Below are 125,490 nucleotides of genomic sequence, written 5' to 3' on the forward strand. Positions count from 1 at the left end.
TTATTGCGGCTGCAGCAGCTATTGGCATGGCTGCTATCTTCATAGCCTGGAAGGTCAGACACTAATACTGCAATGTAAATGCTGGAGAGTAACAACTTGTTAACTCTTTAAGGCCACCACTGAAGCCCTGGAAAAGCACCAAAGTATCTTAACATAAAAGCAATGCTATGTTCCTGTCTGCTGCTTTGCAAAACCACTTACAGTGTATCCAAATGCACTGATTTGAACTTTTGTCCTGATTGTCTAACAAGCCCCACTGTCTCAGCTGACACTGGTACATACAGCTTAGTATTTCTGCAGAAATGGTGGGATGTTTGATGTTGTCTTATTATCTCAGAGTCTAGGGGCAGGGATTGTGCACTGATTCTACAAGCTTAACAAATGTTGCATGCAGACCCCACTGGGTGTCCTGATAGAGGAGTCAGTTTCAGTGTCAGGACAAACCTGTAAATGTTATATTAGATTATGTCATTATGAGGTGGAGAATAGTGATGAAGATGGCAATTGGGGTTCAACAGCCCCAGCAGATTTCTAGGACAAGCATTCTAGCAAATTTCTCTATAAATAGCAATTGACATGTGTTTTTATGACCACATATTTGCATATGTCCACAAATAATATCATTTATATTATATTATTGTTATATTGCCTCAATATCTGATTCGCATTATGTAATGTGTCAGCTTGCATCATTTTTCTATTCAGTACCACAGAGCCAAATGTGAACTGACATATGTCTTGTGGTGTGTACTTTTGTAACAAAATTGTCCTATTGGGGGCAAGTTTGTGTTTTAATGTTTTGACCCCCAAACGTCCTTTACAAGCCCCAAGAAGAATTTTAATCTAAAGAGCAGATAACTTATAGAGTAGTACAACTCTAGGGACCCTTGTTGCAGGCAGACTGGAGTACATAATTTTTTGGGGGGGGGGCTAAACAGAATCCGTACACAGTGCACAGTTTGTGTACTATGCTGCACTATTTTGACAACAGTGTCTAATTGCTGTTTATTGTGACATTAATAATTAAAGACTCTGGATCCTTATATGCAAGTTTTGCAGGGCATTTAATCTGTAAAGAAAAGAAGAGAAGCCAAGTATCAGATGACCTTTATTTGGGGATAATGCTGTGTAAGCCTTTCCACTGGACCGTTATTTTATCGAGTGCTGAGAGTTCATGTCTCATTTAGTTAAAAGTGTTTTAATAGCCTTGTTTTATATATGCCCTTGACTTCAGATTCTCATTATATTGTTACCTTTTAGGCCCAATCTACCGATTTCTGTAGCTTATGTAAATATATAAACATCAGCACTTTAAAATGGGAACTACTGTTTCTTCCTGTAGACTCCTGCTTGAGCTTTGTTTTCATGTTTTATGCTTCTGTGTAGGCTGTGTTTTATGCATTTGCTTACTCTTTTCTAAACTCCTTGTAAACGGCAAACAATTTAATAAATAAAGTATATTACATTAAATGGTATTTTGGGAAATGCCATGTAATGCAAAAACACAGGAAATCTAGAAATCTGAGATCTAGTTACTATATATGTAGTAAAGTACTTTGATCTATGTGTAGTTCTTGTTTGAAACTTTAATATGAAATTCTTGTTACTTTTGAGTTCAGTTTGTCATTAATTATTCATTAAACAGAGGTGTTTGGTCAGAATGGAAAGTTCATTTGGTTAACAACAGCATAAAGATTGAAGAACCATTAAAAAAACAGAACTCTTGAGACTGGCAATGATGCTGCTGTACTTTCTTTTATAACAGAACTGTTAGCTTCTGCTTTGAGGGGATTTCTCAGTTGAGATTTTGCTGTAATTTATAGATTTCTAGCTAGACTAGAAAGATGGAGGAATGAAAGTGAAACTTGTGAGATTTGGAATTTCAGGGACTTGCAGATCTGAAATTTAAAATACATATTAATAAGGCCTTACCAAAAGAGACTGTAATAAAATGTAACAACGATACTACATATTTTCTAGCTACACACTGTATATTTTAAATCTCTCAGGTGTAGTCTATACACATATACAGCCTTGTATCTCCAAAATGTTAATTACTTTACAGGAGAAGCAAAAAGAAGCAACCATTACATTTTAATAGTGAATGTTAAGTGCCAGTAAATTTAACCTATTACTGATATCTGCATATATATAGTGTACATTTCAGTTTGCTAAGACGAGAGTAAACATTAGCACTTTTTTTTTTTTTAATAATATATTGGTTAATTAAATATACAAAATATTGTTTCTCCACAGTTACTTTACAGGAGAAGGAAACCCCCTTTATAACTTTTAATGGATGTCTTTGAAAAAAGGATTTTTGGATCTATTCTGATGTGGTCAGGTGATTAAACCCCACATCTAACTCACAAATCTTGTCAAGATAAGCCCATTATAATAGGAGCCTATTATACTGAATTAAAAAGGACACATTTCAATGAAATTACAGTATACTTTATTGGCTAGTATTATAGTTTATATAACGTGTAAATGTGATATTGGCTAGACCGTTAGCGAACTACTTTCTGTCTGTAAAATAACGTGTCCCCTTGATCACTGGTGATCACCGTCGACTGGTGATTAAGAAGCTGATTGGTCAGGCGGAATGTAATTTGCCCTGACGGACACTTCCTGCGGCCAATCCTGTGTGTAATGGTTGTGTTGTAAACACAGAGCTGTAAATAGAGCCAGTGACGCGGTTCCCCAATGATCATGAGGGAGGTCTCAGATAAAATGCGCACAATTTCATCAGCGTGTGTTATTGTAAGCCCTGCCCGCGTCTGTCATGGAGCTGAACGGCTACAACTGCGAGGGAGAGGGCTGTGAGGAACCCGAGGATGAGGATACGGAGGGGCCGAAGCAGCTGCGCTCCGCGGTGGAGGCGCAATGTAGCTTCGCTGCCGCGGCGAGCATGGAGAAGGCTGCGGCCGGTGGACCCGCCCACAGAGAACGGAGGATCTCTAACTCGACCTCGGCGAGACAGAGGATCGACTCGCTGAAGAAAAACAGGCCGCGTAGGTGTCCCATTTTATGGCGCACACGTTAGTAAGCGCCCGCGCTAACGGGCTGCTCCATCATACAGTGAGCCTGCAGTGACATGAACCTGCTAATTTAACCCCATCGCTCAAATATGCAAAAACTATTTCTTTTATAATGAGCGAAATGTCTGTCTTTAGATCCGCAGGTGCACGTTTATTTATATCATTAACGAAAGAAAGAAAAATATGATCGTGTCAGTTTGTGTGTCTGGTTTTGGAGAGAGGTTTGGTTATATAGCTAGTAAACTAAATATCCCACCTGGGAAAACCAGATGTTTATTAGCTGGCACTTATTTCCGCTATATCGTTTAGCAGCGCCCATCTTTAGCTGAATGTTCACTGACAACACCATTAGCTGGCGTGTCTACACCTGATCTCGCTGTCTGTCCTTTTAATCGTTGTGTTGGAAGGGAGTCAGAATAAGGAAACCTTATAAAAACCAACATTTGCAATAAAAAAAAGGCAGTTCAATGTAGTGGACGTGTATAGGAGGGGCTACGCCCACCGTGTACCTTCACCATAGCTAGCTACCATAATAACTACCAGTGAAATACTGTAGTTCGCTACAGTTTTAGATGCCGACCATTAAACGTTATAAAACACTAAACGTGGTACAAAGGCCCACGTATACAGATATATAAAAATATTTTAAATACTTTAGAAATACAGAACACCAGCTTTAAGTGTACACAATGATATTGGAATCATACAGGTATCAATAGTCGCATAGTAAAAATACCAGCCTCAGACACATGCTTAAATTTCACACTGACCAATATTTTAAACTGATATTTGATAAAGTGTATGTATTGCAGACTATTTAAAACAATTGCTGAGTTAACACAACAGCATTTTTAAATTCTATTTGACTAATTTTGCAGTTCATTTAACCATTTTCTAATAAATTTTATTTATTTACTCATGATAATGCAGGTGGATTTTTGTCTAGAAATCTCATATCTGTGAATCCCTCATTTCCTTGAGAAGGTTTTGCACCTTGTTCAGCATGATGCCCAACGTTTACGCTATAAATACAGTAAACAGTAATGTAATACTGTATGTTATTGGCCCCACAGCTTTCCCATGGTTTGGCATGGATATAGGTGGCACCCTGGTGAAGCTGGTCTACTTTGAGCCCAAAGACATCACAGCTGAGGAAGAGCAAGAGGAGGTAGAGAGTCTGAAAAGCATCCGCCATTACCTCACCTCACACACAGCCTATGGCAAAACGGGCATAAGAGATGTGCACCTGGAACTGCCGGACCTCACCTTGTGGGGACGCACGGGTAGTCTACACTTCATTCGCTTCCCCACCCAAGAGCTCCCTGCCTTCTTGCAGATGGGCCGAGACAAACACTTCTCCAGCCTGCACACCACACTCTGTGCCACTGGCGGTGGGGCGTACAAGTTTGAGGCAGACTTCCGCACAGTGCGTAGCATACACCCATGCACACTCCTATTCTCCCATTAATGTCTGCTAACTGCAGCATAGATTGTAGTCATGAGCAATATGTGCCATTGCAGCTTCCTTTATTAAATGGGAACCTGCCCTGCCTCTTCTTTCTAAGATGGCAGACCTGCAGTTGCTGAAGCTGGACGAGTTGGACTGTCTGATTAAGGGTGTCCTTTACATCGACTCTGTGGTCTCAAGTGGGCCTCCTGAGTGTTACTACTATGAGAACCCTACACACCCAGAGCATTGCGAGCAGAAAGCCTACAATCTGGAGAACCCTTACCCTCTTCTGCTGGTCAATATCGGCTCAGGGGTCAGCATTTTGGCCGTCTACTCCAAAGACAACTACAAACGTGTTACTGGAACCAGGTCAGTCTGGGCCTAAAGAAGAAATACAAATGAATTCTTTGAAACCATATAATTGTCAAATATGAAAGTCAGCAGGTCTGATCAGTGGAAGGGACTGTAAGATGATGTAACTGTGGCATTAGTGCATTGAGCAGAAACCATGTAGGTAGCATATTGTCTAATTTGTCTTCCACTTTGCAGCTTGGGTGGCGGAACTTTCCTAGGCCTATGCTGTTTGCTGACTGGCTGCTCAACTTTTGAAGAGGCACTAGAAATGGCCTCCAGAGGGGAAAGCACTCGTGTGGATAAACTGGTCAAAGATATTTACGGGGGTGACTATGAAAGATTTGGCTTACCAGGATGGGCTGTTGCCTCAAGGTACGCACATGAAAGGACTGTGACAGGCTTATGTTTGTCCTACACCTTTGGCAAAAAAACAGTTCATTTAAACATTCCATTTGCATGGGTCTATATACACTTACTGATCATTTTATTATTATTACTCATTTATGCAATTATCTAATCAACCAGTTTCCAGCACATGAAATCATGCAGATACAGGCCAGCAGCTTTAGGTCATATTCAACCATCAACAAACAAAATGGAGAAAATGTGATGCCTGTGATTTTTGCCAAGCTGGTTTGAGTATTTCTAAAACTGCTGATCTGATTTTCATGTAAACAAGTTTCTAGAATCTCTAAAAATGCAAAAACATCCAGTGAGTGGCAGTTCTGCTGAATAAAACACTGTGTTGGTCAGACCAACAGAGAATGTCTAGACTGCTTTATGCAGAAAGTAACTCAGATAACCACTCTGTACAATTGTGGTGACTAGAAAAACATCTCAGAATGTACAACACACCTTAAGGTGGATGGACCATGTAAGAACCCATCAACCACTTCTGTTGGCCAAGAACAGAAAAGCTGAGGCTGCAGTAGGCTGCACAGGCTAATAGAAAACAGGCTAATATGTGTCCTGGTCTGATGACTGAGTGCAGTAGGAAGCCCTACCCAATATTAGTATAGTGTTCCTAATGAAGTACTTGGTGAGAACGTTCTTTCTGCTTATGGGTCAGACCTATCTGGGTGGGAGCAAGAAAGTAAACACAAGAAGAAGGTCCTGTGTTCGAGAGTAGTGCTAATTTCTGTGCAATTTAACATGGGGCATTGGCAGAGATGACATTGGTTCATATCTGTAGTAATTATCTGGGCAGTATACCAGGTTAACACCTGGCTGTGGAAGCCATTTTGCTCAAACCTCCAGAGATGGGTCTAATCACATTCTCACTACAAACATACCACTCGTTTGGAACCAGGCAGAGAGCACCTCTTCTCAAGGGTCTTTTGTGGTTGTTTTGGTCTGCATTCGAGTATGACTACTTTATTCAAACGAATCGCACCAAGGGTGAAAGTCAGCTGAATAATGAATATTAAAATAAACTCTGACTTGCGTGTTTATGGTAACTAACAATGAATATTGTTTGGGTGGTCTTAAATATGGACATAATGAGATAAAAGGTGTGTAATGGTTTGTATTCTTAAGTCTAACTGCGATAATAAGTGATGAAATATTGATGTTTTTAATGTGTTGTCATGTAGCACTTAGGAAGTACTTAGTATTGTTGTATTGTTTCAGTTTTGGGAACATGATTTGCAAGGAGAAGAGAGATTCTGTCTCAAAGGAGGACCTGGCTAGAGCTACACTTGTTACTATTACAAACAACATTGGTTCAATCACACGCATGTGTGCACTCAATGAGGTATGGAATACTTTGGGTTTGCTGCATGGGTTTTGTGCTTTTCTTCTTCATATTTATTTGTCATTACCCTGGTCTCTCAGCCTCTTTACGGTGCTGCCTTGTGGAATCTGGATCAAGCAGCATTGTACAGGGCTATGAGTGGCTAGGGTCCAAGCAGCTTGTGCCACTCAAATCTTAAATTTAGATTTCTTATTTTTTATTCACATTGCACCATATTACAGTAGGCAACTCTTTATCCTGGACACAAGTCTTTACTCTGTATTCTCTAGAGCCATGTTCCCAAACCCTGGCCCTGCAGACCCACTGTCCTGCACTGTTTAGTGTTCAGTCTGCTTGCAACACACCTGACACAGTGGATCAGCTCCTTAACATGCTCTTACTGAGTTCAAGTGGATTTGTTAAAGCAGTCGAAATACAAAGTGCAAGGCACTGGGCCTCCAAGTTCTGGAGGGCTGGATTTCTACAGTTTAGTGATTTTTGTTTTCCTGCTTCTATACCTCTGATTTAACACAGCAGATAATTCTCAAGTGTAATTGTCATGTTGCATAGAAATCAGCAAACCGTGATGGACTCCAGCCCTCAATTTATTGTTGACAGAACATTATTAAATGTTTTTTTTCCCTTCTTAGAATATTGAAAGAGTGGTGTTTGTTGGGAACTTCTTGCGGGTGAACACGTTATCCATGAAATTGTTGGCTTATGCCTTGGACTACTGGAGTAAAGGACAACTCAAAGCCCTGTTCCTCAGACATGAGGTGCGTGTGTTTGTATATGTTTGGTTAGAAAAATGCCATCAAACCAAGACATCAAGCAATAATAACATAAAATGAGTGACCTTCTTATGTGTGTTTCAGGGGTATTTTGGTGCTGTTGGAGCACTGTTGGAGTTGAACTCCTTCTGATCAACACTGCTCATCGCTGATGCGTCAGGTCATGGTTCCTACCAAAAATTGCAATAACTTTGGAGGTTTACCATAGATGCCTTCACTATCTGACCATGAGGACATGTAATATTTACCAATGATAGAACATAATATTTCTCTTTCATGTCCTCCATTAGCCCTATGATAGCCTTGGTAGCCTTGATTGCTTAGTGATGCTTCAGATAAAACTCAGGTACATATTATAACCCTTGGTCAGGTTTTCAAGATATGTTTGCCTACAGGTGTCCATCGTGACCGGTTCTGAGCACTAGTCAAATATATTAACTTGTTAGACTTTATTCTTGAACAGCTGTTATTACCATCTGTCACAATATTGATTTCATTTGCCATTTTGCTAAAGACAACAGCCATGTTATCATAAAAACAGTGTTGTTGTGTTTTAGGTTTTTATTTTTATTTTTTCCCACCTTAAGTAAATGACTGCTGACTGTTAGACTAATAGATTGATCTTTTATATGCATCAAATCATCCCATTCTCAAACATGGTGTCTTGAATAAGAGCTCTCCGAGACTAAGTCAGGCCAGTGAATACTTGGGTTTAGCCCATAAATGAGACATTGTGTTACATGTACTTGGAAGGCATTCATATGGACCTTTTATATTGTTTTCTCTTTTTCTTAAATGTTTATGTAAATGATTAATTTACAAGGTAGTTAGAATATGTCTAAATGAAGGCGAGTTGGTATCAGAGTGTTACAGATACCCAGAAAACCATTCACGTTCCTCTAATGTAAGTTTAATTTTCCTAGAAATTGTTAATTTAGCTTGTTTTCAGTTCATCACTAGGCTCTTAATTTCTTCTCTTCATGTTTGAAGCTTATTGCCAGAGTCTGTTAATGTAAGCTCTTGTCAGGTCGTGGCCCTTGGCCTCTTGGATGAGGCTCATTTTCAGGCTTTTCTTACTGTGTCCGTAAAGCTTTATGTTTATGATTTGTGTTTAATTGGGAAGCAACACTTGAACCTTTCTGTTAATCTGCTTATGAATTTAATTCAAAGTAGCCCTAGCTTTAATAAGAGCTCTAGATAAACTCTTAATAACTGTTTTCTCAATTCTGCCCTTAAACCGTTTCATCTGTGGATTAACCAAGATGACTGGAGGGTACAGGGATTGTGGTCCAGCTGTTCCGGCTTTGGTTTTATCTCACAGTGCTGACCGGTCTACTGCAGTCAGTTTCTTTGTGAAGGTTACTTTTTGTTCTAAATGGAAAGTGCCTGAATAAGACACAAACTTGTTACAGGTTAATTGGAGATGAAATGGACGTTCATCTAGGTTGTGCAAACCAGAATCTGTACTTTGCTTTTCTGAAGGTCTTTTGTAATAAAGCTTTTTTCAAACCTATCTTCTTGACTCGTTGTATTTCTCCAGCACATGGATGTGTCTGACTCCAATAACGCTGTCATTGTGTAAAGTCTGTTTACTCACTGCAGACTTTGGGGCACAGCAGTATCTTGCAGCTGTTACATGAAGATCACAGGATCACTTGTATATGCTGAAGGACGTGGGTCTCGTCACGCAAGTGGAAAAATGGAAAAACCTTTCCTTTGCCGGTGAAAGAGCCAGTGTGTGTTGGAGGAGGAAAATCCAGCCCCTTTTCAGTCGTGAGGTCGGCCACGAGTGAGCTCCTCCTCTCCGTCCCCCTCTGTCCAGTTTCGTCTTTAAACTCTCACTAATTACTGGCCGTTATAACTAGCCCCGCTGACCGTCCATAAACGGTTCCCCTGAGCAAGGCATGCTGTGCCTTCTGCGGGAGTTTAAGGCTTTTCCCGGACTTCGCATTTCCGTGGCCGTTAAGTACGACTAGCCCACAAACTGAGGAATTTCACCAAAACGGGGGGAAAAACAGTCGATCATCTGGAAACTTTTAAGGTAGGATCTGGTTTCCATCGTTGTGCGCGATCCTTCATTTGCTCGTTAATGTGATTCTCTGTAAGAAAAATAAATATATAATTAACCATCTTGAATAACGGTTTTGCATAACGGGTTCAGGCAGGCTATTATATCAGTATCGGGGCTGGACGACACGTAGACTTGTACAAGACTGTTTGTATTAGCCTGTGCAGAAGCCAGTTCCTCTGTAGCTGTAAAAGTCGCTAATTTTAATATTTGCTTGTGCTTCCTTGTGTTTGGAGTTCAGTGTTCACTGTTGTCTCCTTATTTTCTTAATTCTTTGTTTTCACCCCCCCTAGTTTTAATACTGTTTCCCACATGGGAATTTAGCAACTGACCTCAAATATCCAATCTGCCATTACATTTAAAAACGATGGATGGTTCATGTTTTTAAGTACTTCTGTAGCACTTAGGCATTGTGTTTTGTAACTTTTGTAACCTTTTTTTACAAAAAAAAAAAAAAAAGGTTTGACTGTTGCAGCTTATGTCTTCAGATATGACAAATTTATTGTTTTAGCGACTAATAAATGTCTGTCCCCAACTCTGCCGCAGTTTATGTTCAATGATGGAAAGCAAACCCTGTTCAGTTGCACCTATCAGCCTATACTCTTTTTTTTTAAATATAATTTTTTATTGCCTCAAGAGTTGTTTAAAAATAGCGTGGTTTGGAAATAGCAATTTACTGGCCCCTTTCCCCCCATATGATCACATAAATCAGGGCACAGGTACAGTTGTAGTGACATGCCACTTTGTTAGCCCATTTGGTTTTTATGCCCGAATATTCCAGTCTATGTTGTTTGGAAAGCATAGGCAACTGGTTGAGGTAAAGGTAAGAACTGGGGAGTGGAAAGTTTCAATGTTCCTCAAATGCAGTCAATCAGCCAAGGAATATTTTATTTTTTTAATTTGTGGCCATTTTTTGCACTGGAGCCACACAGCTAATGTAGGTAATACATCATATGTAATAGGACATTTGGTCATGGGCGAGCTTAGAGTTTTTAGGCCCAAGTGAAACACCATTCAAACAGAGTCCCCCTGACACGCATTCTACTTAAGAAAGACAGGGCTGGAGGTTTTTAGGCTTTATTGACATTTTTGTCCACTGAAAGTAAAGATTTCGCAACGTAGTTCTAAGCATAAGATTATGCTATTTGGCCAATTACTACAATATCAATCACTTCTGGTACTTCTGGAGTTAAATAACACTAAAGCCTCTATGATGTTCACCCAGTGAATTCTCTGTTAGTGTTGGTGAGGGTGTATTTAGAGGGGCCCAACAGTCTTTTCTGAATGAATGAATAACTGTGGACACATGGTCCTATTCCCCTTCGTGTTTCTAGGTCAAATGGGCCATTCTCTGTAAGTATAGTGTACCATATATCACACTGTTTAAATAGGGCTGAATAAACTAGGGCCCAATGGGTCACCAGTGCAGACCAGGGCGCAAACTAATGCGGACTAAAATTGTAATCTTCTCAGTGTATTGTTCTGTGGGAAATCTGTTGGCATTAGTTAGAGTGTATTCATAAAGGTCAGACACTCTTTCTTTAAGGAATGAAGAACTGTGGACACATTCTTTCTCAGGCCCAGACAGGTAAAAAAAAAAAGGCCCCTGCATTTTGTACGATGCTGCAGGGCATACCAGGTCACACAGGTGAAAGGTGAAAGGTTAGAGCTTGTTTTGGGTAAGTGAGATGCTAAATTGGCCTAATCTGTTCACTGAAACAGATGGTCATAAACACACACACATACTGTACACACAGTGAGTTTGTTAGTTAAACAGTGGCAGTAGCTCTTCCCCCTTTTGCGTTTTATCCAGACAGCTGGCTCACATCAGGCCTCCACAAAGACTCAACTTCACACAGACAGACACTGACATGCTCTGTAACTTCTTCTGTTTTGGGCTCCATTAAAAGATTCCCTTCACTTGCACTTCTTCCCCACAGGCCTAACAATGAAGCAGTCTCAGAGGAGGCAGCACCTCGTTGTTCTGTTGCTTAGCATTTGGTTACCGTCGCTCCTCGCTCAGACAACGCCCTCTGTACGGCCAAGTCCCACACCAACATCCCAGTCACCAGAGCGCCTGAAGTTTCGCCTGTCTGGTCACCCACGGAAGCACAACGAGGGCAGAATCGAGGTGTTCTACAAGGGCGAGTGGGGGACCATCTGTGATGATGACTTCTCATTGGCCAACGCCCAGGTGCTCTGCCGTCAACTTGGCTTTGTCGCTGCCACTGGCTGGGCCCACAGTGCCAAATATGGAAAGGGCTCAGGTAATGTGAAGCACAGGCACTCCATTCAACTATGTCTCACTGCTTTCACAAACAGATAAGATCAATCTGTAGGCTCATGAATGTGTGTGTTTCAGGTAAGATCTGGTTAGATAACGTGCAGTGCAGTGGCAGTGAGAGGAGTATATCAGTGTGCAAGTCACGTGGATGGGGCAACAGTGACTGCACTCATGACGAAGATGCTGGGGTGATCTGTAAGGACGAGAGACTGCCCGGATTTGTGGACTCCAACATTATAGAGGTATAAACTGTAGGAAACATGTTCCATTGGCGTAGATCACTCAGGAACAGAAACCCCTTCATGTTCATAGGTTATATTACATGCCATACATACATACTACTGTTCAAACAGGGCCAAAGCCAAGGAAAGACATTCATTCAGTGTGTGTTCTAACCAGACCTTGATTGATCTATAGAGAAGAGTGGGGCACACTCATAGGCAGGGTAAAATGTAGCATGGAATTTTTTATGTATGTATGCTTTTGGTCATTTACTTTACAGGAATCTCACTCACCAGATTTTGATTACTCAAATTCACTTCTGTACTACTTTAATTACCATCTATGTGCCCGTAACATTCATTTTAAAGCATATAAATAGCTCACTGTGAGAGCTAGCTGGGCTGAAAGTACAGCCTCCACACCGCAGAGCTGATTTAAACACAGTGTTACAATGAAGCACATCTGTACTGGTCACAAAATGGTTAGTTCTTGATACAGGCCAAAAAATACAACACCTGCAAGGGTCCATTTGGAGTTTACCCCAGTCACAGACACACATCATATGGGAAGCATTTTAGGGCTTATTGCATCTATAGCAGATGTTTCTGATTGTGTCTGCCACTGAACCTTTACCTACATTTTTAGTGTTCTATCTCTTTGAAAGACCTCAAACTGCACTGAATATGTAGTGTAACTTATTCAATTCTAATGTGTACATGATTTCCATGTGAATAAAATATGCCACATCAACACAGTCTCAGACAGAAAAAGTAAACTGGAAATTGGTTGATGTAATATCATTTATGATCATGAATCAGGTGCAGGTAGATGAGAGGAAAGTGGAGGAGGTGCGCCTGCGTCCTGTGGTCACCACGGCCAGCCGACGGATGCCAGTAACAGAGGGGGTGGTGGAGGTAAAGTACAAAGACAGCTGGACCCAGATCTGCGATAACGGCTGGACCCCCAAAAACTCACGAGTCATCTGTGGCATGATGGGATTCCCCCATGAGAGGAAGGTCAACAAGAACTTCTATAAGTAAGTGCGCACAGAAATACAGTGGTGTTGCTTAAGGTCAGTTTTCTGTGAATGCTTTGGAGAAACTTCTACAACAGAATCACCTTTGAAGTTAATTCAGCTTGAAGCTTTAAAAACAACAGTCTCTGCCCACACATACATTCAGAGCAGTATTGGAAATGCTGGATCATCAGCGTCTGTGCATGTGTTTTGTGTGGATGGCTGTGTGGTCTGTTGGTTAGCACAAATTCTCATTGTCCTGTGACAAGTTATTGCCAGAGCAACAGGAAGTTCCCCATAGTTTCATAGCTGTATCAAAAATAAGGTCTTAATATAGAGCTCTCACATTCACACACACAACACATACGCATAAACTGTCACACAAACATAATGCACATATACAACACCTTACATTCATATAGTAAACACACACAGCACTTACACTCAGAGACACATAGTCTGCCCTGGTGCCTGCTGTGAAACACTGAGAGCAGTATATTAGTGCACTCGTTTAAAAATGACTGAAATGGCTGCTGCATCAATAGTCCACTGTAGCATTGAGTGAAAAAAACTAGGGTTAAGAGAGTACACTGACATAACATCAATGTTCCACAACCAGCTGTAAGGTCACACTTTCAGAAATCCTCTACCAGGCCTATGTGTGTATGTGTCAGTGTGGGTTCTTAAATTCTGAATTCTTAATTAAGAGGATGCTTTGCAGACAACGGAAATGCTCAGTTTTCTACAGGTCCAGCCCTGACTCTATGCTAGATAAGTTAGGATGCAGTGATATGGAATTTGTAAACAGTGCTGATATTTTATATAAGTTGATTAGTCCATATATGCAATTAAATATGCATAAGACATGGATTTGTTTTTTAAATTCAGACATTATGATAATTATTTGTAAATATAATTATAATACAGTATATGTGTTTCTACAAAAACACACAGTATTGTGGAAAGTCCTAGGCACCTTAAAACGTACGTTTTGTAGACTTTCAGAGTCTGTCGTAGTGGTGGGAGAACATAGCGTTATTGGTCATGCTCAAGCAATTCTATTGTATAGAGGTGTGTATGTATTGGTAGTGGTGCTGCGGGCTGAATTTGGGGCAGTGGTGTTATCTACTTTACTGTCCATTTAATTTAAAAGAGTAGAAATGTTTAGTACATGTTATTACATGTGTGTCAATGCAAGCTAAAACATAGAGCACTGAAGTATTTGTTTGTATATCGTTGCTGTTGGACAAAATCCACATATCGCCAGTAGTCCAGTGGCAGTTGTTCTCCTGTGAAGATGCTGAAATAACAGGTCTTTGCATGCCAGCAATATTTTGGTTGTAGTTCCAATATTGGTATAATAAGAATGACATATTTCTTTTTATTAGCAAACAGTATATCAGCCATGAAAATACTGTGCACTCTTAGGAATAAGATATGAAGGCTGGAATGAATGGGTGGAAAAAGAGATGGATGTATTGCTGGGAGAGACAACAGACAGAGTTTGGTGGGAGGTTCTCAGAATGTCAGAGGAATGTCACACTTTCAGGAATGCACACTTCATCGAAGTCTAAACCTCTACCACAAGAACCCTCACCCTTAAACGCCCACAGACACACACACATACACTCTACCCCCAGCAGCTATTTATATCCATGATAAATGGCTATACACATAAACCTGTTCTACTAATTAATCTTGAGTTCCACTGTTTGATCCTGATCAGGTTTATTAAGGGAAATCTGACTCAACTTTCTGTTGAGCTGACCTCAAGGAGACCTCATGATTCCACTATTATTCCACTCGTGCCTAGCGCCGCATATTCTCACCTTAAGCCCTGACTCATGGCATCTGATAGCATTTCCACTGCCCCCACAAACTTTTACAGCTTCTGGGATATTTTAATGAAACCTGTAAATGTAACACTTTGTTAGGGCTGTGTGTCTCATGTTGGAGACAAACTAAAATATTCATATTTGTATTATCTGTTGTAAAAACAATGTTTATCCTATTTCTTTGTAACTAGGGGATACTGTATTGATGCAACATCATATTATTAAACATAAAGGAAAGAACACCAGAATGCAGAAAATATCCCTTTATTTAAGGGCCTTTGGCATAGTGTACATATTCTATAGTCCAAAAACTGGAGTGTGTGTTAGGGATAGTCAGTATGCAAACAATACATTTCTTAAACAAAACAGTTAGTCATATACAACATTTATTTTCTAATACTTAATTACACAGCCCTGTACTGTCAGGTAAAGATTACCAGTCCCTTCAGATAGGTCGTGTCCATGTTTGTCCGGTCTTCACTTGAGTTTATGATTTGTTTCCAGTGGAGCACAACGCTAAAACTCCCAAATTCCAGGATTCCAGAACTGTAGGGACTGTATAGGTACAAATGGAATACTGGGACACTGACCGGAAATCACCACACCTTTATCCCAATTCACTATCTGGAACACATTGTAAAATAAGCACATGCAAACTCTCGTCAAACTGTCATCCAGTTAATGAAAGAGGAGGCTAAAATTTACAGAAACTGTTGTAATCCTTAGCTGACAGGTTTGGTGTGGTTTTTAAAGCAAGTGGATTTGAGGATCACTGGTTCGAATCCCGGGACATGCTGCCGTCAGCAGCCGGAGTCTGAGAGAGCACAAATAGCCTTGCTCTCTCAGTAGTGAATTGATGGCACTTCTTCCCCACACCACATCACTCCTAGTGTGATGTTGGTCAGCACAAGCATCTGTTAGCAACGTGCTGGCTACCTAGCGATGCTGCATCAGCAGGAATTCAAAAAGAGGCATCTCCTAATGTTGAGGCATTGCTAGTGATGGAGGAGTTTACAGAAACTTGTGGTTTGGGTAATTGGCTTTCCAAATTGGGTAGAAAATTGGATAAAATAAAAAAAAAGGAAAAAGAAATGATGTGGTAAGCTTATAATATGACAATTTTCATGAATTATTGCTAAATTAACTTGTCTATATATTCTCACAACAACAAAACTGGAGCTTATTGTGCCATATTGTACCATGATAATTATCAAACTGTCCAACTTTACTGCCTGTCTTTTCTGAATCTGTATTCATAGGTATCCTTGTGTATGGGTTCTTGTGTTTGTGTGTGCACGCATGTGCCTATGTTTTTGATGAGGTTTCCTTATCTCCTGCAGGAATCTCAGAAAGAGATCTGCTGAGCCAAAAGTGAAAGTCAAAGTTAGAGTTACAGCAGACAGGTACCATCTGAGGGGAAGAAACCAGTAGTGCTCTTCCCCTAGACGTTTACAATTTAGTGTCTCTTAGAGACTGATCTTCAGTTCCAGCAGTAGTGGTTGTAGTAACCCTTCAACTAACATCTAACTTCTTCTCAGAGCAGGCTTTGCTTTTTATGTTTTGTTCAATTATCTGATGGATAATTGAAGATACTAAACATCTGGTTCTTACATTACGTTCCTCATATTGGGTGGTTTCCATGTACAATAATTTCACAGTATTTGTGCACTTGTTCAAACATATCATGCCCCGAAAAGAAAGTCAGACTCTCCACTGGCTGTAATTGAAGCCAGAGGAAGTGGCTGGGGCCTGGGGGTTGGAGCCTGGTTGGCGCACGAGGGAGAAAAAACAGAGGGGGTGGAGGGGGAGAGAGAGAGAGTTGTGGTAAGAATGGAGGGAACCGCAGGGACCACTGGCCCATGAGGAACTCACTGCCATCTGTTAGTTTTATTACCATAGTTTGGAGATGAAGCTGTGCACGTGTCTGAGTAAAAGCTTTGTGTGGGTGTGTGAGAGAGTGCATTCTGGGATAACCATGACATGATCATGGTACAATCAGCTTACACTAACAGTAACTTCTTCTGTTCTTCTGTTGCCTGCTTTTAATCACATAGACAGCATGTCTCACCTCTGACTGACCGTCTGACAATGCTTTTGATTTTATTTAAATACAATGTTAATATTATAGGAAGCATGGGAAAGCTGAATGACCAAAAATTGTTTTTGTACAGTTGTAAAATACTGGACATTGTATCATATCGCCGAATGGTATTTTTACAGGAGAAAGCAAAAGCAATGAGAAAGCAAGAATGTTGAGAGATTCATTTTGGTCCATTTTGGTTGGTCCATTTCTCCTGAACTTCTCAAAATAAGCAGCTGTTTGGTTCTAATGATGTAGAAAAATAGTAATCAGAGACAAATGGAGAGACTTGGGCTTTTTTTGGACAGAAATGAGGTGTAATAAGAACCGCTTTAGATTTTTAAATTCGTATTTACCAGCTTTCCCATGTAACTATTGTGTGAGAGTTTGCATGTGCATGCTGTATTTGTGGTGGAAATGTGAGTGTTCTTCACACTTAATGGATGTTTGCATTGCAGGCAGGAATCCAAAGCTAAAGCTATCACTAAAGCTAGCTCTAAGTCTAAACCTGGCAAGTCGGCCGCAGCCAAAAGGTAACCTTGGACAAACTGAGGGACCATGGTAAACTTGTCAAGCAGTAGAACATGTGTACAGTTGATGAATCGATGTTTCTCTGTGTGTGACCAAGTCTTCATTTTATTTTATTGTGCCTACAATCTACAGCGATTTACCACAGTATTACAGATCAATCTGAAGACTTCTGAACGTTTCCTCCAGCCTCCTCACGAGCACAGTGCTTGGATTTCAGAATTTTCTAGGCTGTTTAAATGTTATTCACTCATTAGTCATAATTACAGCACAATCAGAAAATGGGAATAATGAGAATGGAAAATACCAGAGCACACTGTCATTGAAAAAGTAGGGGGCATTCTCCTTGTCAGTACACTGTCCCATGAATTTTACAGAGCTCTTGGAGTTGTTTCTTCAAACGTGTTTAGTGTTTACAGGAAAAGGCCTCATCTTAGACATTTGAGCCCTCTCACACACCTTCACTTTACTGTCTCATCTTGGCCCCCTCTTTCTCAGGCTGTATGCAGAGCGACAGAAGAACTACTTCTTCGTTCACTCTGTGGCGTGTTTAGGCACGGAGGTGCACCTGGCTGCCTGTCCTTTGGAGTTTAATCAGGCCAACGCCACTGAGACATGTCCAGGGGGAATGCCTGCTGCAGTTAGCTGTGTGCCTGGACCGGAGTACACCCAAAACCGTGCAGTGAAGAAAAAACTCAAGACCTCAGTAATTTAATTTATATGTTTGTGTATATTAAGCATAATTTTTGCAGAGTTTGTGTTCTTATTGCTTCCTCTCTATCGCTCTCTGCAGCAGAGCACAGTCCGTCTGAAGGGTGGAGCAAAGCCAGGAGAAGGCCGTGTTGAGGTGCTGAAGGGAACAGAATGGGGGACTGTGTGCGATGACCGTTGGAACCTGCAGGCTGCCAGTGTGGTGTGCAGAGAGCTGGGTTATGGCTCCGCTAAAATAGCCCTCACTGGAGCCCGCATGGGACAAGGTAAGAGAAAGATGGAATTGGAGATGAAGAGAAAGAATGACCCCAAAACAGTAACTGTGTATTAAAATGGAAACAAAATTCTTAATGTATATTTTTCAATGTTTTTTTTGTGTGTGTTTGTGTGTGTGTGATGTTGCAGGCATTGGGCCGATCCATATGAATGAGGTCCAGTGCACAGGCCATGAGCGCTCTCTGTGGAACTGTAACTTTAAGAACATCACAGTTGAGGACTGCAAGCACACAGAGGACGCCTCAGTGCGCTGTAACGTCCCATACATGGGCTTTGAGAAAACGGTCAGAGCCATCCCTCTTGTTTTTTACCACTATACCGTTTAACATAATCTTACCTTATATTGTATTCCTAGTACACTTGATGTTTTCTTGATGTTTGGTTGGTTTTGAAGATATTCTTAACAGATTCCTACAGGTGCATACATTTACATGCCAAATGAAACCAGATGCATTTTATGTGCATTTTAAGTGATGCAGCAATACAGCAGTAGTTTTAGTTAGGTCGATTGTATTGTTTCTGAGCATATATCTTTTTGATCCACTTTGCCCTTTGCACTACAGAACTATCTTAAGCTCATCATAAAACAAAGTGAACTTAAGATAGTTGCTACTGTAACTAAATGAGTTCATTTGCAACATAAGCATTGCAGTCTGGCAGTGTGTTTATTGCAATGGGGACTTAAGTGCATGAACAGTAGCTGGACGTTGTTCATGTGAATATCTTAACCCCTGACACTTGTATGTCGCAGCATACAAAATCTCTGCCAACTTTTAGAAAGTTTTAAAAATGATACTCATTTTATACTTTTACAGGAACTGATCTTGGAAAATGTTGACATGAAGGAAAATGTGAACATTGAAACTCATGCTCAAAAAGACAAGGACTGCGGTTTGTCACCCAACAACCAGGCTATACTCAGCAACAATTGGCAACAAAATGTCTACTATTGGTGTACATCAGAATAACAGTAACAGTGATAACCATACAGCTTTCATTTTTATTGTTAAATAATTTAAGATTTTTGTGAATAAAAAGATTTTTAAATAATTAAATATTGTTAAAGATTAAAGCCTAAGTTTGACATCTGCTTTTATATTTTATGCTTGCCATTAAGCAAGCAAAGACAAGCTAAGCAAAATTAGCATAAGCTAAAGGTGACTAGAAGTCATATAAAGAACTCCCTATAAAAATACTGATAATCTGTTTCAGTTGCTGTCACTATTACTCTTGGTTGCAAACCCTACAGTCTACAGCTAATACAGCCTTGCCCAAAACTTCATTGTGTACAATGTGAACATAAGTGAAGTACAGTTTCCTGTCTTTTTGAGTACGTTGCTCACAGTGCAACTGCATTTCTCAGCCTTTTCCTAACCTTCCTTCCTATTATTGCCTTATTGGTATAGAGGAAGTTGACCCCTACCCCCTTCCTTTCCTTATGGGCTTTGTCCTGCTCAGGTGCGTATCACAGGGGGGCGCTCGCGCTTCGAGGGCCGTGTGGAAGTGTTGCGAACTGGTGCTAACGGAACCCAGCACTGGGGCCTGATTTGTGGAGAAGGCTGGGGGACCAAAGAAGCCATGGTGGTGTGCAAACAGCTGGGTCTTGGATACGCCAACCACGGCCTGAAAGTAGGACACTAACATTAATAGAGACTATTGCCCACTTTCCAGTGCCTGCTTTGCCTAAACCTTTCCTGAGGTCCTTCACTCTCACTAATCACTTTCAGGGTTGGGTTGTAGCAGAATATAAGTAACAGCAGTACAGCAGTATCCAGGCTATGGCACATTACTTAGGACAGTGACAACTAAGGCATGAGTGTGTGTACTAACATTCCTTAGGCGGTTTGTACAGGTGCGGCTGGTGGGTGGGCGGTCGGAGTACGAGGGGCGAGTGGAGGTTCGGGTGGGTCAGCGGTGGGGGAGTGTGTGCAGTGAAGGTTGGACCACCAGAGAGGCCATGGTGGCCTGCAGACAGCTAGGGCTGGGTTTCAGCATGCATGCTATTACTGTGAGTACCCACTCAAACACATAAACACAGGCAAACAAATGTGTACACTGTATATATTTATAAAATGCAAAGACCATTATATTCTTATTGTGTTGTCCCTTAAAAGCAGCCCACAGAAAGCTTGTCTAGTCCCTGTAGAGAAGTATTGCCAATAGAATAGGACTTTCTGGAGTAGATAAACATGAACGTATTGGCACCATGCCTAATGCCTGGGCTACAGGGGTATAAAGCCCCTCCAGCATTTATCTGTGGAGCAGTGGAACTGTGTTCTTTGAAATGATGGTGCTCCATCCAGTATTGTTTTGGATGTCATGGGGTAGTGTTCATCCAGCATCCTGCCCTCACTAACACTCTTGTCACTGAATGCAATGCTCACAGCAGTACTGCAAAATCTAGTAGAAGCCTTCCCTGGACAGTAGAGACAGTTACTTCAACAAAAGCAGGACAGGCTCTTTTGAATACTCTTTAATTTCAGAAGAAACAACAAATGATACAAAAAATACTGTTGTCCTTGTAGTGTAGCTGTTCAATTATTTTAAAAACAATATTTATGAAAATGTTAAAATTGTTAAAATGATAAAATGCTAATCCCTGTACAAGTTAGATAGTCTGTATGTAACTTTAATATTTAACTTATAGTCTACAACTACATATCTATACAATTCTCCTTAATTTACCCTAAAACCAAAACTTATCTTAATCCCAGCTTGCAACTTTAATCTCAAAACCTAAAACTACCCTCAAGTCTTAAACTAGGCCTTGATCCTAACTCTAATCAGTTACACTGTTGAGAATCAACTACGTTTCACCAGACAGTTTAGCAGTTTAAACTTCTGTAGATAATCTATAGGAGGCTAAAGTCTACTATTCAAATAAGGAGTGACCAAATGCTTTACAAAAAAGAGGTCAAGTGACCCCACCCAACACCCCCCCCCCCTCCTCAAATGGTTTGCTTTTTAGTGTTTAGCATTTCAGTTTTTTTCCACTGTTGTAATTGCTTTAAGTTCTAATCAGGTATCTTGCTCACAGTCCCTGTTCTAATGCATGCCTACCTCATAATTACTGAGCCCTTCCTCAGCTGAGTCAGGTGTTTTACACAGAGGAAGAACACAAAGATGTGCAGTTCACGGGGCCCCAGTACTGGGACTAAAGATCATTGTACTATTGTCTTCTTTGCTGTTGTATGCTTATTCAGCAGAATCCAGTGAAGTGAAACTCAACTTACTACTCTCTATCTTTCCCCCTCCTCTACACACATCAAATCTGAACTTTATTCAGCAGTCAGTATTTAAGGAACCAGCATTACAGTCTTTTGTGTTTCTGTGGCCGTTGCTAAGGAAACGTGGTACTGGGATGGCAGTAACGTAACTGAGATGGCCATGAGCGGCGTGAAGTGCACGGGAGACGAGCTGTCACTCAGCCAGTGCCAGCAGCACAAAACGGTCAGCTGCCAGAAATCAGGCGCACGATTCTCCGCTGGGGTCATCTGCTCGGAGAGTGAGTCACTGTTTAGATTCACACACATATACACACACAATTCACACAATGCTTTTTGGACATGCACAGACACGCACACTGTTTATTCCAGGGCTGTTGTGGTGACATCCCTGTGGTGATAACGCATGTTATTGATCTGAATGGTTCATTGCCAAGTTGTACTTGGGGGTGTATTTGGGCTACAGCGCTCCAGTACAGCAGTTAAGCACCATCGGAATAAACAGAAACCTGATTTATTCATTATTTAACAGTGTGTTGGAGTGGGGTCAGCACTCCTGAGAGCACACAAGCACATGTGGCCACTGCATTCAGTTCAATAACAGCAGTTCAAAGTGAGGTTGATGACTTTGTTTTTGTGGTCTCGGCTCAAACAGGCTTTTTTAAGAATGAAGAAAGCCCTTCATCTCCCTTTGATGGCAGAGAGAGAGAGGACAGTATCAGGCCTTTTGTCTGACCTCTCCCCACAGACCTGCAATTTGCGGCTCTCGTGCCTCTTTAGCAGTTTACTTTCATCTCTTGACAAATCATGTCTAAAACTGTGTGCAAACATCAAAACAAACACTGCTCTTAAATCAAACGTCTGCATACTGCTGGGTCAAACGTACCACCAGGATGCCGTTCAGCTGCACACACAGCTTACAAAGCAGCAGCCTCTCTCAAACGCTAACAGCAGTTTATTTTCTTTAGATTCTTATTTTTCCTGCAATGCTGTGTATCTCTGCTCCTTTCCTCAGCTGCTTCTGATCTGGTGCTGAATGCTCCCCTGGTGCAGCAGACAGTGTATATAGAGGACCGGCCACTGCACATGCTGTACTGCGCTGCCGAAGAAAACTGTCTGTCCTCAACTGCTGCCAATGCCAATTGGCCCTACGGACACCGCCGCCTGCTCCGCTTCTCCTCTGAAATCCACAATATCGGCCGTGCTGACTTTAGGCCTAAAGCTGGACGACACTCCTGGGTCTGGCACGCATGCCATGGGTACGTGGAATTACGAGTGCAACTCTCTGACCTCACAACTGTTTGACTGAAATATGATTATTTAGGAATCAACTCTGATTAAAAAAAATGAAAAGTGTTTACTGAGCTAGCTTGGGTCTCAAGCATTCTATCAGGACACCAGTTTTTTTTAATTATACTTTTTAGTGTTTTATGCTCTTAAAAACTGAAAATGGAAATATTTACATATTATATTCAAGACATAATAAATCAAGTTCTGTATTTTTTTAATCGTTATGCCCCTATTAATATCTATAGCTGTAGGGTTTCTTGGCATTGGTATGCTACTGTACTATGGACATGTATTTATTCTATATGCTATGATGGTTCTCTAGGATCATGTGTGTAATACAGAGCAAAAAAGCATAAAGTGCATGTCTGTGTGTTTTTGTAGGCATTATCACAGTATGGATATCTTTACTCACTATGACCTGCTGTCAATTAACGGAACCAAGGTGGCAGAAGGGCACAAAGCCAGCTTCTGTTTGGAGGACAATGAATGTCAGGAGGGTAAGACAGGCATATCATATTGTCATTTAACAGTGGCCAGTACACATAGACACAACTGGAACAATGGCTAGAAGATAAACTCATCTGCTTGTGTTGTGTTGCAGGTGTGTCTAAGCGATATGAATGTGCTAATTTTGGAGAGCAGGGCATCACAGTGGGATGTGTGGATTTGTACCGGCATGATATTGACTGCCAGTGGATCGACATCACAGACGTGAAACCGGGAAATTACATTCTACAGGTCAAACATTTGTCATATTGAAGTGTGCCGGGATTAAGACACTTTGGGCTTTATTTACCTTATTTAACTATTCTAAAGAAAACCTCTCCCATTTCAATTCTGACATTCACCAGTTTTTCTTTTATTAGGATTTGTTTAATTTACAAGGACAATGGGGTCCATGATTATTAGAGCACTGTGAATTCTAAGATAAAAAAAACCCACCATGAATCTGACGTAAACTTTTTGTTACGAATTTGATCAAAAACAAATTTACAAAGAAAATTCTTAGGAGAATATTGATAAATGAGGCCCATTGTCCTATTGTCTTCTTGGAAGTGCCATATCAAAACCCTTACGATTCCTAGGCTCATTACTCAGTGATTATGTTTAGTCCAAGAAAAATTATGGTAATTGGAAGCCTGCTTACTTAGTTCTTTAATTTACCCAGAGTGTAAATGTGGCCTAGTTTCAACAAACTGAGACCACTATGTGGTCCACTGAAAAACATTTCACATTGCAGCGTCACAATGTTTTTCTCTATTTTGGTCATTTCAGATTGTGATAAATCCTAATTATGAAGTGTCTGAAAGTGACTTCACAAACAACGCCATGAAGTGTAACTGCAAATATGATGGCCATAGAATCTGGCTTCACAACTGTCATACTGGTGAGAACACCACACTCATACACAATTCTCTGTACATAAACATACAAACTATGTAGTGTGTTGATGTAGGGAGTGTACAATCATTTATACTGTACAAATGAAAATAACATTCTTACTGACTGCCCTTCCTCTCTTCCCTATCAGGTGATGCCTTCAGTGAGGAGGCCGAGAGGAAGTTTGAGAAATACCCTGGACAGCTCAACAACCAAATCTCCTAATCCTTAGGTTTTACTTATTAATCCAGACCAAAGATCATATGCAACATATAGTTAGGGGTTACACCTCTGCCTTCATCCAGCTATTATATATGTACCTCACATCACAAGACAGGAATCAATAATCTTCTGTAAAGCTGAGTGAAGATCAGTAAAACATGGGCATTAGTTTTCTGAATCAAGAATGGTCTGAAAATGACCCAGTCCGTGTGGAACACCTAGTGTGGAAGATTTTGTTGTTGGCATATCCAGTGGCATCGAAGTGTATGTTTATGGTGCTATGCATTGCCTGTCAAAAAAAAGAGCCTCATTGATATACCTTTGAAAAGACAGGGTTATCACATAGATAACGTGGTGCTGTAACAGTTGCCTTCTACTTGAGTAATGTATTTTCATTAGAGAGGGCCAACTCAGCTACAACAGCAGCACACTGCATGAATGTTTTCCAGAATGCATCGGAGCATTGCAATCAACAGCATCTGACAAATGTTTCCCTTAATGTCTACTGATGATAAACATTTCCAAAAGAGCGAATGTTACTTTTTTGTCCTTTTATCAGGTTTTATTTATCGTGTTAAGGACCTTTGTATACAGTGCATCCAGAAAGTATTCACAGCGCTTAACTTTTTCCACATTTTGTTAGGTTACAGCCTTATTCCAAATTGTATTAAATTAATCTCTTTCCTCAAAATTCTACACAAAATACCCCATTATGACCATGTGAAAAAAGTTTTCTTGAGAGTTCTGAAAATTTATTAAAATTAAAAAACAAAGAAATCATATTTACATAAGTATTCACAGCCTTTGCTTAATACTTTGTAGAACCACCCTTGGCAGCAACTACAGCCTCAAGTCTTTTTGAATATGATGCCACAAGCTTGGCACACCTCTCTTTAGGCAGTTTTGCCCATTCTTCTTTGCAGTACCTCTGAAGCTCCATCAGGTTGGATGGGAGACGTCTGTGCACAGCCATTTTCAGATCTCTCCAGAGATGTTCAATCGAATTCAAGTCTGGGCTCTGGCTGGGCCACTCCAGGACATTCACAGAGTGGTCCTGAAGCCACTCCTTTGAGATCTTGGCTGTGTGCTTCGGATCGTTGTCCTGCTGAAAAATTAACCGTCGCCCCAGTCTGAGGTCAAGAGCGCTATGGAATAGGTTTTCATCCAGGATGTCTCTGTACATTGCTGCATTCATCTTTCCCTCTATCCTGACTAGTCTGGCAGTTCCTGCTGCTGAAAAACATCCCCATAGCATGATGCTGCCACCACCATGCTTGACTGTAGGGATGGTATTGGCCTCGTGATGAGCAGTGCCTGGTTTCCTCCAAACATGACGCCTGGCATTCACACCAAAGAGTTCAATCTTTGTCCCATTAGACCAGAGAATTTTGTTTCTCATGGTCTGAGAGTCCTTCAGGTGCCTTTTGGCAAATTCCAGACGGGCTGCCTTGTGCCTTTTACTAAGGAGTGGCTTTCGCCTGGCCACTCTGCCATACAGGCCTGATTGGTGGATTGCTGCAGAGATGGTTGTTCTTCTGCAAGGTTCTCCTCTCTCCACGGAGGAACGCTGGAGCTCTGACAGAGTGACCATCGGGTTCTTGGTCACCTCCCTGACCAAGGCCCTTCTCCCCCGATCGCTCAATTTAGATGGCCGGCCAGCTCTAGGAAGAGTCCTGGTGGTTCCAAACTTCTTCCATTTACGGATGATGGAGGCCACTGTGCTCATTGGGACCTTCAAAGCAGCAGAAATTTTTCTGTATCCTTCCCCAGATTTGTGCCTCGAGACTATTTTGTCTCGGAGGTCTACAGACAATTCCTTTGACTTCATGCTTGGTGTTTGCGCTCTGACATGCAGTCAACTGTGGGACCTTATATAGACAGGTGTGTGCCTTTCCAAATCATGTCCAATCAACTGGATTTACCACAGGGGGACTCCATTTAAGCTGTAGAAACATCTCAAGGATGATCAGTGGAAACAGGATGCACCTGAGCTCAATTTTGAGCTTCATGGCGAAGGCTGTGAATACTTACGTAAATGTGATTTCTTAGTTTTTTATTTTTAATAAATTTTCAGAACTCTCAAGAAAACTTTTTTCACATGGTCATAATGGGGTATTTTGTGTAGAATTTTGAGGAAAGAGATTAATTTAATACAATTTGGAATAAGGCTGTAACCTAACAAAATGTGGAAAAAGTGAAGCGCTGTGAATACTTTCCGGATGCACTATACTACAATAGCATCATCTGCACTTCTCCAGGGATTGTAAAAGAAACAATGGTATACAATTCATGTCACATTTTTAAAAATGAAAACTACAACAACCTTTTTTCAACAAAGTTTTTCTTATTTATAGTGTAAACTTGAAAAAACATATAATACACAACCCACTCAAAATCTATTCCTGAATTACTGTAATACACAAATAAACTACTTTTTAAATTAAAAAGTCTTGTTTATTGGTTCTTGACAGCATAATCACTTTTTGGTATGATGTACCATTCATTACCATTTAAAATACTGCGTATTGGTTTTGTGTTCTAAGAGAATATCAATCCTAAAATGTCATGACATCAGATAATGTGCCAAAGTGTTTATTACAAAACTGATGTAAAGGCACATTTAGAGCACTCACAGTGGACTCTCATAGGCCATGTTAATACCTGGTCACTTCATAGTCACACTGGATTGTATCCTGCTAAGATTTCAGCCACATGCATTTACATTTGGTAGCCAAATGTAGCTTCAGTCAGTCGCTGTGCAGGAAAGAATATGCAAATTGTGTCTTGGAGAGACGGATGTGTTTATGCTGCAGTAACACGAGATTCCTATGCGGCTTGGCTTTATAAACATATAATACTAATACTCATGAAAAATGAAGCGGCCAGATGTAAACAGGGTCAAATACTATTTTCAAACATGGAGCAGTTTTAATGACACTTTCCTAGAGACTGAGCGCTGACAGTCTAGACTGTTTTAAGTCTCTGCATGTTCTCTTTCCTTACAGCAATCCCCAAGTATACATTGGACATTTTAAAGAAGAGCAAATGCAATATCTTGTTGAACAGCTGCAAGCAGGGAGAGTGGGCTGAGGAATGTGGAACAAATAGTTGTTATGGTTTTCTCCAAAGAAAAGTGCATCCAGGCGTAGAAAAGTAAAATACATTCTTTTTTCCAATTCTCCTCGGCCTACAGGTTGTAACTTTTTTCTGTAATTATCTGACTTTTTCTTTACTTAACTGTGTCTTGGTGTACAAATGGCCATCAATTTCAAGCTGCATTATTCAGAAACAGGTTTGCTAACTATTAGTCTTCTAATAGTTTATTTCTATAAAAATATTGTCTTTAATAATGCCTATTCTCCTTATGCTGCTTTAAAAATGTGAGTTTTCACATGCACTCTCCACCATATTGTCTCCTACCACCTGTATATTTCCTTATTCCCCATCCCAACACTCCTCCTAGCTTGTTAATCCATCACAAACTAGACCACCACTGAATATGCTATGCTTAACTTGTATAGCCCTTCATCCTGCTTTACATACTGATCTCTATTTTTCACATAGACTAAAATCTCCCAAGCCAATCCTCCTCCTTCTCTACGTTTCACATAATTTTCCTATCCTCATCTTCTATAATGTCCTCTGTAAAGAACAGAGCACTATCGTGCCCCCGATCATGCGCAACAGAGATGCATATTCATGTTACTCTGTACTTTCAGGGACGATGTGCAGCATCAGAAGGTCTTGACCCCTGCAGATAACCATCTTGATGCTGTCGCTTGTTCGCACAGCACTGTAGATCTCTTCTGACGTGTTCACTTTCACCCCATTGACCTCCAGCACAATGTCTCCTGGCTTCATTCCCGCCCTTACAACACACACAATATAAAGTTAGGTCACATGATTTAGGAGTACAATTTAGGAGCCAGTTTCTAACTATGGCTGTGGACAAAAGCTTGTACTGTTTAGTGAATACTTATAGTGGTTATTTTAAATAGCCACTGAATGTATGAATAACTAAGGTCTACAACAATCAATTTAGGGTTTCAACCAACACCATTAAGGTACCTTAATGATAAACTAATATCTTCAATTTATATAGCAGCTTTCCCATACCCTCAGCATTTGATCTTAATTGCTTTACACTGTGTGATAACAATTGTCTTGAGCGTTTATTGCATGTCACACTGCACGTGACATGGGTGACTGTGCATCAGATTGTACAATCTGGCGACAAACCTATGATGCAAGACAATTACAACATGCTGCTTATAATAACAAAGTGTTAACATAGTCTCATAATGACAACATTTTGCCTGAAAAACAAGTGTGAAGTGTTCAAATGTACAAATCTTTATTACTGTGGAAAAGAGGGCGAAATGGAATCTCCACAGTGAGTTTGAGATCACCAGGCAAATTGTTTTGCCCACTGCAATTAATTGAGCAACACTTTTTACTTTAGGTTTCACTCCCCCTTTCTCTCTCACACACATAATGAGTGTTTCTAGAGAAGTGTTGAAGTCTTTAGACCAAAAGGTCTGACACTGCCAAAACTTTATCGCAGCCTTTTATTTGAGCATGTGACATATATGTCTAAAGCCTTTTTTTTCATGATTTGCAATTTTTGTCTGACAACATTTAACATTATTGTGATGAAAATGCAGACTAACAGGTGTAAGCAGGATGGAAGCAGGCTGGTATTAGTGGCACCGTTTTACTCTTGCTTACCTGCTAGCAGGAGAGCCGAGGATGACGTGATGGATGAGGATTCCATGGGTCACATCAGGGAACGAGGAGTCTCGAATCTTCAGCTCACCAATTATACTGAAGAAAAAAAAAGACAAATCAGAAATGACTGCTGCTCTGCTTCTGTTTTTGGTAGCAGAAAACTGGTCATGAAATTGTATATCAGTAGTGAACACAATTTGTTACCTGGGTGTGAGAGTTAACATCATCACTCCTATGTAGCGCCGCTTGGTCTCAGATTCACTGAACCAGGACTCTAAATGCAAAAAACATGAAAAGGTAAATGAGAGAACCAGAGGTGACAACACTATAAAAAAAGAGGCAAAAAGAACAAGAATCTAGCCTTACTCTTTTTATTTTCAGCCTGATCAAGGAACAGGCGCACTCTGTCAGAAGGAATGGCAAATGAGATCCCAGCAGTCACCTTCATAGTGTTTATGCCAATTACTTCACCATCCTAAAGGTCACAAAGGTTGGAAAAGCTATTAGGAGACTGATTCTGTGAAAATCTTGCTTCACTGGAAAGTGTTTGTATATGACTCACCAAATTAATAAGAGGGCCACCCGAGTTTCCAAACTGTAAAAAGACAAACCATTATTTCCATCAGAACCAAGTTTACACCACCTGGTGATTACAAACCTAGTACATATTAGTGTATATTATTAGATATTTATTATACTTATATATTGCAAACTACATGAACTTCATTAAACCACACCACTAAATCCATTGGACTGTAGGTAGAATATGCATCGTCATACTCTAGCTGTCTTAATAAAAAAGAAAAACTGTTCTAGATTAATGGTTCCTCATCCAGTCCTTAAGGATGCCCAGACAATCCAGAAATTCACTCCAACCCACCTTATAACACATAAAGATACAGCAAAAACTCTGGACTGTCTGGGGGTCCTGGAAATCCATTTAGAGAACCACTGGTGCTAATTATGCAAAGCACGCTCACATCTATGGTAGCGTCGGTCTGTATGTAGTCCATGTTGGGGTTGGACAGGCCCAGTTCTTTGCTTCCTCTCTGAGTTGAGCTGACTATCCCAGATGTGATAGTGTTCCGTAAAGCAAATGGGCTCCCCATAGCAACCACAAACTCCCCCTGTCGAACCTCTGATGATTTAGCAAGACGCAACGTTGGCAGTGGATGCTTGACATAAAAACAGAAGAACCAAACATGAGTTACAGAAGTAGATAGTAGATAGTAGATAGTAGAGAATATGTCGAGTGTAGATGAAAGGTGCGTTTTCCAACATCACCACTGTTACCTTCGGTTGGATTTTAATAGTTGCAATGTCTGCAGCCTGGTCCACATTCTGCACAACAGCATTGTAAGTGTCTCCAGTGGTGAGTCTGACACGGACATCCCGCTTGTTGGCTACTACATGGGCATTGGTCACTATTAGGCCATCGCTACTGATGATGAAGCCTGAACCATTTGAGACGGGAACATTCCGGCCAGACAACACATGCCTGCTCAGAAAAGATAAATACAAAAACTGATCTTTCTATAAATAAATACTAAAAGCACCATAGCATTTCTAACATTTTAGACAATATTTTATCCAGTAAATAATAATATGTTTAACATACTGCTGAAATGGTTCAGTGTGGTAGGTGTGCCTTCATGAAATCGTGGTCTCTGAAGCCTTTAATGTATGATTGACAGAAAGGTCAACTTCTCAGTTTCCCCATTACCCCAGGCATAAGCTGATCACATGAAATATGTTTGGTGTCAAAGATCGGCCTGTTTACTTGCAGTAGAGATGATAATGATAATATAATAGACGTGTATGGTGTATGTCATATAATATAGATAACTACTCCCATCTCTAAAACAAATTGAGAAGGAGTTTAGCACAGGGAAAGCGATGACCTACTTACAGTGGGAGTGAACAGCCTGGTCTTCTAAACCCTACACCTACTATGTGAATTGTAAGGGTTCTGTAACACACAGCAGTTAATAGTACGAACTTACCGTCCTACGATCTCGATGTACACTACAGCAGGTACGGACTTCTCCACAACATCTGCAATAAAGTTGTACTTATAGCGAGGACTCTCCGGTTTGTATGGAGAAGCACACCGGGCTACAGGTAGGATGGAGTGGAGTACAGAGTTTCTGAGCGAACATGTTCTCTGAAAACACTCATTTTCCTGCTCGTCTTTAACGCGGAGTAAGGCTGCTCCGCTCAGCCCCAGTCCTACAGCAACTGCGCCGAGAAGACAGCTCCGAGTCCCGCTGCCCTCCCTGCGTCCGTCCGCCACCGCAGCTCTAAGGACCTGTCCATTTTCCTTCGTTTGTTTGTCCGAAGATGTGCTGGCTAAACGTCGGACTAGTCTGAGAGAAGACAGGCTGTGTTGGGGGTCTTTTTCCCGTAGTAGTCCCGCGACCGTCCGTAAGAATGCTCCATTCATATGAGTTGGTGCCATATTGCATCAGATCTCACAGACCTCCTCATACAGCTCGGTAGTCCGTCCGCACAGTCTGAACACTGGACTGTTTCTCCTAAGAGGAAGGGGTCATAACTCGATCGCCATAAGTCCTCTCACTGTCTGTAAAATTAACTCTTATCGCATTACAACGCGTGAACAAGCGGAAGTACAATGCAGTCACGCATGCGCGTACATGTCCAGTTCAGGCCTGCGTCTGCAGGGCACGCCCTAACACACACTCGCCCTACACTAGACTGTCCTGTTGACATAGTCTTCAGTCTAGGGAGTGCGGTAGTATGCGGTTTTGGACACAGCCAAGAACGGGAGCCAGTGACCTTCTAGTAAGTCAGCCTCGTACGGAGGCTACGTACGGAGCCCCTAAAGCATTAAGATAGAAAAATGAAATTAAGAAACCCTAACGATTCCCTTGATTTAATAAATAATTTCCACACTTTAATAAACTGTTTCCTCAGTTTAACTAAAGTTTTTTGTTAAACATTTTTTTAATTAAGGGAATGCTTAAATGTAAGTAATAATAAATAAATAAATAAATAAATAAGAAATAATAATAGCCCTTTTTTTTTATTGCATCTGTATTTATTATTTTTTCTTTTATGCAGTCATACACAAGTGATTTTAACCCTGATCTCAGAAAAATCAAACTAAATACTTGTATTAGATTTGGCTTAAATATGCAAAAATGTAGTCCTTTCAGAGGAGGGTTTGTGACTACACAGTTTCTAATTCAGGTGAAAAAGTGACTGGAAGAGGAGGAGGGGGGGGCCAAAAAACAACAAAAAAAATCAAACAAAAGTCAGACTCAAGACCATAGTTCTTTAAAAAAAACCAAAAGCATCTGCTCATCTACTGCAGTGTCACCAAACATCTTTCAACTCCATCAGACTTTTAACGTACTTGTTACAAAAATAAACTCATCCAAAAATGGAGAAACAATATAAATGTTTAATCATACTTGCATCCTTCTTACAATTGTGTAAATAATAAGAAAAACATTTAGAGAGCATGTACAATGTACAGAAACAATCACAAGTTACCTTTTCTTCCAGGAAACTAAAGCATCACAGCTGTAGACTGGATACCTAAAGTTGTTTTAGCTGCAGTAACAAGACATGCATGATTTTCAGTCTCTTCCCAAGGTTTGGGTCTGTATCCCCTATTGAATCATTGTCCTTTTAACTGTTCGGCCTGCTTTATCTATGGCAAAGTTGTAGTTTTTCGGGTTGTCCAGTGCCTCCTCAATCCGCTGGTCCAGATTTTCCAGTGTAATAAAGTTCTTTACCTCTTCCTGAAAAACAGATGAAGATAGGTATGTGGTGAATATAGGTGATGGCATGTACATAGATGAACAAGACTCTATAATCTAAATAAACATACAATGTCATGGACCTAAAAGAATGAAATGTTTTTGTACTGAAATTTGTTCTCTAATAACAATGACGGGAATTGTCTTCAGAAGCACTGATAAGATCTCACACTTAAAAAAACAAAAACAACACCACACTATTATCACCGTTATTATTATACTGCCTTAAAACTATTACCTTGTTGTGTATACCATACTGTACATTCATGTCATTACATTTTTATTCATATGTTTTTTACTTTTCATCTCAAGTAGGCATACAATGTACACCAGAAACAGCACACAACCACAATCATAACCATAATCATTTAGCATTGTGATACTGAGCTCACCTGTAGCTGCAGGATTTCCTGCTCTTTTTCTTTTATATAACTCTCAAGCTCCTGCTGACGCAGGATTATTTCCTCTTTCTTTTTCTGTTCAGCAGCTTCAGTCTCTTTCTGCACACGTAACTCACTGATAGCCACAGAAGACAAAGAGAAGCATATGGCATGAACATTCTGGATTATTTCACACATTTACTGACATTCATACTGAACATACAGATCGACAGTACGTTAATACCCACCGGATTTTGCGCAGTCTGAGGTTCTCTGCTTCATTCCAGGCCATTAATGATCTGTGTTCTTCAGCTTCCTGCTTGGCTCTCTCCTCTGCCAATGAGCCAGTCTCTTCTTCATATCGCTTCCGCAACATCTCCTCTTTAAACGTCATCCTGAACACACAATTCATGTGCCACAATGCCACTGTGATTTGGTGTGTGTGTATATACATATATACATACACACACTCAAGATAATCCTATTCTATTGGCAAGAGAATGACTAGACAAGCTGTGTGTGTATTCGCACATCTATGTCAGCAATGGGTTCAAGTGTCTGAATGCATTATCATTATTGGTGCATACCAATGGGGGTGGAGTATATATATATATGACACTGTGTCAAAATGCTATGATTCCTGGATGAAGAGAAATGCTCTAAATGCTCAAATAAAATCTTTTCACATGAAGTCACATTACACACATTACAGTTTTGCTTTCTCCTCTAAAGTCCTTTTTAGAGATACATGTTTTCAAACAGCACCAATAGAACATTCATTTATTTTTTAATATTTTATTAAAGGGTTAGATTACAAAATATGTAATATGGACTGGCAATGTCAGACCTGTGCAGCATTACAACCATGTCATTCAGAAATATATATACACACACACACACACACACACACACAGTAAGCTGCGTACCTGAGCGCTCTCATGATGAGGTTATATTCATCGAAGCGCTCCTTCAGCACCACCATCTCCACTGGGTCCACTGGTGGGGGGGTCTTGATCCGTCCAGCTTTAGACTTGGCTTTGGGGTCGGTGCGGGACTTTCTTCCTCGTACCGTCTCTATCAGGACCCCAGCCCGTGGAGACAGAATGCGGACCACCGGTGCCCGGCTCCTTACTACAGCCTGAAACATGGCTTAATCTGCTTTACAGCCGGACTGGAGAACAGCCGCTAGTGTAACGTTCCTGCAGGGGAGTGTAAAGAGGACAAACAGCGCAGCTACACAACCCTGAACCCTCTACACGAGGCCGCCATGTTCAAAACCTTTCACAGCGGAAGAGCTTCTTCTGTTTCTAGTCACTCAGTCACTCGAGGAGGAACCAGAGCTCTATCGACACCTACCGGCAGAAAGCAGAAGCGCCCATATTGTTGGTTACAGATTTATTTTAGAGGCCATTCATAGTCCACTTAGATCAATACTAAGATTGGGAGGGGTAAACTGTTTTTGTTATTACCTGTAAAAATGTAACTATATCTTAATCCAAGTGATAAACTATATTAAATTATATTTAATTACTTTTGGATTGCTTGTCTTTTTCTGTTAAGCCATTAAACTTTAAATAAAACATTCTCTTTTTTAAAATCATGAAATCATGTGGATCACATTTTTAACATCCGTTGTAGCATCTCCACCCATTTTTTTCCTGCACGTCAGGATTCTCATTGCAATTTAGATTTTTCCCCCACATTTTTTCTGAAGCGCTTTGATTTTCCCACCCATTTTGGTTTCTCTAATTTTAGGTCTCCACCCATTTTAAGATTTCCACCTGATTTTCTAGCTCCACCCATTTTGGGTTGTCCACCCGTATTAAGAAAACCTACCACACAAAACCTAGCATGATCACTTTTCCATTTCACTGCTGAACAAACTACAGGCTGTATGAACTTCCTCATGGGGAACTGTAAGCCACTAGGTACAGCAAACTGTATCTTGCCTACCAGAACGTACATGAATAGTAGTTGTGCTTTTATGGAAGACGTCTGTGGACACGTTATTGATGACGAAAGATGACCTTATCTGAGAGAAGTATTGCCAATAGAATAGGACTCTTAGGAGACACCATTCCTAATGCCAGGTGTGGACTAGAGGGGGTATAAAGTTCCCAGCATTGAGCTGTGGAGCAGTGGAACTGTGTTCTCTGGGATGATGGTGCTCCGTCCAATACGTTGGGGATGAGGTGGGATGGTGAACTGCTGTGCACTGATTTGTAGACAGATGAGATGAGAGAGAGAATTATTGAGTTTCAATTTATTGGATTTTGCTGTTTCCTGCATGATTTAAGGGGTAAGAAGTAAGCAAAGTCATTCAGAGTGGTTTGGTGTGAAATGCTCTGTTCTAGAGAAACGTACAAAGTCAGAACTGTTCACTGTGGTGGTGAGAGGACCAGGAGGTCTGAGGAGTGTAGTACCTCTAAAAGCTACGTCACAGAAAACTATTAAACGGTTAGAAATATGCCACCTAATGCTGGAGACTGTAGTTTACAATAGTTTTACTATAAAGTGTTGATGTAAAATGTCTTTTTAAAAACATTAATGATGAAGGAGCACTTGCAATGCAGTGTCAGCTCAACTTCAAACACCATGTGAACTTATTTTAGTGAACTTTTGTTAACTTGCTTTAGTTAAAACGTCTAATGTGAGTTTGGATAACTTTAAACGAAACTAGTTGAGTGAACTGAAATGATCAAACACTTTCTGTGATTTAAAGAGGCATTACACTCTTCAGACATCTGGTTCCTCTCACCAGCACTGTGAACAGTTCGGACTCTGTACGCTTCTCTAGAACAGAGCATTCACACCAAACCACTCTGATGACTGTGCTTACATCTTAACCACCGTTTTATGCAGAAATACTTCAGCTTTGGAGGAATTCCCCTTTGATCATTCCTGGAGCATCGGTGAACTGTTTCCATTTTTATCTGTATGGATATAAAAGATAACAAAAAACAAAGACTATTAAAATCTGATTAAAATACAACTCATTAATAATACACTTCATAGAGTGTGTTTTCATTTAAAGGTTACTTTCTCGTTGTTTTTCATACCTGGTCTTGGAGAGGATGCCCTTAATAGCTGTTTTGTCCCGTAGTGGCACAAATCTGTCCATCATCTTTACACAGGCTTCATGGCTTCCCAAAAACCTCAGTGTGTTTTGAGCATGGAGCCTACGGAGGAATGCAGAAAATGATCAGTCAATTTCAGTGCTGGTTGGTGCAGGTCTTAAAAAATAGGCAAAAAAAAGGAGACAAGCTGCTTACCTCACTTCCTGTGCAGGGTCCAGGGCCAGTTTGCTGACAGCGGTCAGGAATCTGCAGGTAAATTCCTTCTTTGCTGTCAGCACACGGGAAGCGCCCAACAAATGGGCCAGCTTCTCCAGATGCAGTGCAGTGCATCTTTTCACGGCGGCATTTCGGTGGCTGGAGAGTGGAGAGTGAACTCACAGTAAGATACACATCCAGCGATTACACTCAGATCTCTAAAACTCTAGACTTACTTTCTAGCTTTTCCCTCAAAATGTATGAATTCGATCTATTAAAAAATACAAAACGTGATGCTTACCTGAGTCCACCAGCCAGTAGACCGCGCAGGACACGGCCGGGGGAGCAGTTGTGCACCATCATACTGAGGGCCACCTCCACATCCTCTTTAATGAAGTGGTGAGATTCCCCAGCCTTGTGCAGCAGCACACGGGCAGTGCTCTCCACCTCCTGGTCCATTTTTTTCTGCAGGTGGGCATACAGGTGCGCCAGGGTGGTCATGGCAGCACGACAAACTACCGATCGCAGATTCCTCACCTGAAACAGTGGAGACAAGGACATACAGTGAGCAACTTGGACCTACCTGGACATCTTTTAAAGAGCCCTCAGCTGACATTAAAGAAGCTGCTCTTCAGAGAGTGTATGAAGTGTGAATCTTACCTCCTTGATGACAGCCAAGCAGATATCATGCAGTTTAGGCAGCAGAATCTCAGCGTGGTGGGCTGCTAGTGCACGTATCAGTTTCAGCCCCTCCGTCTTCCTTTCCCTGTTTCAAAACCAAGACATTAGAATTAGGTGATCGAGGCTGAGATATCGTTGGGATTACTCTATTGATATCTGGATTTTCTAAAAGTTGTATATTTCTCAGATATCCTCAGCTAGTATAACTCTAGTCTGACCATTACTCTAAAACATCACTTCATTAGAATTTTATCTTAATATTACATGCTCAATGTAAGGTTTAACTCAGTTCTCTTAGTAAAGTCATACCATTCTTCATCCTGCAGTAATCTAAATGTCTGGCTGAGTGCCAGTTCAGGCATGTCCAGGGGCTGTTCAGCAGTAAGAGACGGGATCTCCTGCGCTTCTCCTCTTTCCTGACTAACCTCAGCTTCAGACACTTTTGGAGCAGTTTTTTTGACTAAAGTCTCCACCTTCACTTCTGGACTGCTCTTCTGCCTAGCAAAGCCAACCCATCTGGGTATCTTGCTACCTGTGTTTATATGAACATCATATGTTTACGTTGTTAGAGAACCTAAGCTATTCATATCCCTGTTCACTGAAACCTTGAAAACAATATTTTGCTTTGTTATTTTGGTTATAATAATCAAATTCACTTACGTGGTGCACTGCAGACAATGGTACCATCCCTGGTCTGCACACCAAGGCTCTTCAGTCTGCTGGGTTTGGTAACAGCAGGCGGAGGAGAAGGTGTCCATTTAAACGGACGTGCACCGACCTCCTCAGGTGTGCACAAGTCCAGAGGTGAATAAGTCCCTGAAGGGCTCCGGCTGCAGAGGCAGCTGCACTCAGTCTCAGTCTGGTTGCACTTGGGGTCCTGCATGACTTCTACCTCTGTATCACAGACGGAGGAAAGGCCTTCCTCGCTGAAGGGGGAGTTTTGCTCCTCCGGCCATGGTGTTGGAACCCTGTATCTATCACAGTGCCTGTTCAGAGGCATGTCCTTGTCCAAAGTCAGCCACGGAGTGGGAGCCCTGTGTCGGACACTCCGCCGATTTGGAGGCGAATCTGAAGGAGGGAAGGGTTTCCTGCAGAACTCATCCACGTTGAAGGACAAGCCCTTCTTGCTGGTGGGCACCTTCCTCTGCACCAGGGGGTCCAGTAGATCTCGGTCATTCCTGATGCTCTGTGGCGTCAGGGAGACCTTGTAATTCGGCCTCTGGAGACCCCTGGTGGCCTCATAAAGCAGTGCTGTATTTGATGCTTCGCGGATCGAGCTGCGGATCCGCCGGAGGATGACCTCCTGAATGCCGTTGCTGTCCATCGGCATATGGTTTGTGGCCGTCCGGTTCTCCTGCCACTCTCGCTCGAGGCTACAGCAGTCCTCCGCAGAGCTATGCTGTAGGAAGTCCCTACTGTTCTTCATCTGTGAGTGTTCTCTCCACATCTCTCCACATCAACTGACTGAAAAACAGAGAGATGGGCCACTACATGGAGTCAGGTGGGCGTGGCGTAATTATGACGCAATCGAGTGGAGCGAGAACAACGATGATGTCATAATGGATTCAGAAGAAGCCGCTGGGAATACCCCAAGTATGTAATGCACAAATCCGTGGATTTTGAGAGATGGCGGGTCGAGCCAAGCCGTATTTAAAAACTCGACAGGCTCTTGGTGTGGATCGGCTTTTCACCATGGATTCCTGGATGAAGAGAAATGCTCTAAATGTTCAAATAAAATCTTTTCACATGAAGTCACATTAAAGGTTACAGTTTTGCTTTCTCCTCTAAAGTCCTTTTTAGAGATACATGTTTTCAAACAGCACCAATAGGACATTCATTTATTTTTTAAATCTTTTATTAAAGGGTTAGATTCCAAAATATGTAATATAAACTGGCAATTAAAATATCAGACCTGTGCAGCATTACAACCATGTCATTCAGAAATACACACACACACGCACACACACACAGTAAGCTGCAGCTCTGCTTCTTCGAAGCGCTCCTTCAGCACCACCATCTCCACTGGGTCCACTGGTGGAGGGGTCTTGATCCGGCCAGCTTTGAACTTTGCTTTGGGGTCGGTACGGGACTTTTTTTTTTTATTCCAATTTATTTTAGAGGCCATTCACAGTCCACTTAGATTAATACTAAGATTGGGAGGGGTAAACTGTTTTTGTTATTACCTGTAAAAACGTAACTAACTTAATCCAAAGGATAAACTATATTAAGTTATATTGAATTACTTTTTTTTAACGTTTTTTTCCATTAAAAGACATTAATTTAATTTATTAATTTAATTTAATTTAAGCCATTAAACTTTAAATTAAAAAAAACATTCTCCCCATCCCGCTTAACCCTGACACTCTGGCCTGGCTGCAAAAAGGGTAGGTTGCATGCTGAGTGGCGTTTATTATAGAAGAATCAGTAGGCTTGTTTGGTTTGCTGGTCAGTCTGGCGTACTTGCTCATAATCAATGACACTCGGCTGCAACTTTTGTGGAAGTAACGGAACAGTCGTTCCGGACTCATATCTGTGGCATTGATAGGAGTGGCCAGGTAACTCATTAGTGCCAGCTGTGGGTCTGGCTGTGGCAAAATTCGCTTTGCAATAGCAACACCCCTCTCAGCTGCTCCATTACTCTGTAAAACGGGCTAGAGCTTGTGTGGGTAAAATCATACATCTTTGCGAAGCTCACAAACTCTGCATAAGTGAACTGAGTTGCGTTATCCGCCACTACTTCATATAGGATTCCCCATCTGATGAACACACTCAAGACAGAATATCACCAGCTGACTAGTGAGCATTGACAGGTGAGCTAATTCAATGTCAGAGAAGAATGCTGAGTTGCATCCCAAGAACACCATACCTACTGTGAAGCATGGGGGGTGGAAAAATTATGCTTTGGGGCTATTTTTCTGCAAAGGGTACAGGACGACTGATTAGTGTTAAGGGAAGAGAGTGATCAGTGAGAGCTTTGAAGATGGAATGTGGCTGGGTCTTCCAGCATGACAATGATCCCAAACATCAGACCTCAACCCCACAGAAAATTTGTGGAAGGAGTTGAAAGTCTGTGTTGCCCAGCGACAGCCCCAAAATATCACTGCTCTAGAGGAGATCCGCATGGAGGAATGGGCCAAAATACCAACTACAGTGTGTGCAAACCTGGTGAAGACTTACAGGAAACGTTTGACATTTGACCTGAGGTTATGTTACAAAGTATTGAGTTGAACTTTTGTTATTGACCAAATACTTATTTTCCACCATAGTTTACAAATAAATTCTTTAAAAATCCTACAATGTGGTTTCCTGAATTTTTCTCTCATTTTGTCTCTCCCAGTTGAAGTGTACCTATGATGAAAATTACAGACCACTCTCATCTTTCTAAGTAGGAGAACTTGCACCATCAGTGGCTGACAAAATGTCATCCATCACCGTCACTGTACCTGAGTGACCCCTCAGAAGCGGGCTCATTTCTCTTTGAAAGATTTCCAGAGCGGATGTAATGCCAAATGGGAGACGCTTGAAACTGAACCTGCCTACAGCTGTAATGAATGTAGTTAACTTCCTACTGGAGGATTCAAGAGGAATTTGCCAGAACCCGCTTGATGCATCAAGTGTGGAGAGAAATGTAGCGCCTGACAACTTTGGTGCTGTATCCTCAAGTGTTGGGAGTATGAATCTCTCCCTTTTCACAGCCTCATTTAGTCTTTTCAGGTCCACACAAATCCTCACATTTCCGTTTCTCTTCATCCCTGGCACCATGAGTGCACACCAATCAGTAGGTTCCTTGACTTCTTCAATCTCCATGCATCTCACCTACTCTTTCCCCTTTGGTTACAATGGAAAGGGCACACGGCGGGGACTGGTGAGACTGTAAGACTAAAGTTCAATCTTAATTGGTTCACAGTCTAACACACCTCACCTCCCCAAACAAATCATCTCCTATTTCAACCTGCTCCAGTCTCTGTACTAGCCCCATACAGCAAGCATCTTTCCTGTTGAGCAGATTGTTGTTATATGGGCCCCTGAGCACATAGATCCAAAAGGTAAAAGTTTGCCCCTTTCTTCGTGTGGAAGCAAAAAAATGTACCTAGGCAGTTTAGTTTTCCACCAGGACTCCTCACACTGTCTTTGATTTCCTCCAGTTGATGTTGCAGTGTTAAGCTTTTGAATAAGTTTTCAGACATAACAGTAATGTCTGCTCCAGTATCAATTTTAAAACACACATCAGCACCGTGCAGCTGCAGCTTAACTTGCCATTCATCTTTTCCGTGCACATTATCTGAGATTTGACTCAAAAACCAGGAATCTTGACTGCTGTTTGCCTCTTGGGTGACAGTGACATCTTTCACGGTCTTTGTTTTGCACGCTTATTGCATTTACAACACTTTTTCCCTGAAGCCGGACATGCTCCATATTCATGCTCCATGTTCATGCTCCATATTCATGCTCCATATTCATCCTCCATATTCATCCTCCATATTCATGCTCCATGTTCATGCTCCATGTTCATGCTCCATGTTCATGCTCCATATTCATGCTCCATGTTCATGCTCCATGTTCATGATCCATGTTCATGATCCATGTTCATGATCCATATCCATCCTCCATGTTCATGCTCCATGTTCATGCTCCATATTCATGCTCCATGTTCATGCTCCATGTTCATCCTCCATATTCATGCTCCATGTTCATGCTCCATGTTCATGCTCCATGTTCATGATCCATATTCATGCTCCATAGACGTGCACACCTTGAACAGCTCTTCACCGTGCTGCCTTCACTTCGTTTTGCGGGTTGGTTTGTCACTCACTCGCCCCTTGAACGGCTTACGTTGCTTGTTTTTGCGCCCCACTTCGTCAACGCACTGTGCTCGCATGCCGGCGTGTTGCGTTTTAATGAGCTCCGACTGGCGTACCACCTGTACAGCCCTCTCCAGAGTCCGCTCCGGCTCTCACTGCAGCCTCAACACTCTCCACTGCGCTGCACGCGCTTGTGAAAGCATGCCCGCTGGGGTAGAAGATTGCGCCGCGGCACAAAATGGTCGGTAAACCTGGTCACCACAGCATCATAATAATTAGCCTCTTCTTCTGCCGTAAATGTAAACGTGCTAAAAAAAAATAGACTCAGCTTCTTTGCCCGTTGCACAGAGAAGAGAATGAACGTGGACTTGGATCTTCTTCTTGATGGAGTTTGGTTGCAATCCGAAAGCGGGAGAAACGCTGGATGAAGCCAAATGCTTCAGGTACATTTAAGGCATTTGGTACGTTAAACTTTGACATGGCAGTCCTTCTTCTCTCTTCTGCTGTTGAGGCAGGCGAAGTCGACTCAAAGTCGCCTTAGTTTGCTCCTTTGTCCAAGTTAAGAACACACTGTTAGCAGGAGCGTTGCTTAGCTTAGCTTAGCGCTCTACCTTCGCGAGACCCGGTTGTCTACCTCCTGACGTCATCTCGCTTATCCAAAAAGCATGCACGTGATGCGTATTCCTGACAGAAAGCTAGTTTTACTTAAACCTTAACATTGCATGACATATCGCCAGTAGAATAGGACTCTCTGGAGCAAATAAACATGACCCTATTGACCCCATTCCTAATGCCAGGTGTGGACTAGAGGGGGTATAAAGTTCCCAGCATTGAGCTGTGGAGCAGTGGAACTGTGTTCTCTGGGATGATGGTGCTCCGTCCAATACGTTGGGGATGAGGTGGGATGGTGAACTGCTGTGCACTGATTTGTAGACAGATGAGATGAGAGAGAGAATTATTGAGTTTCATTTTATTGGATTTTGCTGTTTCCTGCATGATTTAAGGGGTAAGAAGTAAGCAAAGTCATTCAGAGTGGTTTGGTGTGAAATGCTCTGTTCTAGAGAAACGTACAAAGTCAGAACTGTTCACTGTGGTGGTGAGAGGACCAGGAGGTCTGAGGAGTGTAGTACCTCTAAAAGCTACGTCACAGAAAACTATTAAACGGTTAGAAATATTCCACCTAATGCTGGAGACTGTAGTTTACAATAGTTTTACTATAAAGTGTTGATGTAAAATGTCTTTTTAAAAACATTAATGATGAAGGAGCACTTGCAATGCAGTGTCAGCTCAACTTCAAACACCATGTGAACTTATTTTAGTGAACTTTTGTTAACTTGCTTTAGTTAAAACGTCTAATGTGAGTTTGGATAACTTTAAACGAAACTAGTTGAGTTAACTGAAATGATCAAACACTTTCTGTGATTTAAAGAGGCATTACACTCTTCAGACGTCTGGTTCCTCTCACCAGCACTGTGAACAGTTCGGACTCTGTACGCTTCTCTAGAACAGAGCATTCACACCAATCCACTCTGATGACTGTGCTTACATCTTAACCACCGTTTAATGCAGAAATACTTCAGCTTTGGAGGAATTCCCCTTTGATCATTCCTGGAGCATCAGTGAACTGTTTCCATTTTTATCTGTATGGATATAAAAGAGAACAAAAAACAAAGACTATTAAAATCTGATTAAAATACAACTCATTAATAATAAACTTCATAGAGTGTGTTTTCATTTAAAGGTTACTTTCTCGTTGTTTTTCATACCTGGTCTTGGAGAGGATGCCCTTAATAGCTGTTTTGTCCCGTAGTGGCACAAATCTGTCCATCATCTTTACACAGGCTTCATGGCTTCCCAAAAACCTCAGTGTGTTTTGAGCATGGAGCCTACGGAGGAATGCAGAAAATGATCAGTCAATTTCAGTGCTGGCTGGTGCAGGTCTTAAAAAATAGGCAAAAAAAAGGAGACAAGCTGCTTACCTCACTTCCTGTGCAGGGTCCAGGGCCAGTTTGCTGACAGCGGTCAGGAATCTGCAGGTAAATTCCTTCTTTGCTGTCAGCACACGGGAAGCGCCCAACAAATGGGCCAGCTTCTCCAGATGCAGTGCAGTGCATCTTTTCACGGTGGCATTTCGGTGGCTGGAGAGTGGAGAGTGAACTCACAGTAAGATACACATCCAGCGATTACACTCAGATCTCAAAAACTCTAGACTTACTTTCTAGCTTTTCCCTCAAAATGTATGAATTTGATCTATTAATAAATACAAAACGTGATGCTTACCTGAGTCCACCAGCCAGTAGACCGCGCAGGACACGCCCGGGGGAGCAGTTGTGCACCATCATACTGAGGGCCACCTCCACATCCTCTTTAATGAAGTGGTGAGACTCCCCAGCCTTGTGCAGCAGCACACGGGCAGTGCTCTCCACCTCCTGGTCCATTTTTTTCTGCAGGTGGGCATACAGGTGCGCCAGGGTGGTCATGGCAGCACGACACACTACCGATCGCAGATTCCTCACCTGAAACAGTGGAGACAAGGACATACAGTGAGCAACTTGGACCTACTTGGACATCTTTTAAAGAGCCCTCAGCTGACATTAAAGAAGCTGCTCTCCAGAGAGTGTATGAAGTGTGAATCTTACCTCCTTGATGACAGCCAAGCAGATATCATGCAGTTTAGGCAGCAGAATCTCAGCGTGGTGGGCTGCTAGCGCACGTATCAGTTTCAGCCCCTCCGTCTTCCTTTCCCTGTTTCAAAACCAAGACATTAGAATTAGGTGATCGAGGCTGAGATATCATTGGGATTACTCTATAGATATCTGGATTTTCTAAAAGTTGTATATTTCTCAGATATCCTCAACTAGTATAACTCTAGTCTGACCATTACCCTAAAACATCTCACTTCATTAGAATTTTATCTTAATATTACATGCTCAGTGTAAGGTTTAACTCAGTTCTCTTAGTAAAGTCATACCATTCTTCATCCTGCAGTAATCTAAATGTCTGGCTGAGTGCCAGTTCAGGCATGTCCAGGGGCTGTTCAGCAGTAAGGGACGGGATCTCCTGCGCTTCTCCTCTTTCCTGACTAACCTCAGCTTCAGACACTTTTGGAGCAGTTTTTTTGACTAAAGTCTCCACCTTGACTTCTGGACTGCTCTTCTGCCTAGCAAAGCCAACCCATCTGGGTATCTTGCTACCTGTGTTTATATGAACATCATATGTTTCCGTTGTTAGAGAACCTAAGCTATTCATATCCCTGTTCACTGAAACCATGAAAACAATATTTTGCTTTGTTATTTTGGTTATAATAATCAAATTCACTTACGTGGTGCACTGCAGACAATAGTACCATCCCTAGTCTGCACACCAAGGCTCTTCAGTCTGCTGGGTTTGGTAACAGCAGGCGGAGGAGAAGGTGTCCATTTAAACGGATGTGCACCGACCTCCTCAGGTGTGCACAAGTCCAGAGGTGAATAAGTCCCTGAAGGGCTCCGGCTGCAGAGGCAGCTGCAGTCAGTCTCAGTCTGGTTGCACTTGGGGTCCTGCATGACTTCTACCTCTGTATCACAGACGGAGGAAAGGCCTTCCTCGCTGAAGGGGGAGTTTTGCTCCTCCGGCCATGGTGTTGGAACCCTGTATCTATCACAGTGCCTGTTCAGAGGCACGTCCTTGTCCAAAGTCAGCCACGGAGTGGGAGCCCTGTGTCGGACACTCCGCCGATTTGGAGGCGAATCTGAGGGTGGGAAGGGTTTCCTGCAGAATTCATCCACGTTGAAGGACAAGCCCTTCTTGCTGGTGGGCACCTTCCTCTGCACCAGGGGGTCCAGTAGATCTCGGTCATTCCTGATGCTCTGTGGCGTCAGGGAGACCTTGTAGTTCGGCCTCTGGAGACCCCTGGTGGCCTCATAAAGCAGTGCTGTATTTGATGCTTCGCGGATCGAGCTGCGGATCCGCCGGAGGATGACCTCCTGAATGCCGTTGCTGTCCATCGGCATATGGTTTGTGGCCGTCCGGTTCTCCTGCCACTCTCGCTCGAGGCTACAGCGGTCCTCCGCAGAGCTATGCTGTAGGAAGTCCCTACTGTTCTTCATCTGTGAGTGTTCTCTCCACATCTCTCCACATCAACTGACTGAAAAACAGAGAGATGGGCCACTACATGGAGTCAGGTGGGCGTGGCGTAATTATGACGCAATCGAGTGGAGCGAGAACAACGATGATGTCATAATGGGTTCAGAAGAAGCCGCTTGGAATTCCCCAAGTATGTAATGCACAAAGAGGAGGGGTCAGTGGGCAGGGTACCCGCCAATCATTTCCACTGCAGCCAATCAGATACCACATTTTTGTTGCCAATCACTTTTTAGTAAGCCAATCGCTAACAGGAGTTACCTGTCCATCATTTTCTACTGCCACCACTCGACTTAACAGTTCCTCCTAAAGAATCCAAATAATCCAAAACTACAGTTTCGGTTTCTAAAAATCTATGTTGAGGAAAAACAACAAATTGAACTTGATGTCTTGATTGTTGAATGAATTTAAAGAGCTATTCATGGTTCATTGTATTGTTAATAATGCAAGTATTGTATATTATTATTATTATTATTATTATTATTATGAATCATAATAAGAATAATAAATCATAATTTATTCTATATGAGAATACCAAATATATGGAAAGAAATCAATTATTTCTACATACACAAACACTGTAAACATCTTCTCCTGCTCATTTCTGGACATTAAAAATGCTTGTTCTGTCTGGTTGTGTTAAGGGCAAACACAGGAGACAATTTCGTCTCTTCCAAATAAAGGGTCGAAAAAGTAGAATGAAAGTATAAAGTAAATCAAACTGAGAATCAAAATGTTTTTTGTGTGTTTGACAGAAGCTGGTCACTCTCCACATAACCCAGACTAGTGAGTCAACCGGACTTCTCCACTAATTACATATGCGGTGTGGTGACTAACGGGCAGTGCTGGCCTTGCTCAAAGACATATTAGCATAGTTGTAGGGCAGTGGAGCTTTACAGTAATTTGAATGATAAAAACACCTTAAAGAGGTAAATAAAAAGATTTGGAATTACGCATTTTACTAATATTTTAGATTTGCTAAAATCTATATGGGAGAAACAGCAGTAAATGAATCTGATGAAACTGGGAACATTTTCAGGAAATTCTCTGAGTGAGAACAGAATCCATTGCATATGTTTTTCACATTTATTTACCGGACACTTCCTTAAGAGGAGCACTGATTAATCACACACAAAGGAAGATTTTTTGAAGTACTTTAATTCTGTAGGTATTGTTTTCAGGTGCAGAGTAATCAAGTCCAGCACCAGGCAGATCTGGGACTGGTGCTGAATGCGTCTCTGCTTATTTTATAATCCCACTACTTATTGGCTCAGTTTCTCATTGTTAAGATGGGCGGACAAAACAAAAGCAGATGAGAGCACACAGAATTGTACATCTTAATGACTAAATACTAAACCTGATTATAACAGATTCTTCATTTCCCATAACCGAAGTAAACACATTTCAAAAATGAACCAAAGGTTACAATATTAGAATGTAAGAGAACAGAAATGATAAGCAAATGAAGTGCCACGGCTTTAAATGGAACTTAGACATCTAACAGGCTTCTAACTTCTAATAGTCACTACAGTTACAGGTTTACGGAACAATATCCTGTTGGCAGATTCTGGGCTAAAAATCAGCGTATGAAAAAGTACACTGTCCAATGCCTAAAGCGACAGAGGTTTTCAGAAGACTCCACCTTCACAAACAATTGGTTAAGAGTTTGTGCAGAAGTGGCTCAATGGTCAATTGTGATTGGCACTTTTACAAGAACTGAGAACTGAGAATTTGCCAACGGGATATTGATCTCTGGCTGGGCAAGTGCTGCGGTCAGCTTTCTCTCCATGGGGCCATCTTGTTTCACTTAGAGTGTGAAGAAGAAGGGGGACGGTCATGGTGTACCTCTTGTGTAACACAAGGGCTCGTTTGTCTTCAAAGCTGCAATGTAGGTCGGTGTGTGGGCTTTAAGGGAATGGTAGGATGTCTGACGTTTAGGGTAAAGTACTGGAGTTGGAGGTTTGGGACAAGAGCTTAGAGGACTTTGGATAAGGAGTTAGTGTTGGGTTCTATGGGGTTAGAGGTTTGGTTAGAAGTATGAGGTATGAGTAGGGTGTGGATATTTGGGTAACAGGCATGTTTGCGAGAGACTGTAGGTGGGTGTTTAGCGTTAGTAGAGGACAGATGTTAGGGAGCAGGAGTGGGGGGGGGGTTGGGGCAGAAGGGCTGATGGTTGATGAAGCTTATCAGGATAAGGGTTTTGTAGGTTAGGGCTTAAGCCAAAGCTGGCAGGGAGTAATACGTCAGCCGAATCTCTTCCCCTTCCAGCAGTTTCCTGTAGAAATAAACATAATTACAATGCAGTCAAATCAAAGAGGGAACACAACACGGAGACTAAAAGACAGATTGTCTGCCTCCATATAGACACAGTATTTCTCATGCAAGCTAGAACTTCTTGAGAAAACTGTGGATTCAGTATTACTTAAACTGGGTGAGATTATTACTTGTAGGCTGCAATCTCGATGTCCAGAGCCATCTTCACGTTCAGCAGGTCTTGGTATTCCTTCAAGTACCTTGACATCTCCTCTTTGGCCTCAGAGATATTCTTCTCTAGATCACTTATCCTCTCCTATAAAACAAACAGCCCACTAAAATCACAGCGATAGTGACCTACAGATAAACATTGCCACTGAACATAGAAAATAGGTATCTCAGACCAGCCACACAGACGTTCCTGCATAAAATATCCATACATATATAAGGACATAGTCATAAAGAGTATCATGAATTGCACAACCTAATTGTCTGTGTGATAGACTTGAAGCTTGAAGCTGTTTTTTAAAGTAAGGTTCTGATGAATGATTCTTGACTGAAACAATAGAGCTGCTGTGCTGAACATTCAGTAGTAGGCGATTTCATGTAGGCTAAATTAATACCCACCACACGTCTGTGTACATCAGACCAGAATAGCTGAGACCATGATGTGATGATGTTACTATATTTAGAATCTGTGAACGTTAAGAGTAAAATGTTGGACATCGGCTTTGGTAGAATGAGTCAGCAGTCTGCCCCAGAATCTTCAGTTTACTGTAGCTGAATTGATTTTCTGGCCCTGTCTCAGCACAGCAAAAAACACAGAGCAATACTCTTCCACTGCTACATACACCTACAATAGCAAACAGCAGATTCTATTACAATACGGAGTACAATGTCATAATACTTATTCAGACTACAACCAATAGGCATGGCAGCTTTTATGTGCTACTATATGATTTGTCATCACAAAGAATAACAGAGGCAACAAGCATTGGCAGAAAGACATACTGCACTGCATATCCTGCACTGCACTGTCCTATAATGTACTCCACATCTTCCATATTCTTCTGCAGGTGCATAGAATACCAATCACTTGCTATGCCATGGAACCCTCTGGCTCTCTTATTCCCTCTCTTGAGATCATGCTGATAAAAAACTATAAAATGTCTAGAATGCTCTGTGATGCACTACATGTCCAGCAGTCTGTATGCACCTACACGTCCAGCATTTCTTCTGAACTCAAGGGTATTAACAGGGTGTTTGTCCTTTTTTTTTGCTGTAGTAACAGGGGAAGCGTTAAACCCCTCTAACTAACCTAAGGCTTCTGTGCAGCTGCTCCCAACAGCTCCAGTCTAGCTAAGTATTTGATTTCTGTGTTTATGCTGTCAGCAATGAATACACCAATGTATTGTTTCCTGCAGTACTAACTGATGGGGATCTCTAATTTGCAAGGTTCTAGTGGAAATCCTGTAGAGAATCCTGTACAGGATTTCTGTTTTTCTCTACAGTTTTTCATAAGGGTTGTGTTTGTACTAGCGGTTCTCAATAGAGGTCAAAAAATGCTCCTGTATTTTGTTTCCCTGCTCCAACATACCTGCCCTTTCTAAGTTCTTGTGAGTGTGGTGGAGGGGGAAAACACTAACGTGTGAGCTGCAAGAGTATTCCAGGACCACAATGACAAACTGCTGGAGTACAGAATACCATTGTCAAGTTTTTGTCCTATCAAATACCTGATACTTGGCCACTTCCTTGCCCTGTGTCTCCTCCAGCTCTCTCAGCTGTTCGTTCAGCGAGTTGATGACATTTCTCAGCGTCTCCACCTCAGCAGAGCAGGACAAGAGCATCCTCCGGTACTCTGCTGTCTCCTCTCGCACTGAGCGCACAGCCTCCTCCTGCTTGTCAGTGACCTGCACCACACTAGCCACCTTTCCCTGGAACCACACCTCGGCTGCCTGCTGGTTGCGCCTGGCCAGGCTCTCATACTGAGTGCGAATCTCCCTCAAAGCAGCCGACAGGTCTGGTCTGCTCATGTCCGGCTCCGCGGCGAGGCTGCTGCTGAGGCTGGCCGCCTGAAGCTGCACTCGCAGCCCCTCTTGTTCCTCAGCGAACACCTGCTTCAAGAAGGTCAGCTCCCGCTCCAGAGACACCACACTCATTCCAGCATCGTAGCTCCAAAGTGCTGCCCTTTCTGCCTCCTCCCTGGCGCGCTGAAACTCATCCTCGGCCTCCTCGCGCCGCCTTGCCTCCTCCTCCCAACGTTCCCTCAGCTGTGCATGCGCCTCCTGCAGCTCATCCCTCTGTGCCTCCATGCGTGCCTTGTCCTGGGCCTCCTGGCGGAGCTGCTCCTGGAGACCCCTCACCTCCTGCTGGTAGACCTGCTGCAGGCGGGATGGCTGACTCTGCCCGCGCCGCAGGGCCTCCAGCTGCAGCAGCAGCGCCCGGTTCTGCTGCTCCAGGCGCCGCACCTTCTCGATGTAGGAGGCGAAGCGGTTGTTCAGTCCCACGAGCTGCTCCCTCTCCTGAGCTCTCAGCCCCAGCAGCTCGGAACACACCACAGTCACGTCATTCTTCTCCCAGCGCCCAGTTGGCTCTGACTTCAGCATCCGCCGAGAGGAAGAGGAGGAGAGAGGGGCCTGAGAGAAGCGGTAGACGCTGGAGTGGTTGTCCCAGCGTCGGAACAGGATGGAAGAGGAGGGAGTAAAAGTGTCGTAGCTCATGATGGATTTTTTTCTTTTTTGGTTAGTTTTTAAATTATGTTAATATGAAGAGTTTTTTTATTGAGAAGTTTTTTTTTAAGTCCCCCTTGTTCTGCACACCATCGGTGGAGATGAACCGGCACTGCACCAGTTCAGAAAATACTGCAGAGCAGCATGCTTTATAGAGGACACACAAGCAGGCTCCCACACTCTCTCTGACACACACACACACACACAGCTCCTTCTCAGCCTCAGCCAATAAGGTGCATGGCATTGCAGTACAGCTGGAGGTTGATCTTGTGGTTCTCTGTTTTTCAGAAACATATTTGAAAAGGAAGGGCAGAGTTTCCCTTTTCGTAAAGAAGCCGGCACACCAGACTACACATTTTATAGCAGCCAGCACTTCATAAGGCACACTCTAAAGCAGCCAGCACACCAACCGGTACACCTATCCACACATCCTAAAGCGGCTATGTCAACCTGCACAATTTGTAGCAGCCGGCATTTCAACCTACACATCTCAAAGCAGTTGAGAGTTCATTTACATATATCTGCCTTATAGGAATAGTAGCATAACAGCTTGCCATCTGGACCAGGTTTTGAAAAGACATTTAGGCTTTTGAAGGGCTTCTAAAAAAGATGCAATCCAATCCAATCCAATTTGTTTTTCTCTAAAATACTTTATTCATTTTTCTAGTTGAAACCAGTTTAATGTGCTTCATATGAAACATCACAATATTAGTGTAAATTACGTGTCATTTTAATTGTAAAAATACCACAAAGGTATTTTTATGTTTGTATTATAAGATTCATAGTATTATAAATAAATAAATAAGTTTCAATTTATTTAATAGGCTGGGGGTTGTTGATGTACAGGGGAGACTTAAAATAATGCATTTTTGTTGGATCATTGTCTTCCTTATCCTTATTTTGTTTCCAGTTTAAAGTTTAGGAAATCTTGGAAACAGAATTCAGAATTCCTGCCACAAATAACAAGTCCATACCATGAGGCAGCAATCCGTGCCCAGAATATCCTACTACCACCACCATCAGGTTTAAATGCTGGTATGATATTTCTGAGTAAAGCATTTCCCTTTACACTAGATACAGAGGTATGAAAATGTTTGGGCACTCTTGATCAAAATGTTACTGTGAATAGAAGCAATGATTTATAAGAGACAGAACTAAAGATCACATTTCTTTTTATTAAGCCCACCTCTCTCTTTTACAGTCTAAAACCAAAAAAGGGAAAAGACTGAAGCAAATTTTATCCACCTGCTGTCATGGTTGTGAACCATACACCACCACAAGACCAGACAAGGAGCGCTGAACCAAATTGACTACTTTTACACAGAACACCTGAGACTAACAAGAGGGCAGGGCTAAAAAGGAGACACAGGTGGGAACACTAATGACAAGGCGGGGCTAAGGTGAAGACAAGGAACAAACACAGAGCCATATGCTCAGGAGCACATGGGGCAAACCAAAATAAAGTGACAGACAGGCAGGAACTAGACAAAAGCGTGCCACCTGCATGGCCAGTAGCCTACTTAGTAACAACCCCTTTGGCAAGTTTACCAGTTAGTTTGACCCTGACCTGAAGGGAGACGCCAATGGATATAACAAGGCACCAGCAGCAGAAGCTGGGGGTTATTTTCTTGTCACTGAGTGTAGGCTGATGAGACGTGATGACCAGATGTTAGCCACAAAGCTGATGGAATCGCCAGTCTTTTATAGCTTTTGATCACAACCTGGACTGTATATATATATTTTTTTGCTATGATTTTTGTCCTTTTTTTAAGTACTCTTCAGAAACCTCTAGACCATTCCACAAAAAAAAAGATGTCAGTGACATCACATCACACATAAAACATATATAACATAAGAACTACATCATTTATTTTATATATATATATATATATATATATATATATATATATATATATATATATATATATATATATATATATATATATATATATATAACATCATACATTTTTATTAATAATCAGACAGCTTCTTTTGTCAAGGTCCAAATACATCAACAAACATATATAGACAGAGAAGTGTGTTTTCTTCTATTAAACTTTTTTAACCAGGTAGTTTGGCGTCTGTGTGTGGGAGATGGTTGGGTTGTGAGCGCTTTGGCTTTGGTGGGTGATGGATGGAATGTGGGGTACGCTAACTGTCTTTTTCACTTAGTCTTTTTCTCTCTCCAGCGCGATGTGTGGACGCGTCCTATAAGGGGTGAATGCTACCCTCTGTGTTTTCATTAAGGTCCGGTAGTAGTAGGTAAGTTAGTAGGTTAGCCATTTGTGTTTTTTATTGCTTTGGCACTGTCCTTAGTTCCCCTTAGTTGTTGGCTGGGTGTAGTAGTGCATCCCAGTCTGAATATAGTGGAAAAGCTTCATTTGAAGCTTACTTTGAAAACATTGTCATTATTAGCTCGTGAACATCAGAAACTAATTTTCTTGGCTTATTAGACTTTCATATTTTTGACATCTCCACAAAACTTCAGTAGATCAGTGCAGTGTGACATGGTGGCACCGCTGAGATGTTAGAGAAGCTGGGCTTAAACATGGCTTTCAGGTCTTTTAAGTTAGCTATCTTCCCCATGTGTGTAGTTGTGTACTAAACTAGACTGAGATGTACAGTACTTATACTATACAGTTTGACCAGTATACTTTAGGTGACCCCTTAGTCACCTTATGTAGGCCTACTATCTACTTCTCTCATACTGCTTAATGTTTCTTATGTGTAAATACTATCCTCTTGTATTGTGATTTCAGTGCAATATTGTTGTACTTTGTTATGAATAAAGCGTTGACTAATTGTGATCATGCTGTTGTCCGTATAATTTCCTTCCTGTGCCATGTTACATCCCCCCTACTCCTAGATAAAAGTTTATGTAGAAGACAATCAAGAGATCAGACAGAATTAAATAAATCTCTCATATCAAGTCCATTCATACCAGTCATATAGCCCAGACTGTGACCATGTTTTGTAAAGTTTGGTTGGGTGGGTGTTTTTTTTTTTTTTTTTTTTGTTTTTGTTTTATTATTTTGTGTATCCGTATGTTGACGGATTTGCGCCACTCAAACTGCTTCACCTGGCTGGTCAGTGATAACGTTGCTTAAAAAAAAAAATGTAATCCATACTTCTATGTCCCCCAAAAGAACACTTCTGCTGCCTTTTCTGGAATTCTACCATCTATAGGCAGGAAAGACTGAAGAGGTGTAGAACTGGGAGACTGCAACAGTGCACCCCTATTGGGTAGTTCAGGTCTCAAACTAGATATACTGAAACCCCTACCCCTGAACTAATCTAATCTAATAAAATGTCTATTCTGGTATGCTTCCCCTTTCTACTCTCTCTACCAGTATGCCATCAAACACCACTCTTCCAACACTCATTCTCCTCATAATGCTACTGTGTACGTGTATATGTAGATAAAATGGTAGAAAGGCTAAAGCATCCACTCTAGAGCATTTTATAGTGGAGTATGTAAGTACAACTACCCTCCACAGAAATGGGAAAATTAGTCATATGCCTGTTCTATTGTTGCAAAACAAAAGCTACTGTGGACTTCTATGTGTAGATGACAAGTGTATCATGAACTAGCTACAATGTATGTGGTTAATTTGGTCAGTCAGTATGAGCTCTACCTCATACTTGTAGCTTGATCACATGGATCACCACAAAATCACCTTTTCTCTCTTATGTTGGAAGATTTTTTTTTTTTAATTTATAAAACATTTATACAATTTCTGAATTATAAAGAAAGCAGACATACATGTAATGAAAATACAAACATTGTGAATAAGGTCTATTATTGGGTTCATTCTGATTGGTAGGGCTAGATTCAGGTCTGGGTCATTATTCATTTTGGAACTGGCCTATAGTACGTAGTAAAAAGAAGTAATATTTACCACATGCAAAAGCTTCCTAAAATTTACCCTATTACCATTGCACAGGCATGTGCATTAGTCACCATCCATGCTACACTCTACTACTAATTACTATTCGTTATTTTTAATACAATATATTATTTTTAAGTAATCCTAAACCTTTCACGGTTAAATTAACTCAACTCATCTTTGAGTTGGATCAACTAATAGAGTTTAGTCTGCTATCATTTGCCAATAGATAGTGACTGGCCCATGCAAGTAATCTTTTTTATTCAATAATAAATCTCCTACTGATGTTTCTCAACAGATTTTTGCAGTACAACTTCTTTAAGAAAAATACCTTTCATATTGCCGCCTGGCATCATTTACTTGAGTTTTGGGGCAGTCTGTGAGTTAAGGGTCAAAAATACTGCTTTTGAGATGGAGTTTATAAATGTCTAAAAATCTATTTGCTATAAATAAGCATATGTTATTCATATTAAACAATGGTACATTCCTACCTCCTGTATCTGATAAGATTTTTGTAAGTAAACCTAACTTTTACTGATAAAGTACTGGTCATATGGATTGATTAATTAGTAATAAAGTGGATGAGAAACTGAATTTTAGGACCTGCCACAGAACAATTTGTAGGAAAAGAGAGTGTTGAACTGAACAAGTATTTAATTTACTTTAATTTACTTCTTTTTGTTTGCATAAACTGACAGAGTACAAAACTGAAATGGGTGCATGATTTCTTAGAATTAACTCTGGCTTAGGTACATGGTTGTCCAAACTAGTGTCGTGCACAATACCTGATTCAACCCAGTTGTTATTTACAAGTGAGTTTACCAAACGGGTGGACGCAAGTCTTCCACAACTAGAATTGACTATTTGCAGCATACTTTTTCCGTCCTGTGTCAGTCCTGTGTGACTCAATTTTTGAAATCCACACTAGCAGTAACATTAACAGAATTAAACAGAACCTGGGACAAAAGACCTTCAAACAAATGTAGTAGTTTGGCTCTATTGCTTACGCCTCCACTTAAGACATGAAGAATAAAAAGGCAGCGACAATTCATCTGTTGATTTGTGTAATCAAAAGAAAAAGGGTAAAAAAAAACAAAAAAAAAAACATCTACACTGAGTATGGAACATACAGTAGATTGATTATTTGTTTAACAGAACTAAACATTACAATTTTGACATGTTTATTATATTTTATAATAAATGTTTGGCCATTTTCATTTGATTAATTTGACTCGATTAGTAATGATTAAATCAGTACATAAAACAATACAGAAGACAAAGAGAAAAAGAAATCCTTTACATGGCCTAATAAAGACAAACAGTTTCTGAAGATTCCGATTTAAGACATAGTGTACAAGTGTAAAATAAGAGTTTAAGACGAAGTGTAATTAAAACTAAACCTTCATAGAAAAATAAAAGTAATTTAACACTCAAAGTGCAAGAACTGAAACATCTGCAGTGAGCTTGCCTTTAATCCAATTACTAATGGCAAAGAACCCAGACTGTAGATTGGTTTCAAGCACTTTTTGAAAAGAGCAAAAGATTACATAATTGTGGTATATGGGTATTGTGTTAGAGCAAAGCTGCCCACACAGTGAATGCAACATTAGAGAGGGCCTTTAGGTAGGAACCACAGAAAATGCAAGAAAGTTAGTCTTTGACTCGTTATGATTGTCGTCATTACGGAAATACAGTTTTCTGAGAATCTCAGCAGTACAGCAGCAATTACTTCTAATCTGTTCAGATGTATCCAGTAATTACACATCTCTTAACTCAATATAAGAGATTATGTTCAGTTGTGATTTCTGGATTAACATTAAATTTCTCTGGTAACATCAGAGAAATACATCAAAATGTAGCATTGGCTCGATCAATGCCCTTGTGCTCTGGCACATGTCTGTAGGCACAGCGATTACTCTTAATGCAGCCTGTGGTCCTCCAGAAATAACACTCATCAGGCAACTTACTGCAAAGCAAGAAAGAAACATAAAATAACAAAAAAAAAGATCAATTCTATATAACTAAGAAATTTAATAAAACAAACAAAAAAAAAAAACACATTACATTTCTAAAAACTTGCTTAGCAGTTTACAAGGACAAATAATAACTTGTGGATCAGGGGTCATTATTTTACATTTACTTACTTTACTTTCCCAGTATCTGTTGACGCAGCTTTGGATGCGCCAAGGTGTGTGTGTAGTCTGTCAGGATAACGCACCACCAGAGAAGTCCCTGCAATAGCATAACCCTGCAATCCACACGCACACAAGTACACAAATAAGCCAAAACACATGCAAACATACTTAAACCAATTACACTGCAGTCATACCTCAGCATAACACTTCAGTCCTTGAGGGACAGTGTCCAGCACAGTCTGAGGAGTTCCCTGCTCAAACACCCGGTTTAATTAATCAGTTTCACTGGTTTAGTTGGTGTTTTTAAAGAGGAAAGTCCCCAAAATATGCTGGACAAGCTTCATCCAATCCACACCATGACTTATTAGATTGTGCTTCTCATCCATGTCCGGCAATTTTATGACAACATATGGTAGTTACCTATTAGCCATATAAATCAACCAGAAACTTACATGCATATCTCGGATGGCTTTCTCACAGTGCTCTTTGTTGGTGTAGTTGACAAAAGCACAGCGTCTTGCCTGCAGTACTCTTACACTATGCACTGGCCCAATCCTGTGTTTTATTAATATGGAGAGAAGAAAAAAGGGGATGCGGTGGGGTGTTAAACTACATTTAAAAATGTAATCTTAAAACATTCTTTTGTAGATTATTTTCACTACAGTCATAACTATTTGAACTATTTAGAAACATTGTGAAAGAGTAGAGAGTTGTTTGTTGTTTCTTCTGAAAACAAAAGGTATTAAAGAGTTTATCCCGTTGTTAGAGTAACTGTCTAGACTTTCTACTAGATTTTTTGGCATTGCTGCGAGAATTTGACTACAGGTACTACTTGTCTACAGGGACTAGGAAGTGCAAAGTAAAATAGCTGAACGCATTCATTAGAAGGGGTGTCCACAAACAGCTGGGTATTTGGTATTTTAACCATGTCAAGGCTGAGTGGCAATTAATAATAACTTTAGAAATGTTGATGGGAACAAAAAAAAAAACAAAAAAAAACAAAACAAAAAAAAAAAAAACACACTGAATCAATATCATTGAGAAAGCCATAACTTACGCCTTAAACAGCTCATAGATTTTTGACTCCGATATTTCAGGCACCAAGTCTCCAACCCAGATGGGAAACAACTCTCTGTAGGGAATATACACACACACACAAACCTTTAGGATCAATGTATATAGACACAGAGCATCATCTATCCATGTACGCATTGATGTGTTAATGGATAGATGATGGCCCTGCAACTTATGCAGAATGCAGTAGCACAGGTCTTCTTCAACGTTACTAAGTTTAGACAGGTCACTCCACTGCTGCGTTTTTTTCCACTGGCTTCCTGTAGCAGCCTGCATCAGATTCAAAACCCTGACGCTGGCTTACAAAGCTAAGAATGGCCCATCCCTTCTGTACTTGATTGCAATGATCAAAAGCAAATCTGCACCAAGAGCCCTTCAAGCTTCAAGTCGGCTTGACCCATGGATTTTAAGGGATGGCGGAAGACAAGCGTCCAGACTTTTTTCTGTCCTGATACCGAAGGGGTATAACAAACTTCCCCTGGGTGTCCGAACACCAGAGGCACTCGCTGTCTTCAAACACAGACTGAAGACCCACCTCTTCCGAGAATACTTGGGTACTATGTCTGAGTACTATGGTCTCCATATTGACTTGTTTTTAGCAGTATCTAAGCTTAGAGGCATCTTTGAATTTTTAGTCTATTCAAACTAGCTGAGATTATTCTTGGGTAAATATCCAAGCACTTTTGTAAGTTTCTCTGGATAAGAGTGTCTGCTAAATGCCCTAAATGTAAATGATGAAAATTCTTACTGGGGAGTGGATCTGACTGCTGTGTTGACTCTAGGCTGGTTCTGAGAGACTTGTCTGAGTGGTACTTTAGGAGGATGAGACTTTCTCTCTGCAAATACCCATCCCTCTTCAGAAGACACTTCATTAGGCATAGAGGCAGCTGCAAAACTGCCTGCAAAGAAGAACAGGACAACAATGAAGAAATCTCTTCATTCAGAAATCTGTGTATGAAAATGGTGTGACCATAGAATGATTAAGAATGAACACTGTGTCCAAGTAGGAATGATCTTACCCTGCAGCCCAGACAGAGCTTCTAAGGCTTTTGCTACTGTTCCATGTATAATCAGAGCATTTGAACTTTGCTCTCGAGTGAAGCCCATATCCTGTACACAAAGAGCAAAACATGTTACAGACAAGTGTAAATGAGCGGTTACTTTATATATATTTTTTTATAATGTGAACTTCACAAAACCTTTATTTAATATTTAATTGGCACTATATTGTGATAAAACTGTGATATAATATGTAATGAGCTTATTTCACACTTTGTTTTAATAAGCCTGAAAAACAGTATAAGTTTAACCCCCTACTATAAAGCAAGGGGACTGTGTGACAGTTTTATACTAAAACTGGCATGTGTGAACAAAGTTTAATGACTTAAGAGAAGTTTAGCTCAGTGAATCACTGGGAGACAGAAGAATGATGAATGTTTTCTGGTTTAACTGCATTAGTTTCAGGACACCTGAAACTTCTAACTTAACTGTTTCACTTCTAACTTAACTGACACATTTTTGCATATCACCATTTCCTTTTATTTGTATTTCCTTTCACCGAGAGCCATACTGTGAGATGCACTTAACAGTTTCCTCAAAATGCAATTATTGTATATTGTGCAGCTTGATTATTAGAAAAACTGACCTCTACATAAACATTAAAATATACATAATAAATAAATAATAATAACAACATTAACAATAATAATAAATCTTACTTACCATTAACTGCATTATCTGTACTCTCATCAGCTCCTGAGCAGCATCGGTACAGGAGCTGTCCAATTTTAAAACTTCCTTATAGATCAGACTAGCATCATAGTATCTCTAAAACATGGGAAGAGGGGTATGAAAAACTAGATACATGGGAAAGCAAAATTTGCCATGTGTCCTTTGAACTGAACTGCAAAAGCAACTGTACCTTAAGTCCAACCAGTGCTTTGCCTTTCCTGTAGAGTCCTTTAATCCATGTGGGGCTCAAAGACAGAGCAAGATCAGCATCTACTAAAGCCTTCTCATATTGTTGCATTTTCTCATAACAAAAGGAACGATTCCCGAACAACCTGTCAGACACACCCAGAGCATTATTTATTTGAACTGCTTTGTGAAGAAACACAGACACCTTTACATGAAGAATCTCTCTTAAGTGCTATATGTAAAGCGCTGCAAATAATGCAACTTAAAAGTAACAATGCAATATATATTAGTGCTAAACAACATTGACACTTACTTAAACTCTTTAGGATTGTGTTTAATAGCATCAGTAAAATACTTCACAGCCATATCAAGGTTCCCTGCTGCAGCATATTCGTTACCCTTCGCTGAAAGTAAAAGGGAAAAAAAACAAAACAAAAGAAATAATACGATTACAAATAACAACTGGACTTAGTCTAAATCCAATCATATCCAGTAATAAACATACTTGCTAGCATCAGACTCTTTGTAACAAAGTCATGTGTCACTCTAGAGTCCTCCTGCTCCTCACTTTTATTCTGTGGGCAAGACATTTAAAGAGAGGGGAGAGAAGGGAGAGAGTGGGGGGTGACATTAAGTAATTTTTTTTTTCTCATCAACTATTTTACTCATCTTTAAGGATCGAAAACAAACAAACCTTAAGCTGGGGCCCTGCTGTAGTTGTCTTTTTTGCCCCATGTTTCCTGGAGTTCTCTTCTTTTTTCTCTTTTCTGTCAAGTTTCTGTTCTAGTTTCCGTTTAGCGATGGCTGCTGCATTGGTCACAAAGCAGCTGTTCATGTCTAGCTCCTGAAACCCATACATTGAAGCATTCTGACTATAAACTATGCAGGCATACATGAACATGGTTCAGAATGTAGGAAACAAACCAACCTCTGGTTCATCAGCTTCACTCTCTTTATCATTATTTTCATCAGAACTGTTGCTGCTCTCTGTAGCTACATGGGGACCAGGGTCAGGAGGTACAGGTGCATTGTTATTTGTTTTATTCTTTTTTCCTTTTACTTCTTTTACTGCAGGTTTAGATTTCTCTGAAGCCAGATCAACCTACCCAAACACAGCAAAAAAAACAAACAAAAAACAAACGTTAATATACATGTGGTTTGGAAGCATAGCCATGGCAGCCAGATATACATTAGCATGCACTTTAGCCAACCTTTTTGCTTTTATCTTTATCTGCATTTTCTTTTTCTAACTTTTCCAGCCGCCGTCTCTCACGCTGTCTCTGTAAGACACCAGAAAGAATATTCAAAGGCTGGGACAAAAATTCAGCAAATTCATCATCCAACATAAACAGTCCAAGATGTTACCATTTTCTTCTGTTTTTTCTTCTCTGCCTTTTTCTTAATTTTTTCCTCTTCATCTACGAGTTCTTTAGCATTTTTTGCAGCCTCCTGAAAACACAAAATCCACAACCCATGTAGCAACCAGCTCTTATTGGGCACACAGATTTAAAACCTGAATGGTATGAATACAGCACTCACCTCTGGAGAAACACGTGTGGCTGTTTTAAAACAGGGTATTGCAGGCAGTGATTTTGGAATTCCTCGATCCAAAAACTTTGGAGTGAAACCACAGTATCTACTGTTGTGACTGCCGAAACCACCATCATAATCATCATCATCTTCATCATCATCATAGTCATCTGAAGATTCCACATACTCTACAAACTCAGTAGGGTAGTGAGTTACACCTGAAAAGTAACACCTGTTAAGTTTGTTTGCACTTTAGCCTTGTTCATACTTCCAAAGGTTTTGCCCTTTAGTCATTTCTACCAAATAGAATGAAATAATAAACAGTGAAAACTAACCAGCCTATTTGTAATTTGACTTTAAAACAATATACAAGTAATATAAGACAAGAGACAATCAGGGCAAACAAAAATACAGTTTTCAAATAAACACTCATTGTACCTGTGTGGAAAAAGTAATTTCCTTTGTTACTCCATCAAATCTGGATGACAGCTGGGATCAGTTAAATTAGCCACAGCATTCACAACTTACTAACATAATCTTTGGGCTAGGATCTTGGTCATGATAATTACATATGTATATGCTAGAGAAGTAACTGTACACTAAAGTCAGTTCACACTAAGTTGTGTGTGCACACTTTTGGTACAAATGCAATACAACAAATGCAAAAGAAACAAACCCTAGCCTCCCAAACGCATACACTAGACATTTTCTTTTATAAAAGAAAAAGTTGCCAAAAATAAATGGTAACTACGGACAAAGGGATTTGGATTGGGGCCATGATTCTTACACCAGTGAGTTTGCGGCACATGGCAAAAGCAATCTTTTACAAGAGCATGTACTTCAAGCGGAGTCATGTGAATAGTAGTGTGGGACTGGGACCAGAGTGTAACTTCTACTACTGTCTGTTCAAAGTCAGTGAAAAGAAACCAAGGATACCAAACACTTACATTGTGAGGGATAAGATCTATATACACTTTATCTAAACCAAGGTTAAAAACAGATCAATCATAAACCAAACTGGAATGTGAAATATATGTTATAAAAAAATATAATAAAACAATAAAGCATATTTCCACTTTGTCCAATTCCAATCATACAACCCTAATCTAAACTAATATGACCTGGAATATTCATTTAACAGAAACAGCATAGGAAAAGAGTTTACAATTGGACTAAGGTTAAGGTTATCTGGCTAACAGAAATCCTGCCTTTAAAAATAACCCCCTGGTATACAAGACTTGCACAGACCTACACCTTTCTGTTGGGGACAATAAAAGTGCTGACAAGTTTTTGATGAGAGCGTTTTTGCCAAGAAGTCAGACTTTTCTTTCTGCATTGCAAAGCAGTGTGTCCAAAAAAATTATAAACTACCGAATATAACCAAACATGCCCCTCAACCCTCAATAAAAACAACAGAAAACTTAAATCTTACCCATACCATAGGGGAAAGCATCTAACAGATTGTATCCTACACCTCTTCCATTGATTATGTCCACTACAGTCTCCTGTGGAAGGTTAAGAGATTAAATTTGAATGAAAAGAACAAACCTTAAACAAGATCAAATAATGTGTTTGCTTTAATGCTTTAACTCTAAATATCCAGAACCTTAACCAATGTGGTCCAGAAGAGTGAGCAGTTAAGTCAAAGTAGAACAACTTATTTTTCTTCTTAATCTCAAACGTAGTTAACGAGACACACAACTCTACTTTACGTTTGCTTTAGTTTATGTAGCTACTGAAGATAGGTAGCTATCTAATGAAAGATAAGAACCGTTGCGTGTCTATTTACAGTATTAGCTATACTGTCATATCATATGTTTTATGAGCCACATAACTCCAGTAAACAACGCTTGGTCGACTGATTAGGTCTGGGCTTAAAGGGAATTCAAGGTGCATTTGATTTCAGACCAACAACTTCTTTATATAAAGGCATACTTACACGGGTCTGCATGATGCGCATGTTTTCACGCATACGGAAGTAATCTGAAAAAAAATGGAAATACGTAATGGCAATTAAAGACGAACCACATACGGCTAATCCCGAATAATGTTCTTCACAAGGCATGAGAACAGTACCAGTGTCTACCAGAGCTATAGCTAACTGCTGCAGGGGGGGGTTCCAAATCTTTCTACAGCCATGAAAACGGTGTGTACGCAATGCTACGACGCGGCCAGCGAAAACAACACTTCGACGACCGAGACAAAACAGTGCCAATAAAACCCATATATAACATAAGGCAACAATATAACCTAATAGCGAACTTATCTGAGTGTCAGACGTTTAATCAATCCGATTTTAGGATATCTCGTGTTAGCTATGACACTCATTTCGCTAGCAAGCTAACGTTAGCTAAAGTTTGGGGAAACTAGCTAGAACAGTAGGGTGTATAGGCATTGCCTCCAGAAATAAATACTTACCAGGTACCAGGTACTCCCTTTTAGACATTATTTTGTGTATATATTGAGATATATATAATTGGAAATTTATAGAGAATTTATTGATAGCAGAAGTTTACGCAGGTCTCCCCAACTTCAGCATTATCTGAGTCCGCCTAACGTTTCCTTTTTACCTCGCCTTTGAACAGTGCCGTGTGCGCACGCGCCGCACGTCTTTCGGGCCGCTCCTCCAGAAGTTCCAGTTCTGCCTCCTCGCTGCGGAGAACCGAAACTAATAAGACACGTTGAAAGCTAACTAACAAGAAAATTGTCCATTTATATTAGTCGATATAAACCACAATTTCCCTAGTATATTTCCCAAATAAATACAAACTTACCCATAGGCTTAACTATTAATAGGAATATAATATTCAATAGGGTACATGTATTAATAATATCAACCACAAGAACTACTTTCATTTCACCACCGTGTTTCGAAACCTTTCAAATGTTTTCCCGCGTTTCGGTACGCGATAAGTACAAGCTGCTGATCTATTTTCTATGAAAAAAATCACACAATTTCTATTGTTACATGCAAAAAACATAAACACAACACAATGACATACAATATTATTTGAATCAATTGTTCTTTGCACAACTATGTCTATTTTCATGGTTATATATAGTTAAATTAGAAAAGTTAAAAAGTAAATTAGTAAATTAAAAAGTATTATGTTTTAAACTTTTTTTCTCGATTATCTGTCAAGGACAGATCCCAAACCACTATTACGAGAAAACTATTCTTTCTGTTGTCTTTAAGGTTGTTGTTCTGAACACTGACTGGCCACCAGATGTCCCTGTAGTGCGGCGGTGATTCAAACGTTTCACACGATCGAATCATTTCCTGAATCATTTGTTTCGATCTCTCATAAAGACCCAATTAAACTATCCCTAATAGTCACTGTATTATTTAAATGCATACTAAGGTGAGGCGGACAGAGTGTCGACTGAGTGAAATTATACGAGGCAATTTCATTTTTCAGGAGGAAAGCGACTCCGATAGGAGTCGATGAAGTGACTCTGAATCTGCTCAGATCTGCGGGAAACCCTGGTTAGTGGTTGTTGTGCGCAAGCGCAGAAACGTCAGTTATCCTCATAGAAACCATGGGCGGTTAAGTTAACCCTACCAGCCCTGAAACAACAACAATGGAGCCGCTGCACCAAGAAGAAGAAGACGGGGCCAGCGTGAACACTGTGAGTAATCTGGCTAGCTAAATACAGTCGTCTTTTAAAACTGTCCATTGTGTTTATCTAGTAGATTTGAATAGATTTGCTGTATGAGTGTTTCCCGCCGCTATCTAGCACTAAATAAGTTAGCTAGCTAGCTAGCAGACAGTCGTGATAACTTAGTCAGCTAACGTTAGCTGCCGTTAGCTGACCTAGCAACAAGTGTTGAGAGACAAATAACGAGGAAAAAGGTTAGCTAGTTCATAGCTAGTTCAATTAGCCAAGTTAAACCGTGTAACGGTTATTATCTTAGCTATGTTTATGTTTGGTGAGCAACGATTAGTGTGAAAATAATCTGATTCTAGCTGGATAAACATTAGATCAGATTTTGTTCTTGCATCCAAATAAGGTAGCCTAACATATTAAGCACTGTTCTGGTGATCTTAGCTAGTTACATCTTGTATAACTTAGCTATCATTAATCTGCAGACCTAATAAACTAGCAATTGAAAACACTAGTCTACAAAGTACACAAAGTAGAAATGTCTGAACAAGCGCACAAATCATAGCATACTGACAGATCAGCACTGTTCTTAGTAGTGTGTTAAATGTGCTGATCTCGCCTGCTGGTATCAAAAACAGACTAGATCGTTAAAAGGGCCATTTTTTGCTGTCTGAGTAGGTATTCTTAGCACTGCGGTATTTTTTGTGGACTATACAGCCCAACAGTAGACAGACTAGCTTATAGCTGCATGCAGATGGGGATTAGTGGCGTGGATGGTAGCAGGTGGATGTTTATTCTGTTGCACATCGTTAACGACTAGCTATGTCAACTATGAGCACAGTTATTGACAGTTATCTTGCTTTTGGATTGTGGGATCCTCTGATCAGAAAGGAGTAGCATTATTTTTGATAGTATGCTGCTAGAAACAAACAAGCAAAAAAGATCAGAATATGGTAATGCACTATATGAATGAGGAAACTGGGAGTGAAACCACATTCCAGTGTTTATATAATGCTGTAATTACCTATGCTTTAATAATATCAAAACAGACATATGTATGCAGTTTGTGCTTACCAAGTAGTGTAAAGGGAACGGTCATTGTGCCAGTGACAGACAGTGACTGTGTACAGACATCTACTAAATTTGGATAGGTGTGTTTTTGGGTTGGGTTTATTTTGCCATTGCTTTGGGTCAATGATTGCATAGATAACATTTGTCTTTCTTCTTTGCAGGGAATGGAGTCATGGCACCAGCTCCCTGTAGAAGAGGATCCCAGTCAGTTTCTAGGACAGACATCTGCTTTGCATGAAACTAGCGGTCAGCATGGGGTTGCACTCAACCCTGATGAACACATTTCCATCTTCGGAGATTCGAGAATGCACAGAGTGGCTCATAGATCTGAGTCTTTTCAACTAGGTAAAGACTGAGGTCATCACTGCAAACACACTGAACTTGCATAAAGAAAGAATTGTTAAATTGTCAGTCTGAGCTTATGTTGCTGCTATTTTGATATATTTCCTGATGTTTTCCTCTCCACCATGGCAGAGTTTCAGGACAGCCATTTGTCACCGGCCCTGACACTGATTCCACAGACGAAGACCCTCGTCCTTTCTGATTCCACTCTCCTTCATCAGACAGATTCAGAATTTGTCCCCTTGAGGTACTGCATCTAAAAATGTATCTAAGATTAATTTATACTGTGATGTTTAGAATATCCTGTTTATAAGTGTTTTGTGTTTCTGTGTTAAGGGGGTTTCCTGATATGTCCATTGCATCTGAAAGGTACCATCATTTGTCACATTTGGATGTGGAGTCCAACTTCCCAAATACTTTACATGAACAGGCTTCACTGTCGCAGCATCCATTGGGTGTCACTGCTGCCATTTCAGAAGGAGGCAGTAGCTGCTGCTCACTTTCACAGCACAGTCTGTCACCCGGTAGCCATTTCCACGCAACACAGATTGGTGAAGAGGAGGAGGAGGAACAAGAGAGCAGACTAAAGAACAACAATAAGAGACAGATGGAGGGAGAGGAACAGACTAATGCTGATTTGGATACAGGAGAGGCCACTGCATGTGCTGTAAGTGGTGGTGCTCCTATTTGTTTGTTGGTGGGACCCCTAGAAAAGGATGTTCATGTAGCCAGTTCATATGCCAGTGCAGTCTCCTCTGCCTCTGTGACTGCTCTCAATCAAACTTCAGCTGTCCTAACCCAACCACACTCCACTCAGAACCAGTCTAAACACACTGAACTTGGCCATTACCAGGCTCCAGACTACACCTCTGAAGACGGACCAAAGCCCAGACCATTTGGGAGTAGGGAGCAGCCACAAGGTGGCTCCTCTTCATCACTATCTCAGAGACAGACCACAGGAAAAAATGTTGTGTCGCTTTCCTCTAACATATCTATGACCTCAAATATTACGGTTCGCTCCTCAAGCATGCAGCCAGACTGCAACACTGACCCATCTCACAGACTGCTCCTGTCTTTCAGCCAAAGTAGTGTCACAGTCTCCGAAAAAAAGAACCAAAGTGGGACCAAAAATGCTGCAGATGCATCATGTGTCACCCCCGCCAGTGCAGTAGGTGTCTATGTGCCTGGGCTACAGAGAGTGCTCTGGGCCTCAGGCAGTCAGATGGCAGCAGATGGTTCCTTTCTGACTTCTCAGCCGGTGTCTCAGTCCACACCTGCTGTTCTGTTTAGTAGAGCAGCACCAGCCATGACCAAACTCTCTCCTATATACTCCCATCAGAACACCATTGATACTATGGCCTTATCGACCCAGACCAGTAGCTCCAAAGTGGGCCAGATGCCACCTCTACACCTGAGCACCACAGATCCCCAGACTACTGCTAATACTCTACATGTATCCTCTTCATACTTGGTGGATGCTCACAAAGAAACACCTGTCCTTCCTCTTCATCATGAGGTTCCGGATGCTCATGATACTCCTTCTGCTGGACTACATGTAGCTGCTTTTACCGCTGAAGAGACATCTTCTCATCCACCAAACTTATATGTTCGTTCTTGTTTATCTGAAAAAGAGTTCAAGGATCAGGATTCTACTCTGTCTGCAGGAAGAGTGCGTTCTCTACCCACCCTTAGCTACTTGCAGAAAGTGGATGCTTGGAAAGTCAATCAGAGTTCCAGCGGGTCATTTTATGACAACCTGACTATGCAGGGGGTTGACCATGTATCTGTTAAGAAAAAAGTCCAGAACTCTGTGTCTGACATAAAAAGCCCACGCGGTGAGAATGAGACATCAGAATCTGACACCAACACCAGTGCCCAGGCCCCTCGGCCAGCTGTGGTTGCCTCCTCTCAGTCAAAGAGTGGCTCACCAAGACGTGGGGATGGGCTAAGGGCTGGAGGAGTTGAAGCACCTCCTTCAGCATCACCGCTTGCACACTCCCACTCCCACTCCTCTCTAAGCACAGTAGTAACGTCCATTCAGCAGGATAGGCCTCAGCACAACCTGCAGCTTCCACTTGCAAGCTCTGATGGCATCTCTCCATACCTACATGAATCACTATTGCTTCCAGGAGGAGTGCCTGAACAGAACCCAACAGGTCAGCCTGACACAACAGACCCTGTAAATCCCTCTGCATTGCATAGTCTGGGCCAGTTCAGTGATGTGTCCTCATACCGGAACATAGAAAATGCCCTTTCCAGCTCCCAGGGTAGTTTTCATGGTGAGCAAAGTTTGCTGGCATCAGTGGGTGCAGCATCATCTGTAGTGAGTCTGGAAGTGGACAACTATGCACCTTATTGGACTTCCAGACCTGGCTCTCCTCCACCCTCTTTTGAGTTTAACATTGAAGATAGGATCCCTGTAAGTAAAACCAGTCTGATTTCAGACCATAAACACTTGTAAATACATTGTTTTTGAACACTATGTTAAATGTACAGATATTATGAATTGTGACCAATTGTTTATTCCTGTGTAGCTTTACCTCCGTAACCTAGGGATTGATCAGTCACCTTCGACAATCCTAAATCCATTTACACCTCGGGGACCCATCAGAGAGCCAGAGTTTTCTCCTACTGATCTGTGTACCATCAAAGGCTCTGTAGGAACTCCAACTAAAAGCACACAGCTGTCTGAAGGTAAACCAACTGACATATCACTTAATATCTTTTGCAGATAACTTTGTTTAATAAAATGTATTTAATTATTTTGGATAAGTGGCTTACTATGGTGATTTAAAGAATGTGTTGACTGAATTGATACCTGCTTTTTATTCCCCCTCAAGTCACCTTGCTTGTTAGTGTAAGCTAGTTTTTGGACACTTTTGTATATTTTTGCATACATTTGACCTCAGGTTTTAGAAAGCAGGAATGATTTAGTCCTAAAAGTAGATAAGGAGAACCAATATTATAATATTATTACCAATATTAGACTTGATCGTTTATTTATGGAAAATTATTCAATATCGCATATCTGCTTTCAGTTTCCTAGTAACTGTTGTTTAGTCCTGCACATCGGCTTGGAGGAATATTAGACCATTCCTCTGCACAAGACAGCTTTAACTCTGTTCTGTTGGTAGGTTACCTCCTATGAATTGCTTGCTTCAGGTCATTCCAAAACATTTCTACGGGATCAAGGTCAGGACTTTGGTTAGGGTTAGCTTGGCCATTTCAGAACATTAGCTTTTATTCTTCTTTTGTGTTTTTTGTTTTTTTTTGCTGGAAGACAGTGTTTTTCTTTCTTAAAATATAATGCTTCTCATTTAAACCAAAAGATCTATTTTGGTCTCATCCGTCCGCAAATTGCTTTTCCAATCAGCCTTCTGGCTTATCTATGTGATCTTTAGCAAACTGCAGATGGGCAACAGTATTCTTTTTGCAGAGCAGTGGCTTTTTTCCTTGCAACCCTGTTCAGTGTTCTCCTAATGGTGGACTCAAAAAAAATTCAAATTAACCAATGTGAGAAAGGCCTTTAGTTGGTTAGAAGTTACCTTGGATTTTTTTGTGTACTTGTGGGTAATAATGGTCTTTAATTTCCTTTATTTGTACACAATCTGTCTTGACTGTAGATTGGTGGAGTCTAAACTCTTTAGAGATAGTTTTGTGATCTTTTTCATCCTGATGAGTATCCTCTTCTTTGTTCGTGCAGTGATGTACTTACACAAACGTGTTGTAAAGATCAGACATCTAAAGATAGAAAAAGGTTTTACAAAATTTCAGGCTCCTCAGTGTGTGCCCATACGTACTTAATCCCCACCTGACAGGTTATTATAAAATTATTTATTATTTATTAAGCAGCCTGACAACCAATATTGTGTTATTGTAAATAATAATTTCTGTTCAATGCGTTGCATTTGTTTATGTACAGGGGGTAGTCCTCAGAAAGAGACTTTTTCAAGCTCCAGTTTGCTCTCTGCAAATTCCAGCACCTCCTTACCTCTCCGGCTTGCCATTCAGAAACCAGACAGACCAGCTAGTCCAGGGAGTGTCCGGATGGTGCATTGCCAAGCAAGTGAGGCTGCTCCTGATCCTCATACTTCATCACACCCATACTCTGCTTCTCAGGAATCTGGTGCTCCCCAACGGGAAGGTAGTTATGGCCTGCCAGCCCCGCTTAGCCCAGATTCTGGGGCCTTGCTGGAAGCTAAACAGGCGGACTCCTCTTTGGTGGGCTCTGGCACCTTGCAGGAGATCAGGCGCCTGCTGGGTCAGGCAGAGAACCTGGTGTCTGGCCACTCCTCACTGGCCTCCTCCCCTGGTTCACACTGTTATTCAGAGAGCAATGCCTCCTTCCTGTCTTTTAGACGAAACGCACAGTCATACAGAGACGACTCTTCTCTGTCACTTGGTGGAAAGACCTCTCTGGTCCTGGCTCGTTCTTCCTCAGACTCTGCCCTGAAAGAGAGTACCTCATCCTCATGCGGGCCTCTGCAGCTTTCCACTCATAGTGATCACATGATCTCAGAAGGTACCACTTCTTTTAAAGGCAGAGATGAGAATCTCAAATCACGTGACCTTAGCGTGGCACCAAGGAGGACGGAACCTGAGGGCTGCAGTGCAGCAGACCCAGACAAGGTGGGTCCTGTAAGCCTGCCAGTCATGCAGGGAAATGTTCCCTCAGCAACAGATGACCACCAGCAAAGCCAGGAGAGTGCTGAGAACACTGGGGTCAGCTCACCTGAGAACAGCCAAATCCACAGCCCAGCAGAGGCAGAGTTAGGTGTTTTAAGTGACAGCAGCAGTGAAAGTTCTCTTGCTGCCAGGGTTGCTAAGCTCCTGCAGAGTGAGTCGCCAGTCTCCGTGGTTACCAGCCGTCCAAGTACTACTGACCCGGAAGAGAGTCGAGCTAGAGGTAAACATCTTTCGACAGACACAAAAAGCTCTACACAAAGGCAATATGTTTTTGGATTATTCTATGTAATTGGATAATTCTACAAGTATTTTTTTTCCTCAGAGTGGATCATGATGAAGGTGTCTGGCCGTCAGTGTGAAAGCTTGGAGCTCAATGTAGAAGACAGAAAGAGGATTGAGGAGATCAAAAGAGAACTGTTGCTCCACACCATACAGCCCAAGGTACAACACAGCCTATAGCCAAAATACTTCTTTCAGTGATATGGGTGGAGGAAGCATTGCTTCAGCTTCTGCATAAAAATGGGTATTGAAGTAATGTGAGTCTTTTTCTCTATGATGCTGGCAGACTGCTTTGTGGACTGATCTGGTAGTCTGTTAAAGGTAAAACTGTGTGCCAAACAGAGCAGTTTTTCTCAATAAGAGCATGTCTTATCTGGTGTTTTCTTCCTGACTCGCCTATTATCTCCTATTAGTGCTGAACTGGACATTGATGGTATTGGTATCACATAACAATTGAATTTTAGTTTTAGAGGATATGATTGAAGACAAAACTATAGTCAAATGCAGTGTGTTTTATTCATATGATGCTTCAGTTTGTTTGAAGAGCACAGTGTAATATCTGAAAAAGTGAATTCTGTCTGGATAACCTATACAGTATCATTTCCTTATGGTGTAATACCTTATGTCAGGTTTAACCATTTCTTTAGTATATTGCGATACTATACTGTAACTTAAGTATTGTAAATTCTAAAAATAAACTTAATGTTGTCAGTACCATCCAGCACTATTTCCTACTAGGGGTGGACAATATGGTAAAAAATGTTAAATTGCAATATTTATAGACGTTTTCACAATTCATAATCTTTATCACGATACATGTGATTGCAGACCAAATGCATCAGCTTCAAATTCTCAAAACTACTATTCAGATGCTTTCCCATATTTTTTCCCAAGATTTTATTTTTTTATTTTTTAACTCAAAATGTACTGCACTTTATTCAGTTAAACATGACTAAGTACAGTGTAATGAAACATGCAGTTTGTGAGTGTATAAGCACTGATAATATCCACATTTTCTCCACATCTCTCTCTCTCTCCCTCATGTTGCAGTGGAGCTCAGATTCTGAAGGTAGTGCCCAGTCCAGTGTTGGTGCTGCCTCTGATCCTACAGGAGGCTTTGCAGCTGTGCGCAATGCAGAAGACCGTCTTTCCGAGCAGCTGCAGAGGGCCACTCGGAATCCGCTGGACTCCGTGGCCCAACTGCACACACCTCTCAGTCAGACTCTGGAGGCCAGAGTTCGTCAGATCGCCCTCCGAGAGGGGCTTAATTTCCCTGCACCACTCACCTCTGTTACCATATCATCCACTCATTGCACACCTTCACCACACCAGGAAACCCATTTCCTGACTGCTCAGGATGACCCCACTCGCGCTGCACCACGCCCTGAGCAGCGCAGTGGTCTTGCATACTCATTACAGAAATATACTGATGATGAGAGTAGCCAGACTCTTGCATCTAACAGAGGAACAGAAATAGAAGAGAAGGTGGCAATGAGAACAGACAATGAGCGAAAAGGAGAAAAAACTGATCTATTAGTGGTTGAAGATGTGGATCGCAACAACGTCACAAGCAAGAAAGACGTTGCACCAAGTATGAGATCACCTTCTCAGAAATCTCACATGTCCCACATACACCTTACCTTTTCACCTAAACCACATCAGGGTGTGAACCAAACACTCCACTCTCCTGCAGATGATGCTCACGGTGCCTCAGACCTACAGACGCGCATAAGCAAACATCACTCAGTCTCTAGCTCCAGTGAAGAACAGCACACCTCAGCGATAAGTAAGACCAGCGCAAGCGAGGATGGACACACAGGCTGTGGCCAGCACACAGGAATGGTTAGTGGCTACTCTCAGATTAGCTCTAGATATCCACAAGTCTTCACTCCACCCCAAAGATGTCTTGAGTCAGCTAGACCTTCTTCTTTCCACACAGCTGGTAAGCAGCAACATTTAAAGCACTGCTCCTGAATGTCCAGGATTACTTTCTGTTGGCTTTATATCAGCGCAGATGAATTCCTATTTTTGTGTTCTGTGTTCCCATAGCTGTTCCAACGCTGTTGCCATATAAACCTCATGGCAGCACAGAGCTCTTCTACATGCCACAGACTGATCCTGAACCCTCTCCTGTTCGCTCTGATACCACCTTGGAGAGCTCCCACCCAGGTATAGGAAGAATGCTATCACTTTTCTATTACTGGTTTTGAGAATGTCAAACCTGTCAAGTCAGGATTACACCAGCCTCTGAAGATCCTGGGTGTGCTTTTCAGCTAGTTTATGTGAGCCTGTTTTGGCATTTTAAAATTTGTTTCAAAATTTCCAATGATGTTCCTAATTTAAAATCACTGCTTAGACCGTATCCCGGTATTCCATCGTCTCTGCTGAATCAGTCACATACAGATTTGGACACAGATGTGGAAGTGTCAGTGTTGTGTACTGCAGGGCATAAATCACACCATCAGTGAAAATTAGCCTAAAATGGACAGGAAGTCTAAAAAGTCTGGGGTAATTTTTATCTGCATAGATTAATGGTGTCAGTAAGGCATCAGGTATTGCACATTATTAGTTCTTTGTTCAGTAATGTATAATATAGATACTTATAGGGCTGAACAATATTTTATTCAGATCATATTGTGATTCTGTTATCGTGATATATGCTTTTCTAAGCATATCGAGGATATTGTTGGTGTTTAATAAACGCTGAACTTTTTTCAATTAGACTGGTTTAATTAGACTAATGTTGAATAAAAATCACTGTACTTGGTACAAGAGAGTATCTGAGTAGTAGTTTTTTTTTCTACTACTACTGATGTATTTAGTCTATTATTACATGTACCGTGATAAATATTGTGTATAGCCAAAAATGTCTTTAAATATTGTGGTATGGTATTTTTACCATATCGCCCAGCCCTGGTATAGTATATTGTTCTCATGAGTAACGGAATGAAGCATTTACAGCCCTAACAAATTTAAAATATATAGAGTATGTAGAATAGAGTAGAGTATGTAGAATAGAGTATAGAGTTATGGTGTTCTTTACATCTACAGGCTAGCTGTGAGCACTGTTCTACATTATAGAACACATTACATTATAGTTAAGTGAGCTTTAAAGTGATCCCATTTTAATACTGCTTTTAAAATCCTCACCTCACAGACATGTAAAGGAGAACAAGGAGCGTGATCTTCAATTGGAATGTCCTCACTTTCTGCTTGTTTATACATAATATGAAGGATTGTTTTGTCTGGCCATTCGCCTTCATTTGTTGTTGTTAGCTGTGTAGATTATAGCCTACTAACTATCAAGCTGGAACAGTAAAGCAATAAAGCTCTACATTTACATTTAAGGCTTTTGGCTGACGCTGCTATCTAGAGCGACGTACATTTGAATCATGTTACACGGCTAGGAGAATGTAGCATTAGTAGACTTGCTTCAGCACACCTATCAATGTAGATTGATATGCTTACCCAGCCAGGGGACTGAACTTGAGTCTGCCACAGGGAGGGCTGGGAATGTTACACAGTACACTACACTAGCCACTCTAATGTGACTACTGATACAGCTGGAGAGGTTTAAGCTTTTTAAAGTAGCTTGTTGCTACGACAGCTTTGTCCCATAGCTTTGTTTTTGAGGAGGTTGGAAATGTAAAGTGCCTTATATTTGCTTATATTAACCTTCTATTTGCTTTATCATTTGCCACTTTAAGTGCTGGTAAAACCAGCTTCACTTCAACCAGTAAAGAATTGCCTATAACATGACTTTGGGATTACCCCAAATGGGAAATGGAGAAGCTAATTACACAAGGACATTTTCAAACCGATTAAAAAAGCAGGGAGTGTTCTAAAGCAATGATCTTGAGAGTCAGTATTATAAAAATTTCATAATACAGAAAACAGTATTACTAGTAGTTCTGTCTCTCTCTCTCTCTGTCTCTCTCGCTCTTGTTTTCTCATGTTCTCTTTCTCTCATTTTCCTTCATCTCCCCTCCCCCTTGCACTCCTGCATTATTCATAGTCTCCTTTGTCTAAGAGAAAGACAAACTACTGATCCTGAGCTTCATCACATGCCCAAGTCAAAGCCTTCTGTGGCTTTTCTCTGTGCTCTGCCTTTTGTCTCCAACACTAACACCTTTTATTTGATCTTGCACTTGTTTTTATTCTTTCTGTAGGGTCTGATGACGCTGTGCCTCCTCGCTTTACTACTGAGGTTCTGGGCTCCAGAGAGCTTGAGGACAGCAGCGTTACACCAAAACATAAGGAGGGTATTTACAGCAAGAGGGCCACAATGAGCAGAGGTGAGATAACCTACATACACAACACAGAACTTTGTTGCGCACCTATCCTGATACAAAAATTAAAGCTTTTTTTTTTCTCTCTGCCTTGGACAGGTCTCCATGGTTCCAAGGTTACAGCTGGGACCCAAAGCGACAATGCTGGTTCTCACTATCAGCTTCCAGCTTCCAGGACTTCAGATGGTTCTGACGTGGATCAGGGGGCAATACGTCATTCTGAACAGGCTGAACAGGATGAGGAAGAATTTGTCCCCCTGCATATGGAGGCTGACTACAGCACATATGACTTTCTTAATGAAAGCCATACTGTTCAAAAGCGTAGCTTGGTACCAGAAACACTCGTTTTGCCTGTAAAGCCCATTAGGGAAGAGGAGAGGGAGAAGGGCATGAAAACTCAAGAGCTTGGCCTAGAGATTACTACCTCTCTGGACCAACTGTGGCAGCGTTTCAGCAGGAGGTGGAGTCTGCAGGAGGCTCAGCCCACTAACGAGGGAGAGATGTCACTGCTGGAGAGATTGGAGCGCCTGTCCCGCCTCCTGAACAGCACCACACCACCACACACGCCTGCCAAACAGGCTTGTAGCCGAGAGGAGAGGGACAAGAGTAGGGCAAGAGAACATGAGCTGAAGAGGGTCAAGGGGAAAGAGACGAGCAGGAGAGGAAAGGAGAAAGGCAAAAGTGAATTTGGAGTAGCTCCAAAAACAGCATGGGTGGAGAGCACTGTTCAAGCCAGTCAGACATTAGAGGAGGAAGAGCAAGAGAATGCTCATCGCTATCCTGCAGAGAGAGACGAGTCTGCCAGTGTCTCAGTGGAGACTAGCAGCAACCAATCCACCATCGACACACAGCGCTTGATCAGAGCTTTTGGACCAAACAGACTTAACAGTGGGACAGTAGAGGTCACTGGAGGACACACACAAAAGACCAGTGGCAGCCTGTTAAAGCTTTACAACACCATCAACAAGCAGAGAAGAGGGCAGGACACTGGCATCTCTGAGCATCGCATTACGTCTGCTTCCACAGAGGTAATCAGCGCAGATGAATCCACGGTAAGTGTGTATACTCCCTTTGATGTTCTGTTCTGGTTCAAAGTTTTGTTTCTTTGAATGTGTGCTTTATATTTTTCTTAGGCCTCAGGCGACTCGCTATCTTCGCCAAGTTCTTACACACTTCCCTCTCAGAGAGGTACTGCTCGTGCCCTCAGTAGCAAGAAACGCAAGGTCAAGGTAGTGAGCAGAGGCATACAAGCAGGTCAGTCACAACACTGCCGACCTCATGACAGACTGTGGATTGATTTTCTGGCCAGATAAGCACAACATGCTAGGCTAATAAGAATTCTTCCTAAACTCTTAAAGCTACTTTTTCCTAAATGCTTGAACACAATTTACAATGTAACTCGTTCTGGATAAGAACAGTCAGCCAAATGCCATAATTGTAATTTTATATTACACCTTAAGTATTTTTTTTTTCCATTTTGTCATTAAAATAAAGTGAATAAGGAAAATTGAAGAAATATTCTTAGGAATAAGGAAGTCCTTTAAAAAAAAACTTGGAAATCTGCAGAAAGCAGCCTTTAGAACAGAAATTTCTACCCTTTTCTACAGGTGATCTGGAGATTGTAGTAAATGGCACCCGAAGACATACACGGGATGTTGGCACGATCTTCCCTTCTCCTTGCAATGCCAGAGAGACCAGGGCTCCTCCACAAACCAGTGTCAATGCCAATATTTACACACTTGCAGCTTCCAGGATTGGCTCTGCTCGGTCCCAAACAGTGCTGAGAAGAGAAGGCCTCCACAAGAGCAACCAAACCTGCTACCCAAATGGTTAGTCTCTGAAAGCTGTCCAGTCATTTTTTACAACACCATTCCCAGTCTGGCTGACCTCACTTGTTTCGCTCTTTGTTTCTCACTTTGTAAGGTGTATCATGGTTTGTATCTGCTGATGAGCTGAAGCAGGATGCACGGAAGGAAAATGAACCCCAGTCTGAGGCAGTACAGGCTGTAAGTCATGCCTGGTTTGAACCATACAGCAGGACTCTGCCCTGGAGAGAACCACTAAGGGAACCGCTCAAAGAACGGCACATTCAGCTGGCACGAGAGAAGTCATTTGAGCCAAAAGCCTCTTTAGAGAATGACAGCAGAAAACCCTCTGCCCTAGTCCGTCTCTCTCTTCAGGTGTGTTCTTATATGTAGATGTACATCACACAAGATATGTTTGCTAATTGAAATGGCATTATATAAACACATACCTAAATTATTGCCTAAATGAAATCAGTGCTTTCTGATACTATATAACATGGGGACAGTTTCCCAGACCCAGACCAGCATTCTGTTTACGTGCAGAGGCTGTCTTGAGTTTTAGTTTAGATTTATTTGAACAAAACATTAAGTAATAATATAATGATAATAATGAAAAGTCATTTACAGCTTGTGGTGGAGACGCTGCTCTTTTGACTGGTTGAATGCTGCTTCTGCCTTCTTATATAAAGAAACTTGATTGCCTGACGTTTTTTCCAATTTCAGTATGCATCATGCCTGTCTGAATACATCCAGTGTATAGTAATGCATCGACCGGTATACTCCACCAGAGGACAGTATTCAGTCAGGCGCTATGTCTATTAAAATAGTGAAAATTGCAAGAATATAAAATTGCTCCAACCGCAGAGGGATGCTAACAGAATTCTATACAACTTGCAGTCCACTCCAATAGCCATGTGCAAAACATCTGGACTCCAAAACGTATTGGATAAGCAAGAGAAGCCTTTGTTTGATTTTGGCAGAAACTTTGTTTTAAAAGTGCTCTTGTCATTCATCAACCTCTAGGAGGCTCTGGAGTTGCATCATCCAGGATTTGTGTCACGTTCCAGAGAGCGGATGAAGAGGCTGTGTCTGCTGGCGGAGGAGAGAAGGATGCAGGCTGTCTTTACCAGGGAGAGAGAAGAGCTCTTCAACCGGCCTTTACCCCTACAGCAGCCAATAGCAGGTTGGTTTACACTTCTCATCCTAACAAAGGTGCTCTCAAAACAGCACTCAGTTTGACAGAAAGACGTATGTTACACTAAGTCAGTTATTCTCTGTTCCTCAGCTCCACCTCCTTTGCCCGCTAAGCGAGTCATTCCAGTGAAAGAGATGGTCCAAAGATCCAAGCGGTAAGAATTTCAATAAGGACAGAACGTTTAACACTTCTTAGGCAACTTAACTGTTATCACACTGTCTGAATTAGCAATTAATGCTTTATTGACTATATATACTATCTTGTGCTCTGTTCTCCATGCTCTCAGTGGGGTAGAAGAGAAAGCACACACTCAGAGAATAGACAAAACAGACAGAGTCAGGAGGTAGGACAGTGTGATCATAAAAGAGAATAAGAGACTAATGAATGAAAGAAAGAAGTTGGCCTATTAAAAAATAATAGGAAGAAAAGAGCATGATGACTACTTTGTTCTTAACCCATCAGGATTTACGCTCAACTCCCAGAGGTTCAAAAGAGGAAACAGGAAGAGAAGAGGAAAGCAGAGTATCACACATACCGCCTTAATGCTCAGCTCTTTAACAAGGTAAAAACACTTACAGGTGGCCCATGTACACACACATTTCAGGTATATGCATTATACATTTTGTGTAGTCCCACAGTTAGAGGTCATGCATTGTCATTTTGTTTTCTTGCAGAAAGTCACCAACCATGTTTTGGGAAGAAGAGTACCATGGCAGTAATCCCAGCAGACCAAACCCAAAAATTAAACCACAGAGTTGCCTTTTGTCTAGATGAGTTTTATTGCTCTTAGTGTGTGTGTATGTGGTAGTGTGCAAGTTTGAGTGTTATGCCTGTGTGATCTAATGAATATTGTACCTCTTTGGAGATGTACTGTTACTCTTAGGAAAATGAATGAAAAATCTATGATTTTTTTTATTTATATTTTAAACTAATTTTATTGTATTAGTTTTTATATTTAAAAAATAAATAACCCGTGGCAGCTGTTAAGGTGTGATCTGTTTTGTTCTTTTTGATATATGTATGTTGTACAATAGGCTACATTTAACACTACACTACTGATGTACACTGTATTCTGTAATTAAAAGTCTGATTTTGTTATTTACACCAGCCACTTAAGTTAAATGACCAAGTTACTTTACACTACTCAAGGCAAAAAAACATTTAGGCAGATCCTAAAGGATTGTCTCATATATCAAATCACAATCAACCCAATTAACCGTACTTAAAAGAATAATTTGATGTAGTAGGTGATTACTGTCAAAGTTTTTAAACCCATACAGCCCATACATTCCATATACAGTATGGAGACAGCCACATAAACAGACTATTTTGTTTATTTCATTTACATCTGTGGTATTTATCCAGAGTGGCTTCGCTGTCTTCACTGAAGTTAAAAGATGTCTTTTAGCCTTGAGTAAATCATGGCTAAATGCAATGAAGGCACAAATGTGTGAGTGGAGGAACTATTCACACAACAGTGGAAAATAAACAACACACTGCCATTTTTGTTTGTTTGTTTGTTGTGCTTTTGTTTGCTTCCTTTTTGGAGGTAAAGACACCTGGACATTCTTTTGACCAAAGTATATTAATATACTCTGTTTATTCTGTATTGTTTTGTAAATGTAACATTGCAGAACTGATGCAGCTGATTTGAAGCCTTCAGCTCGGTGCATCAGCTTGATTGCACAGGATGAATCGTGGCTGTTGTAGTAAGACGACATCAGAATGACCTAAGAATATAATGTTGTGCTACTTACTACTTGTTATTTACTGCATAACAAGACAAAAAAAAACTGAATGACAGTTTTAGGACTAAATGAGGAGAGTTATGACCTTATGACCTAGCAGTGAGAAATAGACTATTTCAAAGCATGGCATGGCAACTAACTCAAAATTAAACTGGTCTTAGATTTGAAACAAAGTATTTAAAATAAAATAAACAAATATATAAAGTATACTACTAATTCCAACTTTTGTCCACTAGTCTCCAAGCTGCCCATGTGCCTCTGTGTAAATATAGACATCCATAAATAGCTGAATACATATCACACACAGCTTGCAGCTGCCCAGTGAACAGACGGACCCTCACCATAATATGCCATTCTGTTCAACACAGGCTGCCTCTACTGGACTTGTTAAGGTATTTACATCAGATTTAGGTAATATTGTGTTTACGAGAGTCCAAGAGTTCCATGAGTCATATTTTGTGTTGTTTTTAGAATGGGGGACTTCCAGCAAATGGATCAAGACTTCTACCAGTCTGAGTATTACTTTGATAATCAGGGGCAGGAGGCCTATGGCTATGATACCAGCCAAGATTACCACGATGTGTAAGAATGTTTCGATAAGCCATGGTATTCAAGCCAATGAATGCGATGACTAGCGTCTTAAATTTATTGTCAATGAGTTCTGAGTTTCCACTGACATGCTTCTATCCTATGGTGGTCTTTTTCTTCTAATGCGCTGGGTCCAAACCTTGGTCCTGGAGTACTCATCTCCTGCACAATTTACTGCTTCTCCTGCACTGTGGAAAAGTTTGTCAATGTTACTAGTTAAGTTAAGACTTTTCTAACTGGTAGAGTGAGTGTTCAATGTGATGCTTGCTGTGCTGGTCAGGGAGTGCTCCAAGACCAAGCCTGGGAACCAGTACAATGATGGATGGGGTAAAAAAAAAAAGGGATATAACCAGAAACTGCATAAACTAGGTCTATACCATTAAGATAAAAAAAAAATGAAATGTTTAATTTGCATGCTGAAATAGTGTGGCGTTAATGTCTGTGGTGCTCACTAACAGCTGTTTAACGTGTGATTGGCAGAGATAATGTGGCTCCTTGCTATGTCCCACCAATGGATCCACCTTACTCTGGGCAAGTGTTCCAGCCTGCAGGTTCTCCTGGGGCTCCTGAAACAACAAACTCCTTTGAGGAAGAGCCCCCCCTGTTAGAGGGTAAGCAACATCAGTGTTAGTGTTTCAAGAGTTATTAGTTTCAAAGGTGCCATAGAATTGAAAACCTTATACTTGTGGTTAGTTTCCCAGGATGTTCATTGCTAACTCTTAGTAGAGCTTGATGAATGGCAGATTCTGCTAGATATTGGGAAATGTGATGCTATGCGAAACAGGCTTCGCGACTGCAGAATTACTTAAAGATAACTTAAACCATTTGAGCCATGCTAAAGCCAGAGAAGCAAGCTGGTATCCTTGCTAGGCTAAAAGCTAATGTTAGCTTGGAGAAGCATGGCCAGGAAAGTACCACTGAGGGATACACCCTGGGTATCCATTCTAGGCTAAAAGCTTATCATTTTTAACACATTCTCATCTCTCACGGCACAGAGAGGACAGCAACACCATCCAGTAAAACCTACAAAAAAAATAATGGCAATGTTCTTGTTAAAGTGTAAAAAACAAAGCTATGCTACGCTTTTCTAAATGGCTCTTGTGAGCTGTCGCAGTGTCAGAAACCAGCTGGTTAAAGCAGAGCTTATCATTTCTTTCCCCCCAAGCCCACCACAAAAGTAAAATCATGCTTTATTGTAAGGCCAAATAACAGGGTTGTAAATAGGCTTGTAAAACTGAGTCTGGGGATTTTTCAACTTTAAAAAAGCCATTCTATGGTAAGTGTGAATCAGCTGAATCGATGAACAATGCACATTACCTTACATATCTCATCAGAGTTGGGCATTAACTTTGATCACATCTGGCAGAAGACTCTGACTGTCTTGAACCCACTGAAGCCAGCAGATGGCAGCATCATGAATGAGACCGACCTAACTGGGCCAGTTCTTTTCTGCATTGCTTTGGGAATCACTCTTTTAATGGTACAAAGTACACTTACATACATTCCATTTGCTGTATAACCAAATAAAACAAAAAGATGAAAGACTGATCAGTTTAATTATCAAAATCAGCAGTGTTCTATGTGGTGTAAGTAGCTGGTTGTCATCTCTCTGCAGGCAGGGAAGGCCCATTTTGGCTATGTGTATGGCATCAGTGCGCTGGGGTGTGTTGGCATGTACTCATTGCTAAATCTAATGAGTGCATACACCATATCCTATGGATGCGTCGCCAGCGTATTGGGATATTGCCTGTTGCCCATGGTGGCACTCTCTGCCTTTGCTGTTGTTTACTCCCTACAGTAAGTATCCACCACCACAGCAGGAATCTAAAGCTGAACAATCTGAACAATTAGCATACATTTTGTAGTTTGAAATGTTTAGCATATTGTTTTGTTAATACTACCTGTGGTACTCAGCATTTCTGCTATTGCTTCTGAATGGATTATCCAGATTCTTGGCTAGTGTGTTAATAAAGTTGTTTCTGCTGTGTGTGTCCAGAGGATTGCTGGGAACATTGCTGGCATTGATTGTGATTGGCTGGTGCAGTCTGTCGGCCTCTAAAATCTTCAGTTCAACTTTGGACATGGGCGGTCAGCAGCTGCTGGTGGCTTACCCCTGTGCTTTGCTGTACGGAGTCTTCGCCTTGCTCACCGTGTTCTAACTGTCCACATGAAGAAATCTCAGCATTCTGGCAGTGAGACTGGCACTCAGTCTTGACAGAGTCTTTGCCTGGCTTGACCATTCTTCTGAGAAAAAACATCAGCAGTCCTATCAGTGAGATACCCATGTACTGATATGATTGCTGATGTTTTTCACATGGATGCCTCTTGAACCTGATGCCGTTTGAAAAAACATCTGAAAGTTAAGATCAAAGTCCTGTCTTGGGAAAAAATCCATTGTAACATTAAATCTGATAGGAGCACATAAAAAGTGGTGATGCTTCCTGTTATGACATGCATCACCTATTGTTGCCTATTGGATTTACTTTGAGAAACAATAAACTGACCAAACTGACCAAATTGCTTTGCTGAGATCACTGCAAGACAAAACCTTTCTATCAAATAATCCTGCACATAATCAGCCTAAACATCCTATTCAGACTTGCCGTGTAATTAAGCAGCTTACATTATAATGATATTATAATATCCATATTTAGCTATGGGATTGTGGTATTATTCAAGGACTTCTTAGAAACTTCAAATCCTTAATAAATGCAGATCGTTGTTTGGTTGGAGACATCTTTTGCTGATGTTTTCTGTTTTCTGCTACATTGTTGCTGATGGTGCACAGTAATGTAAAAAGAAATTGGAAACACATAATACATACTGGTTGATTTTGAGGCACATATTTAATATGGGAGCTTGTGTATTTTATTTTTTGCCTGACATTTTAACCTAAAACTACTCATTATTAAAACTACTTATACGTCTGCAGTACATTATAAAACTGGTGCAGTAACTGGCAGTGCTGCTATTCTATTTCTCTATTTGAATGTTGTCTTTATTTGCCTGTTTAATGTGTACTACCTGTAATGTATGTAATGTTTAATATTCAACTGTTATATTGTCATACATATTATGTAAGAATAAATAAATGGGTTTCTGTAGAACATGTATTACCTTGTACTTGTACTGCTTGCTATATATATATATATATATTATAAACCTGTTTGTATGTCTGGCCATTTCTGAGTCCCTAAAGTACCATGTACAGTTAAATAAACTTGAAAAAGTCTTATAGCTTTATATGTGCACTGTGTTGACACTATTGAAAAGAATTCCTCATTAGGAGAACACCTTGAATGCTTGAATGCCATACCCTTACTTATACTTCTGACGTCTTGCTATTGCTCTTGGATGCATGACCTTTAACCAAGTCAGATACCTGTCTTAAACCTGCAGACTGTCAGGTCAGGCTGTCTCGCTCTCTCTCTCTTTCGCCCCCTCCCTCTCTAAAGACTGAATTATGCAGGAGAAAATGAGCTCTTTGACCTTCTGATCTTATTCATAATTAAATGTATACATGTGAAGCTGGCATGCACCAAAACATCCTTGCAGATTAGTTGTGGATTTATTATTATTATAAACATTACCTTTTGTGCTCACACTAACATATGCACAAAAAAAGAAAGAAAACTGTTCTTAATTGGTGTTCAGTTACAGCAATGAAAACAGTCTCTATAATTTTTATATAAAAAAGAAACTGGCTTGAATATTTTAAGAAGCTCACATCATAAAAAGCAACAGAAGATCAGAACTTATCAACAATACATAACACACCGTTTGCCAATTACTAAAGATGCAACTATAACAAAACCGTAACATTAACATACAAAAATTGAACAGCCAATTGTGTTTAAACTTTGTGGTTATTCTTGTTGTTTAGTTCAAATGTGATGCAAAGGAAATATTTACAATGTTATTCTACAAATATACAGCATGTGTAAGGCATTAAAAAAAGAAGAGTTCATGGCTATGTGTCTCGTGAAACTGGTGGCTGTTAAAGATTTTTGGTCAGATCAATAGACAATTAACCTTAAACACGCATGAAAATATGATAATCATGTATGTTCATATAGGCCTACTGCACTAGTCACACCACATTCCTTTAAAGATACTTTTTCTGTATCTTTCATGTAAGGTCTATTCAAAGAGCCTCACAAATTCTTAAAACATTCACAGCAACTGACCCAGATAGTCCCTGGCCTCTGCTTATCATAGGCTCATCCACTAGTCCAGGTGTGACCCCTTTGCCCAGCTCTGCATTGCTTTAAGTTGCTGCATGCAGAATTCTTGGCAAGCAGAGGTTCACGGTCTCTTTGGCTTGGGTCCATGCCGAGAGCCCTTAGGAGAACAAAGGGAAATGCAGACTTAATTTGCAAAATGCAGAAATAAAATATTCTCAATGTGTATTTACCATTTATCATTGACAAGCGATGTCTACTCACTATATAATACTCAGTTCATTTTTTACTTCAACCCTCTACTCATTATCATCTTACCAGAAAATCTGTGAAGCTCTTGATTACTTGGAGGTGGGATAGAACCAAAATTTAGACTGGCTGAGGGTTCTTGAACAGTGAAAGGGCATATTTGCTATTTCATCTTAGCCTATGAGTATTTTTTAGGATTAGTAACAGAATTACCCTTACTTCAGTCTACTGCTTTAGCACAGTGATTTATCAGTCTACCCAGGCTTTAGTAGAGTTCAGTAACACTGAGATAAATAACTGATCAGCACAGGGATTTATCAGTCTACTCAGGCTTTAGTAGAGCTCAGTAACAATGAGATAAATAACTGATCAGCACAGTGATTTATCAGTCTACTCAGGCTTTAGTAGAGCTCAGTAACAATGAGATAAATAACTGATCAGCACAGTGATTTATCAGTACTCAGGCTTTAGCAGAACTCAGTAACACTGAGATAAATAACTGATCAGCACACTGATTTATCAGTCTACTCAGGCTTTAGTAGAACTCAGTAACACTGAGATAAATAACTGATCAGCACAGTGATTTATCAGTCTACTCAGGCTTTAGTAGAACTCAGTAACACTGAGATAAATAACTGATCAGCACAGTGATTTATCAGTCTACTCAGGCTTTAGTAGAACTCAGTAACACTGAGATAAATAACTGATCAGCACAGTGATTTATCAGTCTACTCAGGCTTTAGTAGAGTTCAGTAACACTGAGATAAATAACTGATCAGCACAGTGATTTATCAGTCTACTCAGGCTTTAGCAGAACTCAGTAACACTGAGATAAATAACTGATCAGCACAGGGATTTATCAGTCTAAATATGTAGGAAATGTCATATAAGATTAACAATATAAGATTCTATCCTGTAGAAGATCTGTTTCCTTATTTTCGCTTACAAGTAACTGTATTCTGATTTTGCCATTTCAAAATGTAAAATGAACTGAATATATATTTCAATGACTCTGTTTTTTGAACATGAGCATATATTTATGTTGGTGTGACATCACCAGTTTTAACAAAGGGTCTCAATTTTCTTGTAATGATCATCAAATCACATTTCCGTAGCATAAGGTTAGTAATTCGCTGTCATACCACCTCCCAAGTTCTCTCTAGATGTACATTAAAAAGCAAACCTGTGTTGATAACAAGGAAATTATTAAGTGATGAAAATGAACTAGCATTCATGCTAACGGCATGAAGACAGAAATTATATATCATTATATCATATTTTATTTGAAACAGATTTATAATGTAGAGTTTAGATTACAGGGTTGCACTTCCATAGTGACTTTGTTGGTCAGCATCACAATAACAGTGATCTTGTTTTTTGTCTTGAGGAAATTCAGATAATATAACTTCTTGATATTCAATATATTGCTTGGTAGTGAATGGGTTCAGATAACAGGGTGGTACTGAACTAAATGTCCATTTTTCATTCATATGCCATGCCTATATAATAAACTCCAGGTCTAAGATCTCTGCATGTCAGAAGAATCCTGCAATAAAAAAAAATTATTTTATACATTTTCCCCCAGAATGTCACTGAATCCTCTAAATCATGAGGCTGTTAAAAAGTCGGACTATGAATATTAGCCTGCGTCCACAGGTTAACACTTCTGCACAATGATGTCTCACATGAGTAAATCTAATCCTTAACACTGTTACATAAGAACAACTAAAATATACTGCTGCCAAAGAAACTTAACTAAACACATTTGATAAAGCGGGTGTGTTGTCTGGGCTATTTGGGTGAGGTTACCAGTCATGATGATGTCAGTTCAGTGTGCACCCATGTAGCAAAAATTGTATTTGTACTCATTAACTACCTCGTAATTCAGAGTATGAAACCCATAAAACATACTGTTTGACAGAGTGAAATCCGTGGCGCATCTAAACTGAGAATTACCAGGGAAGTACAGAATGACTTCAGTGGTATATGGATGACTGATGAAAAATGATGTTAAACAAAATGACACAAGAAGACAAGTTTCATTTCAAATTATCTCAGTTATTATATTTAATGTAGTGTGTAGTTTTAAAAGGGCCAGTGCAGGAAAAGGCTGTTTTCAAAGTGCTGTAAATAGTTTTTATTAATGTAAAAGTTATTTTGCTGGTAGGTTGTTGTGGAGGACATGTTACCTATGTTTAAATGTGTTAAATTTTACATATATAAGTTAATAAAATAGGCTAATCAGTGGGACAGATGGTAGAACCCGACAAAAACTTAAATGATGAGGTAAATATAATATAAACACTTTTATATTCACTGTCTAGACTCAGGAAAGTTGTCAGTAGCTGCCCTGTACGAATAAGCTGGAGTCTGTTAGACACACCCACCAGCTCCATACCTCCCGCTCCAGCCTCACACTCACCCCGTACACTTTGGCCAGCGAGTTGAAGAGCATCTGCCCCGCGCTCACTTTGTCTCTCACCCCGCGCACCGTGCCGTTCTTGCTGCGGATGGTGACGCGCTTGCTGCTGAAGAGGAGCTCGTTCGCCCCGCTTGCGTACAGCAGCAGGTCGTCGGGCTCGCTCCCGCTGTCGTCCGCGGGCGCTCCCGCCGGGGCACTCAGATGGCTGTTGGCCTCGCTGGCGGCGGGCGAGGCTGCGCGCTCGGGCTCGGAGCTGCCGGTGGTGTCGGAGTCCGCAGGGTCCTCAAACGGTTCCTCGCGGAAAACCTCAGCCAGCACGCGACCGGAGCGAGCGGACGCCACGCGGAACCGAACCCTACGGTCCGTGCGGCTCCTCGTCTCTCCCTCCATCGGCAGAAAAAACACCAAAAACTACATCATTTTAGTGTGTGTGTGTGTGTGTAACTTTGTGTGTGCGTGTGAGAGAGAGAGCTAGCGATAGAACGAGTGTGTGTGTGTGTGTGAGAGAGAGAGAGAGAGAGAGAGAGAGAGAGAGAGAGAGAGAGATAAAGAGAGAAAGAGAGAGAGAGAGAGAGAGAGAGAGAGGGAGATAAAGAGAGAGAGAGAGAGAGAGAGAGAGAGAGAGAGAGAGAGAGAAAGAGAGAGAGAGAGAAAGAAAGAAAGAGAGAGAGAGAGAGAAAGAGAGGGAGAGAGAGAGAAAGAGAGGGAGAGAGAGAGAGAGAGAAAGAGAGGGAGAGAGAGAGAAAGAGAAAGAGAGGGAGAGAGAGAGAGAGAGAGAGAGAGAGAGAGAGAGAGGGAGAGAGAGAGAAAGAGAAAGAGAGGGAGGGAGAGAGAGAGAGAGAGAGAGAGAGAGAGAAAGAGAGGGAGAGAGAGAGAAAGAGAAAGAGAGGGAGGGAGAGAGAGAGAGAGAGAGAGAGAGAGAGAAAGAGAGGGAGGGAGAGAGAGAGAGAGAGAGAGAGAGAGAGAGAGAGAGGTGTCAAGTTGACACCGAATGTGTTAATATTGAATGAAGCTGATCCATGGAGACGGTAAAAACAGACTGAATAAAAAATGAAACAACAAACGATAACACAGAAGTGGTGCTGCAGCAGACAATACAGAAGCTCTACAGGCCCATTGACTTTAAATACACATTTAAAGTCCTCTAACATGTAAGGAAAACACTATAAGATATATACAAATAAAAAATCTATATACGCCTAATAAATAGATTTAGTATGTTTACGCATGTCTCAAAAAAATCAATCAATAAGTAGACACTGACATCTTCAACCATCAATCAGACAGTTTACAGTAAGTAGCTACTTCACAGTACAGTTCTCAGGCGTTTGAATATGGGTGCTGGTGGTGTTCTTAGTGTAAATCGCGCTCTCAGTACTGTGCTTAACCGGAGTCAGTGTTCTCATTGATTGACACACGTCTGCGCAGAACCGCGCCACGCCCACTCGAACAACGCCACGCCCACTCGAACAACGCCACGCCCACATCCCCTACTTTTCCATTTATACAGACTTGACGATGGCCTCTGTTTGTTTCTTGCGTGGGAAGACACAGTTTGTATCCATTCATGCACGGTAAGAGGCCTAAAAGTCCGTCTTTGTTATTTCGAGTTGGAATAGCTTTAATTGTGTGTTTGTGAGCGGTATTTTGTAAGAGTGTAAAAACTGAGGTTGTTTAAGGTGATGAAACTAAATTAACTAAACTTTTCTCTCACTTATTTTAGAGCGGTCTGCTGTCTGGGCTAACGCTAACTAGCGGTTTGGTCTTTTATCCGGGTTGGCCGGGTCATGTAATATGATAAATATAACAGATTTTAAGTAGTCGTGGTAAATTAGATTTTTTTAACCCAGTCGACTGTTCGTTTCAAACCACTGAACGTCCAGTTCAACCATATATGCAGGTCGGTTTGCAGCTTAAATGGGTTCCCTTTAAATGGTAGCTGTGACCGTAAACAGGCGCCTAAATTAAACTGCTGGATCATTTAAGGAACGGAGAGGAGATTCATATTTTATATTTATCTGTACTATAGTACTGTACTAAAACTACTTTCTTTTTTTTTTACTAAATGTTTTGGACTTCTATTTCCAGCCTTTTGGAAATTCACTAAAGGAATTGAACCCCTTGGATTCGAATCTGTTTGAAAAGGTGCTTAAGCAATTGAACCCATTGAAAGTCTTTTGAAAAGTGATTCGAATCTTTTTGAAAAGTGATTCGAATCTTTTTGAAAAGTGATTCGAATCTTTTTGAAAAGTGATTCGAATCTTTTTGAAAAGTGATTCGAATCTTTTTGAAAAGTGATTCGAATCTTTTTGAAAAGTGTGCTTAAGCAATTGAACCCATTGAAAATGATTCGAATCTTTTGGCAAAGTGATTCGGATCTTTTGGCAAAGTGATTCGGATCTTTTGGCAAAGTGATTCGGATCTTTTGGCAAAGTGATTCGGATCTTTTGGCAAAGTGATTCGGATCTTTTTGAAAAGGGTGCTTAACTAATTGAACCTATTGAAAAGTGATTCGAACCTATTGAAAAGTGATTCGAACCTATTGAAAAGTGATTCGAACCTATTGAAAAGTGATTCGAACCTATTGAAAAGTGATTCGAACCTATTGAAAAGTGATTCGAACCTATTGAAAAGTGTGCTTAAGCAATTGAACCCATTGAAAATGATTCGAATCTTTTGGTAAAGTGATTCGAATCTTTTGGTAAAGTGATTCGAATCTTTTGGTAAAGTGATTCGAATCTTTTGGCAAAGTGCTTAAGCAATTGAACCCATTGAAAGTTATGTTGAGCCTAATGAGAACTCAAATCCTGGAGTAGTGTTTCATAAACATCACTGCTCCCTATTGGAGTTTGTGGTTTGAAGATTTTGTGAATGGTGACTTAAAGGTGATTTTAAACTTTTTTCAAAATGGCATAATCTAAGGCTCAAGAGGGAATGGTAAGTTTCATGTCTTGAAAATTACTTTTTGTTGGTTTTGCCCTTCTCTGCCAACATTTATTAATCAATTAATGAAGCTCTTTTGGCCGTATAGCTAAATCTTTTTAGCTATTATCTATTAAAATGAAGTATTTATTTATTTATAATATATAATTAATGCTGCCTACAGATCTGCAGTTTGTGGCCAATGTCTCAATAGATTCCAAAAACAATGCAGATATGTAATGACTTGGACTAAGCGCTGTTCATGCAGTCCATTCTGGAGCTTACATGAAGAGGACACTTCTAAGGGCAGTTGTTAGACCTTCTTGACTGATACATCAGATTTTGTTGATCATCTACTGTATCAGAGGGTGCGTCTTTAGCGCTACCACACAATATTTTACATTTTTTGTCTTAATTACTTTTAACCTCAGTGCATGGTTGTTGAATTTTTTACATTTAAATGTCACCATTGTTTCTACATCAAATTCAGATGTTTTGAATCTGGATCACAGGGGAGATGTTAATCTTTTTTTTTGAAATTCGTTTGCATGTAACTAATGTAATAAATTGTCAAAATGCTGGCCGTGGGACAGTGAAAGTATTGCCAAATGTTCCATTTAATAAAGTCAATAAAATGACAATTGTTCTCTGTATGCCCCAAAAAAGAATTTAAGATGGAATAAAGTATTTACATAGTTATGGCTGTCAGTTGTCAATTTCTCTCTTCTCTGGTGTTTTATGCAGCTTAAGCATAAAAAGATTGTAGAGTAGATCAATACACTTTAATAGTGGAAAAAGAACAGTTTGTTGTAAAGCTGATTTCACTTTGTGAATCCAATGTAATATGTATAGGGACACCAGGTGACTGACAGCTGTTCTTCTGTGTATTGGATTTTCTGAATTGATGTAAGCTTTTGTGAAGAGATTAAAGTGTTTTAGAGCATTTCTGTTGGAAATTGAGCGTTTCTGTCATGAAATTGTCATAGTGTAATTGAGAGCGGTGTTCAAGTGAAATACACAAATGTATTTATCTTAACAGGGAATATATATATATATATATATATATATATATATATATATATATATATATTACACACGCATGCATGCTCACTATATGTATAAAATATGTATTGGAGTAAAAAAAAATCTTCTGGAATCAAGGATATTAAAGAGTTTACTCTGCTTTTGTAAGCGTAACTGCAGCAGAACATCCAGCACGATGTTGGATGATCATCAATTTGCCTAATCCCAGTATTGTATAGAGGACAATCATTTCAGACAGTTTTACTGCTCAACAGCTCCGTGTTGGGGGGGCTTTATACCACTCTAGCCCAGGTATGACCTGAGGTATGGTGCCAATAGGTTCATGTTAATCTACTCCAGAAAGTCCTACTCTTTTGGCAGTACTTCTCTACAGGGACTAGAACAAATGTGTATGTCAGTCATGTATTTGTATAGTGCTTTTTACAACTGGTCACAAAGCAGCTTTACACAATCAGTAATCTGTCAAGGGGCAGGCCTGCTGGTTGGATGCAGGTAGCGGGGACCCAGGAGGACCATTTACTCAGAGACTGTAGAGAGATTCTATGGATTTTTAGAGAGCAGAGAATGTTGAGCAGTATCAGAGTATGTCTGATGACTCCGGCAGGTCTGACTGTAGGAGGGATAAGGAGAAAGCCAGAAGGTAACACCGACACGGGAGCACCCTGAGACGCTAGCGTCCATCTGCGCCACTGGACACAAACCTAAAAGATTGCATTCAAGCGTTGAGACGACAGCCCCAGCATCTCAGTATACTACAATTCCCTGTGACCGTGAACCCCTGGACCTACAACTTTAATCTAAACTAAACATTTCAGCCTAGATTTAAAGACTGAAACTGTGTCTGAGTCCCGAACATTATCTGGAAGGTTATTCCAGAGTTGGGGGTCTTTAGGTTTTTTGGATTTTGGGAACTACTAAGAAGCCAGCACCCTGAGATCTAAGTATGCTTGATGGTTCATATGTGATAAGATCTCACAGGTACTGAGAAGCCATGTAGGGCTTTGTATGGTAATAGTCAATACAGAATTTAACTGGGAGCCAATGAAGTGCTGATAGAACTGGACTGATATGGTCAAATTTTCTCGTTTTAGTAAGAACCCTGGCTGCAGCATTTTGAGCTAGTTAAAGTTTAGGTTCCTGCTGGAACAACCTGACAAATGCATTACAGTAATCTAGTCTTGAGGTAATAAAAGCGTGTGCTAGCTTTTCTGCATCCTGTAGAGATAAGGAATTTCTTAGTTTGTCAATGTTCCATAAATAGATTTTTGTAATCTTCACTGTGCTGTGATGGGGTCTGAATCTAGATTGGAATTTATCATATGTCATTTTCACTGTTTTACTAGGTATAAGCAGAGTTGTTGGGCCACATCTTTTTCTAATATCTCGGATATAAATGTTGGGGGATGGGTCTGTAATTAAACAATACACTGGGATCAGGATTTGGTTTCTTGATTAAAGGTTTTATGACTGCTAATTTAAGCCTTTTGAGTACACATCAAGCTAAGGAAAGAATTGAGTATTGTTAAAAGAGGTTTGATTATAATTGGGAGTATTTCTTTTAGTATTTTTGAGGGAATTGGGTTGAGTGTATAGGTTGTACAATTTGCTGAGGAAATAATTTCTTCTAGTTCTTGCTGTAGAAGTGGGTAGAAGGCTTCCAGCCTTTGTTCTACAACTAAGTTATGCTCTAAAACAGCTACACCAGGTGATGGCCATGTTGGTTTTAATAAGGATGGTTGGATTTGTTGTCTAATGTTTTCTATTTTATTATTAAAATAGTCCAAAAAAACATGACTACCTAAAGATGTTGGAATCTGGGGTTGAGTATCTGCCTGACTTTTAGTAACCTCTAGTTTGGTCATCCACCATTTACGCTCTAGTTTCCACACTGTTTTAAGGTACGAGTTTGATTGCTGTACCACAGTGCGAGCCTTTTTCCCTTGTCATTTTACGTTTAAGCGGAGACACTTTACCATGGTGCACACTGCCAAGTCTGCAGCAAAATCACTAAATTCTTTTCAGAGTAGGGTCCTGGAGGCCTTTAAATATGAATTAGTGTGAATGCATTTTTATTTGTGGCTGAATGTGATAAATTAATGCAGATAATCTCAATAGAAGTGAAGGTGATTGTGTTTTTGAATAATATCTAGTGTATTCTGGTAGATTATGCATACTTCACCTCCTCTGCCTGATAATTTAGGGCTATGTACATATTTATAACCTGTGGGGGTGGCTTCATTTAGTGCTAAATATTGATCAGGTCTAATCCAGGTTTTAGCGAGGCAGAAAACACCTAATTTCTGATCACATATAATTTCATTTACAATGACTGCTTTCGAGGTTAATGATCTAGCTAATATGAAGTAGACTGAGCTTTAGGTCTGAGGTGCTGCTGTTATCGTTTGAATGAGTATTGAACACTGATTAAATTATTAAAACGAGCTGATTTAGATATTCTATGTTTGGCTTTCATTCCGTGCACAGACACAGTCTCAATACGGTAAAACCTGGCGATGCCTCAAAGCAGCTGGCAGACAGTCGGTTTAGCCTGTCTGTCTGTGGCCTGGTCCCGGCTCTGGATTGTCAGCAGCCTTTTAAAAAAACAGACTTGCCCTCGAACTTTAACCAATTATCTAAGAAGCCCACATGATTTTCAGAATGTGTGTGTGTGCATTCACACATCTGTGTCCGTAATGAATGCATTCATTAGAAGGGGTGTCTACAGCCATTTGAACAAATAGTGCAAATGCAGTTTCCATCAAACTAAATTCAACATTATGGGCTGGTTTCCAGTGGTGATTAATTATTGCCACTTGGGTTTTGTACAAGACTAGGTTTAGTCTGTGTCTGGATAATTTAGGGCAGGGATATTTATACTTGCTTTGAAAAATCTAGTTTCTTCTGTTTTTTTTTTTTTTTTTTGTATGTTTAAGTGTGTATTAATAATAATAATAATAATAATAATGAAAAAATAATAATTTTGGAATAAACAATAGGATTTTAGGAGATCAAAAGGTTATCGTTTCCTTTATAAAACACAATAAAATATAAGTACCCAAGAAGTCACCCAACTTTTAAACTTTCTCACAGGCTGAGAGGTCAGACAGTGGTAGTGTCAGTGGCGCTAGATGGCAGTGCAGCTCGTCTAATGCATTTGAAGTCGTTTTGCAGAAGAAGAGGACTGAGCCGGATGAAAACAGCAGCAGTGGAGTGAACTGAGCTGTTAATCATGTAGTCGCTGAAAAAAAAGTCGTGCTTGTTAACTAGCGCTGTATCTTTTGTAGGAATGAAAGGCTGGTGGACCTGAGAATGAACACAGTACAGCACGGTAAGTGTGTAGGAAACGAGGTTCAGCACATCGGACAAGGAGTTTCACCACGAAAACTAGCTAGCTAGTGATTTGATGAAAAATGATTCACTGGAAGGAACCTTGATGACACTATATAACATAAATATAACGCAATATAAAGCCATTCTGTTTAGAAAAGGGAGCCTACATGTGTCTGTTTTATATATGGTGGGGTAAAATAATGACAAATAAAAATCCCTTCTAATGAATAAAAGCGTGCAGCTACTTTAAGTTGCATTCATTGCTGATACAGACGTGCAAATACACACAGCTTCTCTAGTCCCTGTAGAGAAAATGGACTCTGTAGCAGATAAACATCCCCCTTTGAGCGCCGGGATATCGATAACAGGGTTGTGGGTTCGATTCCCGGGCTCAGCAAGCTGCCACTGTTGGGCCCTTGAGCAAGGCCCTTTACCCTCTCTGCTCCCCGGGCGCTGGAGTTGGCTGCCCACCGCTCTGGGTGTGGGTGTGTACTCACTGCCCCTAACACACGTGTGTGTGTGAGTCTGTGTTCACTACCAGATGGGTTAAATGCGGAGGACACATTTCGCTGTACAGTGACAAATACGTGCACCTTTACCTTTTACCATGCCTAATGCCAAGGGTGCCCCCCCCCCCCAAGTATTGAGCTGTTGAACAGTGGAGCTTACTGGACTGATTGCACTCCATAATACATCCACAATACTATTAGGATGAGATGGGTATGAGATAAAGTTGAATGCAATCAAATTTACACTGTGGTGCTCCTAAATCTAGTAGAAAATGTTTCCTGGACAGTAGAGACAAGTCCTCCAAAAATAAAAGGATTTTTTAATACCATTGATTTTTAAAGAAACAATGAACAAGCAGGTGTCCCAATACTTTTGTCCATGTAGTGTAACAACACACTGCTCCCACCACTATTAATTGATTTAGGGTTAAGCATTAGGGGGGGGGCATAAATTGACATCATAGACATTAGGAATCAAATCTGAAATGAGTGTTTCATGTAATATTTTTCCTTTGCATGCTTTGGATGTCTGGTTCCTGTTGCCTCTGCTGTGCTTGATGCCGAGTCAGGGAAAGCTACAATGTAGAGAATGTTGTCTTCTTTTTTATTAGGATGTCATTCATCTTCTCATGTCTGTGGTTGAGATGTGTCCGGTTTTATTTTCTCTCACACAGGTTAAGATGCCACCATGGGTCGCAGCGGTGGACATGGGGCGAAGTGTGGAGTGCCTGCGGTGGTTCTATGTCTGGCAGCGCTGCTCTGTGCTAACGTGCTGCTCTATGTCTACCTGGACGCTGTTTACCAAGACAGTGCTCCTCCCTCAGCACATACACACTGCCCAAAAGGATACTTTAAGGTGGGCACAATGAGCAGCTGCACCCCCTGGCTGCAGTGTGCCGAAATCAGAGCTGATGTTCGTCGCCTCAGGCTTATTGGACAGGGAGCTGTGAAGAAGGTCAGACTTTTATGTTCTGTGTAGATACGTCACGTTTCAGCGTCATGTTTTCCCAGACTGTTGTATGCTGGAATTGATGAGGCTCTTTTGTGTGTTTCAGGTGTATCTTTCAGAGTGGCGGGGGCAAAAAGTAGCGCTGTCTATTCTGTCATCAGGACAGTATAAAGCTGATTTCCTTCACGGCGTCTCCATGCTGCGATCTTTGCAGAGCGTGCGTGTAGTAACACTAGTGGGCGTGTGCGAAGAAGATGAGGTTTTTGTAACAGAGTACCACCCTCTGGGGTCCGCACTTACACTTGAAGCTACTCTTACTCAGGATCGTTACCTCCGCCTGAACTCCTGGCAGACACGGCTGCGGCTGGCACTGGATTATGTTGCCTTCTTGGTCTTCCTGCACAACAGCCCAGTGGGCACACGTGTCATGTGTGACTCCAATGACCTGCACAAAACGCTCAGTCAGTTCCTGCTGACCTCTGACCTGCGGCTCTTGGCAAACGACCTGGATGCACTGCCACGGGCGGAGTCTGGGCGTCAGGGGGTGAAGTGTGGTCACCAACAGCTGATTGGAGAGTTCGTTGCTCCGGAGCAGCTGTGGCCTTATGGTGAGGATGTGCCTTTCTCAGACGACCTTATGGCTGCCTACGATGAAAAGTCGGACATCTGGAAGATTCCCGACGTGACCCGTTTTCTGTTGGGTCACGTCTCAGGAAGTGACGTTATCCATTTCCACCTCTTCCAGATCCATGCACAGTGTAAGATGCAGGATCCTAAGCTACGGCCATCGGCACACGAGATCCTGAGCGTGTATCGCTCGGTTTATGATAGCATGAAGGAGAGCCACACAGAGATTGTCAGAGACATGTTGTAAGATGACAGTGTGTGACATCACCTTTTATTTCACATGTTGCGGGAAGAGACAGGACAGTGCTTGTTTGACTAATAGTGGTAAGGTTCTTCTAGAGCAGGGCGATATGGGACATTTTAATATCACAATATTTAAAGACATTTTTACGATATGCAATATTTATCGCAATATCTTGTCATGTAGACAAAATGCATGAACAATGTAAAATAAATTTAAAAACTGCTATTCAAATACTCTTCCATACGGAGTACCGAGATTTTTACCTAAAATATGCTTTTAAATTAAATAAGACTGATAAGACTAATTGTAATGAAATGTGCAGTTAATCAGTGCTCTTTAAGTACTGACGATATCAACAATACACTCATAAAAGCATATTGTGTACCATGATAACAAAATTTATCACGATATATATCCGTCGTTAAATGTGATAAAATAGTCATATTGCCCAGCTCTAGGTTCCTTGTTGTAGTTTTGATTAGAACAATAGGCAATAACTGAAGTGTTTTAGAGGTTTTGTCAAAGCATTGATATTTGTGTAAGAACGTGGATGGATTTATTAAAGTTTGAGTGCTTTCAATCAGTGACATTTCACTCATTTTTATCTTCTGTAGTCTTACATTACAAAAGATGTTTGAGTTTTACAGCATATTATACTGCATTATATCTACTAGTTTACACAGCATTAGTTATGCGACATTGTGTCTCAAGCATCTTGAGATTGTGATCAAGCATCTATGCAGATGAAGGACGATGTCCTTCAATCATATGATGACACTGATCCTACAAACTAAGCTGCTTACTTTTTACATATTTGATAACTGCCAACATACACAGCACTAAGCCCTGTGAAAAAGCCATGGACAACAGAAATAGATTAGAGGAAGAAAATACAATTACATTAGAATGCTAGGTACAAGAAAAAAAGCCCCTTAGGTCCAATGTGGAAAGCTTAAATGTTTCAACAGACTTGTAAAGTAAAGTAATATTATACGCAGTGAAACCCTACATACATATCTTTGTTTTGTGTTTTCTAACTTGCACCATTAACATCATCATTAACTTCTCAATCCCTCCATGATGCATCCAAATATTAGTTCCTGGGCTGCCAGAGTTCAGAATACCAGCGTAATACTTCAGAATCCAGGCATTTGGAAGTGTACTAGCTGAAGGGCAAGGCTGGCAGGAGTGCTCCAGACCTTGGTCACACAAGTGTTTTTCTAGCTCAGTGAGTATCCTTCTGAAGTAGTCTATAGCTCAAATGTCAGACATAGCCCCCGTGACAGGAGCAAGCAGTGGTGGTGTTTAACTAGTAAACAGAAAGGAACTATTCAGCTACCTCAGGAAGGTCAGACAGATAACGATGGCTTTGTGTTTACTAATTCAGATGGAAAGAACCAGAAAGCTTTCGTTTTTCAGTAAGCTAAAACGACCTGCTCCAGGTTGCTTTTAGAAGATGTGTTCACAAGTATCGACGATTTTGATTCTTTGAGAGCTAAAACTCTTTCTAGGAACATACGAAGTGCTGAGAAGAAGGATAGCGAATAAGAGAGGAACTGAGAGGAGGTTAGCTCCACATGAACGAGCCCGTCTCTCTCATTGGCTTGCAGTTAGATAACCACGCCCACAGAATGAACGACCGTCTCTGTGATTGGCTCCTCCTGCCGCGTAGATTATCATTCATCATTTTAAAAGCGAACGTGCGGCTGCATTACTGCCTCGTGGTGCTCTGTGGCACACTGGCCTAATAATATCTGTGTGTTAACTCAGGTAACAGCTGAAGGACAGTTGTGGGACCTTTTTAGCGCAGGAGAGGCTGCAACTTATATTTTAATACAAGAAACGGAACGACTGACCCATCATTAAAAAACTGTATTATATATTTTTTCTTTAATAGAAAAACAAAACATCAAATTGACAAAAAAAAAAAGATTTTTTCTGAAACCAGAAATTTAAGGCCACTGCATTATTATGGAGAAGAAATGGGTACGTTATATCTCAATTTCTTGTATTTATATTATGGAACAAAAATAAAACCCCTCCATTTTTCATTTTTCATTTCCGTTTTTGATATATTTTTTAAAAAAAAAGACCAAAAAGTACGATGGCTGCGGAACAGACTATGAAAAGTACATATAAACGTAAATGTGAACGAGTTCATACTCTTTCAAAACACTTATATCAATGTCATTCTAAAGTAATGAAATGGAAGTTTAATGTTAACATTTTATTTACATTTATTTTAGCTCTGCGTGGCATGATCTTTAAAATGTGTAGAAAATATATGTGGTTTAATTTAATGTGATTTTCATTTTTTTTTCATTTAGTCATTATGGATGGATGTGTAGAATAGGAACTACCCTTTCTTTGTCTATAAATTATTTTTACATTGAAAGTTAGGAATGTTTTGTTCTTCTACTGTAAAGTTGTTGTTTTTGCATCACAGCAACAATATGAGAGTTACTTCACTAAATGGTTATGAGCGTGTATTTAACATTATTGCAAAATGGTTCAAATCTAATATTTAATGTCCATATTATTCTGGTTCAAAACGCATACAATTCTAGCTACATAAAACTGTGCTGAAAAGACTCGAGCTTTGGTGTTTTTGGTATCAGAGCGAACAGAAAACACCGCACATCCGTACTGAGAACCGGAAACACGTCACGTGTTGTCTCCGCTATTTGCAGTGGCCCGGTGTTTACGTTAATGGGGTCGGTGCGGGGTTTGTAGCTTTGGGCCGACTCGTTGTGTGTCTGGAGTGCAGGTCCAGCGCGGTCTCCGGTGGGGCTGCGCGGTAAAGCGGAGCTGGGCTCAGGCCCTTGGTCTCCGTTCGTAACTTTCCTGTTCAAAACGGCTCCGGCGCCGCCGCCGCCACAATGAGCTCGGGCCAGCCGAGCGACAGCAGCGAGCCGGAGGAGCCCCGGGGTGCTGGCGTCCGCCACCTGGACGAGCTGTTCCGAGAGGAGGAGAGCGACAACGAGGAGGAGGAGAGCTGCTCCAGGCCGCCCTCTCCGCCTCCGGAGTGCAGCGGGGGCCCGAAACTCGAGTCTGCGGGAGAACGCGCGCAAAGCTCGTCGTGCAAGAGCTCGGGACTCTGCGATTCCCTCTTCTCGTGGTTGTGGAAGCGGACAGTTCGCAGAGGGCCGTTCGTAGATCCGGCCCGCGATAACTTCCGCACTATGACCCGACTCTATTCGTCCATGAGCCCCGCCACAGACTCAGTCAACCTAAGCACGCAGACCCACGGGGCCGTGTTTAATCTGGAGTACTCCCCGGACGGGTAAGTGGCCAGCGCTGCTGTTGTTGTTGCTGCTGTTATTAAAAAAAAGAAGCTGCACGCAGGGAATAGGTCGGCCCCTGCACTCAGAGCCTGGTAGTCTGCAAAAGTGTGTGTGTGTGTGTTGTAGGTCGGTGCTGACTGTCGCCTGCGAGCAGACCGAAGTGCTGCTGTTTGACCCTGTTTCATCTAAACATATCAAAACGTTGGTGGAGGCACACGAGGACTGTGTGAACAACATCAGGTAGGTACACACACACTCACACACTCACAGATGCGTATGGTGGGACTGCTGGTAGCAGACCCGAGGAGAGAGGTTAACCAACAACAGCAGGTGTGAGCAAGACACGTTGATCGGGGCTTAGTAATGCATCTGTTAAACACGTGTTCCCTGCGGATCTGGGTCAAGACCAGATCCAAAAGTTGTGACAAACATCAACACTGTAACATGTTAACATGCTTACTTTCTCTCTCTCTCACTGAGGAAGTCCAGGGTGTTTACAGTGCTCTTCTTAAATAATAATAATATTATATGATATGCTTTAAGACTAGTGTTGAACAAAATACAAATCTTCTGCATCTTTCTTACAGTGAAAGTAGAAATGCACTTGGTGAGGTGTTATGACTAAATGTAGAAGCCCCCTGTCTACAGTATATAAAATTGCTCCCGTTTGAACTATGACTCATTGATATGGTAAGATATGCTAGATCCAGTTAAACACAACAAATTATGCTCTCTTTATAATAGAGCATGTAATTCTCCGTTGTTCAGTTTAGTTTAAGTAAAGAGGATATCCACAATACATTCCCGAAAAGACTTGCCCCTGCTGGAACAAAACGTTGTATCTTCAAAACATAGGTTTTACAGGCAGAGTAAAACCCCTTAATGTAGAGTGAGTGAGTCCATTCATCATGAAATTTCATTATGAATCATGAGTCACAAAATGTCAATAAAGTGACCAAAAAAACTCTTTGCCTTACAGTAATGATCTTGTGGTATAATGTGATAATTTATTATTATAACTGTAAATATTGTTATTCTGCCCACCCTTATTTTAAATGTATTTCAGTCTTAAAATATAAAGGACTAGATATTTTGGAGCTGGTTTTATGTTTGTATGTTTTATGGTGGCTGCAGACATGAAAAGCATCATGTATTTTTGATACTTAATATTCATATATTCATAATTTGACAAATAGAAATATAAATTATATACTTCTAATTTCACACCATGAATATTTTACCCAGAGCATTGCTGTTTTCAAGCACAGAAATTGTATAATTGAACATGGATTGAACTGTAGGTCTGTGATTCTCAAATGGTTCTCCGGGCTCCCCCAGAAGGTTCATGGTTTTCTTCTAACTCTTATGTTTTGTAAGTTGGGTGGGATCAATACTGTGGATCATCTGTGGGCCCTGAAGACTGGATTAAAGAACAACTGCTGTGTTTTTCAGTAGGGTAATGTTTGTCCATGTCGAAGTCATTGTTTCAGCCTTCTCACAAATGAATCACACAAGTGTTTATCACCACTCAGGAGTTTGAGGAGAGCCCATGTGTAGTCTAGTTCTGGCTTCTAGAAATGAACTGACTGTGTGATTGTGCTGCCAGGTTTCTGGATAACCGGTTATTTGCCACATGTTCTGATGACACCACCATTGCATTATGGGACTTGAGAAAGTTGAACTCAAAGGTGTGTTCGCTGCACGGCCATGCTAGTTGGGTGAAGAATATTGAGTATGACACACACACGCGCCTGCTCGTAACGTCTGGCTTTGATGGGAATGTCATCACCTGGGACACCAACAGGTTTGTGTTTGTTACTTCACTTTTGCATTGTCTTGCATAAATAATATGTGGGACTGGCTGTAACTGATGTGTATGTATGTGTGTAGGTTCACAGAGGATGGCTGCCCCCATAAGAAATTCTTTCACACGCGGTACCTAATGCGGATGCGTCTAACTCCAGACTGCAGTAAGATGCTCATCTCCACTTCCTCTGGTTACTTGCTCATCTTACATGACCTTGACCTCACCCAGAGCCTAGAGGTTGGCAGCTACCGAATTCTACGGGCTCGTCGCGCCCCTCTTAGCACAGGTATGCAAAAACTTAGGAAATGTGCACACTACCTCACATCTCAGCATAGAAATCTTAATTACTTATTAATTACTTATTGTCTCCCCTGAAAGTACAATATCAAAAAGGCCAATTTCTTTTTTAGCTGTTTTTGATGTACACTGCATACATTTGAATTTGAGATCAGAATTTCACCTGTTATTTTCTGACATTTACATCTACATACATCTACATTATACACTGTGGTAGTTTTAGGTCAGCAAAGGTATTGGAACAGATAGTCTAACAGTAAGTAACAGGACGGTAAACAATGCTCCTGCCTGTTGCTGTGCTTTCTTACACTGTCTGTGAATATTGCAAACAGGAGCAGAGACTAGACACAGTCTTGTACCACCTCTGAACTAGCTTGGCTTAGTGCTGAGAAAACAGACACAGCTTTCACGCTGAGAGTCGTCAAGGACCGAACTCGTGTTTGTGGCCATTGGATTGAATGCTTTCTGAGCACCTCCCACAGGACAAGGCCGGAGACCTCCCATGCCCCCTAAACTATTTGAGAGTGGGTGAAGAGCTGGTTCATGTTCACAGCCAGGATGGAATTTGTTTCCTGTCCTGAATCCAAGGTTTAATTAAAGGATTGATTCTCCTTTCCTGTACCCTGGTATAGACTTTCCAGGGAAAATGTGTGGCTGAGATGTGTGATGGTGGTGTCAATAGCGCACACACACACACACATACACATGCTCACACTCTAGTCCCCATCCTGGTTTGTCAGTCCTTATGCACTGGTTCCGAGGCCCATGCAACACTGGCTACCAGTATGTTACAGGTACTATTACTGGTCTATAAATCCTTTAATGGTGAAAGACCAGCGTGTTTATTTAAAAGGCTGCAGTTACATGAACTAAACAGAACCCTCAGATCATCATGGACTTGTCGGTTAGTCCTGTCTAAGGTTAAAGGTACTGTATGCGATTCTGGAGATCCACTGATATTTGAACCTAACAGCTTCACAAACGCACCCCTCCCTTCAGTGGTCCTTAAGCGCCATCCTCAAATCCATGCACACTGTGGGTGAGCAAACTTACAAAAGCAAAGCAGTTCTGATTGTCTATCACAAACAATCGCAAACGGGACAATACTGACCAATTTCCTCGAAACAGCAAAAATGAACCGGCGTTATCCACCAGGAGCAGAGCAGTATCCTCATCCCTTTTCATTCCTTTCACCACTGGGAGGTCTCTCACTTTCTCTTGGCAAGACAAATGTGGGGAGGGACAACGTTACATCAGGACAGGACTAATATGCACATGCGACCGGACAAATTTTTGATCTCAAATCCAGATGTCTTCAATGTATTGTAAAAACAAATGAACGAGGAGACTGTTGTACAGAGGCATAGTACTACACTGTTCATGGATCTTATTATTAGTAATAGTGTTTTGAATAAAGTCAGTGATGACTGCAATGTTGATTTCACTTTTTCAGAGGGGTCCTCAACAGGCTCCAGGACTGCAGGCTCTCGTCATGGCAATGACAGCAAATTACATCCACACCGAGAGGGTGAGTTAATTCTGCTGCATTTATTAAGTTTTGGTGATAAGTAGGTGAGAGTGTTTAATTAAACTTTCAGTACTCAGTAAGTCAGTATATAGTGCTGCTATATAATATAGTATGGTGTACACTTATAATGTTTTTATTAACCAGTAGAAAATACAAAAAATAAATAAATACATTTTAGTCCTCTAACCTTGATGACCTCAAACTATTGGAAGAATGGACAGATAATGGGCAGATGACTGAACATTTCTACTCTTTAATTAAGTTAGAAACAAAACACTGCATTTAAACATAAACACCTCACCTCAACCACATAACATGCAACCACGTCTTGTGGTTTGGGGATTGGTTGTATTTTTATGTTTTAGTGAATTATCTATCTGGTTTTATGAATTATAAATATCTGATCTCATTTGCTGTTACATCATTATAGAGGTGAAACTCTATCAATACCCTTGACTACAGAAGAAAACAAAAGACTAGGTCTCTGTGGATGTGTTGTGTATATTTTGGTTGAAAAGCATGTTTTTGGGGTTTTTTTTTAATTTTTTTGTTTTGTTTTTTTTGTCAGGTTTATCTCCCAGAAACAGTCTGGAGGTTTTGACCCCAGAAATCCCAGGTGAGAGGGACCGGGGAAATTGCATTACTTCCCTTCAGCTGCACCCCAAAGGCTGGGCCACACTGCTGCGATGCTCCAGTAACATGGATGATCAGGAGGTTAGCTTACCAATCTTTAACTTCTGTTTAATTAAAGTCAAACAAGGACCTGCAGGATCCTGTGACCAAGGGACCTTGCTAAATATGAAGCAACTCGCTAAATATGGATTATACGATCTGATCGACTCTCGGGTTCAGCTAAGATTTAGTAATATTGGCCGATAAATTTGGGCTGTACGTTTGTCAACACCAATACACAATACGTACGAATAGATCTATCTATCTCTACCTACTATGTAGCTTCAGTGCAAAAAAGAAAAGAAAAAAAGAACTTTAGAGACACAAAAATTACTGTTTTGATGACTGAATTTGTTGCGTTGAACGACACTCAGTGTTTCTGTCTCGCTTTCTCTCTCTACAGTGGACATGTGTGTACGAGTTCCAGGAGGGAGCCCCTCCTCGGCCGCCCGTCTCCCCACGCTGCTCTCTGCGGCTCACGCACTACATTGAGGAGGCCAACGTGGGCCGCGGCTACATTAAGGAGCTGTGCTTCAGCCCAGACGGTCGGCTCATCTGCTCGCCGTACGGCTACGGTGTGCGTCTGCTGGCCTTCGATGAGCGATGTGCCGAGCTGGTGGACTGCATGCCCGTGCGTACGGCGCTCCTCCGTGAGGTGCGCTCTATCTACTCCCACAGTGACGTGGTGCTCACCTCCAAGTTTTCTCCCACGCACTGTCAGCTGGCCTCGGGCTGCTTGAGCGGACGCGTAGCACTCTACCAACCCCACTTTTAGCACCCCCATACACACACACAAACAAACTTGGACCAAATCTTGTGGCAGATGGTGAGGAGAAACAGCCCTTGAAGGGAGTGTGTTTTCTGGGTTCACAGTGTCAAAGTTTGACCGTGGGTTTGTGTAAATGAGCTGTAAATGAGGATGTTTTTAGAAGAGTTCTTTTTGTGTGTTCGTTGGACATTGTAATCTTTGAAATTTATAAACGTGTGCAGTAATGAGAGAAATAGCCATTAATCCTTTCTCACAGCGCGTCTCTCTGATCGCAGTTGCATGCAGAGCGTCAACAGTCTGAAACCTCAAGGTGCTAGTAGGCTGGCAGGGTTGAGATTTGTAGTCTTTTGCTAAGCATATGACCTCACTCCAGTCTCGGAGCCTGGCCTGCATGTCAAATGCTGACCCCACCCCCCCTTTGCTGCAGCAGTGTAGTTACTGTTGGCTTTTTAAGCCAGTCAGTTATGTTCGTGTAATGTAGCACTGAATGTAAGCAGTGCGAGCTGTTAGTGTTGTAATGGATGGAGTTTTCTGCATTTTGCCAAATGTTTTTGGTTTGTTTTTGTTTTTTTAAAGCAGCACCCTATTCACACTCGAGCTCTAGTAAGAGCTGCTGTTTCTGTTTTTTACTGGCTTTTGTTGTTTTATGTTTGAGGCAGCTTTGTCTCCGGTGACACTAATTAACTCATGTTTTTGGGATCTGATTTGTAGGTGGTCTAAGCAGAATCCTTGTGTGCATGTGTGCCTATGTGTGTTTGAGTATGTGCGTCTAATATTAGATAAGCTAACTGCCGATAAATGATTCTTGGGTGAGAGAGAGCAAGCTGATGAGGATCTCTTCATCTTGCTGTCTCTCTCTCTTTCTCTAACACACACACACAAACTGCAGAACTGGACAGGGAAAATCGATATTGTTGCCTAAACCTACACTTCTCCTGGCAGATTGTTTTTCAAGCCACCTCAGATGGATGTATGTATGTATGTATGTATGTATCTATGCGTGTATGTATGTATGCACGCTGACTATGGACGGTTCAGAAGCACAGCCATGAGAGTGTTAGTTTAGAGTGTCTGCTGCAGACACAGAAGACTGTGGAAGACTGAGGTTTTGATGCAGCAAGATGTTTTGGTTAGATCAGTGTTTTTATACTGCTTGGTATCTTAATTTAGCCTTTAAGAAGAAATACACTGAGGATGGTCAGTTCTTCTCTTACTGGCACTGTTTGGATCACTTTTATGATATTAAACATATGTAACATCTGGAAAGAGGGAATGGAGGAAAAGGGCCACAGAGGGATAGAACATTCCTTTGTTCAGATGTGCTCACTCACTCAGTCACAAAATGATTCATGTTAGTACTAAAATTCCACTAAAAATGCAGAGGTTCAAAATAATAAACTTTTTTTTCCACTTGCTAGAGCAGTTTCTGCCTGAAATAATAGTAATATTACTGTAGTTATTGTCAAACACCTGTCCACCCCGTTTCAAATTTTTGCCATAAGGCTTTTCATTATATTCCATTACCAATTACCTTTTAATTATCTTTTTTTTTATCAGTAACTTCAGGGTTATCAGTCACTGTTTACCCACATTTTGTCACTGGTACCCAATGCTTTCCTTCAAGCGTGTTCGCTGCCTGGTGCCATTGCGTCAACTGCAGTTTGCAACAGAGGCGGTGGCTGGTTGTGCATGTGTTGGAGGAGGCATGTGTCAGTCTTCACTCTCCCAGTGTCTGGAGCATTATATGTAATAGGAAAGAGTACTAATGGGTGACTTGGGTAACTGGGTAAAATTGGGGAGGAAAGTTGGGTAAACATAAAAAAAAAGTAAAAACTAACTTGCACAGTTTTCTCCTTACTTCAAATGTGGGTGATGAGCCAAAATGTGTTTGGTGTCTCACGTTTGCGACTTTAGTTTTAAAGCAGGGCTCCAGAAATTGAAAGACGTCGGCCAAAATTCATTACACTTCAGTTACATTGACCTCACAGCTGCAGTGCAAACATCAGACATGACTCAGTCAGTTGACTTGGTGTTAATTTGACGTATGTTTGTGGTCTGAGGTTTACACACTCATCATGGATATGAATGCCATAGCAGTATTGGGCTTTCAGTCATTTCTTTGAGGTGTTTTTTTTTTTTTTTTTTTTTTTTTAACCTGATGCAGAATAATTGTACAACATATATTGTCAGTAAAAAAGAATGGAAGAATAGTGTGGGATTTTCTGAAATCAACACAGGTCACAATACTGTGTACAATTGCCAGAGAGAGCGTAAATGGCTTTGCTCACTCCAGGGTCGGTAGATGGCGCTCTCTCCTCACATCACTCCAGTGCAATGCTGGCAGACAGTGGCGTCTGCTGGCTGATGCATCATCAAATCCAGGTACAGGGCGCTTTCCTCCAGGTGCGTTTGTTGCGTGGTGCCGTAGCGTCGGCAACAGTAAGGAAAAAAGAGGCTGTGGCAGACTGTGCACGTTTTGGAGGAGCCGTGTGTTGGGAGCATTGCATGTAATAGGGGAGAATATGTATGGGTTGGGTAATTGTTCATCCAAATTGGGGAGAAGATGGATTAAATCAGTTATGAAAAAGCCAAATGCTTTTGGTAGCCATCAACAAGCTTCTGGAAGAATTATTTGTGGATATTTGAACACTCATTTTGGCAGAATTGGTAAAGCTCAATTAAATCGGTTGGTTCCCTGGCTCCTGGCTGGTTCGGACTCATTATCATGAAGGGACATCAAATTGTGTCCAGGTTTCCTCAGTCGAGCTGATGGTTTGAGGTCTCTTAAGTTTAGAATAGTTTCTTTACTTTGTGCTATGTACTAGTTGCACAAACAGCAAAGCTGCCCCAGAGTATCATCCTACCACCATCATGCTTGACACCTGGTACAGTGTTCTTGGTAGGTACATACATCTGGTCATTGTGGCCAAACAACTCCATCTTTGTCCCATGTGACCATAAAACATTTCTCTAAAGCCTTTTCTAAAGTCCATGTGCTCAGCTGCCAACTTAACAGTGCATGGGACCTTTCTAGGACTACAGCCTTTCAGCCCATGGAGATATAAAGGTTGCTTGACTGTAGACATGGCAGGCCTGGGCCTCAGTGGTTCTCCCCACTCCCGACTGGCCCACCCCCACCCCCAAAAAAATCAAACCAAAAAACAAACACAAAAATGTGTCTACCAAAAGTTTCAATGAAAGATATGTATTGTCAGTCTTTTGTCCCCAGAAAAAAAAAACAATTTAAAGGAATTATTGAAAGCATAATATTGCCCAATATTGCCATATCCATAATGCCTGTAGACCACAGCTCTTTCTGTTGGCTTTTTATGTGACTGCTGATGTGATGTGTTTAATTTCACAACCTTTACAACACTATGAGCCAATTTTGCCACTCCATTATGATGCATAGTAAAACCAATATGCAGTCTGTCAGACAAGTAAATTGGATTTATTATTAGTGTATAGAAATAAGGAAAATACATTTTTTGTGATGAGTGTAGAAAACCAGCTACACCCTCAGACTTTCTCTGGTGAGCTCAAACAGGTGTCTGTTTTAGACATTTGGTTTAGTGATAAAACATTCAGTGTGTAAAAGCTGGTCAGAGGAAGACCATTTGACCAGGTGTGGGCAAATATAACTGTAAAGACTAGGTGTTTTTAATTGTGCAATAATAAGTATGCAATATTTGACCAGCTTCAGCGTCCTTTTTGGCTGGGTTTAAGGTTACAAACGTGCTGGCCTCAAGAAATATGGCCAACTAGACCAGAGAGGTGGTAAGAAATAGTGTCCCCAGTTCAGAAAGAACTGTACAGTGTCTCACTACACTAGGACTTTTAAATTGAGACTCCTTAGTCATACACTTCTATGATTTCAACCTCCCCCCATCCTGTCCCTGGAAGCAGTGCCTGGCTTGTTCTCTGTATTGTCAGTGTCAGTAAGTCAGTCACTTTCTCTTGGCTTTGGTACGGCGCTGCTGCTGTTGCTGCTGCTCACGACGTCGGTTCAGGATCTTTGTGCTCACCCGAAGCTTCCGCATTCGTAAAGCACGGAGGCGGAGCTGCTCATCTCGTGGAAGCTTCCCACCTTTAGCCAGGATCTGCTTGATGCGTTCGCGGGGTGTCTTGGTGAGGCTGAAGTCGCAGATGGTGGGCTGTGGATCTGCGCCTACAGAGCAGCGGCGGACCAAGGGGAAGTAACCTTCTGCCCACACAATCACTTTATACTCTCCTGGGTTCAGTAGGCGCCAGTAATCACCATCGGCAGCTAAACAGGCCAAAGAAACATAGTGGGAAATATTAGTGATGCCACTCCCCAGCAGGTTCAAGAAGGATGTGTTCATTGCTGTGAGAATCTAACTGCATTCATCCACAAGAGCTTCAGTGAGTGGGCTTTAATGCAGCATCCCTCCAAAGCATCCTACTTTATTGGTGGTGCTTCCTTGGGAGATTATACAAGTTATATGTTTGTAATTATGTGTAACATTTTACACATTAAAGTGGATTTATTCACTCATTAGAAGGGTCTGGATCCTTTTGAACATATAGGACATCTTCACTGAGCTGCCTGTTTATCAAGTACATCCTTAATAACAAGACATAAGACAATTTTGCCCCCCCACCAGACAAATTGTAGCCAAAATAAGCATCACATGACCTGTATTATTATCTCTTTCACCTATTTTTGTGAGCTTGTGGCTCAGTCCTTTTTGATCTTCGGAGGGCCATACACCAACTGCTGATTAGTCTGCAGTTACTCATATGTCTTCTGGGACAACCTTGAAATGGCTGTTAGCATGTCCAAAACATGGCAAAGGGTGATCTGATTTTGAACCTGAAAGAATTTAAGTGTTTTATTGAGTTCTGTATATAAAACGGAATTCACTTCTATATTATCTTATTTACCCCTAGGTGCCACTTCCAAAGCCTCCACACAGCTTCTTTTCATCATATTTTGTAGAATTGTTTTTTACCAGCATGTTAAGCAAGCTCACCAGCTAAAACAGCATTTACATTAACATGTAAAAGAAGAGAAGTGTCGTTTGTTGAAAAATATTACTATATTATCCACTCTACCTCTCAGCAACTTTTTGTGTTTTCCCTGATCCAAACATGACTCAATGTGGGGTAGTTATACACTGTGAAAAAGTACAAGATCCTTTAGAATCAAAGGTTCTTTACCTTAAGAGGTTCCTCCACAGTTTAAAATTGAAAAAAAGTTCCTCGAGGATCTTATACATTTATGGCATTTAGCAGACGCCCTTATCCAGAGCGACTTACAGAGGTGGGACAGTGTAGTGTTAGGGGTCTTGCCCAAGGACTCTTATTGGTGTAGCGCAGCACAGTCACCCAGACTGGGAATCGAACCCCAGTCTCCCACATGGTGTTTTAGCTCAGTGGTGTTATCTGTTGCACCACACACTGTTGCGTTACCACCACTGTTATACTTTCAACAGTGGAGCAGAGAAACACTTAATATATGCACGACAGTGTGTACTCCAGGATCTGGGTTGGGAAACTATGTATTGGAGATAATGTAAGCATGGTGGCTCCAAAAAAACAAGTTCAGCTTGTAGGGTGCTTGGTACCTAATATACTGTCAACTGCATACAACGCAAGGACTATGCTGTTGTAATACACATACCTGATCTGATGTCGTGGTCCAGGCCAGCTACTTTAACAACAGCATTTCCAATGCCCTCTTTAGTGTCTTTATCCCTGATCACACCTTTTATACCTCGGTGCACCTGAGAGAGGCAGATGGGTCGGTGCATCAGTGCATGAGGCTACAGCACACAGCAGGCAGGAAAAGTGGGTTGGAAGGTAAAATAGAAGCAAACCGCACTCACCTGTTCCATGTAGAGCAGGAGAGATTCCTTGTTATTCTCCCATTCAGCAGGAAGCTCGCTGGCATGAGGGAACTTATCACATGACAACTCTACAGTCACCTCGAAACAGTTCGTGTGTAAGTAACTGAAGTCATTCATACCTACAAACACAAGAGAAGTTACATTAAAGCAACATGTAGCATTTTTAAGTAAAAAAAACAGCTTTAAAATCATGCTGATGCTCCACTGGCATGTAAAAGGAAGAATAGCATCTCTGTCATCACCATTCCAGGCTCGGCACGCTGTTAACTGCTCTAGGTAGGCATATTCATGTACAATCGGGGAGTGCTACTCTACTGCTCTAGTCTACATGCTTCTTTTAGTTTCAGTGACAATTCAGCAATTCTCAGATCATCTAGAAACGCAAGTAAGCATGTCCTTCTTGCAGGGTGGCTCAAAGTGTGAATTCCACTTTCCGACTGTAGGTAGAGCCCTGGAGCATGAAATAAAAATTCTCACATAATGCTGCTTTAAGTACATTGATAGTAAACGAAAATAATAGAACAGACACATAAAAAAAAGGACCGTAAAACTTTACAGGAGAAACTTTTAGTTAGAAAGTTTAATGTAGCCTACAATCATGTAATTTGTATTTATTATGTATGTATGTATGTACTTAGTCATTTTCTGTGTCCATTCATTGTCCAGTTTGAACACAATGTAATAAGCAGCTGATGCTTAAAAAAAAACAAAAAAACAGGGGATGACATTGATGACAATGATGAAATACTAGTTTAGTCTTTGTGTGTGAGTGTGTGTTTTCTCACTTCCTGGGACGGTGTGCCAGTCCGCTCCATTAATGATGTTGTTGTGCTGCTGGAAGTCCTCATAATGGCAGATTCTGCGATCTGGGTTTGCCATGGCCAGATTGGCAGAAGCGTAAACAGCAGCTAACCAACGAAAGAAGTCATTATCAGCAGTAGGCGTGTCCTGGCGAGGGATCCAGTCACGTGTGCAGTCAAAAGGGTAAGTGACCACAAGCTCTCCTCCATGGAGATTGGCGCTCAGCACAAATGGAATATCCTGCATCCAGTTTATTACTGCCCGGGTCTCTGGAGCAACCTTTTATACATACACACACACATACATACATAGGAAAGGAGAAAAAATTTATCATGTCAAAAACATGTTTATTCCTTTATTCATACTAAAACCTATTTATTCTGGGGGCCAACTGAAAAACCTGCGAAAGTGAAGACAAAGAGAGAAGAAAATGGGAAGATCTTTGTAATGAAGTAAGGCTCTGAGTAAATAAATCTTTGAAAGTACTAAACCATGAACATTTGGCACAGCTTAAGTCACTATGACTAATATTACATATCCGCTGATCTCCGCTCCCTCTCTAAGCACAACATGCCTCACTGAACCACAAAATGTACTATACAAACACTGAAAAGCATTCATTATCATATATCAGGAGGACAGTGAGTGTGAGTGTGTGTGTGAGAGAGAGAGAGTGAGTGTAATTGACTCCACACTGTGTATTACTTTCTTTGCATGTTATTTTTTTGTGGAAGGCCCCAGTATAGGGGCATTCAGCTCAGAGGAAGTGCTCACATTCTTTAAAGATCTGCTAGACCCTGATTCCCCAGTGTGTATGTACTGAATACTAAAAGTTTCAGTCAAATTAACCATGAATTCCTATGAAGCAAAACAATCTGTGCACAATCTGTGCTCTCTGAAAATCAGTTTTAAACATTTTGAAAACTTTAATTGTTGCAAGCCAGATCAGATGCATTCCTCCACTAAAATTAACAAAGGACTGAATCTGCTGAGATTATTCCTTATAAAAGATTATAAAGGCTTGCTTTGTCATCAGCGGCCGGAATCCAAAAGAGCACAACTGCTCAATAGCTCCATGCTCTCTCTGGGTGGTTAGATGGCACTCTCCTCTCATCACTCTTAAAAAAGTTGGTAACAGTTATACAACTGACGATAAACAAAGAAAGCTTGCCAATATGTGAGCCACATGTGTGTCACGCAGTGTCCTAATGATCAATTATTATTCATTATGTCATAGTAATGAGTAATGACCTGCATATCCATTTCATTCATTTCACACTGTAAATCTTTTAAACACTTAAACAAGATGTATCTGGCACAGCAGGGCAGCATTACAAAATGAACAGGGCATCAGTAGCTAAAATATGCAATCTCAGAGGCTTCACCTTTTCCAGGATCTCAATAATATTATCAGAACATTTTTAGCAGGTTTTTTATGTTTCAGGTGTTTTCATGACTAGATAAATAATATTTAAACTTCCCAGACTTTTCAGGACGTATGGGAACCATATTTGAATTGTCCTGATAGTACAGCCTGTAATTAAATATAACTATTATAGAAATTGTCATATATTATTATATATAAACAATAATTAACCATTTGCATAATATCACAACTTTAAGCGATAATTATATTCTTTAATATCAAATATTGGCCCAAAGCTATCCAGCATCAAACCCAGCAGTTGTTATTTTACCCAGAAATTAAGTGTTTCTTATACATACAGTTGCTTCAGTTGTGGTGTAGTACTCTGGCATGGGGATGTAGTGGTTGCTGACTTTCTTCTTGTCTGTCGCCAGCTCCTGAGCATCCCACATGATGTTGTTTAGGTCAGGGAAGTTATGGTTCATATCAATGCCCTCGAAGCTGTAGCGCCCCAAAGCCCAGCCAGCGAGCTCAGAACCCTGACACACACATCCACATACAGCATTAAAATATAATGAAGCAATGCAAGTGACTGTTTGTCTATTCATATTAAGAAGTAGCCATTTAACATGTCTTTATCTTTCAGTTCTCTTATGCACATCTCCATGTTCATAAGTCTTTACGGGGGCAGGCGTGGCCTGAAGGTTAGAGAATCAGGTCATCAGTTCGATCCTTAAAGCAACTACAATGCGCTTGAGCAAGGCACATAATCCCCAACTGTTCCATGGGCGCCACAACTAGGCCTGCCCACCACTCCAGGCACTTGTGCTCACTGCCCATCAATTGTGTGTGTGTATGTGTGTGTGTGTGTGTACTCACTAGTGTGTTTATGTTTATGTTCACTGCACAAATGGGTTGAGGGCAGAGGTCAAATTCCTGTGTGTGCGGTGCAAATGGTGATTGAGTGTTTTTTCTTCTTCTTCTTACCTTCTCATATGCTGTCTCATAGCCATCAGGGTTCATAGATGGTAGAAGATGGATGCGTGTGTTTTTCACCAGCTGAATTACTCGCTGGTTGCCTCGTTTGTACTCGTGGCAGAGGTATTGCATAAGATTCAACAGCAGCTCCCGACCCAAAGCCTCATTTCCATGCATCCCGGCGACATAGCGGAACTCTGGCTCACCTACCCACAACACACAGTTGCTGGATCAACAGTTTCATATGAGATCTAAAACCTTTAAAACATGCCTTTCAGCAAAAGCAGTAAAAGCAGAAAAGGCTTCCTTTCTTCATTGGGACTTTCTTTGCTCCTGGGCCAATATATAGAAGTTTACTTTGGGTGATTATAAATAAAAAACACATGGTGACAAAAGCGTATCACACAGGCATGATCGAAATCTCTCTAACATAAACACCATCGGCACGGCGCCTGGATACCCGGGGACGCATGTGTGGTCTGTTAGAAGAGTTGGAAGAGGCTGCATATTTGCCACCAGGCCCCATTACAGAGATCCACATCACTTCAGATCAAATTACACTGCTCAGCAAATAATATAATCTCCATTCAGTACAAAACCCTACTATATATATTTAATTTTATTTATTTTTTTACAGTTATGTTCATTAAGAGTTAACCCACTTTGTCTATTAAGCAATTCAGTTCTCTAACAGTAAGCTATACTTGCCAAACATTCTTAACACATCTATATAGCAATTCTTTCATTTTATTGTACAGATAGTTCAGACTGTTCAATGTATAATTAGCTTAGAGCTTTAAAAGGTCATCAAATCTCTATTATCTCTATTATAAGTATTATTCCGATTTCTACCTCTTTGACCACCATCTCACATAAGTGGCAACATCTCATGGCACTGTATACTGCAGAAATAATTTGTCACATTAATACAGATTTCAAGTGATGTGTACAGTTATATAAGTACAATGGCTCTGAATGCAGCTAAGCCAATTAGATTTTAGAACCAAAACTATATATCCTCCTCTATAGTCCTTTACTCTGGTTGTGTAAATTGTAGCCCTCATGACCTTACCCAGTTCATGTTTTCCAGGGTTATCGGAAATCTCCATGACATAAAGTTTAAGTCCAGTGTAACTCTTTCCAATAGTGTAGATACGTGTGATATTAGGGCACTCGTCATTCACTTCCTTCAGCAGCTACACAGAGAACAACAAATGTCAATATATATTTTCAATATATTTAATATATTCAATATTAACTGCACAAAATAATGACAGTAAAAAATCAGAATGTGTAAAAGAAAGAGTTAAAGCACTCACCTTTCTCATCTCGTTGTAATTATGGTGTCTGAAATCTAATTTGTCTGTAGAACTCCTTTCAGGCTCCAAGGGGTATTGGTTGTCGGGATCTATGTGAACACACACACACACACACACACACACACACACACACATAAAAAGAGGATGTGCTGGAATGTATTAATGTTTATATGCAGTGCTTCTTTGATGTTGATGTGGGGGGTATAATACGGAACCTGGCATGGGGCAGCCCAGGATTTCAGCCCTGAGGCAGATTGTGCCATTGATGAACCAGCTCTGCGGGTTGATGCGGATGAACTGGGCCACAGTGGGCTCAGGGAACAGAGCCAGCACAGGGGTCTCTAGGTCCCTATTCCCCACAAATACCTACAGAGAAACAGAAAGACTCTTATTAACACACATACATCCCATTTATATAGACAGAAGTGATGGCCTCAATACAAAAGAACCTAAATACAAATCAGCCTCCTGTATTGACAATCAACTTCACTCACCGCTTCTTGTGATCCATTCATGCCGGGGCTCCAAGTCTGTGTGTCATTGCTGAACTGTACCTTATACGTAGTAACCCAGTTCAAGCTACACATACAAACAAACAAAAAGTAGAGCAGATAAATAACTAAATACTTAAAACTTTATTTCACTGACATTCCTGTGTCAACAACAACAACAACAACAACAACAACAACAGGTGAGTCTGAAAGAGTGTGTGTCTTTCACAGAATTTGTGAGAAAGTGAAATGACAGGTTCTGCGTGAAGCACAGATGCTGACCTCCAGATGGAGTTTCTGCCCTGTAGAATGACCCCAGTAAAAAGTGTTGGCCTGAGAGTATCCAGCTGCAGCCACTGCTCCTGATCTTCCTCCCCAGCACACCATGCTCCATCATACTCATCTTCATCCTCCAGACCTGACTAAACATACACAAAGATCTACTCATCTCCATCCACTGGACTTGACTAAAGATACACACAGTCCTATTCCTCCTTGTGAGGATAAGAAGAAGATTTCGAGCGGGCATTAGAGCAAATCACAATGAATTTAAATAATGCTGCCTATGATTTTTTTTATCATATTTTAAACTGCTTCTCCTTCTCCTATTTAACCATTAACACCACACATAACCAGTGGTTCAAAAATGTATATAATAAAAAAAACTGCTGTTAATTACAGGCTTTACAATAAGAATATACTTAACTAATTAAGTACACACACTTACTCTAAACATCGCTTGAAAAGATTATAACACAGAAAAGGTGGGATATGTGAAAATGTAACCAAAAAACTTGTGATCTGAGATCTGCTCTCCAGAGAATAAAAAGGATGAGCTTCTTCAAACCTGCATGTAGAACTGGACCTTTGCAGAATTATTATTCATTACTGAATATAAATATGAATTGCAAATAATAGCATGTCTGGTAGATACTAACTGCATTTCTAAAAAAAAAAAAACAACCCTCATATTTAATTAACAAGACAAAAGCATATGAACAAATACCACATATTTCAGTGCACAGTCTTCCATAAAGAGCCAGGGGACTATTTTCCACTATTGTATGTCTTAGGCCCAGGGGATCACAGATAATTTGCACATTATTAGGCTAACCTTCATTCTGTTTTGTAGGCTAGGGTCTCTCTTTGTCACAGACACACACAAAAGTTGACTAACCTGTATGTTGAGGCGTCCTCTGTGGGGGCCTAGCCCACTGCTCAGGGATGAGGACGCCTGCAGCTGGTAATCAGACACTCGCAGAGACTCCAGACCCACCGGTGGACAGTCTGCAGGAGGAGGGAGGAGGGAGGAGGGAGGGAGGAGGGAGGGAGGGAGGGAGGGAGGGGAAGGGGATAGGAGTGTAGACAGTGAGCGCTTAAGGCAGAAATAAATGAAGAGTTAGTCACTAACTGGAAGAAGGGGGTTACTTACAGGGAACTGACAGATGACTGTGAGCTTTTCACCAAACACCAAAAGAACTATTTGATATTGGTAAAGGATGAATATTATTTATGACTTTGTTTTGAATCATTTTGTATCCCAGTGGCGTCTGGCTGTAATCTTACACACATTTAGCCAAAAAAGGAATTTGGTCAAGAGTTCTGACAATATGCGACAGAATGCATGTTCTTTGTAGCAGTTATTCTTGCAACACAGTAAGAGCTATGGTCTCATGAAGCTTTTTCAAAGTGTTTTTTGTCAGTAAAATACAACATCCTGACATCTTATAACACTACAAAATATCTATTTGGCACAAGGGTGCTTACTAAACACACCATTTAAGCAACAGGTTTCCCTAAAAATCAGATTATTCAAAATATTTCTTTGTGTAGAAAAATTGCTACATGTGACAGCAATGCATACAGTCATTTGAATCACAACGCACTAAAGTTTCTATTGAAGACATCTCCCACCAGCTGTAAACACTTCCATGAAAGGGGTGCATCTCAACTGTCTCCAGCTGTGTGGTTTCCAACATACTTCAGATTCAGAGTACCACTTACTATTGTGGAAAACCTGCTATCTACTGAAGACCATCTGCATGAACAAGCACACTGAGGACTTTATCTGTGAAATAGCAATAACACATGAGTATCTCTCATTAGTCAGAGACACTTTCTGTGGAATTCTGTGAAATTACAGCTACTCATAATCTTGTCCCAAAGGTACTTGAGGCCTATCTGCCAATGTCCAAAGAATTCAGCTTGATCTCTAGGAAGCCTACCAGATCTGCTCACATAAATAAACACCACAAGTCATTTCTATGTCAGAAACAAGCAAGTCAGTGTATTTCTGCCAAGTAACCCCATCCCTTTTGACTGAATCACAATAAATCCATTTAGAAAGAGCTCAGTCAGCAGATATGCAAACAATAGGCCAGCCTCACTGCATGCAAACTATCCATCTACCTCAAAGTGTTGCAAAAGTCACAAGCTTCATTTCTCACATGCATATCTCTCATGCTCCCCACCCACCCCTATCTCAACAGACTTGGGGGAACTCGCCAGGTTTGCTCGTCTCTTCTTTCTGCACATGAAGCTCAGGATCCCTCCGCTGATCTTCTACTGCCTTCTCCGCTTCGGTCTCGTTTCGTTCCGCATCATTAAAAAATATTTTCCCATCATTAGACTCAGTATCAGTCCCGTTATTCCTGACCGTGTCGTTCCCAGCAGATGTGGACTCGTGCACGAAGCACAGCACGACCACCAGACTGACAAGGCTTGGCCCCCGCATTCTGCCTCTGCCTCTGCAGCAGTGAGCCCACATTGGGGTCAAGAAACACTTTAAAAGCTGGAGCTCAGATGAACGCCCCAGTAACCTAATACTGCACTTACCGTAAAGCCTAGAGTAGCCCTGCTCTCTGTGAGGATGAAAAAAGTGGCTCCATTTGATTTACTGTTATAGACATAAAAAAGAGGGGGTTAGTGCCTCACAGCAGTTTTCTTCTCCTGTATGCAAACTTACACCGATCGCAGAGAAGCGTGGTGGGCCTGGAAAAGACCTAAAACACTGCCAACACACTGAAGCCTTTGCTGAGCTGGAAAAGACTGTGGAAAACGTGTAGCTAAGTGATATTCCCTGGACTTTAGAGTAACACTGAACATTACATCAGAAAAGAGGGTTGAAGGCAAAGCTAGCAAAGACCAACAGCTGCAAAAATGTCAACCTTACAGGAGAAATGAAAAAAAAAAAGTTTTAAATGGAAACTTTAAAATGAAAAGAAAAGGACAGAAGACTGTAGTAAAATATTTTATTCCAGGCCATTATTGTTCCTTTCAACAAAAAGACAGCAGAAATTAAACAAACAAAAAAAAAACTTCGACGACTGTCAATATACCAGTCTACTATCTGAGAATCTTAATATGTAGAGAAGGCACGACACACTGTAACGCATCGGCCATACGTGTCGTAGTACCACGACATGGCCACAAGATGGCCCTCGTGCTGTTCAGAATACAGTGGGTAAAATAGTCAATAAAAAAAGACAGAAATTTCCATCAAACGCGTGTTTTACAAAATGGCCACTTCATGGCGTCAAACCATTTGTTCTCCAACATGGTATAAATCCTTAAATTATGCCATTTGATCCATTTGCAATGATTAACAACTCCTTAAAATAAAAGGTCATACACCAAATAAGAGCTTAGTACTGCATATAAACATAAAGGCACATCTTAAAACTGCGGCAGTGGCTTTACCAGGTGCCTTTCTTCATAGATCTGCAAAGAAAGTGATTTCAGAACGAGATTATAACAGGGTGACACCAGTGACCACTCATTTTATGTTTCAGCATTTTGTGTGTTTGATAGTGGAGACAAATGAAGGTCTTCTTGGAATGACTGATAGACGGGCTTCCGGTTTACAGACGCGCGCAGCCAGAGGGCAAGAGTGCTTGGGAAACAGAGCCGATTACTGGGTTGTAGCGTTAATCAACTTCATTAATTGACGCCGATTTCCTGATTTTTCAACACATTTTCTCTGTGGTTGGTGCACTTTACTACGCGTCCGGTCTTGGCCCTTTAGCTCTGTCGCGCAGAGGGGGCTGCTTCCGGATGCGTTCTGCCCCCTGGTTGTGCAGAAGCCCCTCGTCAACACAGCCAGCACAGGGAGTTTGGCTGTCGTGTAAGAGTATTAGGCAGGTGTGAAACTGGTGAACAGTTGTAGAAGGACAGAGCCAGATTAGTTTGACTGTAAAGTAAAAGAAATGTCTTTTAAAGAAGCGGCTGCAGAGTTTTCTCTAGTCTGATGAAATATAAATGGGAAATTCAGATCCCATAATTTGCATACCAAGTAAAGCTATATATATATATATATATATATATATATATATATATATATATAAAAATAAAAACCCCACACAAACCAGACTGTCTCTTTACAAACTTGATACGGTCCTCCCACTCCCTCCTTCGCTGCTCCTCATCTCCCTGAAAGAATGCGGAGGAGTTGAGGGGGATCCATTTCAGCCGTCGACCACAGACAAGTCCGCTTGAAGGCACCTAATGCTCCCAGTGGTGCACAGCTCCATTTCTAAAAGATTTGCCTGCCAGTTTCACAAACTCCTAGTTGATAACTGAGTCAACTCTGGATCAAGTAGTCCAGCTGGATCAGCTTAACAGGACACAAGGTTCTCCAAATGAACAAACTGGTGCAAAGTACTTTACAGAACTGAAACAGAGACAACACTTTTTACAAACGGTGGATTTTATTAAAGGCAATTAATAAAGAACTACTCCCAAAACAGAAACTTCATACCCTTTCATCACAACACAAGATAAGCCACTAAAAACCACATGACACTAGACCAGCTGAATCTGCATGAGCTCACTGCACTGCTGCCCCTCACATGGCTGATGAAGATAATCACATGACCTTATACAGGTGAGCATGAGGGTGCAGATGCAGGGCAGAGATGAGTTTCTGGAATAGTGCCAGTGTTTCAGGCGTTCTTCCGGAGAGCAGGATGGGAAAAACTTGGAGCATTAAAAAGGTTTACCTGAAAAACAAAGATACAACAGGAAGTTTAGAGCAGAAAAGTGAGCAGATCAAGGATTAATCATTTGGGTCTTAACATTAAGGCACTGCTTATTCAGGAGGATTTATTTTGGCTTCAGTTTGTTTGTACATTAACATCCAAACAACTCCGCTCTTTAAGATTTAAAAAGTCAACCAGCCCCTGCTCAACAGACTCCAGGAAAAGTGTAAAAGATTAAAAAATAAATAAATAAACTATTGTACAAAAGCTAAGCCATCACTGAAACTAAAAATAAAAAAAGTCCACGTCGCAAAAGATTCCAGCCACAGTTGAAATGAGTCAAGAGAGGACATGCCAGTTTAAGTGATCTAGCCATAGTACAAGAGATTCACCCCCCCCCCCCCCAAAACACAAAGGGGTCACAATTCAATAATTTCAGCCACAGATCAAAACTCAAGGGCCACAGTTCAGAACCAAGTCCAAAAGATAATAGCCATAGCTCAAAAAGGTCACAGGTCAAAAGAGTTAACCCATGATTAAGCCATAGCTCAATCGGTTCACGAATCGGTTCACGAATCGGTTCACGAATCGGTTCACGAATCGGTTCACGAATCGGTTCACGAATCGGTTCACGAATCGGTTCACGAATCGGTTCACGAATCGGTTCACGAATCGGTTCACGAATCGGTTCACGAATCGGTTCACGAATCGGTTCACGAATCGGTTCACGAATCGGTTCACGAATCGGTTCACGAATCGGTTCACGAATCGGTTCACGAATCGGTTCACGAATCGGTTCACGAATCGGTTCCTTTACATATTTTCCGTATCGACAATCTTGCTTTTAGGTAGGATTAGCGCTGCCACGGTCATCGCTGCCTGCAAATAACCGTTAGCCTGACCCAGCACAACAACTTTTCACCAAAATCTGAACTCCAGGATCAGTTTTGAAACTTTTACCCCGATATACTTATACTATATATTTTGCTGGCACTAGCGTACTCAAACTGCTTCGTGCCTTGTAAGCCTACATTTTCACATTAAGAACCGCTCACAAAAGTCGCCACGCTAACATTAAAGAACGTAGCTAGTTATACTCACTTTACTGATGCCCTGTTTTATAGGAATAATAAAAACTGGTCCTAGTTTAATTTAACTTATATAACAGTCGCGCTGTGTCTTGCTCACACACACACACACCAGTAAGGAAAAAGTATTACTAAGCCGAGAGGAAGCGATCAAGCTAACTTTACGTTTATAGTACAATTGCTATTAGCTACCGGTTTAGCTCAGTGAGCTAGCGTACCTCCTATTAAACACATACCACAATATTTGCGTCTACATCACGGAAACATTAATATTCTTTATTACCTGATTCTCACGGATCATGACGAACGCCTGACCGTTTGGAGCCGATTCTCCGAGTGTTCAACTACTTAGGCCGAGAGTAGGAGCGCGTGTGTGAGGCCGGAAAGAGTTTAAGTAGCGGGAGTTTGTTCAATTACCAGATTCAGGGGCGTCCATTAATTTCCATTCAAGCTGGCGTTATTTAAATGTTATTTAAATGTTTTGCTTTATTTTAATTGATTAAAATAGTTTTAAACAGTTACTCGTTTATATGGTGAGTCTCACATATTCCAATTGTGTAACTGATCATATGTCACCCCCCCCCCCCCCAAACTTATTGGTTTCTTCCAAAAGCTGCAGAAAGAAATCGGTTCGCCACAGGAGGTGGAGCATGAATCTCTTTCTTAAACGTGGGGAAATGTAATAAATGAAGTCACGCGCACTGTAGTAATATTGGCATAGTTTACTCTGTAAGAAGGTTGGCTATGGCGAGTAGCAGCTAAAGTCAGTTGCCATCTCTTAGTCCAGTGTCTCAGTCTTTTGACTCACTAACTACCCGAGGCAGAGAGGACCCAGCAAGTGAAGTGTGTACAAGTTGTATGTACTGAGGTTAGCTATGATGATGGGTCTTAAGGCAGCCAGCACATCTTAAAGCAGGTGAAGAGAGAGATCAGTCTGTTTAGGATGTGCCAGTTGGTGAGCTGATTACTTTTAGATGTGTCAGCAACTTTAAGTTTGTGTACCAGCTGCTTAAATATGTGCCGGTAGAGGTGCTGGCAGCTGTAAGATGTGCCGGTAGAGGTGCTGGCAGCTGTAAGATGTGCCGGTAAAAGGTAAAGGTAAAGGTGCACGTATTTGTCACTGTACAGCGAAATGTGTCCTCCGCATTTAACCCATCTGGTAGTGAACACACACACACGTGTTAGGGGCAGTGAGTACACACACACACCCAGAGCAGTGGGCAGCCAACTCCAGCGCCCGGGGAGCAGAGAGGGTAAAGGGCCTTGCTCAAGGGCCCAACAGTGGCAGCTTGCTGAGCCCGGGAATCGAACCCACAACCCTGTTATCGATATCCCGGCGCTCTAACTGCTGAGCCACCACTGCCAGAGGTGCTGGCATCTGTAAGACGTGCCGGTAGAGGTGCTGGCTGCTGTAAGATGTGCCGGTAGAGGTGCTGGCAGCTGTAAGATGTGCCGGTAGAGGTGCTGGCAGCTGTAAGATGTGCCGGTAGAGGTGCTGGCTGTTGTAAGATGTGCCGGTAGAGGTGCTGGCAGCTGTAAGATGTGCCGGTAGAGGTGCTGGCAGCTGTAAGATGTGCCGGTAGAGGTGCTGGCTGTTGTAAGATGTGCCGGTAGAGGTGCTGGCAGCTGTAAGATGTGCCGGTAGAGGTGCTGGCAGCTGTAAGATGTGCCGGTAGAGGTGCTGGCAGCTGTAAGATGTGCCGGTAGAGGTGCTGGCTGTTGTAAGATGTGCCGGTAGAGGTGCTGGCAGCTGTAAGATGTGCCGGTAGAGGTGCTGGCTGTTGTAAAATGTGCCGGTAGAGGTGCTGGCAGCTGTACGGTGTGCCGGTAGAGGTGCTGGCTTCTGTAAGATGTCCTGCTAGAGGTGCTGGCTTCTGTAAGATGTCCCGCTAGAGGTGCTGGCTTCTGTAAGATGTGCCGGTAGAGGTGCTGGCTGTTGTAAAATGTGCCGGTAGAGGTGCTGGCAGCTGTACGGTGTGCCGGTAGAGGTGCTGGCTTCTGTAAGATGTCCCGCTAGAGGTGCTGGCTTCTGTAAGATGTGCCAGTAGAGGTGCTGGCAGCTGTAAGATGTGCCAGTAGAGGTGCTGGCTGCTTTGTGATATGTTGGGTTGTGTATTGGCTACCAGGCTCCTTTCATCTGTGGCTTTATTACCAATGTTCTCTAATTTGGACTGTTCAGATGTGTGTATTTATGTAAAGGTGATCTCCACAGTGAATGCTACATTTTCAGGGAAGCAGAAACATCTGAACTCTTTTTTTTTATATAAAAATTATGGGGTACGGGGTTGTACAATATAACAAATCATTACTTAATAATTATAATTCTCTGTTGCAGAGACACCAAACAGGGACTATTTGTG

At 41.1% G+C, this 125,490-nt stretch overlaps 13 protein-coding genes and 2 long non-coding RNA genes across 20 annotated transcripts in view; 7 read left to right on the forward strand and 8 right to left on the reverse strand.

The window, feature by feature from the left end:
• The window catches only part of mavs (mitochondrial antiviral signaling protein), an 8,462-nt gene extending 6,726 nt beyond the window's left edge, over positions 1 to 1,736 (forward strand). For all 3 annotated transcript variants that reach the window (XM_072677840.1, XM_072677841.1, XM_072677843.1), the window contains exon 6: positions 1 to 1,736. This exon is cut by the window's left edge and continues 805 nt beyond it. In XM_072677840.1, coding sequence (XP_072533941.1) covers positions 1 to 65 — 65 coding nt within the window. In that variant the 3' untranslated portion in view covers positions 66 to 1,736.
• A 974-nt stretch (positions 1,737 to 2,710) lies between these two features.
• pank2 (pantothenate kinase 2) lies at positions 2,711 to 8,881 on the forward strand. Its single transcript, XM_072677846.1, has 7 exons — positions 2,711 to 3,014; positions 4,115 to 4,467; positions 4,607 to 4,860; positions 5,041 to 5,217; positions 6,475 to 6,598; positions 7,228 to 7,353; positions 7,453 to 8,881. Exons 1-7 carry the CDS (start codon positions 2,786 to 2,788, stop codon positions 7,498 to 7,500), a joined length of 1,311 nt encoding a protein of 436 aa, XP_072533947.1. The 5' UTR covers positions 2,711 to 2,785; the 3' UTR covers positions 7,501 to 8,881.
• A 277-nt stretch (positions 8,882 to 9,158) lies between these two features.
• Positions 9,159 to 25,095, forward strand: loxl3b (lysyl oxidase-like 3b). 2 transcript variants are annotated; one of them, XM_072677838.1, is made up of 16 exons: positions 9,159 to 9,409; positions 11,377 to 11,703; positions 11,799 to 11,962; positions 12,761 to 12,978; positions 16,133 to 16,195; positions 17,331 to 17,405; positions 17,899 to 18,106; positions 18,194 to 18,377; positions 18,517 to 18,671; positions 19,846 to 20,016; positions 21,733 to 21,892; positions 22,627 to 22,870; positions 23,283 to 23,398; positions 23,503 to 23,639; positions 24,177 to 24,288; positions 24,433 to 25,095. In XM_072677838.1, exons 2-16 carry the CDS (start codon positions 11,385 to 11,387, stop codon positions 24,504 to 24,506), a joined length of 2,400 nt encoding a protein of 799 aa, XP_072533939.1. In that variant the 5' UTR covers positions 9,159 to 9,409; positions 11,377 to 11,384; the 3' UTR covers positions 24,507 to 25,095. The 2 variants fall into 2 exon arrangements, with proteins under 2 accessions (XP_072533939.1, XP_072533938.1); XM_072677837.1 differs by lacking the exons at positions 16,133 to 16,195; positions 17,331 to 17,405.
• Positions 25,096 to 26,935: 1,840 nt separating this feature from the next.
• Positions 26,936 to 31,902, reverse strand: LOC140554071 (serine protease HTRA2, mitochondrial-like). Its single transcript, XM_072676882.1, has 8 exons — positions 31,235 to 31,902; positions 30,525 to 30,729; positions 30,212 to 30,406; positions 29,794 to 29,826; positions 29,598 to 29,706; positions 29,436 to 29,505; positions 29,232 to 29,327; positions 26,936 to 28,371 (listed from the first exon to the last, which is right to left on the reverse strand). The coding sequence occupies exons 1-8, from the start codon at positions 31,687 to 31,689 to the stop codon at positions 28,206 to 28,208; spliced, it is 1,329 nt and encodes a 442-aa protein (XP_072532983.1). The 5' UTR covers positions 31,690 to 31,902; the 3' UTR covers positions 26,936 to 28,205.
• Positions 31,903 to 32,641: 739 nt separating this feature from the next.
• On the reverse strand, positions 32,642 to 34,668 carry mrps26 (mitochondrial ribosomal protein S26). Its single transcript, XM_072676883.1, has 4 exons — positions 34,323 to 34,668; positions 33,645 to 33,791; positions 33,409 to 33,532; positions 32,642 to 32,998 (listed from the first exon to the last, which is right to left on the reverse strand). Exons 1-4 carry the CDS (start codon positions 34,541 to 34,543, stop codon positions 32,867 to 32,869), a joined length of 624 nt encoding a protein of 207 aa, XP_072532984.1. The 5' UTR covers positions 34,544 to 34,668; the 3' UTR covers positions 32,642 to 32,866.
• Positions 34,669 to 36,151: 1,483 nt separating this feature from the next.
• Positions 36,152 to 38,836, reverse strand: LOC140554074 (TOG array regulator of axonemal microtubules protein 1-like). The gene is made up of 6 exons (XM_072676884.1): positions 38,010 to 38,836; positions 37,329 to 37,434; positions 36,970 to 37,205; positions 36,669 to 36,827; positions 36,456 to 36,575; positions 36,152 to 36,329 (listed from the first exon to the last, which is right to left on the reverse strand). Exons 1-6 carry the CDS (start codon positions 38,105 to 38,107, stop codon positions 36,326 to 36,328), a joined length of 723 nt encoding a protein of 240 aa, XP_072532985.1. The 5' UTR covers positions 38,108 to 38,836; the 3' UTR covers positions 36,152 to 36,325.
• A 4,856-nt stretch (positions 38,837 to 43,692) lies between these two features.
• Positions 43,693 to 44,266, reverse strand: LOC140554075 (uncharacterized). Its single transcript, XR_011979590.1, has 3 exons — positions 44,131 to 44,266; positions 43,918 to 44,037; positions 43,693 to 43,791 (listed from the first exon to the last, which is right to left on the reverse strand). It is a non-coding gene; the product is annotated as an uncharacterized lncRNA (long non-coding RNA).
• A 245-nt stretch (positions 44,267 to 44,511) lies between these two features.
• On the reverse strand, positions 44,512 to 45,543 carry LOC140554076 (uncharacterized). Its single transcript, XR_011979591.1, has 3 exons — positions 45,474 to 45,543; positions 44,791 to 44,896; positions 44,512 to 44,667 (listed from the first exon to the last, which is right to left on the reverse strand). It is a non-coding gene; the product is annotated as an uncharacterized lncRNA (long non-coding RNA).
• A 1,867-nt stretch (positions 45,544 to 47,410) lies between these two features.
• neff2 (neuronal intermediate filament family member 2) lies at positions 47,411 to 51,687 on the reverse strand. The gene is made up of 3 exons (XM_072677839.1): positions 50,260 to 51,687; positions 48,718 to 48,842; positions 47,411 to 48,548 (listed from the first exon to the last, which is right to left on the reverse strand). Exons 1-3 carry the CDS (start codon positions 51,244 to 51,246, stop codon positions 48,488 to 48,490), a joined length of 1,173 nt encoding a protein of 390 aa, XP_072533940.1. The 5' UTR covers positions 51,247 to 51,687; the 3' UTR covers positions 47,411 to 48,487.
• A 1,534-nt stretch (positions 51,688 to 53,221) lies between these two features.
• LOC140554640 (uncharacterized) lies at positions 53,222 to 64,368 on the reverse strand. Of its 2 annotated transcripts, none has more exons than XM_072677845.1 (18): positions 64,217 to 64,368; positions 63,738 to 63,781; positions 63,237 to 63,303; positions 61,808 to 62,016; positions 61,634 to 61,717; positions 61,480 to 61,548; positions 61,197 to 61,370; positions 60,963 to 61,112; positions 60,774 to 60,843; positions 60,582 to 60,672; positions 60,273 to 60,414; positions 60,074 to 60,178; positions 59,371 to 59,461; positions 59,100 to 59,250; positions 58,335 to 58,409; positions 57,730 to 57,832; positions 57,287 to 57,390; positions 53,222 to 57,108 (listed from the first exon to the last, which is right to left on the reverse strand). In XM_072677845.1, exons 1-18 carry the CDS (start codon positions 64,242 to 64,244, stop codon positions 56,991 to 56,993), a joined length of 1,875 nt encoding a protein of 624 aa, XP_072533946.1. In that variant the 5' UTR covers positions 64,245 to 64,368; the 3' UTR covers positions 53,222 to 56,990. The 2 variants fall into 2 exon arrangements, with proteins under 2 accessions (XP_072533946.1, XP_072533945.1); XM_072677844.1 differs by having other exon boundaries at positions 63,231 to 63,303.
• A 985-nt stretch (positions 64,369 to 65,353) lies between these two features.
• Positions 65,354 to 80,054, forward strand: alms1 (ALMS1 centrosome and basal body associated protein). 2 transcript variants are annotated; one of them, XM_072677847.1, is made up of 19 exons: positions 65,354 to 65,428; positions 66,637 to 66,820; positions 66,950 to 67,064; positions 67,154 to 69,236; positions 69,352 to 69,511; positions 70,740 to 71,723; positions 71,826 to 71,944; positions 72,833 to 73,724; positions 73,832 to 73,951; positions 75,952 to 76,077; positions 76,171 to 77,123; positions 77,205 to 77,325; positions 77,679 to 77,900; positions 77,995 to 78,251; positions 78,900 to 79,059; positions 79,162 to 79,225; positions 79,358 to 79,414; positions 79,534 to 79,633; positions 79,746 to 80,054. In XM_072677847.1, exons 1-19 carry the CDS (start codon positions 65,381 to 65,383, stop codon positions 79,788 to 79,790), a joined length of 6,810 nt encoding a protein of 2,269 aa, XP_072533948.1. In that variant the 5' UTR covers positions 65,354 to 65,380; the 3' UTR covers positions 79,791 to 80,054. The 2 variants fall into 2 exon arrangements, with proteins under 2 accessions (XP_072533948.1, XP_072533949.1); XM_072677848.1 differs by lacking the exon at positions 79,358 to 79,414.
• A 1,237-nt stretch (positions 80,055 to 81,291) lies between these two features.
• On the forward strand, positions 81,292 to 83,566 carry LOC140554077 (protein YIPF7). Its single transcript, XM_072676885.1, has 5 exons — positions 81,292 to 81,401; positions 81,888 to 82,018; positions 82,742 to 82,887; positions 83,023 to 83,204; positions 83,404 to 83,566. The coding sequence occupies exons 1-5, from the start codon at positions 81,292 to 81,294 to the stop codon at positions 83,564 to 83,566; spliced, it is 732 nt and encodes a 243-aa protein (XP_072532986.1).
• An 11,846-nt stretch (positions 83,567 to 95,412) lies between these two features.
• On the forward strand, positions 95,413 to 98,484 carry pomk (protein O-mannose kinase). Its single transcript, XM_072676887.1, has 3 exons — positions 95,413 to 95,553; positions 96,739 to 97,019; positions 97,120 to 98,484. Exons 2-3 carry the CDS (start codon positions 96,753 to 96,755, stop codon positions 97,885 to 97,887), a joined length of 1,035 nt encoding a protein of 344 aa, XP_072532988.1. The 5' UTR covers positions 95,413 to 95,553; positions 96,739 to 96,752; the 3' UTR covers positions 97,888 to 98,484.
• A 2,097-nt stretch (positions 98,485 to 100,581) lies between these two features.
• On the forward strand, positions 100,582 to 107,658 carry wdr32 (WD repeat domain 32). Its single transcript, XM_072677856.1, has 7 exons — positions 100,582 to 101,167; positions 101,295 to 101,408; positions 102,775 to 102,972; positions 103,059 to 103,261; positions 104,726 to 104,800; positions 105,369 to 105,514; positions 105,876 to 107,658. Exons 1-7 carry the CDS (start codon positions 100,764 to 100,766, stop codon positions 106,245 to 106,247), a joined length of 1,512 nt encoding a protein of 503 aa, XP_072533957.1. The 5' UTR covers positions 100,582 to 100,763; the 3' UTR covers positions 106,248 to 107,658.
• A 2,018-nt stretch (positions 107,659 to 109,676) lies between these two features.
• Positions 109,677 to 119,811, reverse strand: cpxm1a (carboxypeptidase X (M14 family), member 1a). The gene is made up of 13 exons (XM_072677855.1): positions 119,572 to 119,811; positions 118,244 to 118,353; positions 117,349 to 117,488; positions 117,070 to 117,154; positions 116,791 to 116,941; positions 116,576 to 116,664; positions 116,329 to 116,452; positions 115,266 to 115,462; positions 114,638 to 114,817; positions 112,897 to 113,191; positions 112,091 to 112,230; positions 111,886 to 111,988; positions 109,677 to 110,508 (listed from the first exon to the last, which is right to left on the reverse strand). Exons 1-13 carry the CDS (start codon positions 119,798 to 119,800, stop codon positions 110,189 to 110,191), a joined length of 2,163 nt encoding a protein of 720 aa, XP_072533956.1. The 5' UTR covers positions 119,801 to 119,811; the 3' UTR covers positions 109,677 to 110,188.
• Positions 119,812 to 125,490: the final 5,679 nt, after the last annotated feature.

This window comes from Salminus brasiliensis, chromosome 4 (genome assembly GCF_030463535.1).
Source record: "Salminus brasiliensis chromosome 4, fSalBra1.hap2, whole genome shotgun sequence".
NCBI lineage: Eukaryota > Metazoa > Chordata > Actinopteri > Characiformes > Bryconidae > Salminus > Salminus brasiliensis.

Bases quoted from the DNA above. Each gene is read 5' to 3' on its own strand.
- pank2 (XM_072677846.1), top strand. From the start codon at position 2,786: ATGGAGCTGAACGGCTACAACTGCGAGGGAGAGGGCTGTGAGGAACCC. The intron at 6,599-7,227 runs GTATGGAATACT...TTCCCTTCTTAG, and splicing joins GCATGTGTGCACTCAATGAG to AATATTGAAAGAGTGGTGTT. The intron at 7,354-7,452 runs GTGCGTGTGTTT...TGTGTGTTTCAG, and splicing joins CCCTGTTCCTCAGACATGAG to GGGTATTTTGGTGCTGTTGG.
- loxl3b (XM_072677838.1), top strand. From the start codon at position 11,385: ATGAAGCAGTCTCAGAGGAGGCAGCACCTCGTTGTTCTGTTGCTTAGC. The intron at 12,979-16,132 runs GTAAGTGCGCAC...TATCTCCTGCAG, and splicing joins GTCAACAAGAACTTCTATAA to GAATCTCAGAAAGAGATCTG. The intron at 18,672-19,845 runs GTCAGAGCCATC...TGTCCTGCTCAG, and splicing joins ACATGGGCTTTGAGAAAACG to GTGCGTATCACAGGGGGGCG.
- LOC140554071 (XM_072676882.1), bottom strand. From the start codon at position 31,689: ATGGCACCAACTCATATGAATGGAGCATTCTTACGGACGGTCGCGGGA. The intron at 29,827-30,211 runs GTGAGCGTGCTT...GTCTTTTTACAG, and splicing joins AGACCGACGCTACCATAGAT to TTTGGAAACTCGGGTGGCCC. The intron at 29,707-29,793 runs GTGAGTCATATA...TGTGACCTTTAG, and splicing joins GTGGCCCTCTTATTAATTTG to GATGGTGAAGTAATTGGCAT.
- mrps26 (XM_072676883.1), bottom strand. From the start codon at position 34,543: ATGTTTCAGGCTGTAGTAAGGAGCCGGGCACCGGTGGTCCGCATTCTG. The intron at 33,792-34,322 runs GTACGCAGCTTA...TTGTGTGTTCAG, and splicing joins CTCATCATGAGAGCGCTCAG to GATGACGTTTAAAGAGGAGA. The intron at 32,999-33,408 runs GTGAGCTCAGTA...TCTGTTTTTCAG, and splicing joins AGGAAATCCTGCAGCTACAG to GAAGAGGTAAAGAACTTTAT.
- LOC140554074 (XM_072676884.1), bottom strand. From the start codon at position 38,107: ATGGACACCTTCTCCTCCGCCTGCTGTTACCAAACCCAGCAGACTGAA. The intron at 37,206-37,328 runs GTAAGATTCACA...CCACTGTTTCAG, and splicing joins GCTTGGCTGTCATCAAGGAG to GTGAGGAATCTGCGATCGGT. The intron at 36,576-36,668 runs GTAAGCAGCTTG...ATTCCTCCGTAG, and splicing joins GACCCTGCACAGGAAGTGAG to GCTCCATGCTCAAAACACAC.
- neff2 (XM_072677839.1), bottom strand. From the start codon at position 51,246: ATGAGCTACGACACTTTTACTCCCTCCTCTTCCATCCTGTTCCGACGC. The intron at 48,843-50,259 runs GTATTTGATAGG...TTTGTTTTATAG, and splicing joins AGGAAGTGGCCAAGTATCAG to GAGAGGATAAGTGATCTAGA. The intron at 48,549-48,717 runs GTAATAATCTCA...TTATTTCTACAG, and splicing joins ATCGAGATTGCAGCCTACAA to GAAACTGCTGGAAGGGGAAG.
- LOC140554640 (XM_072677844.1), bottom strand. From the start codon at position 64,244: ATGTCTAAAAGGGAGTACCTGGTACCTG. The intron at 63,304-63,737 runs GTAAGTATGCCT...AACCTTCCACAG, and splicing joins TGCGCATCATGCAGACCCGT to GAGACTGTAGTGGACATAAT. The intron at 60,179-60,272 runs GTACAGTTGCTT...CCCATGTTTTAG, and splicing joins AAGCACTGGTTGGACTTAAG to AGATACTATGATGCTAGTCT.
- alms1 (XM_072677847.1), top strand. From the start codon at position 65,381: ATGGAGCCGCTGCACCAAGAAGAAGAAGACGGGGCCAGCGTGAACACT. The intron at 66,821-66,949 runs GTAAAGACTGAG...CCACCATGGCAG, and splicing joins ATCTGAGTCTTTTCAACTAG to AGTTTCAGGACAGCCATTTG. The intron at 67,065-67,153 runs GTACTGCATCTA...TTCTGTGTTAAG, and splicing joins TCAGAATTTGTCCCCTTGAG to GGGGTTTCCTGATATGTCCA.
- LOC140554077 (XM_072676885.1), top strand. From the start codon at position 81,292: ATGGGGGACTTCCAGCAAATGGATCAAGACTTCTACCAGTCTGAGTAT. The intron at 81,402-81,887 runs GTAAGAATGTTT...TGTGATTGGCAG, and splicing joins AGCCAAGATTACCACGATGT to AGATAATGTGGCTCCTTGCT. The intron at 83,205-83,403 runs GTAAGTATCCAC...GTGTGTGTCCAG, and splicing joins GCTGTTGTTTACTCCCTACA to AGGATTGCTGGGAACATTGC.
- pomk (XM_072676887.1), top strand. From the start codon at position 96,753: ATGGGTCGCAGCGGTGGACATGGGGCGAAGTGTGGAGTGCCTGCGGTG. The intron at 97,020-97,119 runs GTCAGACTTTTA...TGTGTGTTTCAG, and splicing joins GACAGGGAGCTGTGAAGAAG to GTGTATCTTTCAGAGTGGCG.
- wdr32 (XM_072677856.1), top strand. From the start codon at position 100,764: ATGAGCTCGGGCCAGCCGAGCGACAGCAGCGAGCCGGAGGAGCCCCGG. The intron at 102,973-103,058 runs GTTTGTGTTTGT...GTATGTGTGTAG, and splicing joins ATCACCTGGGACACCAACAG to GTTCACAGAGGATGGCTGCC. The intron at 105,515-105,875 runs GTTAGCTTACCA...CTCTCTCTACAG, and splicing joins GTAACATGGATGATCAGGAG to TGGACATGTGTGTACGAGTT.
- cpxm1a (XM_072677855.1), bottom strand. From the start codon at position 119,800: ATGCGGGGGCCAAGCCTTGTCAGTCTGGTGGTCGTGCTGTGCTTCGTG. The intron at 114,818-115,265 runs GTAAGAAGAAGA...TGTGTGTGTCAG, and splicing joins ATGAGACAGCATATGAGAAG to GGTTCTGAGCTCGCTGGCTG. The intron at 113,192-114,637 runs GTATGTATAAGA...TATGTATAAAAG, and splicing joins ACACCACAACTGAAGCAACT to GTTGCTCCAGAGACCCGGGC.